The 118,803-nt window shown below is 37.0% G+C and overlaps 16 protein-coding genes and 1 long non-coding RNA gene across 24 annotated transcripts in view; 7 read left to right on the top strand and 10 right to left on the bottom strand.

Moving 5' to 3' along the window:
- The first annotated feature begins 23,176 nt into the window (after positions 1-23,176).
- On the top strand, positions 23,177-26,762 carry LOC125193962 (protein FAR1-RELATED SEQUENCE 5-like). Its single transcript, XM_048091933.1, has 2 exons — positions 23,177-23,332; positions 23,981-26,762. Exon 2 carries the CDS (start codon positions 24,006-24,008, stop codon positions 26,619-26,621), a length of 2,616 nt encoding a protein of 871 aa, XP_047947890.1. The 5' UTR covers positions 23,177-23,332; positions 23,981-24,005; the 3' UTR covers positions 26,622-26,762.
- A 129-nt stretch (positions 26,763-26,891) lies between these two features.
- Positions 26,892-29,951, bottom strand: LOC125193963. The gene is made up of 9 exons (XM_048091934.1): positions 29,739-29,951; positions 28,749-29,387; positions 28,298-28,666; positions 28,159-28,223; positions 28,001-28,072; positions 27,690-27,792; positions 27,521-27,580; positions 27,314-27,424; positions 26,892-27,231 (listed from the first exon to the last, which is right to left on the bottom strand). The coding sequence occupies exons 1-9, from the start codon at positions 29,805-29,807 to the stop codon at positions 27,004-27,006; spliced, it is 1,716 nt and encodes a 571-aa protein (XP_047947891.1). The 5' UTR covers positions 29,808-29,951; the 3' UTR covers positions 26,892-27,003.
- Positions 29,952-31,300: 1,349 nt separating this feature from the next.
- Positions 31,301-33,507, bottom strand: LOC125193953 (small ribosomal subunit biogenesis GTPase RsgA 1, mitochondrial). The gene is made up of 5 exons (XM_048091913.1): positions 32,780-33,507; positions 32,340-32,561; positions 32,039-32,233; positions 31,754-31,947; positions 31,301-31,666 (listed from the first exon to the last, which is right to left on the bottom strand). The coding sequence occupies exons 1-5, from the start codon at positions 33,407-33,409 to the stop codon at positions 31,480-31,482; spliced, it is 1,428 nt and encodes a 475-aa protein (XP_047947870.1). The 5' UTR covers positions 33,410-33,507; the 3' UTR covers positions 31,301-31,479.
- Positions 33,508-37,078: 3,571 nt separating this feature from the next.
- On the bottom strand, positions 37,079-39,988 carry LOC125193952 (serine/threonine protein phosphatase 2A 57 kDa regulatory subunit B' theta isoform-like). Of its 2 annotated transcripts, none has more exons than XM_048091911.1 (3): positions 39,789-39,988; positions 38,047-39,455; positions 37,079-37,755 (listed from the first exon to the last, which is right to left on the bottom strand). In XM_048091911.1, exons 2-3 carry the CDS (start codon positions 39,229-39,231, stop codon positions 37,447-37,449), a joined length of 1,494 nt encoding a protein of 497 aa, XP_047947868.1. In that variant the 5' UTR covers positions 39,232-39,455; positions 39,789-39,988; the 3' UTR covers positions 37,079-37,446. The 2 variants fall into 2 exon arrangements, with proteins under 2 accessions (XP_047947868.1, XP_047947869.1); XM_048091912.1 differs by having other exon boundaries at positions 38,047-39,423.
- A 622-nt stretch (positions 39,989-40,610) lies between these two features.
- On the bottom strand, positions 40,611-45,610 carry LOC125194612 (serine/threonine protein phosphatase 2A 57 kDa regulatory subunit B' theta isoform-like). 2 transcript variants are annotated; one of them, XM_048092862.1, is made up of 4 exons: positions 45,312-45,610; positions 43,645-45,078; positions 42,266-42,622; positions 40,611-40,921 (listed from the first exon to the last, which is right to left on the bottom strand). In XM_048092862.1, exons 2-3 carry the CDS (start codon positions 44,848-44,850, stop codon positions 42,266-42,268), a joined length of 1,563 nt encoding a protein of 520 aa, XP_047948819.1. In that variant the 5' UTR covers positions 44,851-45,078; positions 45,312-45,610; the 3' UTR covers positions 40,611-40,921. The 2 variants fall into 2 exon arrangements, with proteins under 2 accessions (XP_047948819.1, XP_047948818.1); XM_048092861.1 differs by lacking the exon at positions 40,611-40,921 and having other exon boundaries at positions 41,856-42,622; positions 43,645-44,965; positions 45,312-45,608.
- Positions 45,611-48,578: 2,968 nt separating this feature from the next.
- Positions 48,579-54,585, bottom strand: LOC125196362 (AUGMIN subunit 6). Its single transcript, XM_048094856.1, has 13 exons — positions 54,258-54,585; positions 54,082-54,138; positions 53,903-53,997; positions 53,266-53,416; positions 52,629-52,754; positions 52,364-52,520; positions 51,693-51,753; positions 51,353-51,614; positions 50,978-51,103; positions 50,642-50,797; positions 50,296-50,545; positions 49,739-50,215; positions 48,579-49,127 (listed from the first exon to the last, which is right to left on the bottom strand). The coding sequence occupies exons 1-13, from the start codon at positions 54,471-54,473 to the stop codon at positions 49,087-49,089; spliced, it is 2,175 nt and encodes a 724-aa protein (XP_047950813.1). The 5' UTR covers positions 54,474-54,585; the 3' UTR covers positions 48,579-49,086.
- A 5,150-nt stretch (positions 54,586-59,735) lies between these two features.
- On the top strand, positions 59,736-61,828 carry LOC125192820 (plant UBX domain-containing protein 1). The gene is made up of 7 exons (XM_048090480.1): positions 59,736-59,888; positions 60,433-60,529; positions 60,625-60,693; positions 60,823-60,890; positions 60,982-61,114; positions 61,202-61,306; positions 61,473-61,828. Exons 1-7 carry the CDS (start codon positions 59,814-59,816, stop codon positions 61,673-61,675), a joined length of 750 nt encoding a protein of 249 aa, XP_047946437.1. The 5' UTR covers positions 59,736-59,813; the 3' UTR covers positions 61,676-61,828.
- An 864-nt stretch (positions 61,829-62,692) lies between these two features.
- Positions 62,693-66,028, top strand: LOC125195985 (glucose-6-phosphate 1-dehydrogenase, cytoplasmic isoform). Of its 2 annotated transcripts, none has more exons than XM_048094304.1 (15): positions 62,693-62,798; positions 63,119-63,314; positions 63,519-63,604; positions 63,744-63,798; positions 63,885-64,071; positions 64,183-64,340; positions 64,419-64,487; positions 64,561-64,619; positions 64,705-64,741; positions 64,818-64,889; positions 64,961-65,108; positions 65,180-65,275; positions 65,363-65,549; positions 65,652-65,697; positions 65,775-66,028. In XM_048094304.1, exons 2-15 carry the CDS (start codon positions 63,138-63,140, stop codon positions 65,940-65,942), a joined length of 1,545 nt encoding a protein of 514 aa, XP_047950261.1. In that variant the 5' UTR covers positions 62,693-62,798; positions 63,119-63,137; the 3' UTR covers positions 65,943-66,028. The 2 variants fall into 2 exon arrangements, with proteins under 2 accessions (XP_047950261.1, XP_047950260.1); XM_048094303.1 differs by lacking the exon at positions 62,693-62,798 and adding an exon at positions 62,854-63,016.
- Positions 66,029-66,150: 122 nt separating this feature from the next.
- On the bottom strand, positions 66,151-68,887 carry LOC125192446 (F-box protein At3g27290-like). Of its 3 annotated transcripts, none has more exons than XM_048090017.1 (3): positions 68,766-68,887; positions 67,597-68,485; positions 66,151-67,022 (listed from the first exon to the last, which is right to left on the bottom strand). In XM_048090017.1, exons 2-3 carry the CDS (start codon positions 68,470-68,472, stop codon positions 66,471-66,473), a joined length of 1,428 nt encoding a protein of 475 aa, XP_047945974.1. In that variant the 5' UTR covers positions 68,473-68,485; positions 68,766-68,887; the 3' UTR covers positions 66,151-66,470. The 3 variants fall into 3 exon arrangements, with proteins under 3 accessions (XP_047945974.1, XP_047945976.1, XP_047945973.1); XM_048090019.1 differs by having other exon boundaries at positions 67,597-68,481; positions 68,766-68,877; XM_048090016.1 differs by having other exon boundaries at positions 67,597-68,823.
- Positions 68,888-71,232: 2,345 nt separating this feature from the next.
- Positions 71,233-71,607, top strand: LOC125194853. Its single transcript, XM_048093070.1, has one exon. The coding sequence runs from the start codon at positions 71,233-71,235 to the stop codon at positions 71,605-71,607; it is 375 nt and encodes a 124-aa protein (XP_047949027.1).
- A 341-nt stretch (positions 71,608-71,948) lies between these two features.
- LOC125191848 (glyceraldehyde-3-phosphate dehydrogenase, cytosolic) lies at positions 71,949-74,210 on the top strand. The gene is made up of 11 exons (XM_048089268.1): positions 71,949-72,086; positions 72,202-72,302; positions 72,513-72,628; positions 72,716-72,815; positions 72,885-73,031; positions 73,105-73,165; positions 73,230-73,327; positions 73,420-73,562; positions 73,637-73,720; positions 73,802-73,891; positions 73,976-74,210. The coding sequence occupies exons 1-11, from the start codon at positions 72,059-72,061 to the stop codon at positions 74,019-74,021; spliced, it is 1,014 nt and encodes a 337-aa protein (XP_047945225.1). The 5' UTR covers positions 71,949-72,058; the 3' UTR covers positions 74,022-74,210.
- A 9,813-nt stretch (positions 74,211-84,023) lies between these two features.
- LOC125196705 (serine/threonine-protein phosphatase 6 regulatory ankyrin repeat subunit C-like) lies at positions 84,024-86,868 on the top strand. Its single transcript, XM_048095316.1, has 2 exons — positions 84,024-84,845; positions 85,501-86,868. The coding sequence occupies exons 1-2, from the start codon at positions 84,147-84,149 to the stop codon at positions 86,692-86,694; spliced, it is 1,893 nt and encodes a 630-aa protein (XP_047951273.1). The 5' UTR covers positions 84,024-84,146; the 3' UTR covers positions 86,695-86,868.
- Positions 86,869-99,444: 12,576 nt separating this feature from the next.
- LOC125192581 (lysine histidine transporter 1) lies at positions 99,445-102,975 on the top strand. The gene is made up of 8 exons (XM_048090197.1): positions 99,445-99,584; positions 100,775-100,932; positions 101,012-101,398; positions 101,489-101,882; positions 101,981-102,086; positions 102,198-102,289; positions 102,399-102,467; positions 102,561-102,975. Exons 1-8 carry the CDS (start codon positions 99,552-99,554, stop codon positions 102,657-102,659), a joined length of 1,338 nt encoding a protein of 445 aa, XP_047946154.1. The 5' UTR covers positions 99,445-99,551; the 3' UTR covers positions 102,660-102,975.
- Positions 100,701-104,523, bottom strand: LOC125192583. The gene is made up of 4 exons (XR_007171433.1): positions 103,693-104,523; positions 101,465-101,767; positions 101,054-101,376; positions 100,701-100,946 (listed from the first exon to the last, which is right to left on the bottom strand). It is a non-coding gene; the product is annotated as an uncharacterized LOC125192583 (long non-coding RNA).
- A 1,422-nt stretch (positions 104,524-105,945) lies between these two features.
- On the bottom strand, positions 105,946-107,064 carry LOC125192582 (TLC domain-containing protein At5g14285). The gene has a single exon (XM_048090198.1). It carries the CDS (start codon positions 106,840-106,842, stop codon positions 106,096-106,098), a length of 747 nt encoding a protein of 248 aa, XP_047946155.1. The 5' UTR covers positions 106,843-107,064; the 3' UTR covers positions 105,946-106,095.
- A 1,464-nt stretch (positions 107,065-108,528) lies between these two features.
- Positions 108,529-114,688, bottom strand: LOC125193628 (transcription factor GTE9). Of its 2 annotated transcripts, none has more exons than XM_048091463.1 (11): positions 114,272-114,688; positions 112,720-113,946; positions 112,555-112,603; positions 112,343-112,468; positions 110,245-110,306; positions 110,080-110,140; positions 109,704-109,781; positions 109,514-109,629; positions 109,365-109,431; positions 109,164-109,294; positions 108,529-109,039 (listed from the first exon to the last, which is right to left on the bottom strand). In XM_048091463.1, the coding sequence occupies exons 2-11, from the start codon at positions 113,905-113,907 to the stop codon at positions 108,761-108,763; spliced, it is 2,157 nt and encodes a 718-aa protein (XP_047947420.1). In that variant the 5' UTR covers positions 113,908-113,946; positions 114,272-114,688; the 3' UTR covers positions 108,529-108,760. The 2 variants fall into 2 exon arrangements, with proteins under 2 accessions (XP_047947420.1, XP_047947419.1); XM_048091462.1 differs by having other exon boundaries at positions 112,720-113,943.
- A 3,206-nt stretch (positions 114,689-117,894) lies between these two features.
- Positions 117,895-118,803, bottom strand: part of LOC125197262 — a 3,929-nt gene continuing 3,020 nt past the window's right edge. Inside the window, exons 11-13 of one of the 2 annotated variants that reach the window (XR_007172026.1) lie at positions 118,594-118,760; positions 118,420-118,496; positions 117,895-118,215 (exon numbers count right to left, since the gene is read on the bottom strand). Coding sequence is in view for 1 of the 2 variants with exons in the window: in XM_048095988.1 (XP_047951945.1) it covers position 118,496; positions 118,594-118,760 (168 nt within the window). In the remaining variant the exon portion in view is untranslated. The other variant, XM_048095988.1, reaches the window with a different exon arrangement.

Genomic DNA, 118,803 nt, shown 5'->3' with positions numbered 1-118,803 from the left:
TGCATACAGATAAAACCCAGTTGACATGAGAACTAAGCCCTTACCCTTAGAAAAACTTCTTATCTGCATTAAATACTTGCATTTTGATCTAGGATAGGTTGCATGTCCCGAGGAAAAGACCTCGGCCTCCTTATCTGCTGTGGTAAGGGTGATAGGTGGCTAGAGGCATAAAGTCCTTGTAGACTAATGGGTGTCAGCCCCTCTGGTGTCTAAAGGCAACCTGGTGGTTCCCAAAATGCTTGTGGACTTAGTCCTTTGGTGCTGAGGAAACTGCCTTGTAGGCTGTGATGAAAATACCTTAGCTTATAACATTTGATTGGTTTCCCAGAATAATGTACAAGGTGGAGTATGTTAGATATTGGTGTGGACTATTATTTGGGCTGCCTTTTATTTGAGCCCAGAAATAATTAATTGGGCTCCCTCTCCTGGATCATGCTTCCACCAGATGCTGCCATGTGCTCCCTCTCCTGGATCATGCTTCTCCACCGTTGGATGTAGGGTTGTGTTTGTTATGTGAGAGCCAACTCCTTTGAGTCTCATTCACTCTCTAATCTCTCTCTCTCTCTCTACACTTGATTCAGTGTATTCTCTCTCTCTCTTCTCTCTTCTTCTCCGATGAGTTTCCGGCCATCTCTTGGTGATCTCTCACGATTCTTTGAGTGGTAGATCTTTTGTGAGTGCTGGAATAAGGCAATCTCTTTGATTTCTTGGGTGCTGGAGAAGAACTAGGGTTTGTGAGACGTGAAGGTTCTGTTCTGAGGTTTTGTTCGGTGGAACTAGATCTGGTGTGAGGGGAACTTGTGGTGAAGGCATCGGTGGTGTGAGGGTGAACTCTAACCGGTCCGGTTGTGCTCCCTTGGATCTTGTTCTAGTAGAATAGATCGGTGTGGTTGTGGCGGGTTCTGAGCCATATTTTGTGATCTATTCTGTTTTTTTTTAAATTAACTACTATATGAAGGAGGATATTATATATAAACTCCTAAGAAAGGAGGAAATTACAACTGAGGTTAAGAGGGCTCGAACTCGGCACCTCATAAATTGATGTCTAAGCTTCTTGCCTCCTTAGATGTGTGTATTTTAATGCGGATATTAGTCGGCCCAAAGGAAGATTAATATTTGGCACGAGATACACACATACCTTTGGTGATAAATACGTGACAATTATTCAGTTTTCGTGTAAGTAGTGTTATGCCCAAAGGTGGACACTATTTGACATGATTTTATTGTCAGTGTTTGATCACTATAAGGAGGTTGCCACTTGCAAGTTCACATTACTGTCAAAAGACTTGATGTGGATGTTGTGCTCGGAACCTCGTAATGTTTTACTAATGTTCAAAGTAGATTAGTCGAAGCAAGACGTTGCAAAAGTAACCTCTATTGTCTAGACTTCTTTATTGCGAATATTAGGACGGTGATGTGTGTGTGCATTTTAATGCGGATATTAGTCGGCCCAAAGGAAGATTATTATTTGGCACAAGATACATACATACCTGTGGTGATAAATGGGTGACAATTATCCAGTTTTTGTGTAAGTAATTGTGATGCCCAAAGGTGGACATTACTTGACATGATCTTATTGTCAGTGTTTGATCACTACAAAGAGGTTGTCACTTACAAGTTCATATTATTGTCCAAAGACTTGATATGAATGTTGTGTCGGTACCTCGAGATGTTACCTTCTTATTTGAATTTTATTTGTGAGCATGGGAATATTTCGGTTTTGTTCTCTGTTCAGTTATGATGTCTGCTCCTGCAGTTTCTTCCGACATGAACAATGTATCAATGTTGAATGGGTCAAATTTTAAGGATTGCGAAGATTATATTTTGATTGCTCTAGGTTGTATGGATCTAGATTACGCGCTAAGGATTGAGCAAGCTACTTCTCCTACAGACGATAGTACTTCTAATCAAAGGACTAACTACGAGAAGTAGAAATACTCGAATCGTGTAAGTCTACTGATCATTGGGTTTAACATCCCAGAAGCCTTTCGAGGCACTGCATCTGAGTATATCACTAAGGCCAGTGAATACCTTGCCAAAATTAAGGAACGTTTTGTGAAAAACGATAAGGTTGAGACAAGCGTGCTTGATCTCAATAAAGTATATAAGGGCAAGAGCAACATAAGGGAGCACATTATGAAAATGTCTCACGTTGCTTCACTTAAGCTTGAATTCTAAAGACTATTTTGTGCATTTGGTATTGCACATCTAGTCAGTATCTCAAGAAATAAAGTAAAGGGCATTAAGAAAAAATGTATTGAGAATGTTGTTATGGATAAGGGTTCATCACAAAGGTAACAACATAAGGACAATGATAATTGTTTCTTTTGTGGTAGATATGGATATAAAAAGGAGAATTGTGACAAATATCATGCATGGCGTACAAAGAAAGTTACAATTCTTGTTTGGTCCATTTTGAAGTTAATTTGGATTTAGTCCCTAATGATATTTAGTGGGTAGATTCTGGTGCTACTACTCACATAAGGTTATCAGTGCAAGGCTGTCTAAGCTGCCGAAAGTCAATTGATGTTGAAAGATACATCTATGTGTTAGAGTTTGTATACTAGAAGTCATCTTTCGAGTGATTGAATACTGTTAAAACTCTTATTTTATTTTCCAAAGGAATAAACAGATTATTTTTGTCATAATGTTGTTATGTTTTACATTTAATGGATGTTTATTACATGTTTAAATGTATAAGTAACTTAACAAAATCTAAGCCTTTGTTTTAGTAGACCGGTTGTGAGCGTCGTTCACTTAACACGGTCAGTTTTGAACAAAGAAAAGAAGAATTTCACAACCTAGATAGGCTTAGACTACCTATCGTGAAAGGTTGCAATGTCGGTCCGATTATTTCTAAGCCTTACTGAAATAAGATGGCGTTGGTGTGGTATAACACTTTGAAATGGATCTAACAACGAGACATGTCTTTATGCTATCTACTTGAAAGACGAGGTCTCGTAAATTATTGTTTCTTAATCAATGTACGTTAGCATTGAGCATACGGTATTGATTATGCACTACTTTGACTTACCAAATGGTGTGGGTTTTTCGCAACCCAATAAGCCTGGTATATTGGGTAGTGGTGATTAATATCTAGCGGTGCTAGGATTGCTATTATGTTGAATCATGCGCGAGGTGAGTCTCGTTTGATAACATCCTCAAGAGGAGCTTGAAATAAGGTTTTATTATTCGGAACCTAGCTAGTTGGAGTTTGATTACTCTATGAATCGAGGCAATCACGCGACGACGTGAACACGAGCATGGGCTCGTCCACGCCGCCGGCGAGAACGCAGTTCTCGGATTCTCCAGTGCACACGGCGTTCGACGGTGGTGCCCGTTGACGGAAGCCGCTGCTTGTCCGAGAGCAGCGGCGATTCTATCGGCCCAAACCCTAAACCTAACCTAAACCCTAACCATAGTCGAACCCTAGCCGATCGTCGTTGAACCGAGAGCTGCAACGCCGCTCGCGGCGGCAGCTGGTTCTGGCGAGCACGAACGGGGAAGAAAGGAGTTCGCCAGAGAAACGCGGCCCTCGCCGCGCGCTGGCCAACGTCGACGGAAGGAGATCTTTGCGCTAAAACACCGGAGAGGGAGAAGGAAGCAGTCGCGCCGTCGCGCGGGCTGCCGGAGAGAGCTGGACAGTGAACTCACCGTTCCGGCGAGAATCTCCCGGTGGATTTTCGTCGTTCGTCGTGCGTGCCAACCTCGTACGATGAGATAACGATGAAATATTTTTCTTAATGATTATTTGATTCCTAAATTAAAAGATATCATTAAAATATTATTATTTAATGAAAATAAAATATTTTGGGAAGATTTCCCTAGATTTTAGGAATATTTAGATTATTGACCATATCTATGGATATTTTTTATTCCTAGATGATATGGACAAGAATAATTTAATAGTTTCCTAATTATATTATATATCTAAAATCCTAATAAGGATAGATATGTAGGATTTCATTAAATAACAAAATATTTATCTCTTCCCAATCTTAATAAGAAATTAATTTAAGTTTATTTATTCATGTCAGTCCAAGATATAAATAATTAATTATTTTAGATAAATATTATAGAAGACATGAATATGGATTAAACTTTAGTAATTAAAATAATATCCTTTAATAAGATGTTTAAAAGATTATAAATGATTTAATTATCCAGTCAATTAAATGCCAACAAAATTTAATTAAGCCTTTAATCTGCACTAAGGCTAAGGATAATTAATGAAACACCATAACTCAAATATCTAAGCGATAATTACGAACTAAGTTTGTATATGGTCTCCATCAATTGGTCCACAACTTATGAAGCTAATTTCTTAATCTTATCGTCACCCATGTTGTGGAGACAATAATCCTAAAAAATAGCGAGTTCGTATAGGTGGACTTCTCATATGTAAATAGTATGGACTAGAAAGTAGTTTCCAATATTATCGTCACCCATGCTGTGGGGACAATAATCCTAAGAAATTACGAGTTTCAGAAGTCCAAACAGAATTTACGAGATAGCTTGATCTTGTTATCAGCTCATGAACATTGTTACGGGAGTGTGTTGTAGAAACAAGATTCTGTAATGCTAAATTTGATGGTCGTACTTAGGCAACATTTGGCGGCCATGCCGTGCTGCGGTCTATGGACTATTCGTCGGTGTTGTGACCAGTAAAAATGTTAAAATTTTAATGCGTATTGACCTCTGCTTGAGGGTACAAAATTTTAATTTTACAGTTGTGAGAAATTTGAAAAATTTTATGGTTAATCTTATCAATTTCATCACATAAGTTTATGACAAATAGTAAATATTTTGTTATGCAGTGCAAACTAAATCGTCAACATGTCACTCAATCCTCTTTCTGCAATTCTTAAAGAAAACAAACTCGAGGGCCAAAATTACATAGAATGGAAACAAAATTTGGACATCGTTCTCACGGCTGATGAGTACAAGTTCGTGCTCACTACTCCACGGCCTCTAGTGCCGGCGGCTAATGCCGCGCAGGCATTGCGAGATGCGCATAAATGGTGGCATAAGGTGAATAAGATGGCTAAGTGTTATATGTTGGCCTCCATGTCAACAGTGCTTAGACATCAGCATGCCGCCATGGCGACTGCCGCCGAGATTATGCAAAATCTCAAGAATCTCTTTGGTACTCAGAATCGAACGGCTAAGTCTCAAGCCTTTCGGAGTATCATGTGCAAGACTATGAAGGAAGGTTCATCTGTGAGGGACCATGTCCTCGAGATGATTAGCCACCTCAATCAAATTGAGGTTTTGGGAGGCGTCATTGATGCCGAGTCCCAAGTTACTATCATCCTTCAGAGTCTGCCCCCTAGCTTTCAGCAGTTCAAGCTCAACTTTGAGATGAACAAAAGAAACTATACCTTGGCTGAGTTGTTGATTGAACTTCAGTCGGCAGAGGATCTCATGAACCAAGCTAAGGTTGCGATGGTTAGCTCGTCACATCGTTCCTCTTGCCCTAGGCCTGGCGCAGGAAAGAAGAAAGTGGCGAACCAGGTCGTAGCTAAGGAAGCTAAGGGAAAGAAAAGGAGGATGTTGGGAAAGAAGCAAACTGGAAAGTGTTTCAAGTGTGGTGAGAAGGGGCATTGGAAGCCAGACTGCCCCTAAAAGGGTAAGGCTACAGGTATGCACCAAGCTCTAGTTGTCGAGTCATGTTTGGCTTCGACTTCATCTCATACTTGGGTTATAGACACTGGAGCGACTGATCATATTTGTTTTGATCCTGACTTAATGCAGGTGACAAGACGGCTATATGATGGAGAGATCGAAGTCCAGCTGGGCGACGCTACTAAAGTTGCGGCCGTAGCAGTGGGAGACGTTTATTTGCGTTTTAGTAGTGATAGAAATGGTTAGAAGAATGAGGGTCTCATATTTATATATTAGTTTTATAATAGAATTTGAGTGCAAAGAGTTAGTGGAAAGTGGGGTCCATGTACAAAAATGGAAAAAAAATAAGCAAAGTGGACAACTTTTCACGGATGGACCGAAATGACAAACTGGACAACATTTCACGGACGGAGAGAGTATTGGTTAAAAGCAATACAAAAAAAGTGACATCGGAAATTTATAACAAAATTTCACGATTTCGAGTTTGATCCAAAATAAATATACAATTTTTAGTTAGAATTTTTTTCTTGAATTTGAAGATATTTAATTTAAAATTTAATATTTTCTTAAATTATTACGGAATGATTAGCATAATTTATTTTAAGTTAATTCATATTTATAAATTTATTTTCAATGGAGAATGTTGGAAAAGTTTGATTATGTATATACAGTTTATGTAAGTTTATTGTTATCCAAATAAAGATAAATGTACATAAACTGTATATGTACATAATATCCTTAAATTTTAAATTTAATTGAATTATTATTAATATTTTTGTTATTAGTTAATAGTAGTAATACAAAAGAAGTGACACAGGAAATTCATAACAAATTTTCACATGATTTTGAATTTAATCTAAAATAAATATTTTCCCTTCATTCCGCAGTAGTAAAGTCATTTCTTTTTGTCACGGATATTAAGAAAGAGATATTAAAGTATATTATATGAAGAGATAATAAAGTAGTAAAGAGAGAAACGTAGAGAGAATATTAATAAAGTAAGAGAATGAATTGAGGAGGAGAGGGAAAAGATGTTGCTTTTTGTTAAAAAACGAAACGACTTTACTATGGTGCAGTCCCGTTTGCCCTTAAGGGGAAGGCTAACACTTGGCTGCTGAGGCTCCCACCAGACTCGATCAACACATGGAAAGATTTCAAGCTGGAATTCTTGGATTATTTCTTCCCGTCCAACAAAACAAATGCCCTGAAGGAGATTCATGAATGCAAGCAGGATTACAATCAGTCCCTGAGTCAATACTGGTCTCGATTTAAGGGGCTGCTCGACGCTTGTCCCAACCATAGGATGATGGAGGCTGAGACCTTTTACTTGTTCTATGAAGGAGCTAATCCCGAGTCGAAGGACTTAATGAATTCCTCAAGCGGGGGGAATTTTACAAAAAACAAGGCAAGTGAAGCACGGGAGATTTTGGGAAGGCTGATCGACGCAAAGAAGGCCTATGATCACCCGCGTATCATGAGGAGAGGTTCAGCAAACGCAATTAAGGAACAAGAAGGAGAAGGAGTTGGGGACATGTTAGATCGGTTGGAAAAGACACTTCTTAGTGCGATTGAGAAAAAGAATTCCCCGACCTCGCAAGAGAAAGAGAAGTCGCCCGGTCCAGAGGAAAATCAACTCCAGCTCTATTATGGTCCACCACCCGATGGAGAGTTCCAAGCCCAAGCAAATGCAGTGGGGAATTGGAATCAAAGTAATCAGAATACAAGCTGGAATCAGTGGAAGATTAAGGAGGCACCATGGAGAGACAACCCTTGTTTTAGATGAGGAGACGGAAACCAACAGCTCCAGCTACAGCACCCAGGTTCAGCAGAGAACCAGCAGAACTGGTCTAACCGTTGGTCAGGGAAAAACCAGGAAGGATCGAATAATTGGAGTTATCGCAACCAAGGGGACCAGTCCAATTGGAACAACAAGAACCAGAGTAATCAAGGGAGCTCTTATGTGCAGCCACATCAGAGGAACGCCACCGGAAACAATCAAAATTTCCAGCATGCACACCAAGGAAATCAAGGGTCAGGGAACCAGTTCAGCAACAATCAAGGAGGTCAGGGTAATTATCGCCCAAGTCAGTGGAGCGGGCCGAGCCACAATCAGGGGTCAAGTTCAAATCAGTCGAACTACAAACCTCCAAGGAATCTGGATGAGATGGTACATGACCTAGTCAGCTCTCAACAACACATGCAGAACAATATGCAGGCAAACAATGATGTAGTGCACAAAATCCAAGATACTCAACAGGAGCATAAGTCTTGCATGGATATGTTGGCCAAACAGATGTCACAATTGGCCACTTCGTTCAATGAAATGAGGGGACACGAAGGCAGGATACCAGCTTCAGTAAAACCACCTGACCGAGCAAATATTAGTCAGATAACTTTGAGGTCAGGACGGGGCTACGAAGGTCCGGTGATGAGAAAAGATGAGAATACACCTCTATTGACGAGCAAGGAAGGAGAAACCCCTGACCTAGAGGATACTGAGGTAAGTAATGTCAGAGTAGAAAAAGGTCTTCAGAAAGGGGATCTGGAGAAACCACTACCTCAGATGGCCGATCCATTTTTCTTAGACCCGGAGCCTGAAGTGAAGATTGAGGAAAGAAGGAAAGAAGTCGGTGAGTCATCCGTCTCAGGTCTGGCAGGGACATTGAAGCGTACGAAGCCATTTCCTCATCGAGGGGAAGCCAAAAAGAAGAAGGACGACACCGAAGACTTCATGGAGATTTTCGGCAAACTGGAGACCAACCTGCCTTTCCTACAAGCTTTGAAGCTGCCTACATTCAGTAAATTCATCAAGGAATTCATAGCAGGAAAGACCAAGCCCGGCGGGAAAATAGTAATTGGTGAAAATGTGTCATTTGTGATACAGAAGAGGAGGATGCCATCAAAATGCACGGACCCAGGTATGTTCACCTTGCTTATTTCTCTGGGTGATATTAAAATTGAGCATGCTATGTGTGATCTAGAAGCTTCAATAAATGTGTTACCACTTTCGATATATAAGAAGTTGATAGGAGTAAGTCTGGTGGATACCAAAGTGGTAATTCAGTTAGCCGATAGAACATGCATTTCACCCGAAGGTGTGTTAGAAAACGTGATAGTGAAAGTGCATGATTTCCTGTACCCATCTGATTTTCATGTGATAAAAATGAGTGATAATGAATCTGCTGAGTCTAGCGGGGTGCTATTAGGGAGACCATTCTTACGCACCGCTAAGACTATAATAGATGTGTTTGATGGAACAATATGTCTGGATTATCATGGGGAAAAATATACATTTAACATCGATGAAGCTATGAAGAAACCCTTGGATGTTGAGAATTTGCATTCTGTCGATGTCATTAACCCCCTGGTCCAGGAATATCTTGTGACTGAATTAATGCAGGAACAGTTTAACAACTCGGAGCTGAGCCAGTCTGTTGATAAGGAGATGGCAAGATGGTGTGAAACTCTTTTGACTCGGAACATGACAGATGAACAGATCAATGAAGCGATCATGGAATTCTGCCACCAACCACTGTCATTTGAGTCTACGGGGTCTGTTCAGGTGAAGGGTCCGGACGAGGGAACCAATTTAGATGAGATAGCAACAAAGAGTCTGGAGAAAAACCCCCTGCCCCAGGAAGCCATCACACCAAAGAAGGAGTTAAAGAAACTATCCGAGACACTGAAGTATGTCTACCTTGGGGAAGATGAAACATTCCCAGTGATAATCAACAACCACTTGACAACGGAACAGGAGAATGATCTATTGGAAGTAATCCGGAGGAACAAGAAGGCCATAGGGTGGACGCTCTCCGACCTGGTGGAAATCAGCCCTGATCTTTGCATGCATCACAGCGCAAGCTGAACCCAAATATGAGAGAAGAAGTTCTGAAGGAAGTATTGAAGTTGCTATCCTTAGGGATCATTTACTCCATTACAGACAGCGAATGGGTCAGCCCAGTTCATATGGTACCAAAGAAATCAGGAATACAAGTTGTGGAGAATGATAAGAATGAATTAGTGCCTATTAGATTGGTAACTGGATGGAGGATGTGCATTGATCACAGGAAGCTTAATGAAGCCACTAAGAAGGATCATTTTCCCTTGCCATTCATTGATCAGATGTTGGAGAGGTTGGCTAGAAAGCAATATTTTTGCTTCCTAGTGATTCACTTGGATTTTACATGATTTTAGAGGGTAGTTTTACTTGTTTTTGATCATATATTGTGTACTTTGAGACATGGTTATAGTTACTTCTCTATTATGTTGGTATTTTGACCATTTTGTGAAGAATGTGTAGAAAAATGTACAAAATATGTGGATGTGCAGCTGGTCAATGTTAGAGACAGCTTATCTGGAGATTTTTGAAGTCCGATTCGCATGTAATGCATACCATTCTCTTTGTCTTCGAAAGATCTTCGCGTGGATATCTTAAACGTCTCAATCGGAGTTCGGTAGAAGAAGTTACGGCTATTTTACCAAGACTGCGCAGAGCAGTGACATAGCTGGCGACCCGCCAGGTTCGCATGCAAACGAACCTGGCGACCCGCCAGCAAAAGACGAGAAAAATGCCGTAAGCAGCTGGCGACTCGCCAGCTTCAATGCACACCCAACCTGGCGACCCACCAGCTTCGTTCGACAGTTTATTTTGGGCCCAAAGTCAACCCTAGGTATATATATGCCTAGGAAACGCCTCCAAACATAACTTACACGCCACCTACCCCAAAAATACCACTTTTTCACCTAGGAAGAAGAGAAGACCGAGCAGAGGACGAGTATTCATCGCAAGATTGAAGACGAGACCTACAATCCGCCCAATCCAATTCTAGGAGTTTCTACTTTTAGTTTTATTCTTGTTCAAACAATGTTCTTGAATATTTCTTTGACTTTTGTGTTGAACATGAGTAGCTAAACCCTTCGTAGAGTTCTACGGGGGAGATACAATGATTCTTATGTTTAATTGATTTCCTTTTCCTATGCCTTGGCTCATGTGGTTATTTTGACTCCTATTGTGCTTATACATTTATTGGATTGATCACCTTATAAATGCATGTGGATTTTACTACAATACCTGGGAAGTGAGTAGTTTAATTTGAAAGAAGAGAAGTTGACGTCTTTGCTAATATAATCGACAGATTTGAGCCTTTGAATGAAGCTAAGTATCTTAGGAGCTTTTAGGAGTTGTTACCTTAGTTCTAGGAAGGACACTTCGGTTCTAGGTAGCAACCTACAAATTATATGCTTTGAGAAAATATATGGTTTTACCTTAGTGATAGCTTAATAACCCTTGAGACCCTTTGTTGGCATAGTTAGGAAGTTACTTGAGCATAGAATAGTTGTTATCGATCCCGTAGGATTCTACCATTCTCATCCTTGATCTACATCCGTTTTGTTATTTGCTTTTAGTTCTCTAGTTGTTTTTAACTATTTTTACCTTGCTTTTAAATAGATTTAGAAAAACCAAAATTCCGATTTATCTAGATAGTAGTTGAGGTTGAGGTTGGTTCGTGGAAATTAGGTTGACACTCATTGTCTCTGTGGATACGATACTTTTTGCTTACTATTTGCTACATTAGCCCCGTACACTTGCGGGTATACTTGTGTTAAAAATAAGTTGAGTCACCTAGACGGATACAGTGGATAATTCCAGATATATGTGGATCCAGAAGATCAGGAGAAGACAACTTTTACCTGCCCGTTTGGTACTTATGCATATAGAACGATGCCATTTGGACTATGCAATGCACCGGGAACATTCCAGCGCTGTATGATGAGCATCTTCTCAGACCTGTTGGAGGTATGCATTGAAATTTTTATGGATGATTTCACGGTGTATGGAAATTCCTTCGATGCATGCTTGACAAATTTGGATCTGGTGTTGAGAAGGTGTCAGGAGAAGAATTTGGTTCTAAACTTCGAGAAATGTCATTTTATGGTACCAGAAGGAATAGTCCTCGGTCATGTAGTCTCTGAGAGGGGGATTCAAGTGGATAAAGAAAAGGTGGATGTAATATCGAAACTACCCTACCCCACGAATCAGAAGGTAGTTAGAGGGTTCCTGGGTCACGCGGGTTTCTATAGGCGGTTCATCAGGGATTTTGCAAAAATTGCCCAACCACTAACGCACCTCTTACACAATGATGTGGAACTTGATTTTGATGAAGGATGCAAAAATGAATTCCAAATGCTGAAGGATAGACTTGTTTTCGCCCTGATAATCCGCGCACCGGACTGGAACTACCCCTTCGAAGTAATGTGCGATGCCAGTGATTTTGCAATAGGAGCAGTCCTAGGTCAAAGGATTGATGGGAAAGCTATGTCATATTTTATGCCTCGAAGAACTATGATACCACAGAGAAAGAGATGCTGGCAGTGGTGTACTCATTCGAGAAATTTCGACCGTATTTGCTAGGGTCGAAATTGATAGTCTACACTGATCACGCTGCGATTAAGTATCTCCTGGCCAAGAGAGAATCTAAGCCAAGGTTGATTAGGTTGGTGTTGTTGCTGCAAGAATTTGATTGGGAGGTAAAAGACAAGAAAAGGACGGAGAACAAAGTTGCAGATCATCTGAGCCAAATTTTCCAAGGGGATATGGATGAAGCTATATCGGATGCCTTCCCTGAGGAACATCTTTATTATGTATGGAAGTCTGCTAGGTCTATTGACTGGGAAGCAGTGTTCACAGCAACAGGTCTAGGAACATCAGACAGGGGGAAGCGTCCGATGAATGCAGAGCCATGGTTCGCTGACCTGGCCAATTACTTAGTCACTGGAGAACTACCAGGGTCCCACGAAATTTCCCGGGCCCAGAGAATGAAGCTGAAGAGTGAAGCCAAATACTACTTCTGGGATGATCCTTACCTCTGGAAGATGTGCTCAGATCAGGTTATCCGACGATGCATCCCGGAGTGGGAACAGAAGGATGTCCTAAACCACTGTTATGCCTTAGCCTGTGGAGGACATTTTGGGCCTAGGAAAACTGCCAGAAAGGTTTTGGACAGTGGATTTTATTGGCCGACTCTGAACAAGGACTCTTTCGAGTTTTGTCAAGTCTGTGAAAGGTGTCAACTGGCCGGGGGAATTTCTAGAAGAGATGAGATGCCACAGAATCCGATAATAGTTTGTGAGATTTTCGATGTTTGGGGCATGGACTTCATGGGCCTTTCCCATCTTCATATGGGAACACATACATTTTGGCTGCGATGGATTACATCTCCAAATGGATAGAAGCAAAGGCTACACCCACCTGCGAGTCAAAGGAGGTAGCTAAATTTCTGCGGGCCAATATTTTCAATAGGCATGGGGTGCCCAGAGCCATCATCTCGGATCAAGGTACGCATTTTTGTAACCGCACAATAGAAGCGTTGATGAGAAAGTATGGTGTACATCATTGGTTATCCACACCCTATCATCCCCAATCGAATGGTCAAGCAGAGATTTCGAACAGAGAAATCAAAAACATCTTGGAAAAGACGGTGAACACCACAAGGAAAGATTGGAGTAAGCACCTCGACGATGTTCTCTGGGCATATAAGATTGCTTACAAAACACCAATCGGGATGTCACCGTATAGATTGGTGTTCGGAAAGATGTGCCATTTACCTGTGGAAGTGGAGCATAGGGCTTACTGGGCTGTGAAAGAGATGAATATGAAGGCGTCAGCCTGTGAAGAAGAACGGAAGCTGCAACTACAAGAACTGGAGGAGCTAAGGTTGGAAGCATTTGACTCGGCCATCTGGTATAAAGAAAGAACAAAGCTCTGGCATGATAAGAATCTCCGAGTCAAGGAACTTCGCATAGGGCAGAAAGTACTCATTTTTCAATCCTGGCTGAAGCTAATGCCTGGTAAGTTGAAATCCAAGTGGATAGGGCCATACACGATCATTGGCCTTTGAGCAAATGCAGCTGTAGAGATTCAAGGAAGCGCCCCATCCTTTCCTGGTAAATGGGCACAAAGTGAAGGTATACAGAGACAATACAGATATGCATGTGGTGGAAAAAACGCCACTACATGCATCTGCTATTGTTTCTTAGGATGGTCAGGCAAGTGGATATCCTTAATGAATTCCTAGGTCAGGTAGAGTGGGAAATGAAATTTATTTTTGCACTGACCTAGGAAATCTTGAGGATACTCATTTGCTATGTAAATAGTTCAGTTGCTTTCTAAAAAACAAGAAAACCCAAAACAAATTAAAAATTTTAATTTCTAAAAAATATTTTCGAAGCACCAAAATCCTTGGGGAAATTGTATTGTCACTCGAGATCTCTGACCCAGGAATTTGGTGTTTCATTTCCTTTATTTTTGAATTGCTAGGGGGAGGAAGAGCCTTGCAGATAGGAGAAAAGGCGGTTGCCTTTTGAAATTTGAATTCCTCTTTTCGAGGAACGTACGGTTGCTTGCATCATATGGCAACTGTTCGCCTGTCACTCTGAAAAAGGCTAATGATATTTGATTCTCAATCAGAATCAATCGCCCATTCTCTCTCTACTCTTAGAATTCTCTCTCTAAATAATTTTCCCCAATCGCTTTCAAACCCTAACCAAACCTACCCCAGAATTTGTGCAGTTGCAGGTAGCTATGAAGAAATTACAAGGCACCACCGTGAAGAAGGGAGACCCAGCCACCAGACCACCTTCCGGCGAGTCATCCGGACAACCGCCGTTACAACCGACTTTTTCGGCGCTCGATATTCGTTCAGAGTGGAACCCGACTTCTGTGCAAGGTTCCTCTACCGTCAAGAGTCCCGATGAGGAGGCATTTTTGAAGGAACTAGAAGAGAAGTTTGGAAGTAAAGAGGAGGCTGAAAAACTGTTCTCCCGTTTCTCGATGTTTCGTCAGCCGCCGCCGGCAATTCCTGAGGAATCAAAGGCGCAACCACCAAGTTCAAACCCAGGGGTTTCCAAAACCCTAGATCAGACGCATGCAATTGGGCCGAACCCAAACAGCGGACTCGAGGAGGAAAGCGTCAGCGGATTTACCGATGAAATTGACAGGATGGTGGTGGATGACTCGGCGGAGGGAATCGCGAGGGAAGGTAATGCTTCTGCCATACAATTAGTGGAGGGGGAAACCCCGGTGGTTGAATATGTGAGGTGGGAAACCCCTGTTTATGAGAATGTGGAGGGGGAAACCCCGAATGTGTATGTGGAGGGGGGAACCCCGTTTGATCTTGAGGGGGCAACCCCGACTTTGCTCGTTGAGGGGGAAACCCCAATTGTGTCTGAGGGAGAAATCCCTAACAAATCTGAGGAGGAGACTCCGGTTAAATCTACGGGGGAAACCCCAGTTACGTGTGCTGATGGAGAAATCCCTAAGAAATCTAGAGGGGACGAGGTCCCCGTTGATGTTGAAGGACAGAGGCCCGAAGAGGAAGCGCCGATGGAGGTAGTGGATCTAGAGGAGGAACCAGAGGACGCACCCACTGATCCGCGGGCGTCAAGGAGGATGGTCCGGCGAAGCTTGCTGGACGAAGTGGATGAGGATGACCAGACAAAGGGATCAGGATTCCTGGCCCCGGGAGCGACAAGCATGCAGGAGGGAGAGACTCCTGACTCTGAAGAAGAGGTAGACGATGTGGAAGAGCGTCGAGTGGCCAAAGAACGCAAAAGAAATGGAAAGACAACTGTCGTCCCTCGGCCCAGGAAATCTCAGAGACTCATCTCCGTCGGGAAAGCTCCCCGCCCACTCCCCAAGACCTCTGGACCTGTTAATGAGAGTAGCGAGACCGAGGAAGAGATCGAGGAAGAAGAAGAGGTCCCAAACTTCGAGCGAGAAGAAGTATAGATCACGAAGAAGCTCTTAGGAGCTATATCTAAGTTCAATGACTCGAAGAGGACACAGACGTACAAGGATCGAAGCGCAGTTGGGAAACTGGCCAAGTCAGGGAAGAGATACGATAGGGACTCGCTGAGGGAAATAGAGTCTGATGAAGAATTCCTTGGCCACATCAAGGGAATAGGTTTTGAGTGGCTCCTGAACCATAGTGAACAGGAGGTGCCAGTGGAAGCATTCCGGGAATTTTTCTCTACTTTCAGGTTCAAGGCGACTACCGATCCGGATGCGAACTCCATCTCCTTCCGTCTTTTCACCGTCGAGCATACCATGAGTGTAAGGGAGTGGTCTTTGACGATGGGGCTATTTAGCAATGTCGAGGATGATGAGGGCATTTGGGACGACAGAGTATACGGTCCACCAAAGGATACACCTGGATTCTCACCACAAACTGCTTGGGAGTACTTAACACACGCCAAGAGCGGAATTTTCAAGACCAGCATATCAAAAGGGATCCACGTCACCGACCATCTCCTCCGTTTCGCCCAGGAATTCATCGGGTACAATCTGATGGGCACGGCCAGCTCCAGCATCACCACCACCGAGCTATACTTCACTTGGTGCATGTCTAAACGCATCAGGGTTCACCTTGGATATTGGTTAGCCCAGGCATGCCACCAAATGACTGCCAACCCCTCTCGCCACATGTACACCTGCCACCTTCTAGGCGCTTACACAGAGCGCAACTTCGTCCTGAAGTATGGGAAGGCAGAGCCGAGTGTTACAATGTGTGAGCCCCGGAGCTGTTCAGCATGGAGTACTTCTTCAACAAAGGGCTCTTGCACATGGAGGGGACAGAGTTGTGCTTCTACAACATAGGTGCCAACGTGGACAAGGTGAAGCGTGAACCGGAGCTGGTGGAAGATGTGGTGAACGCGGACGTGGCAGAGCTGCGGAAGAAAATGGCTGTGGTGAGAGGAAATATTGGTGAAGTCAAGGAGGTGCTGCAAGAGATCAAGGGGAGTTTGAACACCCTGGCTGGACGCTCATCTGCCCAGAATGAGAGAATGACCGAGGCGGTCAAGCTAATGCAGAGAATGACAGTATGGTTGGGAGAGATTTTTCCCGAACTCAAAGAGAAGCGGCAACCCGGCCCCGGCAGTTCCTCCCAGCAGCAGCTTCCACCACCCCCCAAGCCTTCGGTAGCCCCGCATGTGTCTTCGGCCTTGACGTCTGTCCCTGTGAAGAAACCCATGTCTAGACCCCCCGTGATTACTGAAGAGGAAGCGCCGGCATCTCCCGCAAAGAAGAAAGTGAAAGTGAACCTCCCAAACGTTCCACCAAAGTCTAGCTCCCAAGGGAGCCGGACTCAGAATTGAATTTCCCCCCCCCCCCCCCCCCTCCCCCATTGACCAAGTAAACTTTACATTTCAGTCATTTCATTTTAGTTTTTGTTTTTGTTTTTGTTTATCCATGTTATTTGTGCTGAGCATGTTTAGCTGTTTTTAGTGTGTTCTCCCACTTAGCCCAATCTTTGGTCCAAGTGTGAGAAGTTTGAGTATATATTCAGCATGTTTGTTTTCTGTTTTATGTCTTTGTTTTTCTCTCCCACTTAGCCCGGTTCTCGGTCTAAGTGTGAGAAGTTTTATGTATTTTATTTTGATTGTGTGCACCAACTCCCTCATTTCCCCCCTTCACCAGGACAGCTTGGGAACACGCTGGAGTGAAGTGGGAGGGGGTGGGAGAGTTAGTGCAGTATGTGCTCAGCATGTTTAGGAGTTTTTAGGTCTAGGTGTTTTAGTTTTTAGGATCTATGTGTTATAGCATGAACTGGTGATAATAATAAGGCAAGATTCCCTTAGTAAAAGTAATTGAGATTAGGATGCATGCAACTTTGAGACCTCTTTCTTTGAGAAACTGAAATCGGTTTGGAGGAGGCAAGAACGATAGAAGGTGCCTTAGCTGACCTAGTTGTGAAGCCCCACTACATAAGTGAGTTAAAAAACCCTTAACATTGAGTGCTAACATGATAAAAGGGGCTGCCACCTGATACTTAGGGAGAAGAATTTAGTAAGGAGGAAAATACGGAAGAAAAAGAAAAAAATCTCAAATCTGGAGGTATAAGCTGGACAAAGTCCAGAGGAGGAAAAATAAAAAATATATAATGATCTGAAGGTATAAGCTGGACGAAGTCCAGGAAAAGAGGAGGTATAAGCTGGACGAAGTCCAGGGAAAAAAAAAAAGAAAAAGAGAAAAGAATCAGGAAATGAGGATAGAAGGAGAGATTCTCATAACCCGAAGCATCAGTGGCAGGAATTTACTAAGAGTGGTCGATCCTAACATCCCTGGTGAGGAATGAGTGATCGAGCGACTCCAACAATTAGTAGGCTATAGGCCATCTGGACAAGCTGACAAATCGACTAGGTGGACAAAGGGAAGGGGAGGATTTGGAGTGTGTAGACCATTTGATTGACCTTGAGCTTGTGGGGACGACTGCTTAAAAATTTGAACTAGTTCATGCCTATGTGTTTTATTTTCCTTAAGTGTTAGTGTCTTTGTTTCTTTTTCTTTCGTGTTAGTGTCTAAGTCTAGGAGTTTACTTTGGTCAGGGAATAACCATGCATCGAAATTCGCCTTATTTCTCTTTTTCTTATCTTTATACTTGAGGACAAGTATGGTTTAAGTGTGAGCAGTTTGATAAGGCTAATTTCATGCATTGGTTATAAGGTTAAATTCTGCAGTTTCCCAGGTCTAACAAACCTTTTTGAGCCAGGTGTGTAGAAAAAATGCCAGCCCAGGAGGATTACAGAGATCGCCTGGTGAAGGAAGCTGGCAAGAAAAAAATTGAGCAGGAGGATGAAGAGCCACTAGACTGAGGAGCATCGATTGGAGGACAAAATAGGAATCACAAGAACAGTCTAGAAGCTCTATCCGCTATAAAAAGGAGCACACAATCTACATGAGGGATATACTTGATCATCACTTTTTTCCAGCTCCTAGCTTAGTTTTTCTACCTTTTTTTCTACACACTCACTTGGGAGAAAGTTCAGGGGGGGTTTCGTTTCATCGGAAGTTTGGGTGCAACACCATCTCTACGGAGGCGAAGAGACAATTGTCTTTAATTTTTTGTCTACTTTTGGTACTCGCCGAGTCCTCGCCGTTCGAGGCTCGGCTTTGGTGTTGTTTCTATCGTCGGATATCTCGTATTTTGCAATGGATATTTCTGTTTATGTTTTGTTTTTCTTATTGTGTTGTTTTGGGTTTGATTTGCTGATCTTTGTTGGTTGATCTGAGTTTGAAGCTGTTTTATAAGAAATCTGTTGTTGAGCGGTTAAATCTACGTAGATCAGTGAGGATCGGAGATGGTAATGGTGTTTGGTTGTTGTTGATGGCTTGGATCCGGAGTAGATTAAGCGTCCCGTGGTTGGATCTGCTTGTTTGAGTTTCATTTAGTTGTTTAAATTCTGCATTCTCGTTTACCTCGTCTAGTAGCCGTAGATCTACCTTAGTTTTAACTGTTCTTCGATTTTGTTGCTTTTAATTCCGTCTGCTTTGCTTCGACTTTCGTTCTTGCTCTGTTTTAACTGGTTGTTTCATGATAAATGTTGGAGAAGATGATGTCGCTGTTAGTTAGTCCTTTAGTTAGTTATTTTGCAGTTTTTCAATCGTACTCTACCTTTTCAGAAAATGATCCCCACATTCAGTTGTTTTCACAGGTCTAGGTTAATTTAGGAAACTGTTCGTTTGATCTAGCAATTTGTCTCCATTTACCTTAATATGCATGTTTCTAAATTTCTGTCTAGATCTAGCTGTTAGAGTAGCATATTTCAATTACCAAGTCTAGGAATTAAAGCTCAACCCTAAAATTGTGTGGCAGCAGCCAACAAAAATAGCCCCCAAGTCTTTGAACATGTTTACTTGCGCATTCGTCTCTGTGGATTTGATCCCTACTTCCACGTACTAGTTTTCCTAGGTAAAGTGGGTTGAGGGTTTTTTGAAGAGGGAGTTAAGGAAGTGATTGTGTGTCCGACGACAAGTAGCTCAAGGTTCTCTGAGTTCCTAGACCCAGTGTCTAGGAGATTTCCTGGACCGAGGGTTTTCTTCATTATTTTTAAGAACACGCTTTCGCTAACCGTCATTAGCTTCTAAACACAACAAAAAGTTACAGCTCTTCACTATCCATTTTTCTAGTAAATAATTTATTGCATGATTCTCAAAATTAATTCAATAGCTAGTAACTAATTCAATTATATTGCTTCTTACATTATAATTTTGTACTAATATTTGTTTGTATTCTTATTTATATAAAATATCGTTATTTCAAAATCATAAAATAATGATTTTTGTAATTTAAAAATAAACAATAATTCTCCAGCCTTATAAATATGTATATATATTGCATACCCTTACATGATATTATTAACTTTAACTATAAAGTTATGCTCTTTATTTAAAAAAATATATTCTCTAATTGCTAAGACATTACTTAAATGATGACATTGTCAAAGTATATGCCTTTAATTTATATTGCTACTTCTCAAATTATTATATTTTATTTAATCTTTCTTGTAGTTTCGTACTATTCATGTCAGAATTGTTTCTGGGATCGTTAAAACTAAAAATATGCAACAACTGTTAATATTAATTTAGACCCCCAGTGTCAAAATCATACGTCCTCCACTCATTATGAGAGAGTTGAATTCTAAACTGCTGGAGTGTTAATCTGCCGCTGCAATCTTCTAAGTAGGTAGTAATACATTTTAACTAATGCATATCACTTAGAATAATATAATATTTGAATTAGTTTCTTAGTCTCATTCGGAAATGTTAGTATGTTCCATCAAATTCATTCATAATCCATGATCACGATTTTATACAACACAATGACGAATTCATTTTAATTGATGGGACACAAATTCAGAAGTCGAACTATGTCCACTAAAAATTGTCTAATTTTATTACACAGAGATTAAGTGGTGCATTCTTCTCTCTTTAGTTTATTTCTATTCCTTTTTTTTCTTGGTTGGAGTGGCTTGACCAGAAACACATGAATATTTACTAATGTTCACTTATGTTTCTTTGCAGTGATTTAGATATGCATCGTCGTTGTGGTCATCACACTATCACCGATGAGTCTCTCAAATGAGATCAACCGAATAAAACATCCATAAAAATGTCGATGTCATGGAAGATGATGACCATTCTAAACTAGGAACTGGGTGTCCAAGCACACTCTCAAAAGAGAGGTTAGGGGATATTTATAGCAAGCTTTCAAGTTTCTAGAGTTGTCTTTATTTATTTTCATATTTATTTTACTAGAATTTTCTATTGTTTTATATTGTTTATCTTTATTTTATTTTATATCTTCTACTAGAAGATAGTCATGGGATTATATCATGCTTTCCAACATGGTAAAAACGTCCACCATGCACATATCTATCTAGAAATAGATATTTTATTATATTTTTAGAAATATTTCCGTGTATTATTTTTTATTTCTTATTATATAATCCATCATATATAATATTTCTAGTTACCAATATTTAGTACTATTACAATAAATTATTTTTTTAAAACCACATTTGGTATAGTTTATTCGATCGATTTTCCTACACATTCTTCTAAAATCAATTCCATTATTCTAATTCTCATATTAGACATTTCTTAGTTCCTTAATTTCATATAAAAAATTTTATTGAATCATTAATTAATTATATTCTTGATTAATAAGGATTTCACTCCAAACCGGCGAATTTCATGTTCGAAAATGATATTCAACTAGGCCATGTTTTGGAATGTTACAAAAGTAATGAGAATAAACTTATTAAGTAATGAGATTTTAATATAGAGTAGAGAATATAAGAAAAGATAAATATATTTAATTTTACCAAAACGAAAAAAATAATCTAATTGTAATTTCCGTCTTAAAAAAATAGACTAATTTTACCATTTTTTGTCATTTTAGACCAAATTTAAATATATAAAGTATTTAATAAATAATAATCATACACATCATTTATAATATGGATCATACGATCCACTAACACTTCTTTCACTATTTTTTTCCCTATTTCTTTTTTTTTCGTCTCTGAAATGTAATTAAAATATGTAATATTATAAATAGAGTAGTGATAAAATGCAAATTTATATATTGTACGAACTCAAAACTCATCAACACAGCTTCAACACAGTTTCAATACAATATCAACACAGTGTAAAATTTCAAGATTTTAATGTCAACACAATATCAATACAGCATCAATCATTGACTACCGTTGAAATGCTGTTGATATTTTCCTATTGATATTTTTTTGTGATCTGTTGACATTTTTCAATAGTCCAAATCATAATTTTAAATTTGATATTTAGAATTTTAATTTGATCACGTCCCATTATAAATATGTATATTATTTTCAGAATGATAATAATGAACACGACTCAGTCTATAAATGAATATGACCTGAGGAAATTACCTTTCCCACGAATAATTACTATTCAACTATTTACAAAATATTGTACGCGTATATCTACTTTATATGCACGCATATAATAATACATTGGTCTACTTATTGACTTTCTCATTTGGCCTTGCTCCCCAAGCTAATATTTCTTGGCCTATATAAAGCCACACAACTAAGAAAGGTCTCATCCACTCTTCATCTCAACTCACATTTAGCCAACAACAATGAAGAAACAGGGTCGCCAAAATGGCATGGCCAAGACCTATCCCGTCATATCCGCTATGTGGAACACGCAACCTAGACTGCGGGCTTCCCATGGCCCCACTCCGCCCCCAAGGCTGATCAAGTCACTGAAGCTCAGATCAAGCCCGCCAATCGCTCAAAGTTTATAGGCAAGTCTGGTCATCCAACGTGCCATGAATGTTATATGTGCCCGTCTTCCAAGTCCAAAGACAAGAAGACTAAGGAGGCGCAAAGGCTTAAGTCTTCGGTCGACATGGTTCCAGATTATAGATTGACTATTTAGAGAGTGGTGGATACTAAGTCTAGTATGAAATTGTCAGGATTTTCGACCATTGATGTTTTGGATTATTTGGATAGGATCGATCGTGTGGATTATTATTATGAAGGTGGTGACGAAGATGAAAAAACACAATGTTAGAATTATCTTCTATCAAATTGGAAGTTAGTGCTGCTAATGCTAAATGGGATGAAGATTGGTAGTACTTGATTTGAAGTAATTTGATTTAGTCAAATGATCTGTACTCCCTCCGTCCCACTTAAAATGCAACATTTGAGAATCGGCACGGGATTTTATGCAGTGTTGTTTTGTGAGTTAATGAAGAGAGAGTAAAGTAAGAGAGATGAAAAAGTAGAGATAGAGTTGTTTCCATTTAAGGAAATGTTTCATTTTTAATGGGACAACCAAAAAAGGAAAATGTTGCATTTTAAATGGGACAGAGGGAGTATTTTCTAACAACTTCAAGTTCCAAAATTCCAAACGATCCAACTTGTTTTTGATTCTGTGTCTTTTCATTAGGTAAGTTAGGCAAATAATTATCAACTTGACTTTAATTAAAACAAAAATAAAAATAAGTGATGTGAAGAAAAACATATGATCCGAATCACTAGTTTGATATCTAAATAAAATTATGTCCCATTAACGGCAAATTACAAGGACATTAACCAAAAATTTTGAATATCGATTTATTTCTCCGGTTTTCTGCAATGTTAAGTTAAAAGCATAAATCGCTTTATCAAAGCCGTATATCGACATTAAAGTCGCTAAGCATAAAACAAAGCTTTGTTTCCCACTTGCTAAGATTGGAGTGAAAGTTACAGCAGAGGCGCCGCTCCTCTCTCTCTCTTAATCTCTATCCACCGCACTACTCTCTGAGTTCCGTCTCACTTCAACGGCGGAGCGGATCCGACGTCGTTTGGAGCGTCTTCATTTTACTGCTTCTTCAATCAGGTTTCCTCTGGCTGCATATTTCTATATCAAATTGAACATGAATGGAAGCAAAATCAATCTCTAATTTCAGGTTTCATATATATACACGTATATTTATGATGGACTTGATATAGAATAGAAGAGCCGATTTTTTTTCATTACTATTTGTTCGACCTAAAGCAAGCAGTTAAAAATTTCCCAGTAGGTTTTGGTTTGGGGATTTTGCATAATTAGCCTAGTGTGCAATACAAACTTCATGGAATTTAAATTTAAGCTTAATTTTTGGATTTGTGAAGTTCATGCAATGTAATTAGGGCTCGTTGATCCTTGGAGGCATGAAACGGGATAGATATACCTCTGGAGGCAAACATGGTATTTTGTTTGTATAAAATGCAGAACTATGGAAATTAATCTTTAGTTATATCAATGCAGCTTGTTCTTAAACAGATAAGATTCAATAATTCAGTAAGAACTTTACTGATTGTTTCAGCTATAGATATCAAGGAATTTGATATTATTCCAACTTAGTGAAATTTGGTTAGCCATTATTGGTGGTTTTGTTTTGATGCATTAGTTTGCACATTGAGGAGGAAAACTGAGATTCTAATCTCTATCTTTCTTAGCCCGTATAGATCGATGCGTTTGAAATTTATGAATTCGTTTTTTCAGGATTCTGCGTTGTAAATGAAGGCCCATGGACTCTGGCCTTGGTGTTGGGGTGAGGGATAGTTCTGCGGATGCGGTCATAGGGGAATGTGATCCTACTGCACTAGTGGATGCTAGTGTGAATCAGATACGTGAAGTTTCAAGCTTCTCGTATGATGCTGAGGGGGTCTTTGTTGGTGAAGATGTGTCGTTGAGTCGGGAAGCTTCTTCTACTGAGAAAGATGGTATGGATGTGGATAGTGAGAGCACATATAGCTGCCTCAATTCTTCGTCATCAGAGGAAAAAGGTTTTGATAGCAATGGTAAACATGAGTTCGCGAGCCAAAATGGTTGTTTAAACAATGATACCAATCACGAGTGTCAGAGTCCTACGATATGCATCAGTGGCAATAATGGGAGAGATATTGAGGGTGAGCAAGATAACCGTAGTTCTGGTGTTTCCTCCGACAATCAGCTGGGAATGGATACTGATGATAAACGAGTTTTTATAGCTGAAACCCCTTCTAATGCCTCATCTGGATCCATTCAAGATGTAAGAGATGAAGCTGACGAGTACATAGTGCCGGAACTTGGGGTGGAGTTTGTAACTGAGGAGCATGCGCACAAGTGTTACAATAGATATGCTCTGATTGAAGGTTTCAGCATCCGAAAAGATTTTGTTAATAAAAGTAAGGTTACTGGCTTGGTCGTATCAAGGAGGTATACATGCCACAGACAAGGCTATGGATCCAGTAAGCGTGATATGAACACAAAACCCCGGAAAGAAACAAGAACTGGTTGTCTAGCTCACATGACCATTACACGTCAAACAAATGGCAAATATCGTGTCATCCATTTTGAGACAAGGCACAATCATGAGTTTGTGACACCATTCACAGCCCATTTGCTACCATCTCAGAAGCGGATATCCTTTGTTGAGGCTGTTGAGGCCGAATCAGCTGCTGCTCCAGTGCCAGATGGAGTTCCAAAGCTGGGTATGGGTTTTGAATCGGAGGATCATGCTTATGAATTCTACAATGCATATGCTGGGAGACTAGGTTTCAGTATTCGAAAGGATTATGTGAACAGGAGTAAAGTAGATGGAGCTGTGGCATCTAGAAGATATACTTGTTTCAGAGAAGGTTATAGGCAGAACGACAAAAGAGGTTTAAAAGTGAAGAGACCTCGAAAGGAAACCAGAGTTGGGTGCATGGCACAATTAGTCATTTCTCGTCAGGCTGATGGTAGATACCGTGTTACCCACTTTGAAGAACGCCACAATCATGAGCTTGTACCTGCCTGTAAAGTTCGCATGCTGCGATCACAGAGGAGGTCTATGACAAATCAAATTGTGGAAGCATCTGCATCTGGAGCTTCTGATATGCTGCCAAAGTCAGTTGCTGAGATGTTACTAACAGGAGTAGGAGGTCAGGATGATCCCATTTTTGATCCCATAGATCATGAGATGAATCTTACATCCAAACGTGCGTGGAACATGACGCATGAAGAAGCTGAAAGTTTCCACCAGTATTTCCAGAGCAAGAATCTGAAGGATCCATCTTTTGTTTATGCTGTACAACTTGATGTTGAAGAGGAAATGACCAATTTCTTCTGGGCCGACGAGAAGATGCTGGTGGACTATGGGGATTTTGGTGATGTAGTTTGCTTTGATACAACATACCGTCTCAACAAAGATTGGCGGCCTTTAGTCCTGTTTCTTGGAATAAATAATCATAAGCAGATACTGGTCTTCGGTGCTGGATTTCTTTATGATGACACAGCTCAGTCTTTCAAGTGGCTACTGAGAACTTTCATAAAAACAATGTCCGGAAAAATCCCAAAGACTGTTCTCTCTGATAAAGATGCTGTTTTATCGCAAGTAATCAGCTCTGAACTGCCTAAAACTCAACACGGGTTATGCACATGGCAAATATATCAAAATGCACTCAAACATCTCAACCAAGTAGTTGCCAGCTCAGATTCTTTTTCCAGCGATCTATGTGGTTGCTTTCTCCACTCGGATGAGGAAGACTTTGTTAACTCCTGGAAAGTCATGCTGGATGCTTACAGTCTATGGGAAAACGAGTGGTTGCATGGCGTATTTGAAGAGAGAGTGAAGTGGGCTTTGCCATACAGCAAGCATATATTTTCAGCTGACATAGAAACTACTCTCCTCTCTGAGTGCTCTATCGCTAGCCTGAAAAAGTACGTGAAGCACGAATCGCATATTCTCCAGTTTGTCAAGCATTTTGGAAGGGTGGTAAACGACTGGCGCTACAAAGAATTGGAAGCTAACTATGACATGGGCCAGCACATGCCAAGACTGATGGGAGACGTCATAATGCTGAAGCAGGTAAGGGAAATATACACGCCCATCATTTTAAAAGCATTTCACCAAGAATACGAAAACTCTCTCAACATCTTGATCAACCAATGCATGGATGCAATGTCCTCAGTCGAGTATAAAGTCAGTACATATGGTGAGGTTCGTCAGTACACTGTTTTATACAGCTTAGAAGATGATTTAGTTGCTTGCAATTGTATGAAGTTCGAGTCTGGAGGAATTTTGTGTAGCCATGCACTGAAAGTGCTAGACTATAGGAATATAAAGATAGTCCCTAGCCGATATATATTGAAGCGTTGGACCAGAGATGCAAGGGCATGAAATTGATTTCTAGCTTGTATTTTGGCATGGAAATGTATCTATCATGTAACAACCCTATACAGTTGTATATTCGCTGATTGTACAGTTGTGGAAATTAATTAAGGTTTTATAAAGTGGTCAATTGGCTGCTAATTTAGATAATTTTTGTTGCCACTTGTACTTCTGCAGTATCTATTTGATATCGATTTAAATTTGAAACAGAAAAAAGTCCTTTTATACCAAACTGAGACAGATAATAATTCATCTTTTTGGGGTTGAATTCTAATCTCAGATCACACACAAACACAGTTTTATATATATGTAAAGATTACATCTCCCACATTAAACAATGACAAATTGAATTTGATCATGAAAAAGAATTTATGCACAGCATATCCACTGATCACTGCTGGATATTTGGAGAAGCATTTTCATGTGCCATTCTTTCAGGTAGTGAAGTACTGAGAAATTTGCTTTGGTTGATAACTTTCTTTCTTGATAAATTCTTGGAAACACTGCTCTTGGCTATGATTCTCGGTGGTGGAGGAGGAGGCGGCATTGAGATGGTGCCGTGCTTCTTGTTTGAGACACTTCTTCCTAGTACTGCTGTCTGTGGTTGCACTGCTGGAGGCTACACAACGTTAAAAAGCGTCTGTTAGAAGATGCATACGACTAAATCTGGAAAAACACAAGACTACAAACCATTTTTGTACCTTTTTCGTCTGATAATTTGGAGGTTCTCTTTCCTTGTAGAAGTCGGGCAAGGGACGAGCTTTGAAGCAAAGGCTACAGCTTAGTTTTCTAAACTCATTTCCTGCTTTCTCCTACAAAAAAGAACCAATCCCTTTGCCCACTTAGCACAGGAACAACTGATGCTACAATCATAAGAAAGGACATGAATTTGGCTTCGACTACTCAACCTTTAATGTCTTTTGCTGCGTCTTCTGCACCTCCGTTGCATTGAATTTCTCCTCAAGTTTCTGAATTTTTCAAAAAAAATTGGTTTTAGGAAGAGACTAAACTACAAATCCAGTAAAAAGACAGGAAGTCAAATGCAAGAATAAGACAACTTATGCATCAGTTTCTTGCCTGTTTTCTCTTTGCAGCTCTTTCTTCAGTTCTCAGCATGAATGGAGTGGATACAGGTGGTGACTGTAGTTTGTTCCTGTAGGCCGACAACGACTTCGTGCAGCTGATACACAGGTAACATCATTTTATCAGATCACATCGAACCAAGTATTGCTATTAAACCAAGTTACAACCATTGTTTCACATTCTTGAATTGATCATAAAGATTTAAGGTTTAATTATCATGCTCATACATGAGTAACGTCGAAATTTCCATATAATTCGCTCCCAATCAATATAAAAGCAGCAGCAATAGGATAATACGGACTTACACAGCAGACAAGATGTGCCATTTAGGACCAGTTGTTTTTCTCCCTGAGGCTGAGGGATCTGGTGTTTTCTTCCTGTGAATTTTACATACAGGGAAAATTTATCGTCGTTGAACAGCATTAGATGGATGAAATATTTGTAAACAAGTTGAATTAGTTACCTTCTATTCTCCGTTTGAGGGGTGGCTACTGCAGGATATGAAGACACCCTACTCTTAGTAGATGCCTGCAATGAAAAAACAGGATTAGTTTCTTAAAAAATAAGCACGAAACGATCAGATTGAGTTCCACAAGAATCACCGGAGCAGGTGTCTTGAAAGGAGTCGGGCATTCTCCAGTCGTTCTAGTGGAACTGTGTGCAAGGCCCAAGCTTTCAGTCCCCTTGTTCTTGAAAACCGGCTCTTTTTCAGCCTCCCGGAAAGAGCCCAAGCTTAGCAAGGCACGCAACGACTTTGGAGACGATCGTCTCCCATCCAATGCGTCCACATTGGGCTTCCTCGTGCTGCGATTGGCATTGCTCTCTCTATTGAGTTGTGGAGTCATGGCCTTTGCAGGCGTGGACGGGATTCTTCGCGGCTTGTGATGAGCAGACGTCTTCATTGAAGGAAGGCCTGTTCTTCTCTTGCTAATCATCCCTGATGACACTTCCTCACTATCAACATTTTTGTTCTGCAAAAACAACAAAAAAATCAGAACACAAACATTGCAATTAAACAAAAATAGAGATAGCAATTAGTAGTTAGCAAACCACCTTTAGCAATGGCTTCTCTATCTGTGAAGAAGTCTCACTACTCTCTGAAGCAGCAGAAACTGCAGCACAATTTTCAAGATTACTTCTTCTAACTGAAGGCTGCTTTGACACTTGATTTCTTCTCACCACACCACTCTCTCTCCATCCATTGCTGATTCTCACTCCATCTCCCTTCACATCAGGAGTCTTCACATTCCCACTTCCCCAATCGGCTAAATCCGGTGGAGGGTTCAAGGAAACTCCTCCATTGCTTATTCTCACTCCTCCATCATCTCCCTTCACATCAAGAGTCTTGACATTCACACTTCCCCAATTGGCTAAATCCGGTGGAGGGTTCAAGGAAACCCCTCCCTCCTCATGATCACCACCATCATCCTTCAAACCAACACTCTCATTTTGAGTTGAAGCAGCATTTTCTTGCTCAAGAAGAGCTGCAGCAGCAGCCCTTTGAGCTGCAATCCTCTTGTAATGAGCCTCGAAGAAGGCCTTCTTTTGCGCGACAGAGCCCGGCTTCGCGTAGCTCTCGGCCTCCTCCACGTATTTCTTGTGAGGGAATGTGGACCATCTCTCCCATGACAGGGAATCTGCTGTGAACCTCCCAAATGAAATGGATTCACCTAAAGCATGCATGTGATTCCCCTGCAAAGCAAACATTTTATTCAATTTCCCATTTCAAACACACCAAATATCAACTCATTCACAACCACAGACATGAAAATTGAAAAACGAGAATCTTGATTCACCACTGCAACTGCAAAGCAAACATTTTTTTCAATTTCCCAATTCATAAAAAACAAATATCAACTCATTCACAACCGCAAAATTGACAAATGAGAATCTTGATTCACCACTGCAACTGTGCAAAGCAAACATTTTTTCAACTTCTCCAATTCAAATAAAGCAAATATCAAGTCATGAAAAATGAGATTCCTGATACACTAACCCACAAAGAAAAAGAAAAAAAGATTTGATTTTGAAATGTATGGTTACCTGTTTGGATTCATTTGGTACAGCAGAAGCATAAGAGAAACCATGCAAGAGACAAGAAGAATCTCCCATTGTTTTTTAAGAAGAAGTGAACAGCTTCAAACCAAAAATGGAAAGAAAGAAGGGCGTAAGGAAAATAATAATGTTATAATTATCATTATTTTAGTGGAATGGAATGTTAGTTTTTGAGGTGTGAGGTATGAAGGTTTTGTTTAATGGCGTGTGCAAAGTGAGCGATTTGAATTTCAAAAGAGAGAAAAAGCAGACGTTGGGACGCAAAAAGGTGGGCCCATGCGTATAAAAGAGTACAACTAACATTTAAATTCTCTCACCTCTTTGTTTATGGATAAACTTTCCACTTTATACATAACGTTCGATTTCACTTTTCAAATCCGAAATAATGTACCCATTCAATTTATTAAGTAACGTTGAAATATTAAGCTTATGGACTTTACTTGTAAAGTGTTGGTGAGATTTAAATATAAGACATTTAATTTGATTAAGCATTATTGACTTGACTTGATAATTGTGTCATTTTAGGATGGTTTATCATTTATGATTATAGGTAAGTGTAAAATTGAATTATACTCCCTCCCCTCTGTTCCTAAAAAATAGACGTCATTTCACATTTGAGACGTCGTGGGTTTTAATACACAATTGATAAAATAAGAGAGATAGAAAGAAAAAAGTGATTGAAGTATTATTAGTGGAAAATGATACTCACTTTAATAGAGAGAAAAAAAAAATTTAAATAGTATTGGTATAATTTTAAGATACCCAAAAATGTAAATATGGTCTATTTTTAAAGGATAGTATTTTTTAATTTAAAATTAGCTTTCTTGAGCAGCGCACAGTGGACACATTTGGAATTGCAACATTTGGTCAAATGAGAAATGACGGCATGTTTTTATAAGACAACGTCATTAGTATATAAGATTCTTACCGATTAATAATCAAATTGTAAAGGATACTCATTACAGCAACCAAATTTTAAAACTCAAATTTAATCACGGTATCTCATCATACTTATAAAAGAGAAAAGATAGGGTTTGACTAAATGTCAAAATTGTTCATTTCTTCTTCTTAGAATATCAAAGTAGTGCAAGTGGGCATTTCTTAACGTAAGGTGCATGTCGATTTTGTCTGAAAGTGAAGTAAAAACTGATTAAGGCTGTGTTGGTTCAAACTTGGGTCAAAAATGTGATGCTTTTGCTTGTGAAAAAGGGTATTAATCCGTTGGAAAAATTGGTGAGGAAGAGTTGTTTGTTGAAGTGAAGTATTTAACGATGTAAAGCTTCGATCTACCTCTAGTTGCTACATCGCTACACCCACACAACAACTATCACATTTAATAACTGTTACTTTTATTCCAACAATTAGATTGTCGTCATATGCATTTCAAAAATCCCAAAACCATCTGTTAAAATGAATAGCAACGAATCAGTATTTATCGAGATACACGTGACGACAATCTCGTATAGAAGATGAAACACCATCTAGTGATTCAGGATGTCCGAAGATAAAGGAACAAGACCAAACTACTAAAGATAGAAGAAGCAAGAAACTAGCAATAAACAAGATTTTATAAATCATCTTTCTCATTCGATTTACCAGTAAAAAGGGTGTTCTTTTTCGAGATACAAAACGACAGAGTTTCACTATGAACACAACCATTCTCAGATTAGTTGAGCCACCTTATGTCTATTTACAACGTTTTGCTATTCTGTAATATACCAATGGAGGCTCATTGATTTTCTTCCTTCATTGCCCTCAGAATAGGATTTTCACTATCAAGAGTTTCATCGTCATCATCTTCATCATCCAACTCGTCTAGTATGGACTGGTTTACCGTCTTGCGTGATTGCCTCCTGTGCTTCTTGGGTTCCAATCTCGGTTCAGCTTGCTTCACACCCAGTTCTCCAACCTTGACCCTAAACCAAATGTCATCAAGAGCCGTTTATAGGAAGCAATGCAAGCAAGTATGCACATATAGCTTTCATAATCTAAAATGAACATACCTCACACCACCCTCTCTTTTAGTTCCAAAAGTCCTGAGCTGAAACTCCTCTCTAATTTTAATCTCATCGAGCAGTTGAAGATAGTACGGAAATCTTTCCCAGTCTCCTTTGACTAGACACCCAGGCTCACCTATATGCAAGCAATCACTGAAAGAACACTTCCCAGGCCCATCCTGTTCCAGCATTTTCCGAATCTGGGAAATGAATCACTCAATCTTTTAGCTCAGTTTCCCAATATAGCATCTAAAAATCAAGCAAATCTAGAAAACGCATCACTAACAGAACCTCCGGGAAATATTGTGCGAGGGACTGCTTTGTTACTTTCATCAAACTAGGCTGGTTAAAGCCGGGGGTATCCGCAAGATATCCTCCTCCAGATAATGGAAGGAGCGACACATTTCGAGTAGTGTGTTTTCCTCTCCCACTCCTTGTCGACACTTCTCCAACACGCTGCTCTTCAAACCACTTGCTTCCTAGAGTCTGAACAATTCATTATTTGAAGGAGGATTCAGAAATCATCAAACACGGGCAACATGTATGTAATAGCCAAACCTACTCTAGAAACAACAACGAAAGGCAAACGTACATGTTCAAACAAATTTTCATCTTCAACAGCCCCAACAACACTTCTGTTGCCCCTTAAAGCATTGATCAAACTCGATTTACCAACACCGCTGGGACCGACAATCACAGAGGTCTGCTCTCTCAAAATAAATTGTAGCGTATCAAGGCCTCGTTTGGTATCAACACTGCAGAAAACTGGTTCATAGCCCCACTGATGAAGCCGAGACTTCCATTCCTTCAGAGCCTTCAAAAGTCAATTAATTATAAGCACAAGTCAATAACACAACCATATATCTATATAGACAGCAATAGGTACAAAAATGACATTTGATTGTGAAACGAGACTTCTAAAGCAAGACCTAATCAATCAAAAAAGCCTAAATTAAGCCCTAAAACGAAACAACTCCATGCCAAATATTAAATGACAGTTAACTAAGAAGAAAATAAGTTGCAATTTGATACCCCTTCGTCAGCGAGCTCTACTTTGTTCAGAGCAAGAGTGAGCGGAATTCCAGTGGATTCAGCCTCCACAAGGAACCTAGTAAGAGTAAACGGCTCGACGGTGGGCTGCTCAATCGAGAAAAGCACCAGCAAATGATCGACATTCGCCACAGGAGGATCCAAAATCTCGCTCTTACGCTCATACACATTCTCAATCCGGCCTCCTTTATCCACCCAATCAATCGCCCCTACCAGAACCCTATCCCCCACCAAAACGCGCCTCTTAATCTTCTTCAGCACATCCTTCACCACGCACAGCAGCTCCATCCCCAAATCTCCCCAATCTTCCGACTGCGACGCCGAATTGACAACGACGCGCATGAAATTAGCCTGCGAGGAAACAACCGTGCCGATTGCCTGATTGTCCGTGAGCGGCGGCTTGTCGTCGGGGGAGAGGAGCGGCGCCAGAGAGGAGAATTGCTTTTTGAAGGTGTCTCGAGCTCTGAGCACATTTTTATTAGGTTGATGTTGCTTCTGCTGCTGCTGCCTTCTCGCATTGATAGGGTTTTGAACGGCGGAGATGAAACGGTGCTGGCGGATGAGGAACGGCGGCAACTTCTGGCGGAGAGCTGAAATTGAAGCGATTGTCATGAAGAAAACACAGAAATTTCCAAGGAGTGAAGAAAGCGGTTATGGAGTGGAGAATTCAGCTTCTGGAATTTTCCGATTCATCACTCAGTACAAAACTAGAAATTAAATTATCCATTAATTTCATCGACTACTCATGCCACTTTTATTATTTATTTTTTTATTTCACTTTATACATTATAATTGAAATATAGAACTAGCTTAAATTTATTTAATTAAAATTCAAAGAAAATCCAGAATAATTAAACTAGAAACCAACTTCTTTTCGAGTCAGAAATAATTTTGAAATTTAAAATATTTTTCTCCATTTGTTTATTTAAAAAATAAAATATTTGAGAAAAGAAGTTCGTTCACGTACCCGCAAGTAATAAACAGTTTCTAAATGCTCAGACTCACCAGCTATATATGCATGTCTAAGACCAAATATCTCAAATTTGAGTCCACTGTCTCTACCCAGATAAAAAAATATAGTACAGATTATAAAAAATTAAAACTGGACTAAGAACATAATGTCTCTTTCTCTTGTGTTATGAGTCGAAGTCGAGAAATAAGTAACATTTGCATAAGTGTGCGTGCGTTGGTTCGATGTTAGCATCGTCCCTTCTCGTGATCCTTGGAATTGATTGTCCATTAACCAAATTAGAAATAATGTAATTTGCCTAAAATTATAGTAAGAGTTTTGCTAAATTCAGGTTTTGCATACCAACTTTAAAAAAAAAAAAAAAATTACCAAACATTGATTTGTTTTGATTTTACAATCAATCACGATTCTAACATTAACACATATCATCGTACGTTAACCAAAACGAAGTCACATTGTAGGCGACAAACAATTTCGTATTATATTAGGAGTATAATTCATTTGTTGAATTAGAGTTTATATTAAGAAAAATGAGAGTGTATGGAGAAAATGAAAAATGATATTGAAGAGAGAGAGTACAACATACTTATAAATTACGGAGTATTTAATTTCGTTAATACAGGGTTTCTGTAACGCCCCACTTTTTCGAATCCTAATTTTCGAGACATAAAATTTTTGCATTAAATGCTTTTAATGCTATGGAATATGTGGATTAATTGATGAGTGATTTAATTGCATGATTCTTTGTGACCTAATTGCGATTTGGAGCTGAGATTGATTGAATAGTCAAATATGTTGAGTATATGACGTGGCAGTTGAATAGTCAAAGATGTAGAGAACATGACGTGACCGTTGAAAGGGTCAATGTGTTGAGAATATGAGGTGGAAGTAAAGATGGTTGATTTTGTTAAATGATTGTATGAATATTTTGATGCGGGGTAAAATATATATTGTGGTGAATTATTTCCTAAGGGATGAGTGAGACTAAATAGGATATTCATAAATATCATATACCCTATAATTGGAATTTTTGACCCCCATGGTTTATTGGAGAGGAATCCTATTTTTCTTAGATTTAATTAATTGTTTGGGATAATTATCCAAATTAAATTAAAAGTCCAATTATTTCTTATTTTCTCCATGAGAAAATCGACCCCTATGTTTATTCCAAGGAGATTTTCGAAAATCTCCTATTTAGGGGAGAAGGAATTATTTTATTATATTATTTGATCCCTTATTTATTCTCTCACCTGAATAAATTCAAATATCCTAGCATATCTTACCATATCTAGGAAGATCTTGTCATATCCTATTTTAATTAGGAATTTAATTAAATTCCTTGTAGAAGGAGCCAAAATTCACGCCTACTCCTTATTTATTTGGGAGGATTTATTATTTTTATTCTGCTCCGTGATATTTTATTCTACTCCGTGAAATACCAAATTAAATCATATGCTAATTAAATAGCATAAAATTCGAATCCCTCCTTATTTCTCTCAAAAGTCACGCCAACTCCCTCCCCCATATCTTCCCAAATCTTTAATTTATTTAATTAAAGATATTTTATCTTGCACTCTATAAATACATGAGAAACCCTAAACCTAAAACCATAAATCACGCCTCCCACTCTTGAAAATCACGCCTCCCACTTCCTCCACTCTTTCTTCAACTTGTTTTCTATTTTATTCAAGATCTCTTCATTCTTTACAAAGAATTGAAGTTGAAACTCAAGAATTGTTGAAGAATCAAGGCTATTACTTTGTTCTACCGTTCATTCTATCAAGAAAAGGTATTTTTATATCAATCTTTTCTCATCTAACCGATTAATCGGTGTTCTTGAACCCTCATGCATATAGATCGAGTGAAAAGGGAAAATCAATTGATGAATGGGATGCATATATGTGTGTGTGTGTGGATCGTGTGTGTGTGTGTGCGTGCCTCGGTGTGCGTTCGTGTGTGTTGTGTGTGTGCGTGTGATATGTGTTGTAAAACACTCATGCGTGACATATTTTGATGATAGATCTGGAGTTGTAGTGCGAATAAAGAGTGATATGATAATCATGTCTTGATTTTGAATGGTGATATTAAAACGAATTAATGGGAAAAGAGAAACGTTGGGAACATGCATGATTTTTGAATCAATGATTGAGACTGATTTGTGATACACATAATTTAAAGGTGATAACTCGCGCTCTCAGCGTGATAGCAAGGGGAAGAGAATACTTGCGACCTAAGCCATCGAGGTGGGCTTTTCTTTTAAAATAAGGACATCGTCCTAAATCTTTATTGATGAGAATGAGATTTGTGTTATCATGCCTTGATTTGTTTTGTCGTGCCTATCCCTTGTGGCTATGCCACTATTGATTTAATCGAATTCGGATCCTTGTAGAGCCGCAAACTCTACTTGGGTTAGTGTACACCAATGTTAGACCGTGTGCCAGCGTACGGGTTGGCCGGTCTAGTGACCTGGATTGCGGCCGCATTCCTTACCATGTAGAATGAGGATATGGTAAACGTCGATGTGAAAAATGGTTGCGCGACCGTGATTTTGATAAAGGACATATTTTGGTGCTTCGGGCATTTCTAAAGATAAAACCCCGATGGACACTTGAAATGGCATGATAACTATTATTTTGATAAAACTGTTTTCGGCATAAGTCCACTGAGTATGTTTATAGTACTCAGCCCTGCATGTGTTTTCCCTATGTGCAGGTTGAGCGGCGATGAGCGGTTGGCGGTGTTGAGCAAGTAATTTAATAATATGATCATTTTGAAACTCCGAGTGTAGTCGTGTCTTCATACATAGCTTCACCCTTCTCTTGGATGCTTCCGCTGAAACATGAAACTACTATCGTTTGTTTAAGATTGAACTATTTCATTTTTGTTGGAGTATTGAGACATGATACGGTTTGGATTATCTTAAGACCTTGCCGTTTTGAATATTAATTGCGATAGCCCTTTCTTATTGAATTTCATTGCTAAGCCGTTATTCTTATCGTTTTAGTTGTTCATTAAATACTTTGGTAAAATCCCTTTAAATGAAACCCTAGCCTACGATTTTTGTTGCATTTAAGTCTGCCTAGGTAACGATCGTTGTATTTATTATACCCTAGAAGAGCGGGTCGTTACAGTTTCACTGCTTATAATTTGATTTCATTTTGGTTGACATGCCACACAAGGAAGTCATAAAGTCATGCTTTCAGTTTCAGAACTCGATTGATTGCAAAATCAAAATAAATCATTAGTTTAGTAATTTATAGAGAAATTTAAAAGTTGGCATGCAAAACTAGTAGTACTCCATTTAACAAAAGTTAAAGGAACTAACTCGAAAATACCCTTGAAAATAGAGTATAATTTATCGTGTAGGTATACATTCATTAGACCTTACAATCAAACATACACATATACCACATGAAATCAAACTCGGTATTAACCAAGCCAACCAAAATGGACTGCAAATACAACTTTTCATTTAGTTTCACTTCATTCTATAAGCTACACAATTTGAGAGAAAAAAAAAGGTGGATTTGTAAATAAATTACCTCCATCTCCAAGGAAATTGGAAGGTGTGTTGAAGAATTTGACACTTCCTTGAGCTGTGTATATACACTCCATAGTGGAATAAATACTCATCCATTTTCCGAAGCTAGAACCAAAAAATGTGTTTGGTGGGGCTCATTCAGTGCTCGTCGTTGGTGGTTGCGATATCCTCCAAGCGCTTCCAAGTTGCTTCACGTCTGCTCTTGGTTTCTTCTTGCCCTGCTTCATCTTCTTGGTACTTGAGGAGACACTCCTCAAAGAGCTCCGGATCCACATCAGAGAAGATTTTCCGTACATTGAGGGTCAGGCTCTGCACGGCTTGATTCCAGTGGCTCCTTGCATTGTTCTCCAATGCCGGGAAGATGATTGGCAGTATGACTGTGCGGTTTTGTTTGATCAGATTCTCGATGTGGCTGTTGTTCCATAGAAAGAGAGCCCTCTCTGCAACCTGCAGATACAAGAATCGGATAGAAGGTGATTTTGTGTGCAGGGGAGGTGGGAGATGAGGATGATGGCAATGCAGACTAGCAGCGATGGGAAATCGCCACAAATCAACATCACGTCGTATAATTTTATTCATAACTGTTTATTATTGTTCCTCTAATTCATAAGAGCCATCAGAACCTACATTAGTTCATTTTAAAATCAAGAAAATGTTCACAGCAATGGACAAAGACAAGAAATCGCCACAAATCAACATCATGTCGTATAATTTTGCAAGAACGTGGTATGTACCGACCTGAAAGTGGGAGCTGCTCAAGCAACGGCCAATCTGGCGGAAGAGTGGGACCATACAGCACTGGAACTCGGGGGGCTGGGTCACTTCCAACACTTCCTCAAGCTCGCCCAAGAACATTCCCTCCTTAGAACTACTCGTAATAGGCCAGTATTTGAGTAAGCCCCTTATAACTGTATCAGCGAGTTTGCAGTCCTTCTCCACAAACTGTGTGACACAATAGGATAGCTGTTGATGGTATGTGGATACGCACTTTGGTTTGTGGAGCGGAACCAGAGCACGAACAAGGAAGAGCTTATGTTCTTCCTTGAGTGGCAATGCAAATCCATTTATGATGCTCCCTAAGATCTCTAACAGCTCAGCAATCCCGTAGTGCTTCTCTGTCTCAAAAATGAAACGGTAGAATATATTGTTGATTGCTTTTCTGATGAACGGCCGATGCACCATGAACTTCCCGTATATCCGGTGTAGGACAGTCTTTAAGTAGTCTCTCTCTCTAGTATCCTCTGAGTCGAAGAGGTCTAATAACCTTAACACGAAGGAGTGATTAACGTAGCGTTTTGCCAACTTGGCATCTGTCTCCGGTGAAGCTACAAACCTGAGGAGAAATTCATACACAATTTGCAAATGCGGCCATGCTGGATCCATCAAGGGCTCGTCTTCTTCCAAATCAAAGCCATCTACAGATTTGTTCTCACGAGACTGAGTTGAGAGTGTCCGGAATAAATTCACAGACACCATCTTTACTATATCGTGCATAGCTGTCTCATTGAACTTCCCATGTGCTGAGGTTACATAATCCACTAGCTCGACTAATGTCTGTCGTTTGATGTCTTTCTCCTTTAAACTCTTCGAGGGATCAGTGAAGTCAAACACTACACAACACAAACTCAATTTTCTGATAAACAAGGTTTGCTTCTCAGAGTTTGGAATGTCTCTAAAACTAGGAAGAGCCTCATACGGTGCACTTCCAATAACCCCGTTTTCCTTCACATTTGATGGATCATATTCAAGAAGATTGTTCAGAACTGGATTCAACCCGGCTGCAGCATTCGAATTGCCTGACCTAGAACCTGCAACTACATTGCTTTTCAAATTCGTTGACGAGAGTGTCGTGGCCCCTCCATCGTGACCTTCTCCTAACTTCCCTTGCTTGTGAGGGATCCTATTGAGTATATTCTTGATCATCACTTGGAGCCACAGATCAAAGTCTTGTTCAAACAAATCCAACCAACCACTCTTAAAGAATCACCAGCCACAAATGCAGAGGTAAAGGATCTAAACTTAACGCGACATACTGATCATCAACCCAATTTCACACTGACTTTCCCTTCCCCTCTTCACCATCAAATGCCAAAAATGGCCTAATGGATTCAATTTCTGCTGCCAAAGCCACAGCCTCATGAATTCTCCTATGTTAACATAAAACGACAGAGAAAGCACAAATAAACAAAGAAATTCAGATAGAATCAACTCCACAAAACAGCTGCAGAAGCTAGATTGAACAAGAATGAGAATTAACCAGCTCTCTCAAGCTCTAAAATGAAACCTAACATAAATAAATTAAATTCCACCTCTAAAAAAGCAACATAGATCTTATCACAATTTCGTCAATGCTCAAATTCCCAGGTGCAGAAATCGAGTTCAAATCATAACACAACTGAGCATAAAACGATATTCACTTCGAAGAGCTCTAATCACACCACAAACACACATAATTTTAAAAATACAAGATTTGAACTGACCTCAAAGTTCGTTTTCTCCCAAGATTCAAACTTTTTTAGCTGGATCAGGAGGTGTGAAGATCTGAGCGCGATCTAGGAAACCCAAGTTGCAATTTTGTCGAGTATTGCGAAATTCAAATAGCATCACTTTAAGTATATGAGTTGAAAAAAAGCTGAAATTTTTGGGAATGAAAATGAATGGCGCAATGGGAAAGAGAATTTATTTGATTTCAAATAATGAAATAGAGATTTACTCTTATTTGTGACTTAGTACCAATTTTGTGTTTAATTAATTAAAATATAAAATGAATTTCTTTAAACTATGGAGTACTAAAAACATATTTGTTTTTTATATTTTGCAGAAAAATTGGAAAAATGGATATGAAAATTATGAAAGGTTGATTAGGTGCTACTTTCACTATAGAAAAGATGTTAAGTGCATCACATGATGCGATAATTGATAAAAGTAGTTGAAAACTCACATGAAACTAGAGTGTGACTGTTTGTATATTTGTGTATTAATATTGGTTATAATCAAATAGAAAAGGCTAATTGGTTATCACTTATGATTGATATTTTGTCACATATACATATTACTTGATCTTCAATTGTAAGCAAGGGAAGGTCGTTAGAATGGGCCATATTGATGCTATGTCTTGCAAATGATACAATCTATTGCTACTTCTTTAATTGCAGATAAAATGAGAGAAGGAGAATAGTGAAATTTGATCTTTTTTTTAATCAAAAACACTCGGTATTAAGCAGACCTCCAATCCGCAAATAAGATCAAAATAAATCGTTCTGAAACATGACTCAAGTCCAAAAGTGACTTGGATCCAAAGATAGAACAAGAAACAATAAACTAGAGGTCTCACAGGTCGGGTACAACCACACTATCAAAAACTAAAACTAGGATGACCAAGTGATATAGCTAAAACCAAAATATCAAATGCTAAAGTAATAACAAGATCAATCCACATCTCTACGTCGGAAGCGAAAGTTAGGATATCCAAGCTAGTCCATCCTAACAAGCGCCTTTAGATACCGAGGCGTAGAGACTAAATCATAGAAGGAAAAGGCAGGGATCTGGACCCCCTCCCTGCAAGAAAGTCAGCAGCATGATTTTCCTCTATGTAGATTTGTGAGAATAGGACCTGCCGGGTGTGAGACTTATGAATAATATAGTGAGAGAATGCTTTAAGAAAGGAGGATGTAGATAGCTAAAGACCTAGTAAGTTATTTGAATATTACTTCAAGTGATCCAACTTTATATAGTTTCATAGAATATCTTTTACGATCAAACCAAAAAAATTAATTTTCACAATCAACTACTACCGCTCTCTTCGTCCCACAAGAATATTCACTATTTCCTTTTTAGTCCATCCCATAAAAATATGCACTTTTCAATTTTGAAAACTCATTTCTTAAAGTGAGACTCATTCCCTACTAACAATACTTTTAGGCCATATTTGGTTGACGGGAAAGTAAAGTTGGAAAGGAAAATGATTCCTGAGAAAATGAATCCCAGGAATATGAATCCTTATAACTTTAAAATGTAAGGAATTTAAAATGTAAGGAATCCGATTACTTTTTCAAACAGAATCCTGACAATCAAACATGGCATTATTACTTTTTCTCCCTTCCTCCCTCTTACTTTACCAATTTTGTATTAAAATATGTGCTGAACTCAAAGTTCATATTCTTTAGAGACGGAGGAAGTTCATATTCTTTAGAGACGGAGGGAGTATTAACTAAAAGTGAAAAAAATGCTTATAAAGCCTAATTGCACATAATCAACCATTATCAGGAATTATGTAATTAAAGTAAGATACAAGAAATTGAAATTGAAGAAAAGGTTGATAGGTTAAACTGAAATACTAATAGTGGTACACACAGTTTAATTAACTAAAATGAAATAAATGCAAAAATGATTACAAAGCCTAACTGCCCAGAATTAACCCTCATCAATTACAAAAAATGCAAGAAATTGCATAAAAAATCAATAACGCCAAACTAAAACCAAAGAGTAGGATACCAAAAGTCAAATAGAATGTATATATAATAATTTGAAGAAGTCCTTAGTAAAAATTGAAAAATAGTAAGCCACTCACTCTATTGCAGAAAAAGGAAATCCTAAAACTCTTTCAACTGTTAATAACTTTTACAATGAATGGTTCACATCAACATAGAAATACAAGTCTTGATTGATCTCAACAACATTTCTAAGAGCAAGAGATGAGAAAACCTTTGATCACTGGGGCTAAAGCATCTATAACCCCACCTGCAGTTGGCTTGCAATCCATTTTATGTATGTACAGTCCCTCTGATCTCGTATCGGAACGACGAGGTCATAGATCGTCGATCAGATTGTGCTTCTTCAAAATGTTAAGCAATCAATAAATTATGCAGAGTTTCATTTCAGGTTTCCACCTTCAAGCACATGATGCATCTGTCACAACGAAACATATGCAAGCAAAAAAAGGATGTGGTGGAGTTACTTAGCCGGATAGAGGCAGTGTGGCCTTGCGAGGGACGACCACTGCTTCGCTGCTTGCACCCTTAGAGATTGCAATCTCCTCGAGGCGTCTCCAGGTTGCTTCGCGTTTCACCTTGTCTTCTTCATCCCGCCCTTCGTCTTCTTGGAATTTCAGCAAGCACTCCTCAAATAGCTCGGGGTCCACATCAGAGAAAATTTTTCTGACATTTAGCGTCAAGCTGTGCACGGCCTGATTCCAGTGGTTTCGTGCATTCTTCTCCAATGCAGGGAAGATGATTGGAAGTATAACTCTGCGGTTTTGCTTGATCAGGTTCTCGATATGATCATTGTTCCATAAAAAGAGAGCCCTTTCTGCAACCTACACAAGCAGGGAGGATAAGCGGATAGCACAAACAAAATCGGGGAAAAATAATACTGACATCACAAGAGAATAGATATCATATAGGATGAAGAAAATGATTTTTTTTTTAATAATTGTGATCATATCAATCTAGAAACCACTGTTTCTATTAGATATGACCAGACTGAATCTTCATCTGCAAAGTTAGAAACGGCTCCTTCGGCAGAGGTATTGGACAAGAAGGTGTAGTTTGTTAATACTATCTGCTAAGATCAACGTCTATGCAAGTACAGAGTTAAGATAATCTAGATGGTGTGTTGTAGGCAGCCATCAAGAATCAAGAATGACAGAAAAATCGGGTTCTTCTAATTTGCCTCATTGTAAATTGATTTAATTTTCCAATCCTTTTGTTGTTTGCCAAGGACCGCATTTGCCGTCCAAAATAATTCAATAACTGCATACTTTGACCACAGCCACCACACACACACACACACACAGATAGCAAAGACAACATCTTATTCAGTTATTTGGCAATCTCAAACTTGCGGTATCATCGCTTTTTTATTACAAAAAAAACAATAGACAACATATCACATAAAGTATGTGTGGAAACAGTGATAAAAATGTAGACTAAGGGAAAACTTAAACAAAGGATTGGCTGATTTTATAATATCAGTAATTTTAACCAATCGATTCATGACTCATAAGCTACGTGAATATATCATTTTATAAAATGATAGCCTCATTATACAAACATACTGTAACTAAGCTCCAAAGGCTCCATCTGTCGGTATTCAAGGTGTGAAATGAAACCAAAGTAATGAAGACAGTGGCACAATAAAACAAGGAAAATATGAGCATCAAACACAAACCAAATTTTTTGAGTTTAAGATTGTTTAATGTTAAAAAAACGAGGGCAAGATGCAAATATGTAAACAAAAGGATACTGTTTCGATGGAGTATGGAGCAAGAAATAACAAGAGGGTTTCTCACAAATTCACAAATGACAAGAATCATAAGCAACTTTAAATGTAACCAACCTGAAAATGAGAGCTGCTCATGCAACGACCAATTTGGCGGAATAAAGGAACCATACAGCGCTGAAACTCTGGGGCCTGAGTTGCTTCCAGCACTTCCTCGAGCTCACCCAAAAACATGACCTCCTTTGAACTGTTTGTTATTGGCCAATATTTAAGCAAGCCTCGGATAACAGTATCTGCGAGCTTACAGTCCTTCTCTACAAATTGTGTGATGGAATAAGTTAGCTGTTGATGATACATAGGTATGCACTTTGGCTTGTGAAGTGGAATGAGTGCTCGGACAAGAAAAAGTTTGTGCTCTTCTTTCAACGGCAGCGCAAATCCATTTATAATACTTCCCAAAATTTCTAACAGCTCTGCAATCCCATTATGCTTCTCTGTTTCAAAGATAAAACGGTAGAATATATTGTTTATGGTTTTTCTAATGAACGGACGATGCACCATGAACTTTCCATATATGCGGTGCAGCACTGTCTTTAAGTACTCCCTTTCTCTCGGATCTTCCGAATCAAACAGATCCAATAACCTTAGAATAAAAGCGTGGTCAATGTAGCGCTTTGCCAGCTTCGCATCAGTCTCTGGGGAAGTCACAAACCTGAGGAGAAACTCATACACGATTTGTAGATGGGGCCACGCAGGATCCATTAGGGGCTCCTCTTCTTCTACGTCAAGACCTTCCAGGACTTTGTTTTCACGAGGCTGAGTAGAGAGGGTGCGGAACAAATTCGTAGACACCACTCGCACGATCTCTTGCAAGACCACATCACTGAATTTCCCATTTGCTGAAGAGACATAGTCGACAAGCTCCACCAAAGTCTGCCGTTTGATGTCCTTCTCTTTCAAATGCTTCGTGGGGTCAGTGAAGTCGAATACTACACAACACATGCTCAGTTTCCTGATAAACAAGTTCTGCTTCTCCGCACTCGAGACGTCTCTAAAACTAGGTAAAGCCTCATATGGCACGGGCGGACTACTCCCATTTGCTTTGCTATGTAATGGGTCGTGCAGTTTGTTCCCATGATTCACACCAGAATTCTGATTAGAATTATTCCCCGCTGAATTCACATTGCCTGACCGAGCACTTGAAACAGAATTGCTTCTAGAAGCAGTCGCAGAATTTGAAGAGAGAGTCGAAGACCCTCCATCGCGACTCTCTGCCGACTTTCCCTGTTTCTTTGGAAGCTTGTTAAGGAAATTTTTAATCATCACTTCACTTAATGCCACCAAAAACAACCTTCTTCAAGCAAACTCAACAGCAGCCAACAATCAACTGCTAGGATGCAGATGGCACACCCTCCTACTTATGATGCAGTGAACTCAACTGATCATATATCGAAAACAACCGCGGTTAGCTCAGAATCTAGTCCCTTCTACACTTGCAATCCTCTCTCCCACAAAGAGTACTACATATACAAGTTAATGTACAAACACTATCTGCAGCAAAAATTAGGGCAACTACTAAAACATTAGCAATTGGGGAAAAACTGAAACAATACATCCACGCCAAAATTTCATCAACCAATAAAACTTAATAAAACTCCCAATTGCGGAAACAAGTCAAAATTAGGAGTAAACTAAAATAACTACATAAAATCAAGATAGCAATCACAGAAATCCAAATTGCACAATCTAAAAGGAAGAGAAAGTAAGAGAAGCAAGATTCTGACCTCAAATTCAACTCCATGTCAGTTGTAGATCAGCAAACAATAAGATCCGGGCACGATCTAGACAAACCCAGCTACGATTCCTTTATAGGGAATCACAATGGCAAAAGGTATCAAAAGAATCAGTGCGTGTAAGTGCAGAGAAAAGTTTCATGAAAAAGGAGGGATTGAGAGAGCAAGAATTGTGGGTCATTGGAGCATATATAGCTGGTTGATTTTGATGGAAAAACAGGCTAAAAGATCGAGTCTATGAGAGTAGGGAGCACTGATTGAAACCTGAAAATTGGGCCCAACAGTGTAGAGAGAGAAAGGCTTAAAGCTGAATTATTGTTTTTTTATTTTATTTTATTTTATTTTCTCAACTCATCTTGGCCTTGATGATTTTTATCGTTTTTTTAGTTCTCTGTCATAAGCAAAAACTATCTTTGGTTTAATTTTGTCATTAATTACTGGTTGAATTTGAAATTCATTTAAATCCAGATTCCAACTTCATAATGGATGATAAATGCTAGTAGTAATTAAATAGGACAATATGTTCCTCTATTGTTATAGTACATGGAGTATTTATTTACACCAAACCCATGTCTTTCTTTCATGCACTAACAAGTACTCCCTTCATCCCCGATTAATTATCACTCCTTTTCATTTCGATTCGTCCCTCAATAATTGTCTCACTTTATTTTTACTGGTTATATTCTCATCGACATATTCAATCTAAATATTACTCTAATTTTCCTAAATTTCATAACTCATATACAAACAACTTCAACATCTTTGTTAAGATAGCGTGACTATGTGAGGTTGAAACTTTTTTCCTTTTTAGGAAATAATTAAGTTTAAACATATAATGTCTTCTTTATAGGGATATAGTAATATGCTGACTAATTTTTTAAGTGCTAATATACATCCAATTTCATTCTGCCACGTGGCATAAAACATACAATATTGTAAACACTAAAATACAATATATATTTGTAAAAGTGATAGATGGAATTCGGCAAATTGCATTTTAATTATATGCAAATTGCATTTTTTATCGTTGAATTTTGCATTTTATATATAGACTGTTTAATTTACATTTTATATATAGCCAGATTGAATTTATATATAGTTTATTTTGCATTTTAGACAAATTATGTTCAAATGCAAAACATGCCTATAAATAAAATGCAATCTGCGGAAATGCATATACAGCTTATAAATGTATATTGCATTTTAGTGTTTATAATATTGCATTTTTCATGCCACGTGGCAGCACTAGATTGGATGTACGTTAGCACTCTAATTAAGGATGCGTCTTTCTTTATAAATGTATTGAACCTCGAATCCTTTCTTTTGTAATTTTCAAGTGTCATTTTCATTAGTTTTTAATGCTTTAACATGTTTTTTGAATGAATTAAACGTTCTGTTATAGGAGTATTATAATTGAATAAATTAAACTGCATTTCATAAATGTATATCATTCGTTACTTTAATTTGAAATTGGATTAGATATCTTCTTGTTGTCTCTATAACAACATGTGAAGCGCGGTTGAAACAACCTATATAATACACTTTTCGCTTTACAAGAATATGAATGTGCACTCTTTCCTTTTTATTTTATCCCACAAGTATTTTCTAAATTTGAAAACCTTTTTTTTTAATGAGTTGAAACTCATTCTTCACTAACAATACTTTAATTACTTTTTCTTTCTATTTTTTCTTACTTTACTAATTGTACATTAAAAATCGTGTATTCGTGTCCAACCAAAAATACATATTCTTGTAGAACAAAGAGAGTACTTATAGCTAACAATGGCCCATGGCAAGAAATAAAGGTTTTTTTATTTTTTTCTGTTAACCAACTAGTCTATTTATTTTATCAATTAGTAGATTAATTGATTGGCTAATTCGATGTGTTTATGGACTAATGGTTTTAGGGCAAATTCCTTAGTCATTTAACTGAAAAATGGTTTAGTACTAACTGAGCCAACCGATTAACCACCCATAAGTCGATTGTGATAATTATATCATTGTTACTATAAGTGTAAATGATAAACTTTAAATATATCACCGTAGAATAATATTTTCATATCAAGGTACCTAGTTTGCTTGATGAATATTTTAAGTGATAGTACTATATAAACCGAAATTTATTGGCATCAGAGATGGTTGTTGACATGGTCTTTAGATTAAAAGATTTGAAGCATATATTTTCAATAGGGTAAAGAGTTGATTTTGTCCCACCTTTTGTCAAAATTTATTGGCATCGAAGACGGTTATCAACATGGTTTTTAGATTAAAAGATTTAGAGCATATACTTTCAATAGGATAAAGGATTGATTTTGTCATGTCGTTTAAAGTGTTTACTCGAACATGTCTCATTGTTTAGATACCCATTGTATCATCCCATAAAAAAATCCGATAACCATATTTCTAATGTGTCAACTGGATGTATAAATTATCTATATATGCATGTACTTAAAATTAAATAAGTAAAAGCCAAAAAAATACTTTTAACGTCAGTGCAATCTTAGAAAGACGGTCGCCAGAATTTTTTTGCAGAATATTTTATTCCAAACCAAACGATAATTATGTGAAACATTTTTGAATAAACCCATTTAATCATCATTTTCCTTGTAAGTAAACTCAATTTATTGATATTTGAAGTTGTCTTTATCATTCATTAAAATAAACTCAATTGCTTGATATTTGAAGTTGTCTCTATCATGAGAACCATTAACGGGATGAGAGATGATTAAACTTGGGAATGTAGCTAAGATGGATTAATTTGACAATATGAGACATGTGAGTGCTGACAAAGTCACTACTCTTTAAGAAAAACTTATCTTGTACTTATCAATCAAAAGTAGCAAGTTGGAACATTTTTGCATTTCAAGCTAAGCTAAAAAAACACAACTTTGTGATTTGGTATAAGTGAAATAAATAGCTTTAATAATTAATAGTAACTGATAACCACCCTTAACCAACCCATCACACTTGACCGAATCACAAGATTGAAAAACCTATCATAAAATTAAAATTATTAAGAAAGCATACCGATTCCAAACAAAATCCAATAATTTGAATCACAAATTACATTGACCAATTCTTACAAAATAGATAAGTATAATCTACTAACTAGATTTATCTAATTCAAAGTCATCAATCAAGCTACAACAAGACAATCCCATTAACTGGTCACCACAATAATACAGTCCAGAATTCAAAGAATTTAACAAGAGCACATGGGAAACAAATCTGATTCACAAGCCATGATAACAAATGGAATTGGAATGGAACAAAATATAGAAATAAATGATAATCTACAACCACCAATCAATGCATTAGTGTAATGTACGATTAGGACAGGACATACATCTACACTTATACAAGTGTGACATATATCTACACTTTACAAGTGTGCGGCCAACGAGAAGGGTTGTCGCATATTTTAGGTCGCTGTGAAGCAAAATGTCAGTTACCTCAAGACAAAAAACAATAGTGAGGCTTCTTTATAAACCAGCATTAATCTTTTCCAAGACCACATTTCTGCCTCTAAGACACGAGTAATGTTGCCATACATAGTTACACTCCAGTATGCTTCTAGCCAAATCAGCAATCCTCGTCAAACTGAGAAAATGTCACGTACATATATGCAAAACAAAGAAGGGAGTAGACAGATCATACAAGTACCACTAAGGATAGAAACTCCGGCTGAAATACGAAAGCAAATGCATTTGGCTAAAGAAATATATCTCTTGAAGAGATGCAGCAAGTTTTCTACACTTATTTACTGTCAGTGATCCATCAAGGCTGCTTCAGTATCAGATAAGGGAGCTGCAACAACAAGACAAGATTTTTTCATCAAATAATGGTGAAAAAAGTGAAGCATCCATTTATGGAAGAGGACAATAAGTGTTGCTTATCTAACATGGACACAAACACAGAAGATTTTAGACAGTGATCCATCAACACGGAAATGAAGCATTCATCTGAGGCACAAGACATGGAAATTGATGGAAAAGGGCAGTAAGTGTTCCTTATCTAATATGCACACAGACTCGGAAGATTTTAAACAGTAATCCATCAACATTCATGTTCTCTTACAGTGAGAGAACAGAAATAAAAGGCACTAAAACAATAGGTAACAAGAAACCAAAACACGCGTGCATACTTCTAACATTTGCTGTCTCTTAAATCTAGGGTCATAAATCAGATCACGAGTTAGAAGCAACCAGAGGGGATGACAGCAAAAGTGACTTCTAAAGAAGCTCAACATACTTGAGCATGTACAATCATACTATCATAATTTAGTACATTACTGTTTAATGATTTCACACTTAACAGAATGGAAAGCATGTCAACAACCACGAACATCCAAGAGTATCAGTACCATCTGGAAATTAGAAAATTAACAAGCCTTGTGTGCACTATGAATTATGACTTACCAAGCAAATCCTCATATGAATCTGCCAAAAATGCAGTATCCATTAGCAAAGGAGGAGAAAAAACTTGATCCTCAGCCTCATCAACATCATAGAATGACCTATGTGCATCAGAAACCGACGAGTTTGACCCAGCAGCGGAGAGGAAACTGTTCACCCCATCAAATTCATCAAGGGAATCTATATCATTCAGTATGTCTGTAACTCCACTGTACCTTCTCCCAACATTGTTGTCCTTAACATGGGTCTGAAGCAAGGAGGAATCTGCTTGAGATGTGAAAAGTTGTCTACTCTTAAGAGAATTAATTTTGTTATCCTGAACATGACGAGACAATCCAGTCCCAGAAAGCGGAACAAAGTAGTGCTCAGAACCATCATTAGAACGACTGTCTTGTGAAGATTCCGAGTTGCTTCTTTTAGACAAAAGAGCAGCTTCTCGTACAGACCTCTTCAAATATTGTAGAGAAAGAATATCCTCATCTACAGAAACATTTGTATCAGAAAAAGGTTAGGCAGACTAACAAATTGATATCACCAAGGACAGGAAACAAATCACGAACCATGTGTTGGATTATCCATGTGACTGTTTGATGGGGGATTTTCTACAAACTTTTTGTCTATTATGGCTTCTGCTGGTATGACTTGAGCCATATTATGTCGTTTTTGCATGTTTACACCTTTTCCAGAAGAACAAGGTGTCGAACTAAATAGTGGAGGCAGCTTCAGAGTAGGGGGGCTAGCAGATACGTTTTCAATCTGAATGGATGACAATCTAGAGGTTATTTCAGCCACATCATCAACACTACTTTCCTGCGCATACACAAATTCATTGAAAGCAGTTAGACACATCATGAACCCCAGGAATTTCCTCAGACACAAAAGGGGAAGAGTATATATATAAGTTACCAACGTCCTCCCACTGCTCTGTGTCTGGATGGGCGAGTTTAATCTAAAATTCATGACAGGAGGGGGATTAGATGATATGCTATTCACTTCCTCAGTAAGTTCGGAAATTGAGTTTTGTATGGTTGGAGCTACATCCTTTAGTTGATTAATGAGCACCTGCATTCACAGAATTTTATAATATATCATGCACTCTAGCTAAGCCAATAAAATCAATTTACAGGACACAGCCATATGCTGTAAGTAAAGAGGATAAAGTACCAAGAATCATAACAAACCTTGGACCCCTGCATCATTGCAGGTGCAACCATATTGAGTGTGTCAATAACATTTGATTACCTGTATGCTGTCCAGATGCTGCCTGTGTTCAGCCAGTGTCGCAGCCAATGACTCAGCATGACTGCTGGTATCACCATCATGCCCACTTTGGAGGAGCTGCGGGCCTTCTCCATCATTGGCTTTTGACTGCAATAAAATAACATAAATAGTTCACTACATTAGAGAATTAAACTGCAAGCATGCTGCCCAATGTTAACGTTAAGAACAAGAATATAGACATAGTGAAATTCATTAGATCAGCAATTGAAGCATAGGAGGTACAGGAAAATATCTAGAGCAATCAGAGAGTGCACCTCATGATACACCAAGGCACCTAAAGCAGAAAAGGAAAGGGAAAAAACAAGCAGGTTCTGCAATCTGCATAAAAGAGCATACCAGTTGGAGGGACTGTTTATGAATCCGCTGCAAGGCATGCGTCCAACGTCGTAAAACTTCAGCAATATCAACTGTTGGCTGCCCTCTAGTATTTCTATCATCAAGTCGAGAATACTTTTCTTCATTTTTGCTCTCCGTAGTTACATCTGTTCGTGAACTCTCAGTTTCCTCATTACCTAGTTGTTGAGAAGTCATACTAGAAGATGATACTAACGAACTTTGATCCATCGCTGCCAACAAGGCCGAACCAGAGATGCGATACCTGTGAGAGAATGCCCAGCATAAGTCCATTATAAAGCTAATGCCAACCAGTAGGACCCATAGTCATCTCAAATATTACCTATGCTCTCGATGAGCAATAAGATCCTCAATTGGGCCTGAAGCAAGGACCTCATGTTGACCTGTACAAATAGGAAATATGGGACCATTCAACATTGCATGAGATTGATTAATCTACTCTTGTAGTTCGTACACTGTAACAGGAAAAAGAAAATGCAGGCATTTTACAAAGATTTCACTATACACTAAGGACATGTTATCGACACACAAAATCTGAGGTGGGATTTAAGAGTGAAAATCTCATTGTAGTTCATCGAAAGGCAAAATAAAGTATGCCAACTCAATATGATAGAACGTTCTCGCAGTATACAAAAAAAAATGGTTGTTTCATTTTATTTATGAGATTTTAGAATGAAAATCTCATTGTAGTTCATCGAAAGGCAAAATAAAGTATGCCAACTCAATATGATAAAACGTTCTCACAGTATACAAAAAAAAATGGTTGTTTCATTTTATTTATGAGATTTTAGAGTCATTGTAGTTCATCGAAAGGCAAAATAAAGTATGCCAACTCAATATGATAAAACGCTCTCATAGTATACAAAACAAAATGGAGTACAAATAAGTTAAGAAAAATAAGAGAACCACGTAGGGGATTCCAAGCTGCAACTTAGAATAAACAAGTTAAGAAAATTAAGAGAACCACTTAGGAGTACAAGTTGTACAACTTACTCTTGCGAGATAACAAAGATTCCCACATGCGTGTAGCTTTTTGGACTATATGAGAATTCTGACTTGAGCTAGATACAAGCTGATCCCAGGATTCACCTTCGAGTTTTACTTTGTTTCTCAAATCATGAAGTTTTTCAAGCTCTTGCTGTAAGTATGCCTACATAAGCAACCATAAAGGAGTTAAAACGAAGTCTTCCTTCCATAAACAATGTTGCATAATTCACCTTATTCTCAAATAGTCAAATACACCATTAGGATATCTTACCTCTTCAGCACATAGACCACGGAACTCAGCTGTCATTTCATGAGCCAGATCAGACCACATTGCTTGCCTTTGCACTGCAGTCTCTGCATTTTTCAGAAATCTTCTTCTTTCAAGAGCTATCCTCGCCTGCATAGAATTTTTTTAAGGATATTTTAGCATAGAAATCAGAGAACTCCTTACTGTTATCAAACTAAGGTAGACATTAAACATTAAACTATCCTTCAAGAAGCAGGTGTGGAGATATACTGCATATGGTCAATAAAGGTATTACTAACTTGAAAACCAATATCACCACAATCATATCCTGATTTTATAATGTTGATAAAGAAACTAAAAGGTTAACGGGCAAAAATAACATAACAAATAAAATTGAAGTAAACTGAATCAAAGCAGTTCGCCAGTTCCTTTGTTCAAACATAGAGGACAACAATAAAAAAATAACACGCTATTCTTCTCCTATAAAACAAACTAATATGGTTCTATAAATAACGAACAAAATTCTGATATATAACAACCACATTTCCAATAAAAGTAGCCAAGATACCCTTCAACCCAGAGCATGGAGAGAGCATCTACAAGGTGATAATATATCCTGCTAATCCTTGTTCTAGGGTGAACTAAATCAAAAATGACTTACCTTGGTAACAGGAAGCAGTGTAGCTGCATGTGAGAAAGCTACATCAGTTAATGGGGCAGGCTGTGGATTTGATGCAACATCAGCTGCAAATGTTCGCCTATGGACCTCTCTCAGAGCATGCAGTGAAAGCTGCCATAAGAGTTCGACGAATCTGTAACAAGAACATGAACATCTTATTGCAATAGCACTCTAGGAGTTTTGAAGAAATTGACAGGTCCAATTTATGGAAAAGGGCCATACATGTAGTCTTGAAACATACTGTAACAGAGTAAAAACTCAAGCCAAACTTCCTCTAACAAGGTGGAAGTTATTCTTTCCAAAATTTCAAATCAGGATCAATCCTTCCCATTTCTTGGATAGCGAAGTTTAAAACAACTTACACAAGGAAAGATTTGTGGTAGTTTGCTTCAATCCAAGTCAAACCGCTTTGTCCATAATCATCTCCCAACTTTATTACTAAGATACTTGACCATACTTCTATTTTACTCTAACTATCTACATATATTGATTTGGGTGGATCAAACTAGCTAAATTTCCAGATTCTGGGTGATAGAACAAAATCACATCAAGGTCAAAGCTACCAACCAATCCAAACTATTATTAAGATGCCAAACTAAACGGTAACAGCTGAACCAACCTTGGTCCGCAGCAGGTTGCAAGCGATGAAACCCTTGAATTACTCCTGGGCAATGCACCTTGCGATTCCAGCTCACTTATAATCCCTTGCACGACCTGAATTTCACTCCATGTCACAGTCACAAAATATATACTATAAAATTACAAATACAGTAACCCAAAAATTCAGCAATCATTTACCTTCCGAAAATCCCTAGACTGAGCCGAATCAAAAATCGGCCACACCTTATCAAAATCCTGCATCAAAATCATCCAAACACTATCACACAGAACTCGAAACCCCCGATAACGACACGTGGAGCTTCCACACTCAACAAAAAAACTGGATACAGAGAGAAATTAGAAAAAGAATTTGCCTTGGCGGATTGGAGCGGGCCACGGAGAGACGACAGGATGAAGTAGAGCAGCTGCTCGCCCAATTTAGGGTTAGAATGGCGGAACAAGCCAACACGAGGCGTGCCGTTGTTGGAGCCGACTCCGATTACGTTCGGATCCAGGCCGAGCAACAAGCAATTGGTGTACATTGCGCTCTCCAACTCGATTTCTCTCTCCTTCTCTCTGTCCATCGTCATTCGATGGGCGCCGATACCCTCAGTGTGTGTGATTTTTCCGGGGGGTTTTGTGCTTTTCCGATTAGATTTCGTTTCTGGTTTTGATTTTTATGGGTTTCTCTCTCTAGTTGAATTTTTTTGAAAAAAGATGATCCCCATCAAATTTCACAAAGGTCCTTATTTATGCCATAATTCATTTCCACGCTATGCCTGAATTAATTAATTATTTATTTGTTTCAAATTAAAATGTGCCTGCTTATTGTGAATAATCATAATTTGATGTTATTATTGCTCTATATATTTTCATTATAAAACAAATTTCCACGTTGTTATATGGAGTTAGAGCATCAGTTCTTACCATTTATGCACTCAAATACATTTTAATGTAAACTCAAATTAAGTAATATTTTTAATCCAACCATTTACGCTAAATTTAAATTTGAAAAAATATTCTATACTCAGTACCTTTTTTATTCACAAGTTCTGAAAGTGTAATTTCGATTTGTTTTACTGAATCTAAAATCGGATTGATTTTAGAGAACCTTTTTAGCTAATTGTTTATTTCATTTTAAATTATTATTGGATATGGTTTTAGTGTTTTTACATTCAGAGTAGTACATAGTTCTTAAAAAGTTAACTACATAGTAGATCAATCTTACTACTTTTTGGCTAATTATTAAGTTTTCTTTTATTTTCAAAATATTTCAATTGGGCAGACATGTAACTAAGATTAAAAGTTTCCAATAATACATTTATTAATGCTAATATGACATGACATACAGAAAAAATATAATTACTCTTAGTGATAGTATTATTTTACTATAGTACTATTTTTAATTTTTATATGAACGTTCAGACTTTATTTGATCTTTTTTATTCCATACCATATCTCAATAATATGAACTATTCTCTGCGTTTCAACAATAAGAGTTATATTTTGTCATTTTGTTATATCTTGCAATAAGAGTCATGTTTTACTTTGACCACAAATAATAAGTAGGCTTCACATTCCAACAACTTATTTCACTCATATTTAGTTATAAACTAATACGTATATAAGTGGACTCATATTCACTAACTTATTCAACTCATTTTTCTTTACTTTTATTAAAACTCGTGTTATAACTAAATATGACTCTTATTCCGGAACCAATGGAGTATTTACTTATTAGTCCGTTCCTAAAAAGTATAAACTTTCTAATTTTAGAATACCCTACACAGCATTTTATTTACAAATTATACCATTTTACCATTATACTACATTACTTACATTACTCTTTATTCTTCTTTTTTATTTTATCAACTACTCTCTCTGTTCCTCAAAGTTTGTCTCAGTTTGACCCGTCGCGAATTTTAAGAAATTGTTTGACTTTATATTAAATGAAGTTGTGTAATGGAATATGGGTCCCAAATTGAGGGGATTGAGAGTGTATTTAATGTCTATTTTTGGTAAGATTCTAAGTATGACAAATTTCATGAGACGGACGAAAATAGTAAAATGAGATAAAATGTATCGAACTCCTTTGCAGAGATGAAGGGGGTAATAAATACTCCCTCTGTCCCATTAGAAATGAAACGTTTGCTTTTTCATACATGTTTTGAAAAAATAATAATAAATAGTTAAAGTGGAGAAAAAATAAAGTAAAAAAGAGAATAATATAAAGGGAACTCTCCTCTACATTATTCTCTCTCTTACTTTATTTTTTCACCACTTTAGTTATTTATTATAATTTTTTCAAAACAAGTGCGCAAAAGTAAACGTTGCATTTTTAATAGGACGGATGGAGTATTAGCGTTTAAATTTCATTTTCTCAATTGTTACAAATTGACATTTGTTGGAACTCTACCAAAGTTTATAGTACTCACGACGACTACTACTACTAACATCATATAGCGATATGCGCGTATGTAATAAATTATTTGTTGTGATGAATTCAAATGCAGATAAGAAATTCAAAGGGACCTATGTGATATATTGTAAAAGTTGCTATAGAAATGAGAGGTGGGTGGGACCCCAGCCAAGGATGACGGAATCACGTTATTTGAAATAAGGGGGAGGGACCCTAACGTGCGCCGGTGCACTCATTTGCCGGCCAACCCCCGCCACTATTGCTGTCGTCATGCGGTGGTTACAAAGCTTTTGCTTTCTGTATTTACTTATTTACGTTTTTATGTTTGGAGGAATGTATATCAACATTTTTCATCGATATTTCAAACTACAACGGTTATACAAATTGAAATTGAGACTAAATTATTGTTGATTGTGAGAAATTTGTAATGGTTTGTTGATTATTCCCCATTGTTATCTGTTAATGTCGTGGCATCGCTATTTGTACTACTACTACTAGATTTGTACAAAACGAACTTCTCAAATCTATTTATATGTTTTCAATGTTAATAACGTGTTACGGTTTTAGATTTGAGAAAAAAAAAGTCTCCGTTAATTTATTACTAATAATTTAAAATTGACTAAGTTAAAAATATTTACCTATGACTTATTCTGAACAAAATTACTATATTTTATGATTGAAGTTGTTTTGTATTTGGTTCATAAGATTGATCCTAAAAAAATAGTCTTATGATAATCAACCATAGCCCCTCCTTTAATTAAAATAATACAACAACTTAAATTCAGATGGTAATCATATCATAATAAGTCATTGCAATCGAACAACACCACATAGTATTAACCACTTTAGCATTAGATGAATCATTCACACGACAAACTTTTTTGTTTGTTTGTATACACAACTTTGTTATAGTTTTCACCGAATAATCGTTCTAGTTTGTCTCCGTCGTATTTATATGAATTTCACTTATATTTTGCTTATGAATTCATAAGTTTGATTGCCTGATATTTACTAATTTTAGCTATAAAGCTACTCAACCCAAAATTGTCAGTTTCATAATGGGTCAACGTGGATAAGAACATGAACCAAATAATATTTTACTAAAACAAATTGATTATGTGCATGTTCGTACTACGTGTTCTCATCATATAAAAAAATTGTCAGTTCTAAGAGCATCGGTAATGGGGAGAGGGTGTTGTACTACTAGTTCCATTGCGGTGTGAGGCACCCCTACCCCCCAACTGGAGGGGTGACAGTCGGGGCACCCGGGGAAAGTTGTGACACTGGGTGGAGGTAAGGGTAGGGGTGGTTCGAAAATAATTTTATTTTAATCTAAATATTTTTAAAACTCTATAAATACAATCACATTTTCACTATCATTACATATTCTAACGAAAAATGAATTCGAATGATGACAAGTTGCCTCTTGATCCAAATGAACAACAATAAATGGATGATATTGTCCATTCAAAATGGTTAGGATCCAACGAGGCGCAGTAGCTGGAGCATAAAGCCTGATAGTCTTTTTCAGTAATTGATGGTGAATACCAACGACTAGAAAATCAACAATATGTAACTGTGGGTGCACGAAAAGGGAAAAGACAAGAAGGTGGCTACCGGATATAGCCCAAAGAAATACACCTGGTGGCCCTACCCCGCATTTTTATCTACGTACATATCAGAAGGCTCAATCCTAACAACAACCAAACGATAAATAGTGTGAATATAAAAGATAGTTCAGTATTCTTATAAAACAACAAAAATAAAATTACACAAAGCTTAAAAATAAATATTATAATAAAAAGGATAAAAAAGTTTCATCCAACAAAAAGATAGGACGAAATATAGAATTAATAGGAGACATAGAAATGAGAGAAATAGTGTGTGAATAAATGACCTCTTGAAGACGAAGGACATCCACCAAAAAGATGATAGCAACACTTGAGCACATTTATCCAATCAGTCATTTACATCAAGCTCTACCATCGGCTACACCACACTAGAGGCATATATTTTACCAAATGACTAACCCCGGGCTAAGCTATAAAGCAATCATAGCATGACTATGAAATTCTAAAACATTTGTATCACCCAATACGAAGAGATACTCTCAAAACTAAACTCTTATAATCAAAATTACATCTCATTATCCAATATAACCCAACAACCCTATTTATAGATGAAGAAGATGAAATAGGAAAGTTCTCGCGAAAATAATTCAAAATCCTACCTCTAGGAACAATCTGGCGACTCGGTGCATTAATTCCAATGACTCACTTGGTTTGCAAGGTGTGTGATTTCGGTGACCCTGATACTCCTTTGATGTTCGTCTGCATTCAAGCGACTCATTGGGTTGGTTCTGCCCGTGATAATCTTTACTCGAACTCTGTTTTCATCTTGTTCCCATCCTGTTCTCATCCTATCTTCGTTCATTGACCTTATTTCGATCTTTCTCTCCTATAAACAGTTTTGGGCCTGATGTTGACTATTTGTACACATCAATAAATATGTTTTGGGATAAGGTTGTCACAAAATATAAAATGGATGATGATTAAAGGAAATAAAAAGATCATAAAATTTATTGAAGAAGAGGTACGAAGTTGTAGAAATTGTAATTTCACGTAGAAATTGAGGAGAATAATGACGTGATATAAGATAGTAAGTATAAGAAGATATATGATTCTAACTTTTTTCTGATGTGATAAAATATGATAAGTTGTACTATGATTCTTATTTTTTTTATTGATCTATTGCACTAAAAATTATATTTAAAACAATTAAATTACTTAAATGTATTTATCATATCAACAAATACACATATTTATGAGCCAATGATAAGAGTGAACAAAATCCTCTAAAGTTTGAATATCCAATTCGATCTAAATTGAAATTTAAAATTTAATTCTTTTAAAAAAAATTAATTCAGTCCAATTTAAACTTTTGAAAAAATTTCATTTTTCAATTCAAATAGTAGTATATTCAAAACCCAAAAAAAAATTGAATGTTAAATTTAATTTTAATATATGTAGTATATTTTATAATAAGTACGTTGATTAAAAATAAATATAGATAAATTTTTTATTTAAATATAAAGTTAATCAATATTGGAAGATTTATCAATATTTTTTAATTTTTTGTTATTTTATATATTTTCATGTTATTTCAATTTGAATCGATATTTGTAGTGTGAATTTTAGTTTTTGGAGATATTTTTGAATAATTAGATCCAGTTCGATTATAATTTTAACAAATTTTGAGTTCAATTGAACCCAAAATCGAATGATGACCCATAAATAGTCGGTATGAGTGCTATAAACTTGTTTCCTTAATTATGGTATGGCAGTTTAATAATGTTTCCATATCTAATCGCATAACCAAACCCAATATGGAAACCGCTTGACCCGACCCGATTCGAAGAAAGCAAAACCCATTTCCCAACTCATTATAAATACCTATTTGGGGCTAGATTAACAGCTCAACGGAATCGGAGAAGGTGTTGCTTTATACGGTGATGATTGAATCTTCACCATCTTGGAAGCGTAGAAGGTTCATTGCTGTTTCTCCTATGGAATCAGAATTGGCTAAGGTAATTTTTTCAACCTTTTCTTTTTTGCCTGGGATTTGTTGTGCTTTGCTTCGTGTGGCTGATTTGTTGCTTGAATCTACTGGTCTTGATGGATGATCTTCAATTCTTGTTGAAAATTATGAGTTGCATTTGTAAGTAGTGCTAATTTTGGGGGAATTGGGAATTTATCAATTTCGGTGGGGAATGTTGAGGAAGTTGTTATATGCTGAGTTCAGAAGTTGATTTATCGAGAAAATTTGATGTGATGTTCTTCTTTTTTCGTTCATCTTTGATTCGTTGACATATTGAAGCTTTCCCTCCTTTATTGAAGCACCGCGTGTGAGAAAATTGCGTTATAACTATACTCCATATTTTACTCAAGAACCCTAGCTTTTGGGATGTGGCGGCCTGAAAATTTTGTTTGAATTAGGCCACTTCTTTGATTTTATCTCGACACTATAGGTGAACTAGCTATGCTTCTTTAAAAAATTGAATTATCTAGTTCATGTTTCTTGGATTAAAATCAATTCTCTGGAGATTTAGTAAATTTTCCTTGTGCATCCAGGGGAAGCTTGCTGCTGCTAGAGAAAAGTATGGACGAGATATCCGAGTGTTTGAAACATCTCTGGCTTCTGCAACCCCTTCAACTGTTTCTGATACGGGTAAACCGAGATATCTAGTTACTGATATGCTAATCAACTCATGATGTTTCTATTGATGGTATGCTCATTGTTTTATCATTTACTAACTTGTGCAGAAGAGGCAGATGACTTTTACGAGTTCACGGCAGAGGATTACTTCCGGGTTTTGTCTTCTAAAAAAGAAGGTACTTCAGAGTTCTTTCCAATTTCTGATTAGTTTTTCCTAGAATAGACATTTAATATGATAGATGATTGAATTGTTGATCCGTGAATCTAGGAATGGTAAAAATTTTACATCATCAAACTGTGTGCAGATAAACACTTGAAGACAAGAAAGATCCGGGAAGCAGAGGAGGCTGCTAGAAGATCAAGGATACCAAAGGTGTTACTCTGAAATCTTTTGTCAATTGCCTCCTGTTTTTTGTAATATACTATTATTGATCATATATCATTGCTTGTCTTGAACTTATCAGCAAGCAGTGATCAGAGTGCGTTTCCCTGACAATTTTACACTAGAGGCCACGTTTCATTCATCCGAGACAATTCAAACCTTATTTGATCTCCTGACCAAAGTGATTGCTCGCCCTGATTTACCGTTCTATCTATGTGAGGACACTATACTGCTGTGTATTTCTTTCTCAAGAGACACCCTTTTTTTATTAGTGTTAAGCTCACAATGTGGTTGCATTGCAGACACCACGCCTCCAAAGAAGCAAATTAAGGATTTTTCCCAGGACTTCTACTCTGCTGGCTTCGTACCTGGTGCAATCGTGTACTTTGCATATGGGGTGCCCAAAGGTAATATACTTTCTGCTTATTCAGGTCTTTCCAAAACTTTGTTATCAAAGATAGTCCTCTGATAATCTGCGTGAACTTGTTCCCTCATTAAACAAAATCGCCATTACTTGTCTTAGCTGGCTGCATTTGGATATCTTCTTAGCTTGTCCGTTTTGAGTTTGTTCAGGTGATGATGGTGCATACACGGGTCCCTCCCTTCAAGAAGAGGTTGTGTCGTTGAAAGGTCTGGAATTTGTAGCACAAGAGGCGGCTCCTGAGCCAACACCTGTGGAAGCGGCTGCAACGAGTCCCTCTGTCGTTCCCGAGCAGACAGAACAAAAGCGGAGTGAGAAGAAGCAGGTGGGCAAGCCGAAGTGGTTGAAAATGTGAGCCGTTTAGTGACCCTGTGAATATTTTATAAAAATTCAAATCTACTGGTGTATGATGGGATTTTGCTCTGAAAATGTAATGTTTGGTTAAAGATCTTGTCTATGATTGAGATTTGAATATAATTATTGGAAGTTGGACAAGGCATTCTTGATAGCGCTTGTGGTGCTCGAATTTTGTATTTTACTCTTATCATATAGTAGTATGTTGTAAAGCAAAAGTGTACGGATTTGTTTTGTTATTAGTAGTATTACTTTTTAATTAATCAGTTTAATTATGCTAAAAATAAATGTGATCTGAAGCATGTGGCGTAATTTCATTAATAAGAAAACATAAAATCTAAATATATTTTGATTGAGGTCTGCAAAAATGCATATATTACTACTCCATTCATTCACCAATAAACTTCTCATTTTGCCATTTTTGTCCGTCCATCAATAAACTTCTTATTTGCTTTTTTAGTGTTACTTTTGGTAATGGATCCCACATATTCTACTAACTTTATTTCACTCATATTTCATTATAAAATTAACACTCCCTCTGTCAAATTAAAAATCAAACGTTTTCTTTTTTAGATTGTCCTATTAAAAATAAATATTTCCTAAAATGAAATAACATCGTCTCTCTTACTTTATTATCTTCTCATTAACTCATAAAATAACACTACATAAAATCTCGTAATGAAAAACCATGTTTCATTTCTAATGGAATAAAAGAAGTGTATAAAAATAGGACTCACATATGACTAACTTTTTTCAATCCACATTCTGCTTTATTTTTAAAACTCAGTGCCAATTCAAATATGCTCTTGTATTGGACGGTGGGAGTATTAAAAAAAAGGGTAAACAACAATAATAAAGTAGTAGTAGTACCAAAATTGTTGACAAACTAAAGAGTTGCACCTATGCCTAAAACATGCAGATTATAAAGTCGTGTTTGGTGTGGCTAGTGGCCTCGACGGCGGCTGATTAATGCAGCCATCACCAGTCAACAATCACAACAAACTCTTTTAATGAAACACAAACACCAATTTTAAAGAAATGTAATAAGATTCACTTCACCAACCTATAACTTTCATTTTCCTCAGTTAAACAAATCGTATCCAACATCAAACTTAAAGAAAAAGGTGACATTTTTCTTGCTCTCTCTTTTACTTCACTTGTCCTAAATCTTGTGCTCACTTTTCATTTTCTGATTGTTGCTTATGAATTTGGATTTAGATAAGCCAAGAGAGTGTTTTGTACTTGGTGAAGTCATGAAATGCATTTATCTTGGAGTTGGTTGATCATAATTCTCATCATCTTTAATTTATTGTTTTTTTTGGATCATCAAACAATTGGTTTGGTTAGTTTCTGAATCATAATCACATAGCTTATGTTGAAGCTGGTTTTGTTTATAGTAGAAAGGAAGAGATTACATTTTATTTTTATAATTTATCAAGTTTAGGTCTTTGTGAATTGGGAGAATGGCAGCACAAGGTGAATGGCATTGTGAAAAGAGGGCCTTCTCCAAAATTGAATCTTTTGCAAGAGACAATGAAAATATGACTGAAACTGGATGCCTGTCGATTATCGTTCTTGGTGCTTCTGGTGATCTTGCTAAGAAGAAGACATTTCCCGCTCTTTTCAATCTTTACCAGCAGGTTTTTTTTATCTCATTCTTGATTTATGATCAATTGAGTGCTGTCTGTTGCTCTTTAGGAAGAAAATATCATGTGTTTTTATCTCATTCTTGATATTAGTCCTACAATTTGTGTTGTTTGCTGTCTTTTTATGCTGAAATTGTTCTTCTTGATCAATGCAACTTTCTATCATACTCCAAACATAGATATACTTCTGTTTTTCAGGGATTTTTGCAATTGAATGATGTTCACATTTTTGGCTATTCAAGAACTAAACTTCATGATGATGAACTGAGAGAGAGAATTCAAGGGTAGATTTCCTTATCCCTTAGTTATAGTACATAGTTCTTATTTGGAGATGCGTTTCTGTTTCTGCTCCTGCTTCGATGATTTTGTATCTGTGAAGATAAATTCGTTTCCGTACCTATTCGATCCATCACCCTGTTGTAGGTATCTACCTGTTGAGAACAAAGTCAGCAGCAATGTCTCCGACTTTCTACAGCTGGTACGGGAATCGTTGGTTGCCTATAACCGCAAAAGACACAATACATTGCTTATCTGATCAAGCTAATTACCTCTGGTGTAATGTAGATCAAATACGTGAGTGGCGCCTATGATTCCCGGGAAGGGTTTCAAGAACTAGACAAGGCGATATCTGAGCACGAAACATCAAAGAAGAGTCGAGAAGGATCAAGTAGGAGGCTTTTCTACCTTGCTCTCCCTCCATCAGTGTATCCACAAGTCTGCAAAATGATCAAGACCTTCTGCACGAACAAATGTACGCTCTTTCCTTTGAAATATGCAGATGGCCTCAGCTCGGCCGAGCATCAGAGAGCATAAATGACATCAAGACTTTACACAGTTGTTTTCTTGATCTTTTTTTTTGCAGCTGGTCTTAATGGATGGACACGTGTAGTACTTGAGAAGCCGTTTGGCAAGGATTTGGCTTCGGCTGAGGATATGAGTGCCCAGATAGGGGAATTGTTCGATGAGCCACAGATTTATCGTATTGATCATTATTTGGGAAAGGAATTGGTGCAAAACTTGGTAAAACCTTTTTAATATTTCAATCTGGCATATATACTGCTACTTTTACTTCTATTTCTTGATCTAGAAACTCTGCAGTTGGTGCTTCGTTTTGCAAATCGCTTTTTCCTACCTCTTTGGAACCGAGACAACATTTCCAACGTGCAGGTAAAGTTCCCGAGTTGAAACTAGATGTAATGATTTAGAATTTACACCTTAACTTGCATCATCATCACAACAGATTGTGTTTAGAGAGGACTTCGGAACTGAAGGCCGCGGAGGGTATTTTGATCAATACGGGTATGATCTATGCGTATGATATACCCTCTTGGCTACTCTCCCACTTCTTCGACTTGAAATTAAGCTAAGCTTACACATTTTGCAGGATTATCAGAGACATTATCCAAAATCATCTATTGCAAGTGAGATTTTGTTAATGAAGAGTGTAAGCTTGTTTAACCAAGTGTTCAGCCTTAACACATTCTTGAATTGTTGCAGATTTTTTGCCTTGTTGCTATGGAGAAGCCGGTTTCCACGAAGCCCGAGCATATTCGTGATGAGAAAGTGAAGGTAGATTCAAGATCTCCACTCTTTAAGTTCTCATCTTGATCGAGCAATGCTGCATTTGGTTGGAACTGCAGGTTCTTCAATCAGTTAATCCAATCAGAGACGAAGACGTCGTGCTAGGTCAGTGTAGAGGCTATAAGGACGACCCAACGGTTCCCGATGACTCAGTCACCCCGACTTTTGCAACAGTGGTTCTACACATACACAATGAAAGATGGGAAGGTAGACATATAACGTTGCATCTGAGACATCTACACTTGTTGAATCTTGATGCTGATTATCGACTACTTTAGGTGTGCCGTTTATACTCAAGGCTGGAAAAGCTTTGAACTCGAGGAAGGCAGAGATTCGGGTTCAGTTCAAGGACGTGCCAGGCGACATATTCAAGTGTATGCAGCAGTGAAATCCATCATCTCAAGTGAGTCTTCTTGTTCCTTATTTGGATAGAGAGTTGATGAAATGGCCAATCTTTGTAGGTTCAAAACAAGGAAGAAACGAGTTTGTGATCCGTCTTCAGCCCTCGGAGGCCATGTACATGAAGCTAACAGTGAAGCAGCCTGGCTTGGAGATGACTGCTACTCAGAGTGAGCTCGACTTGTCCTACAGGCAACGGTACCAAGGGGTTGTCATTCCTGAGGCGTACGAACGCCTCATTCTTGATACGTATGTCTAGATACACGCTGAATGCTTCCGTTGATCGCGTTTTGAATCAATTTAGGGTTCTTGGTTGCAAGTAATGAGATTGGTTAATTCTGTTATTGACAGAATAAAAGGTGATCAACAGCATTTTGTGCGCAGAGATGAGTTGAAGGTTACATTTTAATCACATGTTTTCTTATGAAAGCAAAATCCTACATCCAAATGCTGATGATTTGTATAAATGTTCAGGCTGCTTGGGAGATTTTCACGCCTCTTCTTCACCGGATAGACGAGGGTGATTTGCAGCCACTAGAATACGAACCGGGCAGCCGGGGCCCGGCTGAGGCGGACAAGCTACTAGAGAAGGCCGGTTACGTGCAAACACACGGCTACATATGGATTCCTCCAACCTTGTGATGGAATACATCCAAACAGTACTTGATGTATTTTCATTCAAATTATTCAGATTTTACCCAAAGTTGATAATATTATAATAATTATGTGACAAGTTTCAGTTCGTGAATTTTACCCTCTTTGGATGAATGAAAGCTAAAATTTTAACGAACAAAGTTTAACTAAAAATTGAGTAATTTCATATCATACTTAATTGGGAGAAGAGTAGTAGTTAGATAGGAGCAAAAACTAGAAAAATTGCTTGAAATGAAGCAAACATGATTTGAAATCTAAAGCTCATTAAAAGTATTCTATTCATAGTGATAGAGACATTCCCTATTCACACAAGATTGAATTTTCACCGCTCTCTTTGCTTCCCTTCTTGGCGTGACCCACCATTTCTGAGCGGTCCGAAGGCGCTCTCTCCTAGAGCCTCCCATCTATTTTCTTGCCACGCAGAAGACCAGTGCAAGAATTTCTTCAATTGCTAGGCCGCTGCTGTCTTCTTCACTAGCTTTGTCGTGTCTCAATGGTTGAAGCTAAGACGGGTGCTTAGCTATAGACAAAAAAGTGGTAGCTCGCCCTCCGCTCAACGTATGCCTGCCCCGCTGAGAGGGTGATCCCGTCCTCGAACAAGAGCTCCTCCAAACAGTCGAAACAGAGGAAGTCGCAGTAGAATGTCTCTTCATATGCTTTGTTATCCAAGCAACACCCACAACGTACGCAACGAGCAATGCAGTAGATACATGCTCTGCACGTCCTGGTGGAGTCTATCTTTGCTTGACAATTATCATTCGGGCAGTCGAAGACGTGTTTGACTTGCTGGCATATCGGACATATCTCAATGTCAATCGCACGCTCATCATCTAGTGACAAATACATCTCTCCCGGTGCGGCTGCTGCACCATAGAATCTTGGTTTGTAGTCCCCGGCCTCCTCGTATGCCCCCAAAAGAAGTTTGTATTCATTCAAGTGCTCACTTGTTATACCATTAGGATCGCCAATCCTTAGATGCTTGATGCCGGGCATTGCAACAGAGTTGAACACCTTAATCATGTTCAACACTTCTTTACCATTGATTTTAATCGATCCAGCCACGCTTAACTGCACATACTCCAACACAAATAGGTAAACGTGCTTGCAAATGCCATTAGATATCTACTATAGAAATAGAAAAGCTCCACAACAAAACACACTAATAGAAGATCATCTCATTCACCAATTACAAATATATTTATATGTATACGTGCCACTCTCGAATGTCATTAGATATCTATAACGCTATAAAAGTTGTGCAACGAAACATACTAATAGAAGATATAATCTCATTGACCAAGCATTAATAAATATTTATATGTAAACATGCCACTCTCAAATGCCATTAGATATGTACATATCTATATGTAAATGTGCAACTCTGGAATGCCATTACTTATCTATGAAATCTCTGCAACGAAACACACTAATGAAGAGATCATCTCATTCACCAAACTCAGTCTACTAAGGGGTCGTTTGGTAGGGAAGATAGATTTGGCAAAACAATATAAAACACGCATTTTAAGGAGTTATCTAGCATAACAAAATAACCCTAAAAGTAAAATTCATGTTTTAATACACAATTAAGCTATGGTTATGAGATGCACAAAGGCCTAGGCAAAAGAGAAACATCTTGACATACCTTAGTCAATTCCAGATTTCTGTTAAGCACCTGCTTGAGGCCATCATTACTTATATTAATGCACGCGATGAGACTCAAGCTGCAAAGTTTACCTTGAGCCCTGTTTGTCAACCGCAGAAGATCCTCATTGGTTAGCTCAAAGCTCAATGGACAGTCAATGTGGATGCTTGTCCAAAGAAAAGGATCCTTTAGGACAGCATCACGCAACGATCTGCAAACCCTTTCAATGGAAAGGAGATCCTTAATACCAAAATCAAGATACTGTAGAACAAAGATTATCACATCCACACCACCATCACTTTCACTCTTGACATGCTCAGTCCCATATTTTTCACAACCAAAGCACATCAAATCATCCTTGTCACCCCCCGACATAGTACTACACTCACCATACGACCCGTCCTCCATATACATCACCGGACCAATATCATTCTCCCTACACTCCCCCTCATACTCCATTGAGCCAGACCATCCAAAATTCAATTCTGAACAAAAATTGCTAGAACCATTATCACTACCTCCACCCTCCTCGAAACCATTATCACTATCCCTACCCTCCTCGAAACCACTGGTTTTATGTCCAAAATCCTCCATCAGAGCAGAGATGGCTGCAAAAGTGGCATCTAAATCCATGCCAAAAGGATCTGTGGGCAAATCTGGATTGAAATCCATAAAAAGTGGATCTTCAGACATGCCCATATCGAATTCCATCCCAAAAGGATCATTTGGCAATTTATCAACATCTTTACAACCCTTTTCAGAATCATCAAAATCTACCAAAGACCTAAACTTTTCTTCATCATGCCTTTCCTCTACCAAGAATCCATCATCAAAATCCAAGAAGGCAAACATAATCCCTTCTTCATTCAAATCCATAGCTCCTCTCTAGCTATATTCAACAGGAAAACCCAGATTATCAAACAAATAATAAAATCACAACCCCCAACAAATAAAATTACAACCCAACTTCATCACACTCACTCTAACACTAACACCCCCAAATAATCAAAAATCATAACGACAAAAAAACGAGAAGGGCCTGATAAAGATCACACCTTTTTCTCCTAAATTAATTTCTAATGCAAAAATCAAACCTAATCCAGCAAACATAAACAGCAATGCCAAATAATAGAAGCATTCATATTCATAATCATAAACAAAAGGCGCACCTAATTAAAAATGTATTCTTCAATATTTGAATTAGAATTTTGAGTTGTGAGGGAAAGGAGCAACAGAAGCTAACTATAAGAAGGGGGTGGAAGATCCGGAATTTTAGAGAGGGAGACGCGTGGTGGGAATGTGTTTGATTTGTTACCGTTTACTATTTCTGTTTTTACAGAGTCATTTACTAAGTTAAGAAAATTAATTTGATAATGTTTTTATTTTCAAATTTCACCTTCAAATTACTCCTTGTTTCTATGATCATACTACTATTAGGCAATGAACCAAATTATTTGCTCTTTCTTACACTCAAGGTTTACGCAAATATTAGTTTGTTAGAATTATAATATGTGTATATATTCCAATAATAATATACGTGCATACATATTTTCCAGAATATTTCAAATATTCCTGCTTAGTAGTAATACTTTTAAATTCCTCTTATTTTTAGTTAATTTGGGGTGATTAGTTTAAGTATTTTTATTTAAAAGACGAGGATATAATGATTCATTAATTAAGTTAATTAAGATGTGGTTAGCTACACATTAAATTCTATAGTTTTCTCAAGCTCTAAAAAGTTTGAAATATACTTTTGATACTATATATTTGATTCACCTATAAATGACAATAATGTATGATATATTATATTTATGTCTTTAGTATGATATGTATCGTTTTGCATCTGAAGTTAAAATTTATTTATTATTTGAATTTAATAATTTTATATGGGTTTGAACATCTCATCCGTACTTGAGTGTGTAAATACTACTACTACTATTATGTATAGTCACCATCTTGATTGATTGCATTTTGGTTTTAATTGTGATAAGTGAGGTTTACCTCTTCCATAATTCCATGTACTAGTAATTTTTGACCGGTAGTTTTTCAATTGCCAATTTGTGGACCACTAATTTGGGAATTTGTGATTATTAATTTCTGTTGTTTTAAATTTTTAATAATATGTTATGCTTAATTCTATTCTAGTTCACCACAACCCAACATATAAAGAGAAAAATTATCAATTATGAATTTTTTTTTTCGCACACCCATTCAAATTTAAGGCCCAAATTCTTGAGACCATCATATTAAAAATAATTTATGCTTTCAATATTCTTATTGCTGACAATAAATTTTTTATCATCGAGTAAAATTGATGGCTCTTATTTTATAAAAAAAATTCTTGGACTCCAAAAGCGAGAGTCCTTCAAATAATAAAGTTGAGCAACATGACACTGCGTAAAATTAACAACTTTTTAAGGAATATTTTTCGAGTACAAGATAAAAATTTTAATATCCTTTGTTTTTATAAAATTAAATTCGAAACGAAAAAGGTGATAAAAATAAACTAGATATATGCAAAGAGTAGTTTGATTAAAAGTGAAGCAATTTCATGCAAAATTTGTTGTGTGATTAAACCTAAGATAGAAATTGTTCCTTGCCCAAAAATTTGTGCAACATAGTGGTACTACATAATTTGCTTGGATTGTATTCCAAGGAATGTTGAGCTAGCTTGTAAAAAAAGAAGAGAATGCACAATAGAATTATAGGTGCAAGCAAGTATCTCGACTCCAAATTATTGGCAACATTTATATCGAATTATAACAATCGGACCAATGATACGATTGTGTTAAATTAATTAAATTGTGTGATTATTGCCTTTATTCAACAATTACAATATCCATCTTAGATTGAGAATAACAAAATTATTATGCAAGACTATGATATATGTCCTATTAGTCTATCTACACACGAGAAGATTAGATTGTACTTACAACTGCAAGGCTATTACGAATATCAAATTCGTAAACACACAATAAATTTTTATGGTGAGATCGAGTTAAAATTAGAAGACATATAAATATGATATTCAAAATTATATATGTTACATATGGACGTATTCAATGTCAAAATAATTTTAAACCGAAGTAGAGACCAAATCTCAATTATCCATTTTTTAAAATTTAGTGGATAAAATAAATCAAGCAAATGATATACTTCATTTTATACAAAATTCATTATTTGATCATTTTACTTCATTGCAAAATGACTAAACTAAAATGATCTTAAAATAACCATGTGTTGTCTAATTATGAACTTTATTTTAGTTCAACTGTTATGTATTAAGAATTAGTTTTGCCTATATCACAACCCGATTCCTTAGAGAGGAAAATGACGTGAAATTAAGAGCTTATGTTTTCGAAAAACTTGAATTGTCTCAAATGTTGGTGACGACAAAGAAATAATTGGATGTTTTTGATGTCATAATGAATCATCGTAATTATAATTTAAACAATGTAGCACTAAATTATGATGGTTGACCACTTGCTCCCCAAGCTAATAATAATTTAAACAATTAAAGTATTATAATATGGCTGACCACTTGCTCACCAAGCTAATAATTCAACTTTGTTCATATATAAGCTATACAAATCTTGCAAACATGGATCAATTCAGCTCACAATCAGCATAACAAAAATGAAGAGAGAGGATTACCAACATGGCATGGTCAAGACCTATCCCGTTATATGGAACTCAAGGCCAAGGCTGCGAGATCCCGATAAGCTAAGCACGGCCGGCCTATTTGCTAAAGTTCCAACCAAGCCCACCAACCACTCCAAGTTCACCGGCAAGTGTGGCCGGTCCATGTGTCGTGAATGCCACTCGAACCCAGCTTGCAAGTCCAAAGACAAGGCTAAGGGAGCACAAAAACTTCGATCTTCGTCCAACAACACGAGATCATTGTCAGGGTTTTCAACTACGACCATTTTAGACTATATAGATGGTGATTATGATTGTGCCAATCACCTCTATGAAGGTGGTGATGAAGAATATATAAATTTCACATATTGATGGCATTTATGGAGAGGGAAGTGGAGACATTATGCTAGATTGTTACTTGGTTTGAAGATTTTTTTTCACCCTCAAATGTATTTCGTTACAATTTCCTTGTGTAGTATTGTTGCCAAAAAAAATAAAGATCATTGATATCAAACATCATTTATAATTTTATACCATGACTTGGTGAAACAATCCCACATGTACAAAACTATATTCTAAATAATTTGAAGTGATAAATATTAGTACTACCTTAATTTTTAAAAGCTTAAGCTATTTGAGGAAAATGTGTAGAACTCACAAAGCCGCGAAAAATGGTTATCCAAGTAAATAGTTACACGTGTTTAACGGTTAGACCTCCAATTTGAAATGCACATTTCTTCTGCTACTATAAATGCACACACTACTCAAAAATAATCTCTACTTCACAATCTTCCATTAATTGTTTACACTATTTTTCTTCGTCATGGCAAAGATCAAGATCGGAATCAACGGTAATTGTTTCCTGCATTTCGTTGTATGGATTTATTATGATCTAGAAACTTCCGGTTTGGCAATGAATATTGATGATTCTATTGCTTAATTATCGATTTAATTGATTGTGCGTAGGATTCGGAAGGATTGGGCGTTTGGTCGCCAGAGTTGCCCTACTCAGTGATGATGTCGAGCTTGTCGCTGTTAATGATCCATTCATCACCACCGATTACATGGTATTTACTCTCCAATTTTCGAATTATATGTTTTTTTTTTCATGTTATTCGATTTGGATATTACAATTTTGGAGTTTCCATGGATCAATTTGACGGTATGAGGATGTTTCAAACAAAAAATTGAAACTATGTATGTTCATAAATGTGAAAAATAACAATTGATTGCTATAAATTTGTTAATCTCAACTGAGAATTTGGTGTCTGTGACAGACCTATATGTTCAAATACGACAGTGTTCATGGTCCATGGAAGAAGCATGAGCTGAAGGTTAAGGATTCCACTACCTTGCTCTTTGGTGATAGGCCGGTGACTGTATTTGGCATGAGGTATTAATTTATCTCCCTCGTCCGCATCGTTGCTAGCTCGTCTAGTTACATACAGTTCAGTTGATGGTGTTGAATCTCTATGAATAGGAACCCCGAGGAAATCCCATGGGGCCAGGCCGGAGCTGATTATGTGGTCGAGTCCACTGGAGTTTTCACTGACACAAACAAGGCATCAGCCCACCTCAAGGTTTGTACATACTAGTGTCATTTTTATTCGCTCGTTCGTGTTGTTAGTGTTGGTTTGGTGATGATTTAGGGAGGTGCGAAAAAGGTTATAATTTCTGCCCCGAGCGCGGATGCGCCCATGTTTGTTGTTGGTGTCAATGAGAAGGATTATAAGAACGACATCAATATTGTTTCGAATGCTAGTTGCACTACTAATTGTCTAGCCCCATTGGCCAAGGTTTGTTCTTCTCTATTAGTGTTTCTTTTCAAGGAAGCGACACGCAATTTACTGATATGCTGTTGTATTATAGGTCATTAATGACAAGTTTGGTATTGTTGAGGGGCTGATGACCACTGTGCACTCCATCACTGGTATGTCTAATTATCTCATCATACATGGAACATATTGATTGATTGATTGATGCTGGTGTTGCAGCTACACAGAAGACTGTTGATGGTCCTTCGATGAAAGACTGGAGAGGTGGACGAGCTGCTTCGTTTAACATCATTCCCAGTAGCACTGGAGCTGCTAAGGTAGGTCGGGATAACATGTTTTGTTTAAGTAAATGCATTGGATTGGAGATGATTGTGACCTTTTTGTAAATGGATGTATAATTAATTCACAGGCTGTTGGGAAAGTGCTTCCTGCACTAAATGGAAAGCTTACTGGAATGGCTTTCCGTGTTCCAACCGTTGATGTCTCAGTCGTTGATCTGACTGCTAGGCTTGAAAAGGCAGCCTCATATGATGAGATCAAGGCTGCTATCAAGTACTACAATATATCACTATTCTTCCTCTCTTTCTCAACTCTCTACTTTGCTATTTCTCAACCATTTTATGCAGGCAAGAATCAGAGGGTAAAATGAAGGGGATCCTCGGGTACACAGAAGACGATGTGGTCTCAACCGACTTCATTGGTGACAGCAGGTCACACTTCTCTTCACAAACAACTGCACACGATCATGTTGGTTTATTGTATTACTCATGCATTTGCTTCGTGTTCAACAGGTCTAGCATCTTCGATGCCAAGGCTGGAATCGCACTGAATGGGAACTTCGTTAAGGTTGTGTCTTGGTACGACAATGAATGGGGATACAGGTTAAAACCTTAAACTCATGAATCTCGATTTTCTTGTATGGCTTAATAATCACAAGTGGAGACTAACGTTGGTTTGATCTGCAGCAACCGTGTCGTGGACTTGATCCGACACATGTCGTCTGTGGCTTGAGCTGTTGAGGGCTTGCAATTTCCTCATCATGATAATATCAGTTTCAAATTTTAGTTAGACAGTCGGGAATAATTTAGATGTTGAACTGTTGAAGAACTCTTCTCTTTGATTAGTTTAGATTTCATTGTGATCATTGTTGGAATTGGTGTTGCAAAATTTTGTTGCAGTGAAGGAATCATTTTTCCTACTGATCGATATTTGATTAATGATTATACATGAGATAATTTTATGCATTTATACAAATTAACTATAAACGATATAAATATTATGAAATTTAAGTAACCAATTTGATCAATTTTGATACGAATTAAATTTAAGTAACCAATTTGAGTACAAGCATTATAGTTTAGTGATCATTTATGAAATTAACATATTTGGTCATAGTTCAATTCTCTCATCACTGAAACTATTTTTTTCCTATCATTGTGTGGGCTATAAATGTTATTTCCACCACCCAAGCCCAATGTTTCTTAGGGTGTGTTTGGGAACATGGAATTGGAGTTATGGAATTAGAATTGGAGGTTCCAATTCCAATTTCATTGTTTGGTATCACAAAAACGTATAGAATTGGAATTGAATTATAATTCCAAAATTTTTAATTCTATGATTTGAATTCTATATCAAAAGGTAGAAAATTGGAACCGTAAATAGTCATAAAAATGAACTATGACCAAATATGTTATTATAGTATTTAGTATTTGGGCAGAGATTTTTTAGTAAGATAATTTTCGTCGTTTTTTAGTTGGTCATGAATTTTGACTTGAATTTGTAAATGAACTATAAGTAATGCTATAATTCGTGTATTCAAACTAAATTATGAACAAGGCATAAATTAGCAGTCATAGTTTGAGCTATGACAATTATCATAATCATAATGGCTGTTGTTTGCAGTGTAATATTTGGCATATTTGAATAAAATTTGATAATAAATGATGAAAATAGAAGAGAAGATTTGTGATTGGGATTATGATGATGATGATGATGATGATAGGGCATGATTACGGTGGTCTCTACCACTTACAATTGTTTCTCACCATCCGGGCCGACCCGAATGCGGTGGGGTCCCGTATAAAGATTGCCATCTTTTTGTACATAATGGATTGATAAATTAATGTTTAATTTCAAATTTTCAACCCTTTTTTGCAAGATTTTTTAATAAATTCGACACTTTTTGCTGTCTTTTTCGCTGTATCCATCTATTTTTCCTAACACCTCCTTTTACATTTCTACACTTATCGTACAATTCTCACATGATTTTGTTAGTGGGCCAATTTCCATATTAGTAATTAGGAATTTAGTATCTTTGATATACATAATTATATGTTTTATTCAAACGTTGCATGATTTAATTGTTATTTTTAATTTCTGCAATTGCGCATTTGGCATGTTTTGCTTTCATCCCATGTGAGAGGGCAAAGCAAATGGTGTGTCCACAGTCGAGGTAAAGAGACGTGATGATAAAAAGTACCGTATATCGATATATAGATAATTCTACTTTGTTCATTAAGTCCCAAAGGGAAACCCCCGATGATCCTCGAGGCCGTAGGGGGCCCCATTGGGGGGATCCGGGGGCGAGTTTTTGGGGGAGCCGGGTCAACAACGGCCTCCAAAGTCCCCCAAATCGCCCCCCCCTTTCAACGGGAAAGGGGGGGGCGGTCCGGCCGCTCGTTTTTTGGCCCGGCAACCGGGATGATATGAGCTAATTTTGGGGGATGGGATATACCCTAGGTGGCCCCGTCTTTTTTGAAGACGATCGAGCCAAATGAGAAAGGAGGCCTTTGGGGGAACGAGGGGGGGCGCGCGCGGACGTAAACCCCGCAGGTGTGCCCCCACTCGATGGGGGGCAATTAAAGGGGGCCCCCGGTGGGGTGTCACATGCGTATCCCAAATAATGTAAATTGCATTATCCCCGCCAACATGATCGTCAAAAAACGAAACGTACAACGACTAGTTGGGCCCGGACGATGATGCCGGTCCGGGCCCCGGGCGGCCACCCTTAGCGTTTCCAAGGAATTTGCCGACATGCGCCAAGTGGATGCTCATATTCAACTCCAAAAGGATATAATTGAAGAGTTGTGGGCACGTAGGACTGCACGGCGATAGTTTTTTTTCTTTATTATGTACCTTTTTAAATGTAATTTTTTTTATCTATGTACCTTTTTTAATTAATTAATGAATTTTCCCGTATATGTCTCATAAATTTAATTCCGTAATTTAATCGTAATTTTAATTTCGTAAATGTAGTATATTTTGAATTATTTTTTTTGCGGCTGGCCTATGGTTGGCCTAAATCGATGTGGCAGGTGGATTTTTAGTGCTTTGCTGACGTGGCAGGGGAGAGAGAATGGCTGGCCTATGGCTGGCCTAATAGCATTGGAGATGCTCTAATAAGATATTGACAATACGAATTTTAACATAAAATTATAAATATGTGATTATTAATCTTGTTATTTGACATTACCATTTTTAAGACAAACTTGAAAATAGCATCCACAATGCCGGTTAGCCGATTCACGTCGCTAGCCGAACCATTGCAGTCGGCCAGCGGCGAATCGGCCAGAAAATCGGCGTGGGCTAGCCGATTCAGGGGCGCTGGCCGATGCGCTGGCCGCCATTGTGGCTTGCCGATCGGCCAGCGCCTATTTTCGTTTTTTTTACAATATTTTTTAAACCCATATATACGCGATTTTAGTTTCATTTTCATTTGCACCACTTGTTTTAACGAGTTTTCTCTCTCTCTAACTTTCTGTACAAGAGCATCATCGAGCGATGGACAACAACAACGAGTCCAGTTCGGCATAGATCTAGAATATTTTTGTGAAAAACTTGAATAAAATTCAAGATTCATAATATTCTTTCATCGATCTAGAACATCATATCATAGATCCAAAATTAAAATCAAGAAAAACATAGATCCAACACATATTGCATTATTTTCGAAAATCCCAAGTTTTAACACTATAATTTTCGAAAAATTCAATTAATCAAATACATAATCAGAGCCTAAAAATTGGCTCTGATACCAGTTGTTGGGACTACCGCAGCGGAAGACACGGAAACCAAACAGGTCCTAGAACGGATCTATTTAGGTGATTATGCATTCGACTCCAATTTCATGCAATATTCATAGATCTATAGATATAACATCAAATAAACACATAATCATGCAATTTGATGTAGATTCGATTGTTACCTCATTTTGATCCATCATAGGATCGAAGTTGCTAGCTGCACCACCCGGAGATCCTTGGTTTATCGACCGTGAATCTTCCAACCTATTCCCTAGTCCTTGATCATCCATCCGTGTGGGCGGATCTTGAATAATCAATAATAGTCTTGAAGAGATCTAGAGAAACCCAATCACAAACTCGATATTGTCTTGATCTAATCCTATGAATTAGGATAGAACAAGAACAAAAACAAAACCCTAATTCTCCCACGTGCCAAGGCACGAAAACCGAGGCAAGGAGAGAGAGAGAGAGCCGGCGACGGCTTCTAGGGTTTAGGGAGGAGTGTTGTGAATGAATGGTGTGCTAGGGTTTCCACATCTCATCACTATTTATAATGGACTTGTTGGGCTAGGTTGGGGATCCATGGAATGACTTAAGTGTTGGGCTCACCCATTAGATAAATTACTAATTAAATCAAATGACCCATGATTTAATATATTATCAATGGAATATTATTTTGTTCCACTAAAGAATAATATTGCACTCCCACTTAAATCACCAAATTACAAATAACTTGGGTCCATTTTATTTTATAATATTTCCCGCGTTTAAGATTATCTTGATCCGTCAATTTAATTCTTTTGTCTGCTATGTGACTAGAATTAAATTAATTCTCCAAAGAGTTTTTCTAGTTTGAAACTTTATTTATTATTCGTGGAATAAATTCCAACTGCGCAGTTTTCTGAATAATAAATTCCTCTTTCAAACACCTCTTGGGGATCACCCCTTAGGGATTTAATCATACCACACTGGGCACGCGAATTCTATGAAATAATATTCCAATACCTTCATGTTATTCAATTACTACCACCCAAGATATCATGAACTTGAGTTACGTACAAACTCTCACATATTGATAAGTCAAAGTGGCGTTTGATTGAATAAACAATATTGATATTAATATCATAGACTAGAAAATACTAAACTTTCTTGAAATATATTCTTTCAGTAGATAGCAATAAAGAATACATTTCGGATTAGATCCTTTCAGTGCTTTACCACACCGGTGTTACTAATCTCATCTTAGGTAAGAGAGAATTATCACAAACACCGCAACCGTTCCAATAGGTAGCCAAAGCCTATCTAGGTTGTGAATACGTTTTTCTTCTTACTAGATCTGGCCAAGTCCCCTACTGGAAAACTCATGAGGAGATTCATCGAATTTCCCTACTTGACCTTCTTAGTAAAAAGCCTTAGACTTGTTTATCATATTTCAATAATAAACCATTATATTATATTATTTATTCTCATAAATAGGTAAACAAGTGGACGTGGCGTTTCTCGTATACATGCACAAGCTGACTGTACAAAGGCATGTACGCTCGAAGCATCTTTTAGTATACAAACCCCAACACAGGGAGCTGTTTATGCGTATCGTTGACGCTTTGGAGCGTCAATATAAGTGCTTCCGCTTCAGGCACGATGCGGTTGGCAGATCCGGCCACACCCCTATTCAAAAGTGCAATGCGGCAATTAGGCAGTTGGCATACGGAGGCGCGGCAGACATGTGGGACGAGTACCTCCACATCGGTGAGACGTCAGCCCTGGAAGTGTCTGAAGCATTTATGTGAGGGCGTCGTTGAAATATTCAAGGACCAGTATCTTCGAAGCCCTACCCTGACAGATTGTCAGGATATGATGCAGATGCACGGGGAGAAGCATGGGTTCCCGGGGATGTTAGGCAACATAGATTGTATGCATTGGGAGTGGAAGAACTGTCCCGCTGCCTGGAAGGGGTTCTACATGATGTGACAGGAGGAATTTTAGTGTCGGATGATATAACAGGAGATAAATTAGATCTTGACCAAACATAACATACAACGAAATCCAAACATTTGGTATACCATAAATTAGATAAATTATAATCTGACTGACTCAGTAATTAAATAGCTCAACCAACTCAAAATGAATTAACCCATATCCGGTGGACTGGCTGATAATATTCGTAGGTACAAGTATAGGGGCTTTGGTCGTATGGATATACAAAGAATCACATGCATTATTGTGGAAGTGAATCACCCATGTCTTCTACTGACACTTTATATCAGCAACTTTAAAAGTTAAAGCTGTTTGTCACATGCCCTTTTTTTCCTACAATTTTTTTTAAAAAAATAATACTAGTACTAACCATAAATATTTAGGTATGTAGTAGACTATTTTGGCGCCAACGATGAACCCTAGGCATGCAATGTCGTTGTGGGAGAATCAAGATTTATAGCTCAGAAAATTCAAATATTTTTGTTTTGAATAGAACTATATTTTTATCTATTAACATATACTACCACTCAATAAAAAAAATGGATACCAGTAAATACAATAAGTAATACGATTAAAAAATATTTATCGGTACATATAAGTATTTGTTACGGTATATAAAAAATGGATGCCAGCAAATCTATATCATATAATCCAGGGAAATAGGATTAGTTAAATGTAGATGGAAATGTAAAGTTATTTTTTCAATTTTGTCTCTTGAGATATTTGACAATAAATAAATTTCAATAAAACTTAATAATATAGTAGTCATCAATAAGAGTAGTAAATGAACAATAACGAAAAGCGATTAAATGAGTACGAAATATATAAAGATATTGGTAATCATAAATTCATAATACAAAGAGAAAACAAATCGGACTTATATACACAAAAACATTTATTTTAATCAATTCGCAGAAACCAACTTTGTTTAGACGGTAAAAACTTTAAAATAGAAATACTAATGTCCAAAAATTCTGAAAATTTATTTCTATGTAAAATAGAAATAGTGCAACACCGAAGAATTAGGATCATATGTGTTAGCACCTCAAGGATCTAAATAATAGTACCTCCATCCACAAATAATAAATAAAATTATAAATCTTTTAGAATTTTAATATGCAATTAGTAACAAAAAGAGTGAGAGAAAAAATGTTAGAAATAATATTAGTAAATTGTGGATCCACGTTACTAGTAGTATTAGTAGTATTTAAAACTTTTTATTTTTATAAGTAATCTAATGTTAATGTATTGCCCAAAATAATAAAACTATTTTATTTTTTATGGGCTAAGATTTTCTTGCCATTTTTCAATTTGAATGATTTATAATATGAAATAATAAAAAAAACATTTCCAATATATGTGGTGGTTGTTGTGAAGGACAGATCAAGGATGTTGAGTCACAGTCTCACTTTACAATTCTCGAGAATCACTATATCATTAAATCAATTAAAAATATGAAATTGCTAAAATCCAAGACTAATTCGCATGCTCCCAAATTTTGCTCTTCTTCCAAAACATGTAGGCTTTTTCTTTTGACGAGGTGATCAGGTAAACGATGTGCTTCACTATTTGTTTTATATTGGGTAACTGATTTTAAAGTCGCTAACTTTTCATAAATTTTGATTATTCCTATGAATTTTAAAAAGTTCGTATAATGTCACGAACTTTATTATCGGTTGTCATTTTTCCATGTTAGGTTTTTTGGTCTGATTCAAACAGTTCGTTTCCTATTAAGACAATATCCAAATTCTTTTATCTTACTATCGTTATCTTTTTCTTTGAAATAGCTTCGCGTGGGTACCTTGTACGGCTAAATCGGAACTCGGATGAAGAAGTTATGGCCATTATGATAGTACAAGGTCGCACAAAGGTCACAGCCTTCATCAAAATTAAAAGAATATTTTTAATAATAGTTAGGGTTTTTAATTAAGGAATAAAAAACAGAATTAAAATTTAAATTTGATCAAAATCGAATTTAAATCCGTTGACTATTAGTTTTTAACGAAAATGTTAACAAGAGGACCAAAATGATCAAATTCTATATATTCAAGATTATAAAATCCAAAAAATAATGTTTAGGACCAAAACGTAAAATGATCATATGTTCAGGACAAGACATGTACTCTAATTTCTAATTAGTTGCAAAGTTTCTCTACTGTATGGGCGTATGGCGCAGAAGCATCTAGACTTATTCACTATTAATTTCTTTCAATCCTCTATATCTAATTATATGGACATATTTAATTATATACTACTACTATTATACTTTTGCAGGAGAGTAAAAATGTAAAGTGATGGCTTTTTACTCCTGTTGATATGATCATACGAATGTTAATTTATTAATATTCATTGTCTCTTAAAACAACACTCATGCCGGCATGTGTGTACTTCTTTATTTTGTTATAACTTTACTAGAACTGTAATAATTTCTAGTTTACATATGTTTCTTCAACTGTTCAAATATTTTATTTTTACTATTAATTCCAATTTCCAAATATTGAAGTTACGTAAAAATTGGTACACTACTTTTAAAATAACAATACTATTACTACCTAGCCTTTCGTTTATAATGATGATTTTGAAGAAAAACAATTCTGAATATATTATCTCATTATAATTTATAAAGTCAAGATCATAAAGTCAAGAAAAGGCACAACAATTATTTGCAAGCTACATACAATATCACGATGGATGCACAGATAAGTGAAGCGAATGTGATTATGTTTTTCACTATCAATTCATTATTTGTTAATATGTTAATTACGGATAGGTTTGTGTTAAAAACTTAAAATGACAATAATAATATACAGTAATATTGTAAACGCTATACAACAATATTATAAACGCTACACATCAATCTATAGATTGTTGTATAGTGTGTTGGATATTATTGGCAGAGAAAAATTGTTGTATACAATGTTGCATATTGCTGGCGGTGTTTTTTAACCTTTTTTTTTATGCCACATGGCAGCTTATTATTCGTCCACGTGTACAAATGATTGACTAGGGATGGTAGTATGGTGTTATTTTAAGAGTTGGTGTCACTCTAACACTCCCCTTACTCCATATGTTTTTCTTTATTTTTTAATTTTATCAATTTTGCATTAAAACATGTATAGTTCATTACTACTACTATGATATATTTTTATAGATGGAGATAGTATTTTCTTTTTTAAATTTGTAAAAATAAATGTGAGAATGAAAGTTATTAGGAGTAAAAGATTGCGAGAATTTAAAGAAACAATTCAAAAATATCAGGAAATCCTTATCAATACTATCTGCAATGTATATATATAATCTACAGTAATAATACTATGTAAATATATGTTTAAGGAAATTAAATAGGAGTAATTCATGACATAAGATATTAGAAATTCTTTACTTAGATTTAATTAAATTATACTATATTGATAATATTAGATGAGTCGGTCACATATTTGGACAAGCTACCGGCCAATTATTATTGATTAGGTCCAAAGTTAATGAAATTCGTCAAAATTCGATAATATTTTATAATTAATGAAATTCGTCAAAATTCGATAAGTTCAACTATATTTATTATTGATTAGGTCCAAAGTTAATCTACTGTAAGCATCTAGAAAGGTGAGTTTTTATTTAATTTTCTTCCATTCCTAATTATATATGCATAGTCGCATAGACATTATAGATAACTCAAAAAAATTTAGGATCTTATTAATTATTGATATTTTCGACCTCACAGTGAATTGGTTCATGATGTGATGAATTTTTAATTGTAATTCATATGGTAGGGAAGCCAGATTTCCATTTTCTGAAATTTCTTACTATTTTTTATACTTACTTTTGCAGGTGAGAAAAATGATGGCTTTCTAATCCTGTTTATATGAATGTGAGTTTATTAATCATTATCTCATATAAACAATACTCATGCCGGCATGTGTTTCTTCTTTATTTTTTATTCTAACTTTACTACTCCTCATTGTAATAATTCTTGCACTACATATGTTTCTTCAACTATTCAAATATTTTATTTGTACTAATCCAAAATCTCAACTTTTTCTCACCATCATTTTCCCTGCTCCCTATTTCTTTACCCCTCTCTTTTGCAATTTTGCAATGGCCGTGATTAAATTCTCTTGTCAAATTAAAATTTGCAGAATGAAATTAATTCTTAAATAATTACTTCTTCAACTGTTCAAATATTTTATTTGTACTATTCCAACTCTTCTCACCAACCTTTTTTCTTTCCCCTGCACCCTATTTCTTTACCCCTCTCTTTTTGCGATGGACGTATCTTGTCAAAGTATAAAATTTGCAGAATGAAAATTCTCAAATAAGTAATTAAATTGAGGCGATTATAATATCATACGGAATAGTGTTAAGTTGATATTTATATTTAATGGTTATAACTTATAAAAAAAATTCATATATTTTTAATGTGAAATAATGATTTATTTTGTTAGTTGATAATGGTGATTGATGAATGTCCTACACAATCACAAACCTTTTCCTTTCTATTAGAATAATTTCATACAACTAATTTTTTACCACCCCATATATTTGTTGAATTTTATAATCTTTATCCTTACTAAATTATAGTCATTCATATTACAACTTTTAATTATCAAAATTTGATTATATGCAGTTATGATAAAGCTATAATAATATATTACACAATTTTGATTTTATTACTAATAATAACGCATAATCTTAATTTTATATTACAACTATTCGATATATTTAGATATTCATCGTGTTATTTATTTAAATATAAAATGTACCAAAATGTAATTTTTTATAGTTGTAAAAAATGTAAAAATATCTCACACGTACAAAATGTAAAAGTCAAAGACTTTTCATAAATATTTTTGTAATAACAATATTATTTGTGTAATTAACATAAAAATTGGAAATGTTTATTGTGAAAGCACCTTTCTAATTTTATAATACTAGGTGAAAAAGTGGCGGGCCCCATCGAGTCTCCCACATTATTCTGTTATTGCAGTGAGATACGAGCCAACCACCTTTATCAATCTCACTCCCATCTTTAATCTAACAAATTCGATCTTCCCTTTTGGTTTAATCCACAAACAATTCACAACCCTCTTCCTCAAATCACAAAAAGTTTCGATCTTTACGCCTCATTCCCCATTTCCGGATGACTCCGGCGACATACTTCCCTCTCCGGTGGGAGAGCACCGGTGACCAGTGGTGGTACGCCTCCCCGATCGACTGGGCCGCCGCCAACGGCTACTACGACCTGGTCCGCGAGCTCCTCCGCCTCGACGGCAACCACCTCATAAAGCTGACGTCCCTCCGCCGCATACGCCGGCTGGAGACGGTGTGGGACGACGACGAGCAGTTCCACCACGTCGCCGCCTGCCGCTCCGCCGTGGCCCGGCGGCTGCTGGCGGAGTGCCAGCTCAAGAACGGGAAGAACTCCCTCATCGGCGGCGGCTACGGCGGCTGGCTCCTCTACACCGCCGCCTCCGCCGGCGACGCCGCATTTGTGAGGGAGCTGCTCGAGAGGGACCCGCTTCTTGTCTTCGGCGAGGGGGAGTACGGCGTCACGGATATTCTCTACGCCGCCGCCCGGAGCAAGAGCGAGGAGGTTTTTAGGGTGGTGCTGGATTTCGCCGCCGCGCCGAGGTTCGCCGGCGGGGAGGAGCAGGCCGGGGAGATTCCGGCGGCGTATAAGTTGGAGATTATGAATAGGGCTATCCACGCGGCGGCGAGAGGCGGCAATCTCCGGCTGTTGAAGGAGCTGCTTCGGGATTGCTCGGACGATGCGTTGGCGTATCGGGACGTTGGGGGAGCTACCGTCCTGCACGCCGCCGCCGCCAGAGGCCAGGTTCAGGTAAACCCCCTTCTTCGGTTGCCATGACTACTTGTAATTATTGGCGGCGTTTAGTTTTCAATTAAATTGAGATTATTTTAGTTGAAGGAGGTTGGCTACGACTTAATTATTATCTGATTATTATATTGAATTGTGAAATTCAATTTCACGAACCAAACCAAACACGCTACATTTCATTCCCAGATATAATCTTGCAAAGTGAACAATCACGTTAAATACTAATCTTATTTCTTGTTCAGAGTTTTTTCTGAAATTTAGCCCGTGACATTATATCTCGAGCTCTTAATACCAAGATTAGATTGTAATTTCATAACTAACCACGATATCAAATTAATCTTAAACAAATATCTTATGACTTAAATCATATTATTTTGTCTATAAACTGAAAGCTAGTAGTATTTTTTATCATTTAGGATAGTCTCATTTGAATTTATTTAGGCTAAACTTTGGAAAATACTTTTACTACTTTGCGACTTACAACTTTATTTTATTGATAATGGATTCCAAAATGCATAGTTAGAATAGCTAAACTAGATAGTAGTACTATGATAGGGACAAGAATCCAAAATGCATATGGTTGATTTTGTTATTTAGAATTCAATGAAGCAAGATTGATGATAAAATCTGTTGTTGATGATGCATCAATCTTGCTCAGGTTGTGACAGATCTTGCTTCGTCTCCCGGCCTAATCGACGCCACGGACAACCAAGGTAACATGGCCTTGCACGTGGCAGCTCAACGCGGCCATCTAGCCGTCGTTGAAGCCCTAATCCTAGCCTCTCCTTCCTCCATCTCCGCCACCAACAACACCGGAGAGACATTCCTCCACGCTGTCGTCTCTGGCTTCCAAAGCCCCGGTTTCCACAGACTAGACCGCCAGCTCGAGCTCATGAAGCACCTCCTCTCCGGGAACCTCTTCCCCGTGGAAGACATCATAAATGCCAAGAACAGCCAAGGCAGAACCCCTCTCCATTTAGCCATCTTAGCCAACACTCACTCCAATCTCGTCGAGCTCCTCATGACCGTCAAGTCCATCGATCTCAACATACGTGACCAGGATGGCGCCACGCCCCTCGATATCCTGAGGCAGAGGCCCCTGTCTGCCTCCTCCGAGCTGCTCACCCGACACCTCATATCCGCGGGAGGGATCTTCACCTCCCAAGACTACTCGGCTAGGCGCGTGATTGCCTCCCACATCAAGAGGCAGAGCATGGGGAGCAGCCCGGGGACGTCTTTCCGGATAAGTGATGTAGAGATCTTCTTGTACACCGGCTTGGAGAATGCCTCGGATGGCAGCCGCAGCGTTGGCCTCAGCTCGTGCTCCCCCGAGGTGGTGGTGGTGGAGGCGCGTAGTAGCAAGGCCTCTGCAGCGCAGCGCCTCAAACGCCTCCTGCATTGGCCTAAACGGGCGAAGAAGCCAGTGCAGGAGGAGGGGGTTCCTCTGCCTCTGAGGCAGAGGTTCTCGAAGGCGCCTTCTTCAACGAGCAATAAACGTACGCTGTCTGTCCGGAGCAGCCAGCCGAGCCCTACGGCTAAGAAAAGGTTGGCCTCGGGAGTCATGCACGGGGTGATGCAGTCAATCCCCAGGGGGGCTCATAGGTCGCGTTCGAGTTCCTTCTCGAAGATTTCGTTTTCGTCGCAGGGGTCATTGGAGGCTCCGCCTCCTCTGGTTGAGCATGAGGCCCCAAAGGCCTCGTGCTCGAATGAGGAAGGGGCGAGGAGGCATGGAGTGGTGAATAGGAGGTTGGTGATGAATCAGTATTTATGCTTTGGCGGCCCGAGCCAGGGTGGGGTCGAGGCGCCTGAGACGTACGAGGTGTACGAGAGGTCGGTACTCGCGGCGGCGTGATCAGAGAGAGGGTATTGTCAAGAGGTAGAGAAGGTGGTGGTGATTAACTAGTTTTGTACAGATGGTTTAGGTGGAGGGAAATGGAATTTTATTTGAGTGTTTTATCTTTGTATTTTAATGAAATACTACTATGTTAAAAACCTGGATCATCTCAAATTCATAGGGCATTTAATATTTTGATGTTGTTCATGCTCTTTTCAAATTCATAGGGTATTTTGATTTTGGACCTTGATATTCTCAATAATAATAGTAATAAAAAAGTTTGGCCCAATTCACACAACTGAGCCCAGAGAAATATTATAAATATCAACTGATATGTGGCCTATAATATTTGGGCTAATCTATTCAAATTGGGTTACAATTCGACATAAAGCCTATACAATAAATTAAGATGATAGTTTACTGCTTAATCTATTAACAGAATATTGAGATACTTAATCTAAATAAACATTGTTTTAACGTTGACATAGCACACTTTTCTTGTAAAATCAGATCATTAATACTCCTACTTAATAATCGCCACACAAACTTTAAAGTAGGCAAACCAAATTTTGAAGATGGGTCGGTAAGTGTATTTTATCGAAAGAAAATTAACTAGTTTTTTCCTATTTAAATAAAAATTTGATTATATGTGTACAATGATTAGTTTTCTTTTAGTCGTCTGCTGTTAGTCACACTTTTGGAATTACATGAAATTGGTGTTGTAGTTGTAGTAATGGATGAAGTGATAACGCAAGAAATTAACAAGTCCAATACCAAATTCCACAATCATTATTACGACATTTCCGTGTAATTTTTCAGTGATGAATGCTTATAAAATAAAAATCTGAGAATGACGGGTGGTATTTTTGTAATAATATACCTATATATAAGGGTTTCGGAGATATGTATAATCAATTGATACCTATCTTAAATTGATAACTAATTAACAATTATATCCACAAGCTACATTAAGGATGTCAAACGTCATAATATAGTCGTTAGCAATCAATTTAAGATGTTAGTATATTTGGATTTATATAATTTTCTTGATGACCACAACATCACAACTACGTTGGACAATTTGACTTGGTTAAAACTTCAAGATAACACATGTCACAATTTAGAAAAAAAAATAGGCACTCAAATAAAAAAGTTCATGCGGGTCGAAATTTCCATATCCATCAATTTCTTCAGCCACTCTTTTCCAATTTAAATATGAGTGGTTTGTGTAATAGTCCAATCATATGGATCCATATTAGAGAGTGTTAGAAGATATCACGAGAATCACGAGAATATTGAGATTGATCCCAAATTGATCTTCTTCCAAAGATAGAATGCAATCCCTGTAAAATAGGCAGAGATTAGTTTTTCCTTATGTAAATATTTCTAGACCTATAAATAGGTGAACCCTTGTAACAATTATCATTGAAGTAAAATACACAATTCCGATCCCTAGTTTATTTCTTCATGGTATCAGAGCAGGAGATTTTAGGGCTCAGAAAAATTTCATCCTAGCCCAATCATACCAAAACTCGGCCAAGAGGCTGAAACCAAAACAAAAAATTCATCCCTACACACAAAATGTCAGACACCGATGAGGAGAAACCAGCAACCGAACCCTCAAGATTGAGGTCAAGCAAGAACGTTACCGTAGCGTTCAAACTAAACGGGAAGAACTACCCGCTATGGTCGTGACTTATGAAAGTTGCGATAGGAGGAAGGAGATGATACTCTCACATAGTTGATGAACCGCCAGAACCAGAAAGCAGGGGATACCGGGATTGGGAGGAAACTGATCTCGTAGTTTTCTCGTGGATAATCGACAATATCGAACACGATATAATTGCCGATTTTGCTCACCACCAAACGTCAAAAGCTCTATGGGACAACCTTCGAATCACATTCGAAAGCAAGGCAGATTCGTTCCACATCTATGACCTGGAGGACAAAATAATAGCAATCAGACAGGGAAACTTGGATCTTGAAACAAATTACCGTCGGATCCATGGATTATGGATCAACGTCGACAGGAGCCAGAAGCAGTCGGTGACATGCTGCGATAAAGGGATAAAATAGTTCAGGGATTTCACAAGTGAGAAGAGATTAATCAAATTCCTCACCGGATTAAACCCGGAGTACGCCGCGATCAGGCGGGACATTCTCAAGATGGAGCCGTACCCCTCAGTAGAAGAGGCATACGCGGTGGTGAAGAAGGAGGCGACTCGATGCAAGATCATGTCACCGGCATCTTCAACACCCACCGGAGATACCACTGGCATAGGGAGTGCCGATACATCATCGGGGGAGATCGGGTATGGATTTGGAGCCCAGAGAGACAGATCAACCAATAGGAACGGACCACCGCGTCATCCACCCGCCGGAGCCGCCACTCACCAAGCCGGAGGAAAGCCGGACAAGAGCAAACTATGGTGCTCACACTGCGGCAAGAACAAGCACACGAAGGAGAGCTGTTTTCTCCGGGTGGGCTACCCGGAGTGGTGGGACGAACGGCAAAAATCCCGATTCCAAGCGAAGTTCGCGGCGGTCGGAATCACAGAGCAACAAAGTCAGGGCTCAATTGCACACCGAGATGGTGGAATCGGAGGGGGAAATCAACCACACAACCCTCTAAATCAGGAAACAGGTGCTGGGAGTGGTGGCGGCGGCAGAATCGGCGGCGTCGGGAATTTCGTGGAGAAAGCCGATGGGACTGGATCGCAAAAATGGGGCGGCGGCGGATATGAAGGAGGTAAAGGGTTTGATAATTTATCAAACCCTAACACAAACTCTATATTCTGTTTAAACCCCAATATTCAGCCAGATTTGCATTCTATACCCCATGCTATGTTAAGTTATAAGAAACACCACCCAAGTACTTTAAATTGCAGATTGACCCCAGCTGTTGACCAAATTTTGACCCAAAATCGTTTTGCACCTTTATTAAATATTTCCGCTGCATTTAGTGTGCAAAAGACTGATAATGTTGAAAAAAGGGGATGGATTTTTGACTGTGGAGCCACTGACACTATGACTCCAGAACGATCTGATTTCATTGATTTTGGGAAAATTACTAAAACCTATATCCGAACTGCGAATGGGGAATTAATTACTGTGGAAGGAACCGGAACCATAGAAATTTCTCCGGATCTTCGATTGTCGCACTGTTTATTTGTTCCTAGTCTGTCTCAAAGATTGATGTCTGTAAGTCATGTAACTTGAACTGTACACTACTAATGTACCCAAGTTTTTGCATCTTACAGGATATTCGGACGAGGAGGATCGTTGGGCGTGGCACTGAGAACCAAGGACTCTACTATGTGGACGGGGTAGCTCACCATGGGAGTGCAATGCTGGCTCGCGGATCCACAAAAGAAGAGGCTTGGCTGTGGCACAGAAGACTAGGACATCCTTCCCATGGTTATTTTAAACTTTTGTTTCCCGATTTTTTGTTGCCTAAAGATTTTTCGTGTGAGACATGTGTTTTGGCGAAAAGCCACAGACAATCGTTCAAACCTTCCAATTCCCGTATGCAATCTATGTTTGATTTAATTCATGCTGATGTGTGGGGTCCTGCACCTATTATTGGGGGGAATGGTTTTAGGTATTTTGTGACATTTATTGATGATTGCACACGAATGACTTGGATATATTTTTTGAAACATAAATCTGAGGTGGTAGAAAAATTTATCCTGTTTTTCCAAATGGTCCAAACCCAATTTCACACCACCATCAAAATCCTTCGGTCAGACAATGGGAGAGAATTTGTTAATAATAGCATGTCAGAATTTTTTAGGGGGAAAGGCCTAATACATCAAACATCATGTGCCTATACACCCGAACAAAATGGGGTAGCCGAAAGAAAAAACCGAACCATCCTAGAAGTAACCCGTGCCCTCATGATCGATTCTAAAGTCCCTACCTTTTTGTGGCCCGAAGCAATAGCCTCTGCTGTTTACCTCATCAACAGACTTCCTACCAAAATCCTACACATGAAAACACCCCTTGACATTCTTTCTAAACAAGCCAACATCCCAGAATCCCTGAGCATGTCACCGAAAGTTTTTGGGTGTACTGTTTATGTTCACATTCCCAAACACGAGAGAACCAAACTTTCCCCGTGTGCAACCAAGTGTGTCTTCGTAGGATATGGGGTGAATCAAAAAGGTTACCGATGCTTCGACCCGACTACCAAGAAAATTATCACCACCATACACTGCAATTTTTTGGAAACAGAATTCTTTTACCCACACCACCTTGACAGTCAGGGGGAGAGAGAACTAGAACCTAAAAATAATTGTGGGGACTGTCTAAGTTGGTTTGTGTCACCTCCAAGCCTTTCGATTGAGGAGCCAATAGAGACTGTTCCGGTCACTCCCGCCGAGCAAGCCCCGTCAGAGTCAACTCATCCGCGACCTAGCGTTCCGCCTCAACCAATATCCGAGGTATGTCCGGGATCCGAAGAAAGTACTACTGATGATACTACGGTTAATACTAACAGTGCAGAAGTTGAGGAGAACACAGTAGATGGGGATACAGGTCGATATATGCTTCCATATCGGATCAATCGAGGAGTTCCTCCAAATCGGTACTCACCTGGCAAAGTAGGGGTGAAAAGCAGGTATGGAGTGGCGAATTTTGCACAGGCAAATCTGACAAAGATGGCCCGAGCATTTGAGGAAGCATTATACGAGGAAGAGGAGATACCACAAACTGCCGAAGAAGCAATGAAAATCAAGCATTGGAGAGAGGCGATGTTCACAGAGATGAAAGCCCTAATGAGAAACAATACCTGGGTGAAAGGAAAGTTACCTGAAGGTGTAAAGGCAGTAGGATGCAGATGGGTGTTTACCATCAAACGGAGACCTGACGGATCCATTGAGCGGTATAAAGCTCGACTCGTGGCTAAAGGATATACACAGACGTACGGAGTTGATTATGCTGAGACATTCTCCCCAGTTGCAAAGATTAATACCGTGAGAGTTCTGTTCTCAATTGCGGCAAACAAGGACTGGCCCCTCCACCAGTTTGACGTAACGAACGCCTTCCTACATGGGGAGCTACCAAAACCTGTGTACATGGTTCCTCCACCGGGATTTACTGATGATTTTCAACCCGGTGAGGTGTGCAAGCTTGGAAGGACATTGTATGGGCTAAAGCAGTCGCCCAGGGCGTGGTTTGGCCGATTCACTGAAGTAATGATGAAGTATGGGTACAAGCAGAGCAACTCAGATCACACATTGTTTCTCAAGAAGAAAGACGGAAAGATTACATGCCTGATCATTTATGTAGATGATATGATTATCACTGGGGATGACGAAGAGGAAATTGGTGAACTTCGGCAAAACTTGTTCAAGGAGTTTGAAATGAAGGATCTAGGTCCTCTCAAATATTTTTTGGGAATTGAAGTCTTAAGGTCGCAAAAGGGAATCTTCATCAGTCAAAAAAAGTATGTACTTGATTTACTTGCAGAAGTTGGAATGATAGACTGTAAACCCGCAGACACTCCTATGGTACAGAACCATGGATTGCAGATACGTGAAGGGGCGAAGTTGACGGATAGGGGGAGATATCAGCGGTTAGTAGGAAAACTTATCTATCTTTCCCACACTCGACCCGATATAGCATATGCTGTAGGAATAGTCAGCCAGTTCATGCATTCACCACAAGAAGATCATTGGGAGGCAGTATTGAGAATTGTCCGATATTTGAAAGGAACAGTTGGACATGGGGTGTATTTTGAGAAACATGGCCACTTGGAAGTGCATGGGTTCACAGATGCAGATTGGGCCGGTAATCCAAATGATAGAAAATCAACGGCCGGATACTTCACTTTTGTTGGAGGAAATCTCGTCACTTGGAGGAGCAAGAAACAAAAAGTAGTAGCGCTCTCAAGTGCCGAAGCAGAGTTTAGAGGGATCAAGAGTGGTCTCACGGAGATATTGTGGCTAAAAAGACTCATGACAGAGCTTGAACTACAGTCAACGCAACCTTGCAGACTGTTTTGCGATAATAAAGCTGCAATTAGCATTTCAGAAAATCCGGTGCAACATGACAGAACCAAGCATGTGGAGGTAGATCGACACTTCATAAAGGAAAATCTGGAGGCAAAGACAGTCCATATGTCAAGTCAGAGGATCAGTTGGCGGATATATTGACTAAGGCGGTTAACTCAAAGGTGTTCAGAGAAGTATTGGTCAAGTTGAGTATTGGTAATCCCACTACTTAACTTGAGGGGGAGTGTTAGAAGATATCACGAGAATCACGAGAATATTGGGATTGATCCCAAATTGATCTTCTTCCAAAGATAGAATGCAATCCCTGTAAAATAGGCAGAGATTAGTTTTTCCTTATGTAAATATTTCTAGACCTATAAATAGGTGAACCCTTGTAACAATTATCATTGAAGTAAAATACACAATTCCGATTCCTAGTTTATTTCTTCAGAGAGAATAACCAAATTTAAATAATTCATTTTGCAATACTGTGTGCTTGTTTATTTATAATAAAAGGTTACCTGAAAACGAGGACACCCATATATATTTAGAAATTTCATTGGATAACAGAATTGAATAAATTGCGCATGCGGTTTTTTTTTTTTTTCAATTCTTTATCTTCGGAAATATAATTAATTATATTTAGCACCAATAGACTGAAATACCGATGAATTTTCAAGTTGTGAATAATTTATTTTGTTTTATCGAAATTAAGTCATGAGACATGTGGGTGCACAACGTGAAATCGTGTGTAGCCTGTACCCATACCTTTTTATCAAGTTGACTTACTAAAAAACAGGATAATAATTTAGCCTATTTTTGTAATTTAGTCCCTTGCATATTCGAGACTACGACAAATTAATGGAAAAAATTACTCTCTCCGTAAGTAATTTATTTTTTATGTGATTCAAAATGCTTAAGCAAAAAGATCACAAAAAAAAAACTTAGTAAGAGTATCTTTTTAGGGAAAAAAAAATTAAGACACAATTACTAATGTTTGAATTTTTTTTAAAATAATCATAATTTAGAATGCAAAAGAAAGCGTCACTAAGTTGAGGGTAAATTAATCTTTTATTTTTGGGACGTTTTTATTTGTGTTTTTAGTTGAGACACCAACAATAAGAACATTTTATGCCGTTTTGTACTATAATTAGACACAGAAATGTACTTAATAGCATTAAAAAAAATATCCTTACCCTTTCTTGTTTTTTTTATTGTAGTGAATGACGAACTAGTAAAACAAAAACAACTAAAAATAACCTTATCCAAAACTACTAGAGAAATACGAAATTAAAACAAACAACGGTATATAACAAGACGTTTGAAGGCTACCGGAAGGCTGAAGGAGTATAAAGCCATAGTTTATTATGAATAATGAATGTTTATTGTTAATGAACACTTTTTCTTTCTTTATTATAAGTTCTCATTTGGTACTTATAAAGTGTTTGTTTAAATTAGATGTCTTTTATTGCATAAGATATCAATGTTATATTTTATTACAAGTATTTAGGTACCTGCTAAACAACATTATTGTAAAAAATAGTTTTTTTTTAATAATTTAATCAATAATTTGACAGATGAATAAAATCATGGTTAGCCTATTAATATAGTTACGCTTTGCATTAGATATCTTATGAGGAAATAAAAGTCCAGGAATCCGAATGTATTGTCATATACTTCCTCGTTCCTTAAAAATTTGTCATTTATTTTCATTTTTGTACGTCCCTAAAAATTAACTCTTTTACACTCACATTTTATTATAAAACTATAATATTTCACAAATATAGTACCCACACACTACTAACTTTTTCAAATTATATTTCTTAAAACTTATGTCAAGTCAAATGATGATAAATTATTATGACGGAGATACTCCTATTATGTAGCAAACACTCTAGTGGTATTATTAAATTATAGTCCGATCATTCATTCAATCGTGATTTTTTAGCTCGAACTTTGAAATATAGATTAAATATAAATAGTATTCTCTTTATCACTCACTTAAAGATTAGTGCAATCAAGAAACTTACCTATCGCCAGATAATATATAGTAGTACTACTATTTGACAGCCCATATATAAAGTGAGCTACTATAAGATAAACTGTAAACAACTAAATTAGTGTAAATGGAGGAAAAGTCAAACTGAGATCAAGGGAATATGGAGTGTCGTGGTTTAATGGATATCGACAAATTTATTCCAAAAATAATTCAATTGGGACATTTGTATTATTGATTATGCACATATTGACTAAAGACTTTGATAGTCTACCATTTACAATTGCTTATGAAATTTCCACCTTAATTTCGTACTTGTACTCTTTGAAAGCTACCTGCATGAGATGTTTGAAATTGAAGTTTACTTTAAAATGAATAAACAAATAGCAAAAAATAAATTTGTATGTTTAGACTTTAAGAGTTATAATTAATCTAAGGTTAGGTTAGAACATAACAATCTAAATTGTTTGATAGAAAAAATAATAGTATATAATATAATCGGAATGCGCATTTAAATCATAAAACTCTCTGACTATGGAGTTATCTGCGCTAACAAACACATCAGAATAGTTTTAGTGGGTTTTCGTCATCGTCGCAAAAAAGTTTGAAAGAAAACAAACCCTTCAAAAGAAATGAGAACTGAATATACTTTTGAGAAAATACTTTTAATTAATTAAAATTGAGGAAATACTTTTAATTAATTTATTATTAAAATAAAATCTCTGTCACGCCATTCTCTCAAGCTCCGACTAAGTGGACTTCACGTTAAATAAATAATTTTCTAATTAGATTACCGAATAAATTTGATCACCATGTTTGAAAATTCGATTGATAAATTGTTCCCCACACTCAATAAAGTGATCAAGTGAAACGAGTGTGAACGAAAGGCTCCATTTACTTTGACCATATATTTTAAAGTTTTGATTTTTTGTGCGAAAAAATGATACTCTTGGAAACGTGTGAATATACAAAAGAACGTTGATTTTAAGTTAGAGATCGAAAATAAATACAGAGTCAACGATTGTCATCTCTCAAATTTTGATAGTGGATGATTCTTTGATTTTTTTTTTTTGGCTTTTTCGTGGGCTGGATAAATTCCAAATTACGCACCAAAATTATGCACAAAACCATGGTTAGACCGGCCATCCACGTGGCATGCTAATTTGAATATTTTTATGTCATTAATTTGATGCTGTATAATATATTGATATTATGATGTATATGTGCGTTATTTCTTGTGAAATTTTGTGGAACATTTAGAAACTTAATTGTATCATGGGTGGAATTCGTAGGTGAGTATGACATGATAATATTTAGTATTATCAAATAATTTAATAATATATGAAGCATTGCTTTAGAATTACCTAATGGGCATGTCAAAATTACGAGTTATGCATAATATATAACATTAAAAATTTAGACTTTATCGATAAGATTTATTTTCGGTAGAGTTGGTAATATCGATCTTTACTGAAGCATGTCGCACGTCATTGCAAACATAATTGGTAAATCCGCTTCTAATATATGCATGAATGTTTGCAACTTTCACTGTGACGACCATATTTTGCTACGGATAGTAATGCCTAGGAAAATCGTTTCTAAGGTAGTAACATGGATAGAAAGAGGAAGAAAAGCATAAATCGAACAATCATTTTATTACAAAAGACTGAAGAATTCACATGGTCATGCGGACCCAAATAGTATGAATTTAACAATAGATACTTTTATTCTCATCTGAGTTTTTGAAAATAAGTCTTACATAAAAAACTACTCAAAAAGGCACGCCATGAAAAAAAGTTTAAATTAACAGTCCATCTTTAGAAATTTATGCTTAGGTTTACTTCTATCCATGTAATTATGTCCTACTCGTAGGAGTTGTATGTAGGAATTACTACTATCCAAATGGATGAAATATATGTTTATGCAGTGACGGATCCAGAAATTTAGAAAAGCCGGGGCTGAAAATTTACAATAGTGCGGCCTAATATTTCGCGGGAGAGACCAACCTTTATCCAGACATATCCAAAATTATCGATTTATATGTTCGAAATAAATATTACTCTCTCTGTCCCACAAGAATATACACTCTTTTCTTTTTAGCCTGTCGCATAAGAATATGTATTTTTCAATTTGGAAATTATTTTCTTCTGATGAGGTGAGACCATTTTTCCCTAACAATAGTTTAATTACTTTTTCTTTTTACTTATCTTATTTAACCAATTATGCATTAAAACTCGTGTCCACCCAAAAGTGCATATTCTTGTTGGACGGTGGGAGTATTATATTTTTATATTAAAAAATATTATAAAGATAATGTAAAATAAATTATTAAAATACTAGTTTATATATAAACATAATACTAATAAATTATAAATACAAAAAATAAATATAGTACTAACATATTATTACATATATACAGCAAGAGTTAAATAGTAAATAAAGTCTAAATATATTTAATTTATCAAATCTTCTTAAAAAATACTAATAAAGATTAAAATATACTCCTATGTAGTAAAACTTTTATATATCATGTCACTATAAATCTATGATGAATTAGTTTTAATATATACGGAGTCAAAAAATTGAATACTCCATAAAGTAAAATACTAGTAGTAATAAATTTAAGACAAAATGAATTATTTTGACGGGAATCCCAAGCGGATATGACATTGTGCCTTCTGTATTCCTCCTAATTCTCTCTCTCTCTCTTCCCCCAGCCCCATATCTCTCTGTATTCTATTCTCCACCGCTTCTGCTTTGAAAACTCTATATAAAAACGGCGGATGACACCGGCAACTGGAGCGGGGGCTTGTCCTTAGCTGGTTCTGTCAGTGTGTTTATGCATATTAAGTTAGATCTTCAATGCCACTTGATTTATACTAAGTAATAATGTGACTTGTGACTATGGTAAATACTAAGTAATAATTGGTCGCTTGAGTAGTACAATTTTATTTTCTTAATGTGCAAACTATTGCATGTGAACAAGATTTGCAAGGTATCATGACAAGTGAAAACAATATATAGTTGTGAGTTTATCAACTAAAAAATAAAAATATAAACGTGTAACGGCCGAAATAAGTTAAGTTGACTACTATTGCTGCCAAATTTCCTGAAGCAACTGGAATTTGTTAATATTATTTGTCGATATTTTTTAAAGTTTAAAGACACCAAGATATAGCTGTTTTCCGACGTTTGTTAAGTTTAATCACACCAAGGTTTAGATGGTTTCTTCAACCAAGGTATATACTAGTAATATATTAATATTCATTATATTTTAGAGTTGTTATGAAATTATAAAATGATGAACTTTGATCTTTGGGTGATATTTTAGTTAGAACTTAATAAACAGTATGACAAATCATAATTTTCCAATTAGCTTAAGGTGATGTATATTCAATAAGCAAACTTGAAAATAAGTGAAGTGCTTTTTAATGATGAAAAATCAACTTAAATCCTCTTAAATTATCCCAAATGCTACATAATAGTACTATATTTAAAATATTTTAAAATTTGAAATTCAAATTATCTAACGTGTCCTATAGAAATATGTCATATTTTCTTTTTAATCTGTCCCACGTCCATATCCATTTATGACAATATTCTTCTCCTTCTCTTTTACTTTATCATTTATTTACTACACAATTTGAACTACTTTTTCATTTTTTCTTTTATTTTATTAATTATGCATTAAAACTCGTGTTAATCCTAAATGACCTATTTTTATTGGACGAAAGAAATATAATTTTAGAATAACCTATTACGAGTGATTTAATTAATTGATATGCAATGTCGATTGACTGTTAACTAGTACTTCCATGGAAAATGCCTTTCCCAATTCCACACGTACGTCATAAAACAGTTAATTACTCTAATATAAAATAGTTTTACCCGATGTCAATTTGTGTGAAAACATGGGATTGTACATACGTCGTATTCAAGATAGAAATAGAATTGGAAATAAAATAAATTAGCCCTTTAACTTTTATATTTAATTGACTTTTATCAATCAAAGTACTAAGAATTTCGAGAGTAAAAGAAATGTTCTACTTCTTCTAACTTGAGACTTCTTACTTATCTACATATTTAATATTATGTTTTATTTTATTTATAATACAAATAATAATAATAATAATAATAGTCAGTATAATTCGTATTATTCTTATTATTTTATTTATAATTTAGTATAAAAATCATAGTACTACCACTTTAGAAAAAAAATCATGCATATTAATTATAATTAAATTACTACATGACTGTTCATTCGCAAGATTATACATGATTATATTTGGTACGTGAGATTGAATCGTCAATCTCACGACTTAGTCTTAGATGGATAATTATATGATAATTAATCATAGATCCCTCATTCCACAAAAATAATTCCACAACTTAATCCTAGAGGGATAGTCATATGATAATGAGTCATGTTAACCGAACGACACCTGTGTGTTTCCGCCCTACGTATTGGTATGGGTAACTGCAAAAACACATCACGTCGATCGATGGATGATGATTGGTGGATCATTAATTTAATTTAATATAATGAATTAATTTGGAAGAATTGAATCAGCTGGATTGTAGATCAAACTAATCAAATTAAGTCAATTATCACTTCAATTCGTTTAATTAATTAGTAGTATTTTTTTTCTTTATCTATATTAGATATGTGTATAGACTCATGAGTGCGTAAGGTTCGACGAATTTTCGCGCAATGAATGCAGTGGTATTTGTTTTCAATTTTAAAACAACGATTTATTTCAACAAACACCATAAGTCAAACTAAACGTCTCTCTCTCTCAACTGCATTCGTATATATATAAGAGGCTGAAGAGTTGGATATTTCCATACATTGATTTCTGCCATCAATTCTCTCTCTCTCTACAGCCATGGTAACTGAAAGCAGCGATTACAACAAAAATGTAAGTTCCCTTCATTTTATTTTAAAGATTAGATAAACCTTTTTTTTTTGTTTGTGTGAAAAAGAATGAATCGTGTAGCACATATGTCCACACACCACCTTATTGGTAATTGGTATAGCTTAATTCAACATAAATCTTTATCTTTACTTGCCATCCCATGCTACCTAATTTCTTTGTTCTTCAATAATCGAAAATTTCTGTAGTAATACTCCCTGTTCTTCATATATATAGTCAAAATTGATTATGGGGAAGTAGAGGCAGCCAGCTGTACTGAGTTTTATTGAGATAGCATGTGCAACGACTTCAACTCTCAATACTTGACTTCAATATTCTTTATCTTTTTTCTTTCTAATTTAAAAACATCGTTTTTTTAAAATTACAACTTTTGAAACGACGAGTTTTAAAGAACAATTGGTAAAATAAGAAAAAGTAATTAAATAATTGTTAGTGAAAAATAGATTTCACCTCATTAGAGAGAATTTTTTTTTCTAAAATATAAAGTTTCTATTTTAAGGAATAGATTAAAATAAAAATAATTTTTATTTTAAATAAATTGAAGTAATATTAAATTTTATGCAATATTATTTTATTTATATATTAAGTAGAAAAAGATTAAAGATATTAGTTTTACTTTTTTTTTTAAAATGTATCAATCGTATTTATAAAGGTTGGGTACTAGTACTAAATCTTGAGTAGAGACAAATAAAGACTTTTAGTCTACACCTTTTCTAGTTGGCCTTGGAAAAATCCAATAAAATGTAGATGCGTATAATACTAGTGTATGATTTAACTTCACTACAGTTCCCTTACATGATGACATAACATCTTCAATATACATGAAAATTCTTTTTGACATATTCCTTCTGTCCCACCGTGGATAACCCACATTTCCTTTTAGTTTTTCCTAACCAAGATAACCTATTATTGAAAATGGAAACACATTATCTATACTTTATTCTCTCTCTAACTTTACTCTCACACTTAACACACAAAATAAAGTTGCATAAAATCTCGTGCCGCCCAAGGAAGGGGTCATCTTCCTTGGGACGGAGAGAGTATTTTTCTAAAAGGGAGTATTTTTCTAAAAAATAGAAATTGTAAAATATGGCATGGTCATTAGTACACTTAGCCAAAAAAGAGTTTACTTCCATTCATTACACACAATAGTGATGGAGAAAATAAATGTGCAGGTGGATAATAGGACTGCAGAACAGAAGGCTATTGATGATTGGTTGCCTATCACTTCTTCAAGAAATGCAAAATGGTGGTACTCAGCTTTTCACAATGTCACAGCCATGGTTGGAGCTGGAGTTCTCGGTCTCCCTTATGCCATGTCTGAACTAGGATGGTAACTATTCCAACCTTGCATCACAAAAAATGCTCAAATCCAACTCAAAATACTGAACATTTTCGGCCTATATTTTCAGGGGCCCCGGAGTAGCAGTGATGGTCATATCTTGGATCATTACCTTCTACACATTGTGGCAGATGGTTGAGATGCATGAAATGGTACCTGGCAAGAGGTTTGATAGATATCACGAGCTCGGACAGCATGCTTTTGGAGAGAAGCTCGGGCTCTACATCGTTGTGCCTCAGCAGCTAATTGTTGAAGTTGGAGTGGACATTGTCTACATGGTCACAGGGGGGAAATCACTCCAGAAATTCCATAACGTGGTCTGTGGTGATAACTGCAAAGACATCAAGCTTACTTATTTTATAATGATCTTCGCCTCTGTGCATTTTGTCCTCTCACATCTTCCCAACCTCAACGCCATTTCTGGAGTGTCCTTGGCTGCAGCAGTCATGTCCTTAAGGTATGTATACATAAAAAAAAGTTTTGAGTTACCTGCAAGATTTTAATGGAGTGATCATAATCTGACATGATGATTTTGTCGACTGTAAAGCTATTCCACGATTGCCTGGGGGGCTGCGCTGAAAAAGGGAGTTCAACCAAACGTGCAATATGGTTACAAAGCCACAACCACAGCTGGTACTGTTTTCAACTTCTTCAGTGCTTTGGGAGAGGTGGCTTTCGCCTATGCAGGACACAATGTTGTCCTGGAGATTCAAGCCACCATCCCTTCAACACCGGAGAAGCCTTCCAAGGGACCCATGTGGAAGGGAGTCATCGTTGCTTACATTGTTGTCGCCCTCTGCTACTTCCCTGTCGCCTTCATTGGATACTGGATGTTTGGTAATGAAGTATCAGACAACATTTTGATTTCATTAAACAGACCAAATTGGCTCATCGCCATGGCTAACATGTTCGTTGTGATACACGTTATTGGAAGCTATCAGGTGAAACTCAATGTTTTTTCTTGCTATCATACTAGTGTAATTCTTCATACATATATCAAAGGAAGTCACTAAATCACATATGTTATGTGTGGATAAAGATATACGCTATGCCAGTTTTTGACATGTTAGAGACAGTCCTAGTCAAGAAACTAAGATTCAAGCCAACATGGTATCTGCGCTTCATCACCAGAAACGTCTATGTTGGTATGTTAATTGTTAAGCTTATCTCTACTTGCATTGATTTGAGATTCAAAACTCCGTTCTGTTAGTTGCTTGTTATGCCACCTCAAAAGAGTGCGTATATCAATGTTTCAGCATTCACAATGTTCGTTGGCATTTCATTCCCTTTCTTTGGTGGACTCCTGGGGTTCTTTGGAGGATTTGCTTTCGCACCAACCACATACTTCGTGAGTACAACTGATCTTTATACATTATTGGTGCATTTTATATATTGAGTATTATACCATCTGTTAACAACTTAACATAATAACTCAAATGCTCAAAACTTTCTTTCAGCTTCCTTGTATCATGTGGCTTGCTATCTATAAACCAAAGAGATTCAGTTTATCTTGGATCACTAACTGGGTGAGTTTCTAGTTTCTACTCATGATATCTTATGTTTTCCACGAATCTATCATCTTATCACTAGCTGATGGTTTTTGGGATTTCAAAACTCAGATTTGCATCATTCTCGGAGTCCTTTTGATGGTTATAGCACCAATTGGAGCACTAAGGCAAATAATACTACAAGCAAAGGACTACGAGTTCTACTCATAAGTATCTAGAGTGTTGAATCTTGCTGGTTGAGAAGCTCGATCAGTGGGATTTTGGATAGCATAAAGTGAAGAATCTTGGAGAATTTAAAACAAAGATGAATTTGTCAAATTCTTCACGAGAGGAGGACACCTGGTCGCCTCCTCAAACAATTCATTCCAATGCTTCCAAATTGATATCTGAATCTATTGTGTGTATAAACCTGTTTGCAGATGTTCTAGACTTATATACTGCTTTTGTGAATGGACGACGGTATTACAATGAGAATTTAAATATACAATCATATGCCAGCAAAAGACTATGGTGGTTTCGATTTTCATATTTCATTTTGCTTCTGAATCTGATCAAACGATTGACACTTAAAATGCAGCAAAAAAATGCAATGCAAGACGTATATCACATTACTTAATCACTAGATCAATTAGGGTGTTCTGTTTGTTATGTGGACAAGTAGACAGATAGTCTAAACAAAACTTGAGGGAAGCATATCGTAGGATATCCTCAACTTTTTAGGAATATACTTAGAGAGAGTATTAGACAACACATAATGAAACAAGAAATAAAAATAGTAATACTCCTTCCGTCCAGCTCAAAAGTGACACATTTTCTTTTTGGGATGTCCCACTCTAATGACACATTTCTTAAAATGGAAATTATTCTCTGCTTCATTGTTTCTCCTATTGTATCCTCTCTCCACTTAACACTAAACAACACTGCAAAAAATATGTGCCTAAAAGTCTAAGACTGAATATTCAATCGTTGTTCAAGGGTGAGGCTAAGTTCTTGCTGCTAATAATGCATTCAAGATTAAATCATGTCCAATGTGAGCTTGCATAATGCATCTCTATATGGTGTCAATCTGTACAAATTTTATAAGCCATTATGATGCCCTTCATAGTTCATAACCAGCTAGGCACTCAAATATCAACTTGTATAACAACCTAAAACGACAGCCAAATTTTATACAGTTAGCTACGTACATTGGTGACTACAGTACGCAGTTCAGAATCTTGAACTGGTATGAACACTGTTTTACCTGTCTGCGCTATTTGTTTGCTGCAAGATCATTCCCTTGTAGATTCTCCTTCCAACAGGCAAACCAATATCTATTTCCAATAGATTTGTTCCATACCATATGACAACTACATGAGAGCCATTGTGTAGTTTCATCCATCCCATTTCGGTGCTGCAACACCATGGCAACAAAGGAAGCAGCCAACGACAATGTTGATATCCCTGATTCAATGAATCAACGACAGCAGATGGCGAGACAAACAGAAAAACTGAAGTAACTGCCATTCTCTCTCCATAATAAATTATGGAGTACACTTTTTTGCACAAAAGATCTGGCTTACAGAATCTCGAGTAATTGTGGTTTCACACAATTCATCATCACCAGTCACCACTGACTGTAATCGAGAGAACTATGTGAAGAAAGTTCTAACACCAAGTATTTCAATATTTCCACCCTTATTAATACAACATCTTTATACATCAGTTCCATTACATGATTCTAATGTTTCTTATTGCTAATTAAATTACCAGTCAGTGGAGCAAAAGGCAATAGATGACTGCCACTGGCATCCAGTTACTTGATCAAGAAACCCAGAATGGTGGTACTCGGCTTTTTACAATGTTACTGCCATGGTTTAGGGTTTGGTACTTAGCATTTTATGATTACTTGATCAAGGAACGCAAAATGGCGGTACTCAGCTGTGTTTCAGTTATGCTTAAGCTTTGCAGTTCGCAATAATTTGGTCTCAATAATTTGGTTAAACTGGATCGCTAAACAAGGATCTAACTGAACCAATGAAAGTTTGAGAATACTTTTTATAAGAAAAAAACAGTTTACAAATGGTTGAGATGCATGAGATGGTACCTGGAAAATGTGTTGACAGATACCATGAACTTGGGCAGCACGCATTTGGTGAAAAGCTCAGTCTTTAAATTGTAGTCTCTCAGCTGTTGATGTTGAAGTTGGTGTCAATATAGTTTACATGGTGACTGGAAGCAAATCACTGAAGAAATTTCATGAAACTGTGTGGAAGCTGCGAGTAAATCAAACTACTTACTTCATAATGATACTCGCCTCTACCCATTTTGTTCTCTCCTATTTGCCAAACTTCAACCCAATCTCTAGGATATCTTTAGCTGCAGTTACTATATCTTTAAACAGGCCCTCATCAATCTGAAACTAATGCAAGATCACAAAAGATAGATATAGTAAGAAAAGTTTAAATGCTAGTCATGTTCTTTTCCAAAAAAACAATTACTACTTGACAGTAGCTTGGACAAGCTTCTCTTCACAAGGTAGTCCAACAGGGAGTTGAGTACAGCTATCCTGCACCCAGCAGAGCTGGAAAGTTTCAACTTCTTCACCGCTATGGGGAAGATGGTGTTCAGCTATGCTGTTCACAATGTGGTGCTGGAGATTCAAGCGACTATTCCTTCAACACCAGAGAAGCCTTCAAAGAAACCCATGCAGAAATGTGTGATTGGTGCCTACTGCATAGTAGCATTGTGTTACTTCCCCATTGCTCTTATCAATTGCAGGATGCTTGGGAACCAAGTCCATCACAACATACTTCTCTCGTTACAGAAACCTGCATGGCTAGTTGCAGAAGCTAACATGTTTTTGGTTATCCACGTTACTGGAAGTTATTAGGTTCACTTTTTATTGCTTATGTGACAATATTTTCAACCGCTTATAGACTTATAAATTTCTGATATTGAAACCCATTCTCTCGTTACAGAAACCTGCATGGCTCGTTGCAGAAGCTAACATATTTGTGGTTATCCACGTTATTGGAATCATCAGGTCCATTTTTCATTGCTAATTTAGCAATCTTTTATCTTTTTCAACCACTTCTACACTTATAAATTTCTGAGATTGGAACACATTATCTGTAGATTCATGCCTTGCCAGTTTTCTAAATGACCGAAACTGTGTTAGTGAAAAGGCTGAGTTTTAAACCAAGCTTTTAGCTTAGTTTCATCTCATGCAACATTAACATAGGTAGTATTACAAACCAACCCTACACCCTCTCTCAAACTGAAGTAATTGCTAGCTTTGAATCTCACAATGCAGGATTTCAGCAAACTTAACTGTTCAATCTTTTCTCCAGCAATTACTATGTTCATTGCTATAAGTATAACATTCTCATTCCCATCAGCAACAGTAGTTACTCATTAACAAGCCATATACATCTGTTTCTGATTCTCACAATCAAGAATTACCAAAATACATTAAAAACTGGACAGAACAGAAATACACCATAAGAGAAAAAGATTACTAGACAAAGTTTAACATAATCATATATTCATAACGCAAACTCATCACATTGTGATCGCAAGAACAGAATAGCAATGTATTGCATTTTCATGTCCACGCTCATGTTACATAGAACACATAATGTAAGAAAGACACCAACTTTTGCCACTATCTAACCTTCTTATCAACTTTCTTCTTCTTTTCTCTAAAGAAAGCAACCCAAAGATTCACAATCCACAATATACTAACGAAAATTGCGGTGACAACGACGAGGAGCCACGAAATCCAAACCCATTTGGGAATCACAGCATCCGCAGCCCCAGTGACATAGAATGTAAACATCCTATACACAAAATAAGGGCCGCAGAAGCCCCTCACAACAGAATAGAGTGCATAAAAGGGAGGAGACAAAATATCAAACACCTTAGCTGCAATCTCCACATCCGACCTTCTCGCACTCGCCAGCGTCCACACGTTCTGGCAGAAGCTTGTGACCTCGGCCAGCACCAGCAGCACGAGAATCGCGACGGCCCCGTGGTAGACGAGGTAGCGGCAGGTGACGAAGACGAAGAGCGTGGCGAGATGGTGGCCGATGAAGAGGACGTCGGTGGGGTAGAAGATGAGATAGTGGACGAGATCCATGAGGAAATAGGCAATGCTGTAATCCAATACGAGGCTTTGCAGCGGCGTGTTGGAGGAGTGGAAATCCGGGGCCGGGTCGGAGAGAATAGCGCGGGCGGCGAGGAATACTGCGGGGGTGCCGTGAGCTAGGGAGATAGCGCAGCTGGAAGCTTCGGGGCGGAGCTTGGAGGCCCAGGAGCGGAAGAGGATTGAATAGGCGATGAGGTAGAGGAGCAAATAGCCGGCGAAGAAGAGAGGAAGGGGATTGGATGTTGGCGGAAATTGGAGGTCCATGATTTTGGGGGAAATTGAAAATTAGGGGAATCCAATTGGGAATATGAGTTGAAGGATGGTGAAAAGATGAAGAAAGTCTCTGGTGGTTGTTGAATTGGATTGAATTGAAGTGAAGAAGAGGGCAAAGCGGCGGAAGTCGAGAAATTGAGGTTTTGGAATGGAACGTCACCACCGCTCTCAGACACTCTGAATTCACAAAATCCTTGATTTTTATTAGTCGACGCTGGTTGTTGAGTTCATATTGAATTTGAGGATAATTACAAATATTAATTTCAGCACATATTCATTTTTTATACCCAACAATAATTGCAGAATATTCCTTTTAATTGAACAAAATAGGTACGGACTTTTCTTTTAATATTACTACTCCCTCCATTCCCCATTCCATAGTAATGGAGGCTAAACTTTTCGACACCGAGATTATAAAAAATTGTGTTAGATGAGTTAAGTAAATGGAGAATAAAGTGGAAAATGAAAAAGGTAGAGAGATAAGAGAGAAAAAAATAAGTGAGAGTAAAATATGTGTGGAAAAATGTGTTAACTTTTACTAAAAAAAAAAACGATTCTATTACTATAGAACAGATGGAAATGGAAAAATGCCACTGTTACTATGGAACTGAGGGAGTAATAAATAAGTGTATCAAGCTCTAAATAATTAATTAGTTCTATAGACATACCCAACTTTGTGTCTCGAATTTTTCTTGTTTTGTCCTGTTGTTATTTTGTTTTACATGATGTACGGGAATAATAAAGAATATTTGTTCTAGGTTAAATTATCAGGTGATGAATATATGTAAAGTGTATATGTATAATTGGATTTTTACGTATTTTATACTATTTAAAATCAATGGTTTGATTATTCTCTTACTTTTATTTATTAAACTAGTGAAATATCTTATTCATAATTTTTAGTTAGACTTTTGATTAGTCTCATCATAACTTTTGTACCTTATGCAATTGTTTCATGCGATTAAAATTTCAATGAAATTAATTACTATAAATTTCAATAGACTTTTGGACAATTTGACATTGTTAACATAATAGTGGTCGATTTTTATACGATTAATGTATATGGTTATGATATAATAACAAAATGTTTATAATTTTATAGGATATAGGACAACTGGAAAAGGTACTAAAATTATAATCTGCTCTTATAATAAATTATAGAAATGGTTAAAAAAATTATAGAAATGACAAGAAGTCAGAGACTCTATGATTGTGTGTTTATTTATATAGTACTACAAATTATAGTACACGCAATCGTTGTACAGGGTCTGATTATTTAACAAATCAACTCGAAAAATTTTCTTTCCACAATAATTCCAAAGGAAATGTCTCATTTTTAAATGAGGGGCGAAAAAGTCTTCAAGACATATATGATTACAAGAATTCTGGTTACCATACAAGCAATCATTATTCTTGAAACTTAACCAAACCACAAAGAATTGGATTAGAATGTGTATAGGAAATCTGCAAAATGACCTAATTAACCTGATTGGTTTGTATGCAAACACCCAACAAGAGAAACTACAGTTAGTACAGTTAGGCCATGTTTGGTAGGAGTGATAACTCATCTAGGGATGGAAATTCATGAACAAAAATGTCATTTTTGTTCGTGGATTTCCATTAGACTACAATTTAAATCATCATACGTGAACGTGAACGTGAACGTGAAGAGAGCAATACTGCAAAATTAGGAACCAATTTTCACCACACCATCATCATATATTCGTACAACATAAAATCGGCTACACGCGCATTCCACACACAATGTTGGATCTCAGATAACTAGTTCCTAGTTTCTACTATCATCTCCCCTTTTAGATTTTCTTTTTTGCTTTTCGAAGGTGAAGACTAAGAATATCGATCCAATGAGTAGTATATGGATGGATCTTGATTCTTGCAGATAGCAGGCTTAATCAATCTCACCTTCCTCTACATCTTGTGTAGTCGCATTGGGATTAGCAGTTTGGGGCTCGGGTTCATCATCATCCTCATCCATCTTCATGTACAGCCCAAGCTGCTCTAAGGGATTATTTCCAAACTTGAAACTCCCAAACCCATCCTGCGATTCCTCTGGGCTTGCATCGTCAACAGAGGTAGCTAGTACTAGTTGTTCAGGAGGGGCTGTCCTCAGCATTTCTAAATCCTCAAGAAAACGAGAGTTTTCATTGATTTCAACCGTCTTCTCCATCTGCATCATCCCACAATAATATAAGCCGTAAACAAAGAAAAAAGAAAAGGAAAAAGGAACAACAATATAAGAGCCTTATACGGAAAAGAGAAGGAATAAGATTCGAGTTTGTGGTGACCAAAACCTTTAGCAGCGCTTCTCTCGCTTCTTCTCTCTTGAGATCCCTTCTCCTTTTTTCTTCAGCTGCAGCTTCAGCTTCAGCCCGCTTACGAGCATCTTCTGCAGCTTTGGCTTCTGCTTGCAGCCTAGCCTTCTCTGCTTGATTGGAAGCAAGGTGTTAAGAATCCTTTGTCATAAAGGGGAAGAGCAATTACACGAATTATACCTCTCTTTTTGTGCATCTCAAGTTCCTCCCTTTCACGTCGGAGTTTCTCAGGGTCCATCTTTTCATCCTGTCAGGAAACCACGGTCATGCTGCTGAAACTAATAGAGGGTAATATATAATGAAGATTTTGAGAACCCCCCTGTTCTTACCTGAGTTAGAGTTTTCTCTCGAGCTTTTAAGATTGTGTCTAAAAACCGATTCTTCAAGATAGCAGCCCTGTACAGCTTGTCTGGGGAGACCTGCCTGTCATCTTGTGCACCCTCCACTGACACATTCCACAATGACAGATAAGAACACAGCAAATATTTACACAGCTAATTCATCACATCAATCTCTTACCATCAATGTGACCATCTGAATCACTTGACGAAGGCTTCACTGAACCATCTTCAAGGTGATCGAACTCACTAGCAGATACTGCAAAGAATCAGGCATCTAGTTAAGCCAATAAATCATCTACTTGTAGCATTCATAATATTATACTCCTATATACGTCACTGATGAATTCTGTGTGTTCTTATATAGCTGTGAGAGAGACTTCATTCAGACCCTCAGGATGTAGAATAAAATTCATAAGTGCCACAAAATCCAAATCAACATATCAAATGTAAGCATAAAGAACAGCAAAAAATTTCAAAATCACGCCAAGGATAAAAGCCTTCCCTCCTCCCACCAATCCAAAAAAAAAGAAGGAAAAGAAAGCAAGAATACTTACTATGTTCGCCAGCCTGATCACCCTTTTTATTAGCTGAATCTGCAGTGTGACATGTTTCATCCTGGAACATTTATTAATTGTTAATAAATACCAACAAGCAGCAATTACTGACTCAGAATTAGGATCAAAAGAAGGTAAGGGTGCAAGAAAGGAATACTAGAGAACCTGCTCTTGCTTCACAGCTGAAAAACCCTTGGAGCATTCAGACCCTCTATAAGAATCCGGACCTGAATGATTAAAGATATAAGAATATTATAGGGTTCACCTAATACAAATCATAAACAGTATATAATCAGAATGTCAAGCTCATGAGACAATAGACATTTAACACATGATAGGGAAAGAATGTTATAGCCACCTAAGGTATGAAATGCTTGGTGGCACACAAAAAGCCTATCATGGGCATTTACTTTTCAGGATTAGCCAAGGTGGATAAAAATAGTACAAGTTCATCCATTGTTACTTAAAACAGATTGGGACTTTATGATAGCACATAGCCCTTGATAATTTGTACTACCTCCACCTCCTGTTAAGTGATTCGCATTCCTTTATGGGACGTCCCAATGTAAGTGAGTCATTTACTTTTTGGCTTTCTTTTACTTTATTCTCTCTTCACTCAACTAACTAAACCCCATTTTCTTAAATCCCATGCCAAAAAGAAGCCTCTCTCTTAGCGAGGGATGGAGGGAGTATCATTAAGCTAATTTTGCTTCATTCATGTCCCATTAAGATGGTACGATTGGTAAAATCCTAATTATAAGGATTAAAGAACACAATCATGGGTCTAATTATCATGAACAGTGCTTCCTAAAAGAATAAGAATTCCAACCAAATGCTCACAATGGAATTCAGGTTCATGGGGTTCTGATTCCATTTCCCAATACACCTCAACTAAACTACTAAATCTAGACTCAACTAGCGCCCAATCGCAGTGTTCTCCCAGCATGGAAAAATAAGAAAAGAGAAAAAACAATTTAATAAGTGGGGTGTTGGAATGAGGCAGTTCAACAAAGGACAAGAAAAGTATGGCAAAAGTTAGTGTATCAAAAAAATTATAATATGTGGAAATTGATTATTTAAAAATAAAGATATTTGCAGGTAAATGAGCTTTGGGCATTTTTGAATTTTCCCCAAAATAATTTTTCAATTGAAAATAGCATGTTCATAGTCATTAAATCATTTTAACAGAACATAATTTGTCTGTAAACGAATAAACTTTAAACATTTTCAGTTTTCCCTCAATTTCTTTGTTTTTAATAGAATAAAGTACCTGAGCTTGGGATATTAGGGATTAGGATTGAGAGCTTATTTGTCAGGAAAACTGACACTAGTGTACATGTCAAGCCTGAGCTACTCTAAATGTAGCAACTTATTTGGTTTATATATTTCTAAATGTTCGAATTGGTCTTCTCAGAACACGTTACTTTAATTTGGTAAATTAATTTAGGGAAAAATAAGAAAAGTCAAATTTTACGTATTTTAGTTAAAACAAAGTTCTAGAAAAAAATTATATTCTTCCATTAAAAATGACACTGTTTAAGTGTCAGTGAAATATACATCAATTATGATGGTCACATCAACTTCAATTTAGAGAGAAATTAATGTTCGGAGAAAAAACATACAATATTGAAAGTCACGTATTTACACAAAAATATAGTCTTATTTCTTCAAATTGTTGGTAAATTTCACTTAAAGACACACACACACACACAAATCATTAATACATACAAGTGGGCAAATATGAAATCCAGAAATAGGAAGTCCAAATGTGTAAGCGAAAAGACAAAAACAAAATCTAACTTTTAAGCATTTGAGTGAGGCATGTCTTAGAATTTATCCCTAATAATTTACTTTGTATTAAAGATTCTAGATAGAGGGTCATTTCTTTACAAGCAACCAATATAACTCACAAGTCCAAATCATACTACAAAGAAATCATACCAGCGATAGAAACAGAATAGATGACAAATGTTTTTTGAGTTCAGATGTTCAAAGTTCTTGCAGCAGAGATATTTGCAAAGTTTAAACTTCTACCGGAACATGTTCATAATAAGCACTCCTAGTAACCATACAAACTAACAACATTGCAACAAGAAAACACCACATGCAGGAAACAAGCATTTCAAACCACAATGATTTTAACTAGCACATAGGAATTATTTTAAGAGTTAAAAAAATGTATACCAGACAATATTTGCTAGCATGAAGTCCTGATATGGCACTATAATCAGAAAATATTTACTAATTGTGTATTCAGATTAACCTGCTTCATTATATTCTTCAGCTCTGCCCCCAACATCTTTTTCAATCAAAACAGGAAGGTAGCTAGTGACAGGAGCCTCATTTCCTCCAATATCAACATCCTCATCAATGGGATCGTTATCGTTGCCTTAGGATAGTCAACATCACAAAATTAACAACAAAATAGCAACATGCTAACTTCAGAGCATAGAGCCAATTTTCAAAAATTAGAACCTTTGTCAACATGCAGTGATGAATTGCTAAGCCCTGATACATTCGGTAGCTGAAACAGAAGTGTAAGAAAATAATCAGTTTTAATGCTAAAACAACACATACATACTGGAGCAGGATCTTCACAATGAGGAACAAGATATGAGCTTAAAAGATAAAACAAAATACCTCAATCTCACAGGCCTCAGATCTCGCAAGATTCTTCTGGTTGTCTGGTAAATGTTCATCTAAAAGCTTCCTCAAGGTAAATAGGGTGTCATCACTAAGATCATCGATGACTATTTCAATCTCATCCTCTCCATCATCACCTCTATTTGGAATGTGCGCCTTGAGAAATTCAATGACGGCATCAGGTAGGTCCCCATCAGAAGATTCCAATTCCATGCTCAACTTATGCCTGTCCTCATCAGTCATCTTCCTCTTTGTAGGTTCTTGTTTTACTTCATGCTGTCTGGGACTGAGCTTCCTTTTCTTCGATGGGGCCAATGTCTTGGGTATTCCAGTTTCTTCATTACCCCCTAATTTTTTAGGTACCGAGTGGGAAGTAGTCACCAAAAATTTCTTCTCTATGGCTTTCCACCTCGTTTCAAAGATCTGACTATATGACTCGGCCAGAACATGGACGTCACTCCCAGGTGGATTATATGTCTTTGCATTGGTAAAAGTAAGCCGGACATCAGCTAGGAATTCCAAAGGACTAGCGTACTTCCCTGAACTGAGTTTGCTCTTTACTGTTCCCAAATCCATTGGGGTTTTAATTATAGAAAAGTAATCCGGAATGTTCAATTTCACCACATCAACAGGTGAATTGAATACCCAAGCATATTGTTGTGACATCAGCTTCTTCAAGAGACCCTCACACTGCTTAAGTGTTGCATTGTTAGCATTCACATGCGAGTTGTTGTTTGCTGATTGAAACCTTCCCGTTATACCTCGATTCCAACCACGAGCTTTCTTCCCAGATGCAGAATTCAACAACGCAGAATTATTCAAGTTACCCACCATCGACCCTTTCTGTTGTCCATTAATATCATATGAATTTGACTTCGGAAACTTATTTACAGTTGTTTTCTTCTGCGACTCAACTTTACTTTGAAGGAGTCTAATCTTCTCTAGCTCTAATGTCAAGCGAAGCACCAAATCCTTCCTCTCGAAGGAAGACAATTTAGACAGTGGAATAATTTGAATGGGTACCGAGAAACCATCCCTCGAGGCTGAATTTAAATCAACCCATTTCCTCTTAGAGGCGGAAGCACCATCAACTGAGTCATTGCGTCCCGAGCTGCCAGATCCTTCAGATTGTGGAGCACCACTAGAACAATACCCAGGAGGAAATCTATCTTTCTTGGCCATCATTATACCACTCTGCCCACTTATACAGAGCACTTTTACCTACTAGTGCAATCAAAATAACAGGCATAAAGCATTGGGGGAGAAAAAAATTGCATTCATTTGCACATCTATTTCAAAAAATTACTACTAGATGGAACTTTACAGAATTTCTCAATACTTCCATTGATTTTACTGATTTTTGCACAAGAAATTTAAGAAAGAAAAGCCAAATCTTGAAAGAAAAAAAAAAACTAAATACAATTCATCTGAAAAACCCCAAGATTTTACATTCGTCTAATATATGCAATTGGACTGAGCCGAAATACCTGACTATAAGAGCACCTAACACAATTCACTACCAATTCAAGCTCAACTAAATAACATTTACCTTGGAAAAAAATTCCAATCTTCAACTTCAGAGCAACAATCCAGCAGTAGTGAATTCGCGGTAACGTACGGAAAATTTTCGTATAAATAGCACAGTTCACTAACTTAAAGCGGAGAATACAATAAATTACACAGTAAATCTTGGAACCGAAAACCCTAGATCGGATATTCAAAATTCCAAACTCAAACTAATAATAACTAAAAAAACTCGTAAAAATACAGAACAAGCAGTACTCTCGAAACCCTAGAAAAGAGAAAAAAAATTAAACTTGATTAACGAGGGAGCCCCAAATCCAAACGTGCCAGTCGCCGAAGGAAAGCTACCCGAAGCTTCGGAACTCCAAAGGGTGTGTGTAATATCTATATAGACAATAGTAGAGTCTAGTAGATAGAGAGAGAAAGTGTGCCAAATCACTCTTAATTTTGATTTCTAGAGAGAGAATGGGTTTGGTGGTGGTTAATTTATAGAGGCGGGTTCACAATTTTCCACCGCCATTGGGAAAATCAGAGCCGAAGATTCTCCAAGCGGATGATCCAACGGCTGTGGATGGCATGAGATGTGAGCCGCAAGATCTGGATCGAACGTATAGCCCTTTTTCACATTATTATGTTTCGAACCTTCTAAATACTCCGTCTATTATTTATTAATAACTTAACAACATAATTTGCGTCCGGTAATTATTGAATTTATCTCAGAAAATAAAAGTCAAAATTTTTAAGATTGCCATATTAAAATAGATCGGGAATTTAGATTGTGTATGATGTAACATGACACTGTTATTTACTTAATTTATTATTATCTTAATTGGAAAATGGGATCTTTTCATAAATGTGAGAATCAAGGGTTGGATTTGTACTTAGAAACTAATTTTGTGCTCTGTGCATGTCATATAAAATTGCACGTCCCATACTCCATTATATACGATCAAGCATCACATTTTTTATATTTATATTTATTTTCTCTCCACTTATTCGATCAAGCATCACATTTTTTAATTTTTAAAATAATTTTCCGCTAGATCTCAATTTTATTCTTTATTAAAAAATTTAGATACTGAATACTTAAAACAAAAATCAATCAAATACCAATAATACTACTAGTAATTATCAATTTTAGGATTTAAATTATGTACTTTCTGAAATATTTCTAGGATTGTAATGAATAATCAATTTTAGTTAAATTGAAATAAATAAATTATAAAATAATATTAAAATATATATATATATTTCTAGGATTGTAATGAATAATCAATTTTAGTTAAATTGAAATAAATAAATTATAAAATAATATTAAAATATATATATATATATATATATATATATATATATATAGGATTGTGATCAATTGAGATTTTTTATGCTAATTGAGAAATGAGATGCAATATCAGCCACTCATTTTTATTAAATGAGTGGTCCAGATTTTTCCACATGGAAAATATCTTTAGATTAATTAATTATGAAAGGGCAGAATGGTAATATCATGGTAAATTTTATTAAATAAATATTTTTTAAAATTTTTAATTTTTTTTTTTAATTTTTTTTAAAAATTTTTAAAATTATTTTTAATTAAAATTAATAAAAAAATTAAAATTAAAAATCAAAAAAAATATTTATTGAATAAAATTTACTATGATGTTACCATTCTGCTCTTTCATAATTAATTAATCTAAAGATATTTTCCATGTGGAAAAATCTGGACCACTCATTTAATAAAAATGAGTGGCTGATATTGCATCTCATTTCTCAATTAGCATAAAAAATCTCAATTGATCACAATCCTATATATATATATATATACACGGACCCATGAATGATGAGGGGAAGAAATAGTTGATTGTGGGTGTTGTTTCTTACATAAAAAATGCGGTAAACAGTTGTGGCATGAAACTTATAAATAATTTCTGTTCAAACCCAATTAGTTTGAGGCCTTTTGAGACTGATTCAAAAATAAATCCGGACGAGCTTGATCCAAAGCAGACAATATCATACTAATGTTGCAGTCGACAATCCGAACAAGTTGTATAAGAGTCGGGTCTAGTGGAGCCTCGGATGACTCAAGTTCGAGTCATGCCCGTAATGTCTCGATGTGTCGACTGCGTCTGTCTATTCCCGATGTGATCTGGTTTGAGGATGAGATTTGTTAGATACAAACACATCCCACATCGAGTGTCTAAGGGAAGTTGGAAAGTGTATATAATTTATGTCCAACCCCAATCATTTGAAGTCTTTTGGGAGTGACCCAAAACAAATCAGTGCGGGCTTAACCCAAAGCAGACAATGTCAAACTATTGTTGCAGTCGATAACCTGAATATAGTGACATGGTCATATGAGTGTCGATGGAATAATTTCAATATTAGGATCATGTATGATGAATAATATTCCTTTCGTCCGTCATTTATAGTCTCATTTTGACTTGGCACGGGTTTTAAGAAATTTTTTGACTTTGTGAAAAAAAAGGAAAATGAGTTAGTGAAACGTGGACCCCACTTTTATATACTCCATTTGTTTTATACTCCTCATGTCCTATTGAAGATGACTCACTTGCCTTTTTGATTTGCCCCAACCAAGATGACTCATTATTAAAAATGAAAACACTTCTACCTCTATTTTATTCTCTCTTACTTTACTCACTCCACTTAATGCACAAAATAAAATTGCATAAAATCTTGTGCCGCCCAAGGAAGAGGTCATCTTCCTTGAAACGGAGGGAGTAATAGAATGTGATTGTAATGCGTTAGTTGAACGGTGGATCTACCTACCTAAACTGGAATAAAACAAATGAGACTTCAAATTACGGACATCCAAAAATAACAAAATGAGACTTTAAATCGCAGCCAGATGGAGTACATAATCAAGTGCTCGATATCACCCAACAAAACATAATTTTCAAGTTTAAAGTTAAATGATAATACATACTACTAGAACCTATAAATTTTATTATTTACAAATAACAAAAATAATACACTCATAAATTCAATTTATATTGGAAATTAATATAAAAGTACATAATATGTATATAGAAATTTTAAAATTAATTTAATTGTGGTTATTATTGTTGTTATCGGTTCTAACCAATAACCGACTTTATTCAAAACATAAAACCAAAACCGAACCGAGCACCATTAATTTCGATTATCAATTAACCGATAACTGAGAAACCCGTTTACCCAACCCTATTTGAACATATGCAATTTGTAAGATATTACATTTAAATCAAAATAGTTATGCGAAATAATACAAGTTTTGAGATATTTTTTAGGAGAGAGAAAGTGGTCACCTTTTTTTTGGTTTGACCACAGGCTTCCTATATTTTCCGTCTTCCAATTATAGTACTACCTCTTAATTGATAGCGCTCAACGTGAAAACTGATATCAAAGACAGTAAATCTGTACCATCAATTTATGATTCAATGATCCAGATTGGTTCTTCGTCCCAACTTTAAGGAGAGTCATCTTTGATCATCATAATGGGAGGGACGACGGAGCACCGACGTAGTATGTAATACAAGTGTTAATTCAGTCAGCAATGGGGAGGCCAGCCTTGCCGGGTAAGACTATGTTGGGTGGCTTTTGGGATGGATAGTTGCGTTGTATTTCACATCTGGGTAAGGAAATGGAGACAAGGGAGAGGAATCCACAGCCAAACAAACTCATATTGTCAAATGTTGAGAACTCAACTAAGGTGAGTTTCTCACACATGATAATAGATCAGTATATTTCTCATGCATTCCAAACATCAACCTCATTTGTACTACTAACTGATGAAATTTTGATCTGTTTTTTAGTATTATTAGTAACAAAAAAAAAAGCATTACAAAACACTACTAATTACTAACGTTAGCGACGAGATTCCACTTATATTGTGATGCATTTTGTGCCTTAATTCCCATTTCACTGACACGCATTCAATCAGTAATGCCAATGACTTGCTCGTTGATCTCACTCCTGTGCCATTCAAATAAATATACTACTTCATTTAATGCAAAACATATACAATTTAATCTTCACAAATTCATGGATTATAAAACCAACCAAGTCTGTATAAATTTCAAATCCTAGAATATACATAAAATATCCCTCGTGCAAACGTAGTAGTTCTCCTTCGTATTTGCACAAATAGGAGAAAAGAAATATATGAAGAGCACTAACCTCCTCAATTTAGGCGAATTCAAAACAATATCACTAGTTGACGCGAGCAGCAAAATGAACAACTGGAGACTCAGACTCTGCAAAATGACCAATTTAGTTAAAATATGCCACGAATGACACAATAAGTATATACATTATAAATTACAATAGAGAGAGAGAGAGAGAGAGAGAGACCATTTGAGGGTTGGGGCATAAGGAGCAGGACATGGGGATACAGAGTCATCAGGTAAATGTTCCATTAGGTCTACTGTTGCCTGTAGGCAAGCTATAAGCATTTTCTTCTCCAACCTTACAAGTTGAGTTGCTACTCGCCGTTTTGGATTCAAGTTACTATCTGCAAGCTATTTGACTCAAAGATGTCAACTGGAGCAAGCACAGGACAGA

This window comes from Salvia hispanica, chromosome 6 (assembly GCF_023119035.1).
Source record: "Salvia hispanica cultivar TCC Black 2014 chromosome 6, UniMelb_Shisp_WGS_1.0, whole genome shotgun sequence".
Taxonomy (NCBI): Eukaryota; Viridiplantae; Streptophyta; class Magnoliopsida; order Lamiales; family Lamiaceae; genus Salvia; species Salvia hispanica.
The sequence above is the reverse complement of the archived record's forward strand: the minus strand, read 5'-3'. Positions and strand labels throughout refer to the sequence as shown.

Bases quoted from the DNA above. Each gene is read 5' to 3' on its own strand.
- LOC125193952 (XM_048091911.1), bottom strand. From the start codon at position 39,231: ATGATCAAGAATATACTCAATAGGATCCCTCACAAGCAAGGGAAGTTA. The intron at 37,756-38,046 runs GTCGGTACATAC...TTGTATCTGCAG, and splicing joins TGAGCAGCTCCCACTTTCAG to GTTGCAGAGAGGGCTCTCTT.
- LOC125191848 (XM_048089268.1), top strand. From the start codon at position 72,059: ATGGCAAAGATCAAGATCGGAATCAACG. The intron at 72,303-72,512 runs GTATTTACTCTC...TGTCTGTGACAG, and splicing joins TCATCACCACCGATTACATG to ACCTATATGTTCAAATACGA. The intron at 73,892-73,975 runs GTTAAAACCTTA...TTTGATCTGCAG, and splicing joins GACAATGAATGGGGATACAG to CAACCGTGTCGTGGACTTGA.
- LOC125193628 (XM_048091463.1), bottom strand. From the start codon at position 113,907: ATGATGGCCAAGAAAGATAGATTTCCTCCTGGGTATTGTTCTAGTGGT. The intron at 110,307-112,342 runs GTTAATCTGAAT...TTAATCATTCAG, and splicing joins TGAAGAATATAATGAAGCAG to GTCCGGATTCTTATAGAGGG. The intron at 109,040-109,163 runs GTTTTGGTCACC...GGGATGATGCAG, and splicing joins CGAGAGAAGCGCTGCTAAAG to ATGGAGAAGACGGTTGAAAT.
- LOC125193962 (XM_048091933.1), top strand. From the start codon at position 24,006: ATGGACTCTGGCCTTGGTGTTGGGGTGAGGGATAGTTCTGCGGATGCG.
- LOC125194853 (XM_048093070.1), top strand. From the start codon at position 71,233: ATGAAGAGAGAGGATTACCAACATGGCATGGTCAAGACCTATCCCGTT.
- LOC125192820 (XM_048090480.1), top strand. From the start codon at position 59,814: ATGATTGAATCTTCACCATCTTGGAAGCGTAGAAGGTTCATTGCTGTT. The intron at 59,889-60,432 runs GTAATTTTTTCA...TTGTGCATCCAG, and splicing joins TGGAATCAGAATTGGCTAAG to GGGAAGCTTGCTGCTGCTAG. The intron at 60,891-60,981 runs GTGTTACTCTGA...TGAACTTATCAG, and splicing joins GAAGATCAAGGATACCAAAG to CAAGCAGTGATCAGAGTGCG.
- LOC125192446 (XM_048090017.1), bottom strand. From the start codon at position 68,472: ATGGATTTGAATGAAGAAGGGATTATGTTTGCCTTCTTGGATTTTGAT. The intron at 67,023-67,596 runs GTATGTCAAGAT...GAGTATGTGCAG, and splicing joins GAAATCTGGAATTGACTAAG to TTAAGCGTGGCTGGATCGAT.
- LOC125192581 (XM_048090197.1), top strand. From the start codon at position 99,552: ATGGTAACTGAAAGCAGCGATTACAACAAAAAT. The intron at 100,933-101,011 runs GTAACTATTCCA...CTATATTTTCAG, and splicing joins GCCATGTCTGAACTAGGATG to GGGCCCCGGAGTAGCAGTGA. The intron at 102,290-102,398 runs GTGAGTACAACT...ACTTTCTTTCAG, and splicing joins TCGCACCAACCACATACTTC to CTTCCTTGTATCATGTGGCT.
- LOC125193963 (XM_048091934.1), bottom strand. From the start codon at position 29,807: ATGGGAGATTCTTCTTGTCTCTTGCATGGTTTCTCTTATGCTTCTGCT. The intron at 29,388-29,738 runs GTAACCATACAT...TTTGCTTTGCAG, and splicing joins TACCAAATGAATCCAAACAG to GGGAATCACATGCATGCTTT. The intron at 27,232-27,313 runs GTACAAAAATGG...AACGTTGTGTAG, and splicing joins CAAATTATCAGACGAAAAAG to CCTCCAGCAGTGCAACCACA.
- LOC125195985 (XM_048094304.1), top strand. From the start codon at position 63,138: ATGGCAGCACAAGGTGAATGGCATTGTGAAAAGAGGGCCTTCTCCAAA. The intron at 64,341-64,418 runs GTAAAACCTTTT...GAAACTCTGCAG, and splicing joins AGGAATTGGTGCAAAACTTG to TTGGTGCTTCGTTTTGCAAA. The intron at 64,890-64,960 runs GTAGATTCAAGA...TTGGAACTGCAG, and splicing joins TTCGTGATGAGAAAGTGAAG to GTTCTTCAATCAGTTAATCC.
- LOC125193953 (XM_048091913.1), bottom strand. From the start codon at position 33,409: ATGACAATCGCTTCAATTTCAGCTCTCCGCCAGAAGTTGCCGCCGTTC. The intron at 32,234-32,339 runs GTACGTTTGCCT...TGAATTGTTCAG, and splicing joins ATGAAAATTTGTTTGAACAT to ACTCTAGGAAGCAAGTGGTT. The intron at 31,667-31,753 runs GTATGTTCATTT...CATTTGGTTTAG, and splicing joins AAAAGAGAGGGTGGTGTGAG to GGTCAAGGTTGGAGAACTGG.
- LOC125196705 (XM_048095316.1), top strand. From the start codon at position 84,147: ATGACTCCGGCGACATACTTCCCTCTCCGGTGGGAGAGCACCGGTGAC. The intron at 84,846-85,500 runs GTAAACCCCCTT...AATCTTGCTCAG, and splicing joins CCGCCAGAGGCCAGGTTCAG to GTTGTGACAGATCTTGCTTC.
- LOC125194612 (XM_048092862.1), bottom strand. From the start codon at position 44,850: ATGATTAAAAATTTCCTTAACAAGCTTCCAAAGAAACAGGGAAAGTCG. The intron at 42,623-43,644 runs GTTGGTTACATT...CTGCTTGTGTAG, and splicing joins TGAGCAGCTCTCATTTTCAG to GTTGCAGAAAGGGCTCTCTT.
- LOC125196362 (XM_048094856.1), bottom strand. From the start codon at position 54,473: ATGACGATGGACAGAGAGAAGGAGAGAGAAATCGAGTTGGAGAGCGCA. The intron at 52,521-52,628 runs GTAAGATATCCT...TTGCTTATGTAG, and splicing joins GTGGTCTATGTGCTGAAGAG to GCATACTTACAGCAAGAGCT. The intron at 50,798-50,977 runs GTAATCAAATGT...CTGTGAATGCAG, and splicing joins AGCATCTGGACAGCATACAG to GTGCTCATTAATCAACTAAA.
- LOC125192582 (XM_048090198.1), bottom strand. From the start codon at position 106,842: ATGGACCTCCAATTTCCGCCAACATCCAATCCCCTTCCTCTCTTCTTC.